Raw genomic sequence first — 132,113 nt, forward strand, 5'->3', positions numbered from 1 at the left:
ATCCTGTTGGCAGGGAAAGGGCAGCTACCAGCAATGACATTACAGTGGCTGCAGCCATTAGGGCTGCAAGCATTATCATCACTTTGTTTACTGCAGGGCAATGAGTTCTCCTGGTGTCAGGAGCACAGAGCCATTTTTTCCTTACTCACATAATAGCAGCCTCTGCTGCTCTCAAGCAGGGCTATCTGCAGCAGGATGGATGGCAGAGGAGCTGTCTGTGCTCAGAGCAACTCGTGAGGCAATCTCAGCAAGATGAGGAGCTCCAACCGACAGCCAGCACTGTGCCAGCTCATTAAGTGCTATGGGAAAACATCTAACAACATGAGATGCTAGATGCTTGCTGGCTTTTTTAAGCGTCAGGTTTTCCAGCTCAGCCCAGGCCATCTCTAATCAGTGGAGCTTTTAAGCCTCAGCTGTCAACAGCTTGCGAGCAGTTTCTGAGAGCAAAGCTAGGAACAGTTTGCAAAAGACTTTTAGTACAAATCAGGCTGAAATCAGGAGGAGGTAAATGTCTCATTTTGTTTTGGTGGTCTGATGGCTGTGTAGGCGCTGCTTTGCTGAGACAGAGACCAGCATGCCAAGAAACAGAGTTTTGTAGCCCTGTGTGGCTACAGAGGATCACGTCCCCAGCAGAGCTGCCCATGAGATGAAATGAGGCTTCACATTATTGATTCCCAAGATGGGAGCAATACAAGTCAGGGAGATGGGAAGCACTATGGAAAAGTTCCCATTAGAGCACATTGATAATTATGACATTCAGGAAACTTCTTGTTCACTTTGGATATTGGTTGGCTCAGTGAAGATAAGTGAGGATGGCGTATCTTATAGCTTCTCCTTTGGTGACAAGGTAAATAGGTGACTGTAACCCATCATGATGATATCTGATGCCCCTTGAGACTGTGTTGCTGAGTACGGTCAGGACTGCAGATGGAACTGTAAGAAGGAATATGGAAGAGTCAGCTGCCTGTGGCAGGAGCTTATCTAAAAGGTGAACTTTTAGATCAGAAATGTCTTCCACTTTTACTTTTTTTCCATATATTTCCCGTGCCTTCTGTCTAGAACTGGATTCTGGGAAACTGCCAGCATGGAGCATCACTGCAGTCCTTGGCTCTGACTCTGTGCCAGCCTTACAGTGAGGCAGCCTAAGCAGGAGTGGTATGGGCTTACCAGAAAGAAGACCGTGGCCTCCTGGTTTCCCCAGCTTTTCTTCTTGTCTTGCTTCATGGCAGAACCCTGTATTTCACCCTCTCCTATCACAAAGTCCCCAGCTCTGTGAAGAGAGTATCACAACAGAGGCTCATTGTACCTGTTGTCCAATTATGTCAGTCTGTAACAACAGCTCCAAGTGAACAAAAATAGCTTTGACAGAATGAATTATAATGCTCCGTTTTATGACTAATTACAGTGCCTTGGTGAGATGATAACTAAAAAGCTGTCACAGTTAAGACTACGTGACACCTTAGCTAACAGATATGAAACTAGGAGTCAGGGGTATCTCAGGTCTTTACCCACATTTGTTTCTGAATCAGGCTTTGCCAAATGCCCCTCCTGCCCTGCAATCTAAACTTGGAAGAGATTTAGCATGTTCCTATTTTCCCTGCTCTATCACGGCCAATTATCTATTTATTTTAATCCATATGTCTGGCAGTTCTTACTGCTTTTCATAACTGTGGCATAGACCATCTCCTCTGGAGGACACTACCAGCAACTGTTGCATGCATTGCTAGGCGTAAAAGGTGGAAGAGGACTTGCTGCAGCAAAAAAACCCCACATCTTAACTGTGCATGTAAGAGTACAAAACCAGAAAAGCCACTGAAACTGAGCACATGCTGTAAGATAAGCAGCTGTTTGAAAGCATTACTGCATGGAGAGTTATGTCTCGTCTAGGATAAGGTCTTCTAGTTTAGCTGGATGCACTCCGTGATCTAGAGTGACTTCATAGATGGAGAAAGGGAGGCTGCTGTATGGAAGGCCCCTCTGTGTGGAAGAAATAGATCAGACTTCTCCTCCTATGGACTGTTCTCCCTCAGGCTCTGCAGCATGACTATATGTGAGCAGCATACTGCATGAACGAGCATAGCTGAAGCTGTTGGTTGCTTGGTTCCCCTTCGTCATGGGACTATAGGGTGCCAACTTCCAGGGAGGTATTGCTATTTTAATTGCCCCTGCATTACTCAGTTGTACTTTGTTGTTTATCACACAGCAGGACACCATTATCCAGCGCCTTCGCTCCATTTGGTTGCGTCACCTCATCTAAAATTAAACTCGAAAATAAAACGAATATTATCCTATTTGTTAAGAAGCAAGTATTGAATAGAGGTTTTAGCTGAAGAGTTAGATGCTACAATTCGCTCTGACATAGTCAAGGATAGAAAATAAAAAGATAATAAGAAGCCTTCTCATAGCTAAGCTTTTTATCTGAGAAGCCTTACTGTATATAGCTTTATCTTATTAATATATTAATTCAAGAGTCAGGTGGTGAAGGATTCATGGCTTGGACATAAAATTGTGAGCAATTATTCAAGCGCAATAACCGCCCATGTCAAAAGCTATTGCAGTAATGTTTTGTTTTCATGTCCATGCAGAAATTCCAGTTTGTGGATATTGCTTTGGAAAATCCAAGAGCTGGCAGGGGAGGGTGATGAAGGAGGAAAATATTTTCTCTGATACACGCAGAATAAATGCAGTGTCTGGATGATGTATCTCAAAGCAAATAGTTCTTGACATTTTCTCTCCTGTCTGGCTTGACTTTATAGCATCATCTGCACATAACATATGCCATGGAATAGTTCCGGGGCTAAGGGAAAAACCTGAGACATATCAGGCTCTGTGACCAGACGCTTCATTTTATTCTCCAGGTTTTCAGTTTGAAAAAGAAGCTAATGGCACTTCCAGCTGCAACTAAGATGCTACAGAGAAAGACTTCCATAATGATTCTTGGTGCTTTGATTAGAAAGAAATTGTGGTGGTGGTAGGGATCCCAGCAGATGACTCTCATTCCTACACTATTACTTTACTGTGGCTCAGATCTGCTCCTTTGAATAGCATAGCAGTGCAAGAACCTCTGGGCATTTTGTTCCACGACCCAGGATCGTCTGTTTTTAGAGAAATACCTTCATTTTTACCTTCCCAAAGGATTTGCTTCCTGCACACCCTTTCCTGGAAGCACAGGGGATGTATGCAGTGAGTATGAATCTTGCTTTTAGTTGAAAATTAGAAGAGATGGCATGGCTTCTGTAAGATACAGTGACATCTCTAGCCCTTTCCAAAGATCCATCTTCCTCCGACCTGTTTGCCTCAGTCTTGTGGTCACTGCTCTGCTCTGCAAGCAGTCCTTCCTGGGGCTTAATGCATGATAATAACATGATAATAATAGCTATGTGGCTTAATGAACCAAGGAGCCAAGCACACACAGATTCTCTTAGAAGAGGAAGCACGATGAAGGTTGCTACAGCAGGCCAGAACATATATCTGTCCTCCCCATAAAATCCTGTAGCTTCTGCTCAGGTAGGTTCTAAGGGTAAATGGAATCTGTCTGATAGTTCCGAGACCTTAGAAGAACATGGTCAGTGTTACTTCCACTGCAGTTTTCATTGTCAAAAACATACCAAAGAACAAAAACAAATTGGAAAGAGCAGTTCAGCTTGATTCACCTCAGCTTGTTTAGAAAGGTGGTGGTGGGGCATTTATGATGGAACACACTAGATTTTTGTTTACTGCATAGCAAGAAAAGTGGAAATGGTTCTTCATCAGGAATCCAAGTCAGGCATTTGAACGTGCGTGCTTTGGATCTGTCTGAGTCCTGAAATTCTTTTTTCTCAGCCTTTTCCTGACATTTTTAGGCGTTAAATGTTAATGTAATTAAATGCTAATGTGACTTCAGCCTCTAACAAACACAGCATGCATTTTTCATGCTCAGAAAGCCTTGCAGAAGTGTGGGAGTTTACTTCTTTTCCTTCAGCTTCCTCAAGTTTTAGAATGTCTGTTTGCAAAAGGGATGCCAGGAAGCAGTCCTCGTGTACCCAGCCTGCAGCGTGGCCAGGAAAGTGCAGAAGAGCACAGCTATGGAACAAATGGTGGACACTTTAAAGCTGAAAACCTGGCCAGAGTGATGTATTGTATCACAGGGCTATCCTATCAATGCGATTAGTCATAATTTAATTATTTAATACAGATGCTACCAAACATAGTAACTACAAGCTAGGAAGAATTCACAGTTTCATCCAGTGTGGAGCAGAATTTTAATGTAATTTCAGTGTTTGAGGGTTTTTTCTTCTGAGTGATGGCAGACACCCTTCACTGTGCAAGATGGAGATCTATTCGCTTTACTTTTCTTATGCTCTGTGCTTCCAAATGGCAAAAAGGTGAAGCATCTCTAGAAGCAGAAGCAATCACTTAATTAATGTAGTATATTGTGCAATGACTGTGAGCCCACCACAGTATCAGTGCTCTGTCCTTAAAGTACGGGCAAAAGCGAGTTAAGGGAAAACATTCTTGTTGTCAAGGATGGTATTTCTTACAAAACAGATAACTGGAGATAAATCCTACTATAATCATTTGGACTCTTAAGCACACACATCCCTTCCCATAGCAATCATAACAATAAAATAACATCAATAACAAAGCCAACAAAATCAAAACCAAACAAACAAAAAAGGGAAATGAGACTACCAGCTCTACACCACCCAGTCCTTTATTGACTTCTCACAGTGGGGCTGGCTGCAGCTCACTAAGAACAGTACCAAGGCAACAAGTCCAAGACCACCATCTTGTAATAAACTGGAGAATATTCAAGGTCTAAGTTTAGTGTAGTTTAGTATCCCAGTTAAATCAAAGACATCCTTCAGCTAGATGACCAAGCACAGTTGAGGACAACTGAGTTTTCACCTGGCTCTTAATATCCTTCAGTAAGTTGGTGAAATGTTTCTACTGGGCAGAGTACCCCAAATTACTCCTGCCAGGATCTATGCTTTGGCAGAACCAAACTAAATTCAAAGCTTAAGAAAAGGGAAACTATAGCACCTTCCCTGCTCTGAGGGATTTCTTTCCTAACAGTTCTTTCATCATTTGTTCTTGTGATACAGAGTCATCATTGTGCCTTATACAATTACCAGCTTAATTCTAAAGGGAACTGGAAAATGTGTGTCACCTTATCTAAAAGCAGTGAGGACAAAAGAATACAGACTGAGCAAAACTCCCTCCCCGTTTCTCTTCAATCTACCGCAAAGATAGCAAGAGCCACTGAGTGACTGACTTTGGCAGAATTACCCCTTTGAAAGCCAGATGGTAATCAAGATCAATTGATGTGATGCCATTTAGTGCCTCTGCCAACTGTCAGTATACATGGCTGCCTATCTCAACCATGCCCCGTGAAGGCCACGTGCTGATACCTTTCCTCATGTTGGGCTACCTGCAGCAATCCAGCTACATACTCCTTCTAGATGAAGTTGGATTCAGTGAGGGCAATGCAGATGGCACATCCTCATACACAGCGTGTAATGGCAGGCTTGGGTCCAAAGACCTCATGGAGTTGAGTCAATAATCATCAGAAACCTGCAGGCCTCTACTGACACATAATCTCCACAGTGAAGTTCTCCAAAATAACTGGAGACCATACTGAGTTGTATTTTAACCTGCCTGTCTAAAAGCTTACTGTCCTGCGTTATTAGGAGTACCGCCTGTGAACAGAGACATGCAATGGGAGCAGATGGAGGAAACAAGAGCAAGTGATGCCTGGGTTTGCTGAAAATCAGACTCCCCACCCTGAGCAGCATGAAGGCTGTACTGCACCTAACCACAGCTGTGTGCTTAGTTTGGGTGACTCATACCTAGTTGATCTAGCAGTGTGATAGGTAAATCTCATCCAGTCCAAGTCAGCAACTGGCACCACTGGGATGGAACCTTAGTCAGCTTAAGCACAGTCACTCTCCCAACCATTTCTCTGATCTTATTATCCTTACTGAGTGTCCAGTCTTCCTCCTGCTCTATCCTAGGAGTCATGCATCCCCTGAGGTCACTGGGAAGGTGACTGTGTAGGAACACTGACACCTTGCAGCATCAGGAGACAGGAACTCCTGAATCATGGGAGGAGCACCCCGTGCACATAATTATCTGCGACTGTAAGTTAAAGGCAGACATGCTCCGTGACTAACAGAGGAAGAATGTGGCTAGTATACCAGGTGGCAAGGGTGTGTGTGTGACATGGCTCTCTGCAGGGTGAAATCAGAATTAATCAACTGCATGCTCTGGGACACCTGGGAGAAACATTTAAAGCTGGTTTCACGTTATGTACTGAGAGTGTTTTTCAAGCAGGAGGTGCTCAGAGCAATTCCTGATCCACAGCAAAGTCTGAGAATCTGCCCAAGGAAAAAACTAAGTCAAGTCTTGGCTACAAAAAGGGTTGTAGTGTGGATGTAACCTCTCTGGTAGTGTCATGCACTATAGAAAGAATGCTGTGATGTCCTATGTAATTTAAGCCCTTATTTAGTCAGCAAACTCCTCACCTTAAGCTACATTCATCAAGTTTTTGTTCAAGTTCAACAGCACTTCACAGTCCCTATGATTCCAGTTATGCTTTTTAAGAGTATACATTACTGGGCATAAGCAAGGACTAGGACCAGGCCTTAAAACATCAAGATCTTCAGGGCTGTACGATTTGTTTGGGGGAGCCACATGTTTTTTGTGACTGATACAGTATCTGGCAGCTCGTTAGTAATTCACCAGTTCTCCGTCACAGTGGCTCTAAGCATCATGTTTTTGGTGGTAATTGTGTCATCGCATAGCTATCTTCCTAATCATGTCAGCAGAATTAATGAGATCAGCTAGAAGCAACCTTTATTCTCTCCCCAGTAGGACACACTGATGATTCCTGTTTACACTGTGAGCCTCTCCTGCTGCATCTGTGGGCATAGATGCTGAAGACTGTTCTCCAGGCCTCTACCAAAGCTCATCTTGTCAATTCTGGAACATCCACATCATCTGTGAAAGCTGCTTTGAGATTTGATCCCACCTGCCACAGTCCTTGCAGGCCCTGCTGCTCGGTGCCACCTGCAACCTTTGTAAGTACACTGTCTTTCCTCTCAAGTCAGTTGACCTATCAAAGAAAACAGTGAGGCTGGTGAAGCCACCCTGATGTTTTTTTTCTTTTAAACATCTAATAGTCTTCCATGTACTTAAAATGATTGTTTATGCCACAGACTTTCTAGAGACCTAAGTTAGGTTCAGTAGGTCCTTCATTTCCTGATCAGTGCTGTCCAGCTCCAGGTGCTTGGGGACCTGCTCCTCCTAGTAACTCAGTATTGCTCAGCTCGGTTCCACATGCACTCTGCCACCAATTCCACCAGATGCTGCTGACTTGAGTACATCGGTCTTCTCTAAGTAGCCATCCTATAGAACCTGATTCTAGAGGAACACTTCTATATAGTCCTGCTTTCCTTGCTTCCTTTATGTCTACATTTGAACAAGCCTGACTTTCAGATAGAGTACTATACCAGTTAATTCTATCAACAGCATGGGTCCACACGCTCACATAAGTCAGCACGGCACCATCTTGAATCATTCCAGGCATCCTTCCTCTGTCTCTATAGGAATTAGATCAAACCTTAACAGAAGACATTGTAATGATCATGCAGCTAGGTGTCGCCTGTCCGGAAGGCTCCCCAGAGAAGTTCAAAGTCTGCTGGGAGTGGCTGAGGTCATGGAACCATTTTAATTGTTGGCGCAGAACTTGAAAAGCGAGAGACTTTCTCAAGAGAGATTTTCTCAAGGGATCTGTGCAGAGAATGGAAAAGATCCTCATGTAAGGAAGTTTTGCGTGAAAACTCTTACACAATGGATCTTCTGTTTCATAAACAAACAGCCTGATCCTGAGCAGAGCTATGGATTTGCACCGGGGCTTTGTCCTCTACAGATCTCACCTGAGACTCTGGGGCTAAGGAACAAAAAAGGATTTTACTTTGTGGGTGTTTTGTTTGGTCTATTTTTGCTTCTTAACAAACAGAAATTCACATATGTAGAGACAGAGGAAGCAAACAAATAAGTCTTAGCACAAGCAAACAACTTGGAGACCTGATTGCTCCTTACATACAAGGAAAATAAGGATAACCGAGTCCAATTTTTACCTCTGTGAATAGTTTCAGGATCTAAAGAACAGCTACAATAAGACATAGAGACTAAGCTGGTTTTATACTAAAAAAACAAACCTACCAGCAGAAAAAAAAAAAAAAAAACCCCAAAAAAACAACACCCCAAATAGCATAAGTTCTAAGTAATACATAAGGTTAATCAGAATTGCATTGCATGCTACATGGCTGCAGAATCACTTTCAGTGAAGGAGCTGTTTGTATGAGTTGACTAACTAGCACTCTTGAATCTCTTTGAAAAGGCAAAAGTAAACATAAAATGGATTTTGTTAAGCATGTTTTTTAAACTTGTTAACAATAAAACTAATGGTAATGTTTTAAGCCTTCATTTAGTAGATGGCAATCAAGTACCTACAGGTAATGAATAAATAATACATGATGCAAAATAATTTCTTCAGTGAAATAACAAAGTGATTGTGAGATAAGCTTCAATATTTATCATTATTTCTGGCATTAAATATGCTTAGCTCTTGAGATGCCTACAATCTCACCCACATTTTTTTTTTTCATGAAAATCCATTCTGGGAGGAATCACTGAAACCTTGCCCAGGGTGACAACTGAGACACCAAGCTTGCAAGTCAGTAGTTCTGACTCTCTCCCCTGCCAAAATCACAACAGGGTGATTTATGGACATTCTTTCAAGAGATCTGCCTTACTAGGCCTCCAAGAAAACATCAACTGTGATACAGGCCTACTGTATCCCTCACTGGGGAATGTCAGGAGATGCCACTCCGGGGAGCCTGGAGCAAGCCAGCTTCTGTGCACATGACCTTGGTGACTTGGCCTGGGGTGAAGGAAGGCCTACATTTTGAATTCTTTCCTGGCCCTATGACTCAGGGAATATCTGAGTAACTAGCAGTGCCACTTCGGATTTGGGGGATTGAGAAGCTAACTCCACTGCTGTCTAAGGAAAATGAGAATCATCTCCCAAGCTCTGTAGGATAACCTCTCTTATGCGTCTTTCTCTTGCTTCTCTTCAGGATGAGCTGCTCCACCATGCACTAATGGAAGAAAATGGTGCGCTAGTGGCTAAGAGCTCCTGTGGGAGGGAGAGATCTGGGTTTTAGACCCAACAGCTACCAAAAGGAAGGCCTAACTAAGGCATAAAGATGAGTCACTTCTGCTCACCCTTTTGGTGTAGTATTTCTGGAGGATGTGACACTCGTAACTTGGCAACACAGCATCCATGACATCACTTAATCTTTGTGCAACGTTTGGCAGCCATGTAAAATGCCTTACAAGAAAAAGAGCTCACACCATAGACACTGCATTTGTAAGAACATAACATTCATATGGCTATGTTATCTGCTACTCTGCTTGACATCCCCTCCCCAAGGATTTTATTGGAACATGGGCTTATTTCAAGCAGATTTGATAGAGAGGCTAAATGCCTCAAAATACCATGTTCCTACACTTGCTACAACAATTAATGGTCAAGTAGAACACAGACATCTGAGATAGCAACACTATAGAGAGACTGATGTATACTCAACATTAATATTTTACATCAGTAAATTAAGAGAGGAAAGAGCCATCAGAAATCAGACTTCCTAAATTCCATTGCCCCTGAAATTGCTAACTCCTACTTGTTAGTACTTGTCTCAGTAAGCTGCCTTCTGCCTCAGGCCCCTGTTACAAACGTTTCTGAGGACATTCTCTCGGAAGGAAACCAATTATTTTAATAACTCCTTTTAATAAAAATACAAACATTGCAGTTATTCAGTTTCCTCTTCAGGTCCTTTCCCATTAAGAGCCCAGTGTAGCAGGTCTGACAAAACACTCTCTGGGTGGCTTCCTGCCAGCACACAGCACTTGGTCACCTTTTCTTTCTCTGACAAGGAGACATGCAGGCAACTTCTACTTAGAACAGCCCAGGAACAGCCATGCACGTGGAATTTTTTTTTGAGTTCTGTGATGTGTGATTGCTATTAAGTGCCATGTCCCCGACTCCCAAGGGCTGTGTAAGCAAGAACTGGAAAAGGCACTATCACATGGCAGCTGCTGCTTGAGGACTGAAGGCATTGAGCAACGCTTCCTGGCCCCTTCTGTCCCTTATGAAAGTTTATTGGTTGAGCATCTCTGCAACATAGATAAGGCATCTTGGAAAATATCCTTCTGTCTCCCCTCCCTATGGAGGCCTGCTGAGGTGCTCCTCAGCCTGGCATCTTCAGTGCAGCAGAAGTCTATTTAGCTAGCACTGAGATTTTAATCCAGACCTGTCAAACAGCCAGCTTCTCAGTTCAGCAATAAGCTGCAGATCCTGAGGAATAAGCCACCCACAGCATTTTGGAGCCCTCCAACCTGGTTGGGCTGGAGGTTCAGGAAACCCAGCTCTGCAACCTCCTGTCACATGAGGTGTTAAGCAGCGCCGGGAGGCTCCCTGCCAGCCTGCAGCAGCAGGCCGTGATCAATCGCCGAGCCTGAGATTGGGTTGAAGATAAACCCTAACATCTACCTGATGAATTTCACAAGAGTCGTTTTCTGTTGCCTTCACTGGCTGTCAGTAATTTTTGCTATTGTTTTTTTTAAGTCATTTACTGGCTGCACCTCGTGGTTAGCTTTTTCATGCTAATGGATTGCCTAACACTGATGTCAAGCCAGCCAGCTCATCTCTTTTCTTTTAACCTTTTAAAATACAGACATCTTCACGTCTTTTAATGCTTTCCAGAAAATGTTAAAATGTGTCATAAGTTGACTCAGAGTTCAGCAAACTCCCTGCAACTTTCCTTGTCATCATATTGCCAAAAAGAAGCAGGTTAAAGGGCAAATGGAGTTGAATTTCCTTTACCTCCTTAGCACGGATTATACTCAATGCAGGGTGATGGGACACCCATTGCACCACTCTGTGCCCTGCTTCCTCATCAGCACTGCAGCTGTGTCCTGGCACTTAACTTGATGCTGCAAACTCAAAACATGCCAAGTAGCTGCTGACAATAGAAAGTGCTGGACAAGAGTGCTCTGTGTCATTTTCTTTCTGGAGATGCTTCTGCTTCTCTCCAAAGCGCAGAAAACCTGGAGCTGCCTGCAGGCACTGGGCACACCTTGAATGGATTTTGGCACTTTTCACCTTTGAAACTTATTTAATGAGCCTAAATCGATTCTAAGCAACCTATGGTAGAAAGCAGAAGACTGCATTCTCCATTGAGAGAACAGCTTGCGGAGCTATTAGTGTAATAACATTGCCTCACAAAGAATACTCATTTGAGTGGTTAATTGTTTCCAGCTCTGCGCTAGTATCATCCCAGCAGAATTAAGCTCAGCATGACTTCTGCTGTATTGGCCACTGTTATCACAGCTCACAGAGCACTTTCCAGCAGACGGGGAAGCATTTAATCACCTAAGCGAGCACTTTCACCGCTCCAGCAGTCAGCAAAGAGCCAATGCCCTAATGCAGCAAGTACCCATTCCAGTAAAGATCATTTGCTAACTCTATTGCTCGGCCAAAGAGAAGAGAAATGTGTGATCCGCAGCAAAATATCTAGTGCAGATGTCAAAGCTGCAGTGCCCGTGTGCAGTCTAAAAGCCTGGTGCAGCTCCATCATTCGTATCGCATTCCCCTTCTGTTCATCCAAGAAGCTGCACAAATTCAGCCTTTTATTTCAGGTGACCCCAGATAATCTTCATTAATTTAGAAAGGAAAATGCATGTTTAAGCCACTGTTGCAAGCTGCTTAATTTTAATGAGAGAGTCAATAATGAGCCTTCATGCTGAAAACACTTCACACACCGTTTTTTGACAGGGTGAAAGAAATGTACATGTACTGTCAGCACCTCAGTTTTCCTCCCCCTTCCTTTTAATTACACCCCCCGACGATGTGTAGGATTCATTGACACTGCAGTCAACACCGCACCCACCCCACGCAGTGACCTCGGTCCGGGCCCATTACACGGGCCCCACTCGCTCCTCGTCCCGGGCCACGGCCTCTCTCCGCTCCCCGGTCCGTGCAGGGGCTGTTCCCGCCCCGTCGGGCGGTGCAACGCGCTCGGCCCCGCCCGCCGGCCGAGGGGCGGGAGCTCGTACCGAACCACTACTCCCGCCGGCGGGGAGCGGGCTGCGCTGGGCGCCCGGGGCGGCAGCGGGGCTGGGCAGAACCGCGGGGGGACTGGGGCGGGTGTGGAAGCGGGGTGTGCCGGGCGCTTCTCCCCGCTGTCCGGTGAGCGCCTGCGGAGCGTTAGTGGCCCCCGGAGGAGGAGGAAGGACGGGTTACCGAGGGGCTGTCTGAGCGCGGTTTGCCTCTGTCCACAGGCAGCGGCGGTCGCCGCGGGGTCCATGAGGCCCGGGCTCACGGCTCGCCCCGGCTCCGGCAGCGCCCTGGTGCGGCGGTGAGATGGGGGGCAACCTGGGCTGCCACCGCTCCATCCCCCGGGACCCCGCCGACCTGTGCCACAGCCGCAAGTTCAGCGCGGCGTGCAACTTCAGCAACATCCTGGTCAACCAGGAGAGGCTCAACATCAACACGGCCACCGAGGAGGAGCTGATGACTCTGCCCGGGGTCACCCGAGTGGTGGCCCAGAACATCGTGGAGTACCGGGAGTACATCGGCGGCTTCAAGAAAGTGGAGGACTTGGCGCTGGTGAGCGGGGTGGGGGCGGCCAAGCTGGAGCAGGTGAAGTTCGAGATCTGTGTGAGCAGTAAGGGCAGCTCTGCGCAGCACTCGCCCAGCTCCCTGCGGAAGGACCTGGCCTCGGAGCACCACCTGTCCGCCACCAAGATCAACATCAACACGGCCACGCCGGCACAGCTCATGAGCATCCGCGGCATCACCGAGAAGATCGCCAACAGCATCGTGGACTACCGGAAGGAGCACGGGCCCTTCAAAAGTATCGAGGACCTGGTGAGGATGAACTGCATCAATTCTTCCTTCCTAGACAAAATCCGGCATCAGATTTTTGCGGAGAGGTCCCGACCCCCTTCAACGAACACCAATGGTGGCCTCAACTTCACAGCCAAGCCTCATCCCAGCCCCACTTCTCTCAGCCTCCAGAGCGAGGACTTGGATTTTCCCCCTGGGGGCCCAACCCAGATTATCTCCACTCGCCCCTCTGTGGAGATGTTTGGGGGGCTGAGGGATGGCAGACCTGTGCTGAGGGTGGCTACGTGGAACCTGCAGAGCTGCTCCATCGAGAAAGCCAACAACCCAGGTGTGCGGGAGGTCATCTGCATGACGCTGCTGGAGAACAGGTAAGAGGCAGCATTTGTCCTGTTGGACCGGCTTCCCTTGGGATCGTAGGTCAATACCTCTGGGCTTTAGGTGCTGTAGCGTCCCACTGTGATCCCTAGTACCTTCCCGTTTTCCATTCCCACTCCTTGTGGTGGATCCCTCATTGAGTCCTGATGCTTTGGGTATGGGGATTGTCACTTGGTAAAGTTACTGAACTCCTTGACAAATGGTGAGCTGCCCAGTTAAGTGCCGGTGTATTAATGCTTATTGGTTTTGGCTGGTCACAGTGAGCCAGTTAGGGCTTGTTGCCATGATCAAGGATTGGTTCTCCAGAAGGTGAGAGCCTTTGGAAAAAGTCACAGACTTTGTTACTGAAAGCAAAAAAAAAGCTTTGCTTGGGGCTGTGACCTCCTTAACCTCAGTGTTTGGGATGCAGTCTGCTCTGCCTTGTGGGTACTCCTCATTAGGGGGGGGATTAAAAGACTTCAGAACATGCAGGATGGCTTGGGCTGTGTAACGAGCATGGAATGCCAAAGCTCATCTCATGAGGGTGACACATTTCAATAATGAACAAGCAGTCGCTGAGTATTTGCTATGCTGGAGGAGCTGCTCATCTGCAGGAGCACGTAGTGTGGGGCAGTAACCTGGACTGTCCCTGTGCCGTGTTAATATGATCAGCTGCTGGGAATCTTCATCTGCTGGGCAGGGCTGAAACCCTGCTGCCGGCAGCCAGCCAGCCCAGACTTCACTGGGTTTAGAGTCACCAGCTAAGATCTGTTTGCAGTGTGGTCAGTGGCCAAGCAGACCTTTGAAACAAACTAGGCTGGTACTTGTGTTTCACGGCTGCAAAGCCAGGAGTGGTTTTTTTGTAAGGTAATTACACAGCAGTGCTAGGGTGTCACTTTTCCAAAGAACTTTGTTGTCGAACTCCCTGTAAGAATGCAGGGAGGATTTTGCTGTAATTTTGCCCTCTCCTTTTCACATGTTAAATCTGTCCCAGCTTATCTGTTGTCCAGTTTGTGGCACTGGCAAACTTGCTTTTCTCTCTCCGACTTCTGTTCAGAATCCCAGCTGGAAATTAGTAGGGTGACTCTCAGACTTCTAAATATGAGATTATGATGGGGAAAGGAAATGCTGACAAACTGTTATGCTTGGTGGTGCCAAGAGCCCTTTCCTTCCCTGGAGCTGAGCTGCCATGCTGAATGATGGCTGTTGTCCATGTGGTCACAGAGGTCAGGCACACTGGAAAGATGGTAACAGTAACCCGGTGTTGTGGTACAGTGTCCCCAGTCAGGGACACCTCTCATCTGTGCTGCTTTCTTCCTGCTTGCTATATGGTATGGGGGCACTCGATGCTCCAGCACAGGAAACGTCCATCAGCCTCCAGCCACGACAACACAGAAGCCAAAATGGAGCTGGGAGTCCAGCGAGGAGCAGTTCGATGTTGCACTTTCAGCTTTCAATGGCTGTTCTGCTAATTCAGACACCCCACAGCTTCCCCTTCCAGTTGTGCTGGCTGGGGTGGTCCTGGAGGTGAGGTCTTATGGAGCTGGGTGTCAAGGGCAGGTATTGCTGCTGGGGAGCATCCATCTCTTCATCCTTCGGTCTTAGTTGGGTTCCAGTTCTAAATATTGGAAAAAAAAAAGTCCCTCTGGTGATTTCTACTCATTTATTTATATATATATAGCCTCCTCTGGTGAAGCGTTAACTGCCCCTCACTTCTGCTTCTTCAGCAGTACTGGGGAAGAAGCACAACCTGACACAATACATCTATTGAAAAGGACAGAGAAAGTGGCTTACAACGTAAGCCTGTGTTGGCCCAAGCTGCACACTGTGCCCGCAGAGTGTGATCACAACAGTTTTGTTTCTTAATTTAGCCTGCACGTCCCTTTCTTTCTATCCAGTGTAACCAAGCAGGTACTTGACTGTACTCAGTGGTGTAAATGCTCTCTCAAACCCTGAAAGAGTTCGATACAAGTAGTTTTTTCTTCCTGTTCCATTTAATTGCACAAATACGCACGGTACAATTGTTCTCAGTACTTGACCACGCTCCTGATAAGCTGGAAAGAAAAGAGTGAGTGATGTACATCCACAGATAGGCCTGTGAAACCTTCCTGGGAAAGTAAATGTGGGAACAGAAAAATCAACACAATGCAGGAAAACAAAGTATGCACTGGTAAAAGTTTTACTCAGCACCTCAGGGAGCAGCTGGAAGGAATTTCCTCTTGCTTGTGCTGTGTTGCTGAGATCCATGGAGCTTTGCTACTGTAAGAGGCTTTGCTGAGATTGGAAGCAGCCTCCCATGCATGTGAAGTCCATGGTCCCCTAGCTACAGACCCTGGAAGCTGATAAAATAGCCTGCAAACTAATCTTTGCCCTGGTGAATTGCCTCCAGTTGATAATTGGCAGGGAAAACTCATCTTTTGCTACTTTAGTTAGGAACACAGTGGTGCTGCACAGGGCTTCCTAGTGCTTTGGCCCAACACAATCAGTGTGCTACACAAGGTGTGTGCTTAAGGTGAGCGGTGGATGGTCATAGCTGGGAACTTCAGCAGCAAGCTTTTCCTGATTGATCTGTTGTCTGTTTAGCCTGACAGCTTAGCTGGGAAGTGTTGCCTGTTTGCTAAGGCACTTGGCCATCCGCACGTACCTAAGTCATGCAGCCCTATGTGGTCTCAGGGGCTGCTTGGTGGCAGCGTGGCTCCTGTGTGACAGCCTGCAATGGGAAAGATTGCTGCTCATTTCCAGGTGAGGCTGGAAGATGAGGCTTTCTTCAAGCTCTGGGCAGTTTTGCACTGAAAGAACGGTGTTGCACTAAAGGAAAGAAAGAGTGCCCTCGTTTATTTAAGACAAACAACCCTTCCTCCCCCCCCCCAAAAAAAGGATAAAAAAGCAAGAAAAGGTCAAACTTCACATGGAGTAATCTGCTGAACGAGGGGAACAAATACTCCACGCATTCCCCAAAGTGCTAAATTTCTTAAGAATAGCAGCAAGAGGAATGTGTACCAAATCAGTAAGTATGACTACTACTGCAAAGCTATTTTGAAATGCATCACTGCAGTGCAAAAATAGAGAAATACAGCCCTGCCCTCACCCCCTTTCTTACATTACAAGGATCTATGTTTATGACTGTTTGGAGTGGAGGAATGAGGTATTTTCATTCAGAGGACTGGAGAATAATTTTAGAAGACATTAACGCGATGAACATGGAGGCGAGCATGACAAATTGGATTAAAGTATCAAATGTGGGGGAAATTGTCCAAACTCACGCTGTTTCTTGCAGGTGTGGTACAGCAAACCTGGAACTTGCTTGAAGCAGGGGCAGAGCTGGCCTTCCTTGCTCTTAGCAACCCTTGGGTTGAGGAAATGTCATTGACAGTTTATACTCGCCTCAGGAAGGTGTAGTGTTAGAATGGCATGATCGTAATGGACTATTGAGGTCAAATAAAATGCAATGAGATTCCTCATGGGGAGAGTGAGAAGCCCCAGAGAAGATATTTTCTCTGGCTGAGGTCAGGAGAGGAGCAGGAGGGTTATCCCCTTACATCAGCTCTGCACTGGGGGCGGGGGGGAAGATCTCTTTCCATTCTCAGTCTGCGCCTGCCTCAGGCCTGTCCCTCCTGGCTGTTCAGATTGAGCCTTAGGAAAAGGATCTTCACCACAGTGTGTTTGGGCTCTGGGAATAGAATCCCCAGAGCAGCGGTCATAGCCCCAGGCTGCTGGAGCTCAGGAATGTTTGAACAACGCTCTCAGACACAGGATTCGAACTTCGGGTGGCTCTGTGTGGAGCCAGGAGCTGGGCACTGAGATCCTTGTGGGTCCCTTTGAACTTGGGATATTCTGTGATTCTTAGTTCTATCACCTGAACTCGTGATAGCCATGATATCCATGACTGCTGTGCAGCTCATACGTGCCAGGAGCACCTGCTGTGTGACTGCAGCACGAAACATGACACAGGTCCATGCAGCGCCAGCTGATGCACAGAGCATGCTAGAGGTGCATCCTCTAGTTTAATTGCTTACTTGAAAGCATGCTGGTAGCCAAGGGGCAGCAATTAGCTGTGCACGTTTCCCAGCACGTTTTCTGGGGGAGGTTTTCCAACTGGTTTATGTTGTACTTCTTAATACTGAGCGGGAACCTTTTGAAGACCTTTTCTTATTTTTTTTAATTGTAGTCATGCTTGTCAACTCAACAAATGCAAGTTGACAGAATCTGAAAGGAAAGCTGATTTGATTTTATCTTAATAATAAAAAAAACGCATATAGGAGGAAGATGGTGGAGCATCATGGTGCTCGTTCTTGGATTCATGTTGTATGGAGCACAGCTCTTGTTCCTTCTTATCACAGTTAGCGCTTTCTGATACAGAAAGGATCTGCAGTAAAGCCTTAACACGCGCTGCACTGATTGCTGTAGAGTAACAAATACAGGGTAGCAATGCAAGGTTTGTACTTGCAGCAGTTTCTCTTTTGGCTCCATTTCCCTGAGGGTTGGTGTCTGTGTTTCCCTTGTGGAGCACATCAGCCCCCTGCCCCCAGCTCTGTGATCAGCTGGCCATTTTCAGTTTGGCTTCATGCAGTCAGAATGATGGGAGGGGAACCTGTCTCCATATACACAACTTTGCTTCTGCTGGCACCGGGGTCTGGTAGCAGCAGCAATGGCCATACCTGCATGCCCTGGAGACTCTGCATTGGGCTGCCTTTATAACTTCTCTCTGTTACCCTGACTCTCAGTGACCCAGCAGAGTCCCAACGTATCACTGCTCCATGTCTCTCTTTCTGGGTCTGTTTGGTTTTCCCCTATCAGGCTAATGCCGTGCTGGGGCCCTGCCAAGAATAATTCCCCTGCAATAAAAGAGCAGGAAAGAGGCCTGACTCAAATAACTTGGCTGTGCTAATAAGTCTTAAACTGCATAAGAACAAATACACCCTCCCCTCCTTATGTAATGTGTAGGAAATCCTGCCTCCTGCTACCTCAGGAAAAAAAATGTGAGAATTACGGAGTTTTTTAGATGGTATCTGCTAGGGGTACTTTGCAAAGTGTATTAATTTTCCCTTTCTGATACTTCTGAAGATGAAAATAATGGTGTGGCAGTATGGGGGGTTGGTGTGGTTGTTGTTATTCTGTCCCCCACCTATATGAGCTTAGCAGGGTCACTTTTAAATGGTGATCTGTGCATTTGCTTTACTTCCATGACTGAGCATCTGAATGCATTCCTTGAGCATCTGTGCAGCTGTATCTGAGCAGCTACTTTTGCCAGTATACCCCCTTTAAAGATAAGAACGTGGTTGGAGGAGTGGTGTAGCTAAAGGTCAGTTCATCAATGTAAAATAAAACCCAACTTTCTCCTGTCTTTTACTCTAATCTTCCTGTGCTGCTGCAGTTTGTCCCATAAAGCCTGACTAGAATGGGATAGATCGGAGAGGCAGCATTTACTTTAGATGTATAACATTTCCAACATGCATACTTGATACATCTGGCATCACTTAATGTCTGCATAGTTTCACTCCATGCCTTCGGGGCTTTGCTGCCTGTTTGTTGCATGGCAGTGGATTCAAGTTACGGATTGCAGGTACTTCAGTAAAGCAGAGCTGCCAAATTACTCCTGCAGATTGTGCAGGGCTTGCTGTATCCCACACAGCAAACATCCAATGGATCGGCTGATTCGTGGCAGTCGATCAGCACCCGATGTTCTGCTGCCTGCTTCAGGGCCCACGGGGCTGTGACCTCATCCTGCTCAGCTTTTTAGAGATGTTGTGTTGCCCGGCCCAGCCACAGGAAGCGGAATAGTGCCAATGTGCAGGGCTGCATCCTGTAAGAAGAAATCTAGATCGCTCTCTGACTCTACTGCAGTTTTGGAGCTCATAGCATAGCCTCAGGAGCAGTGGTTTTGTAGCTTCGGCTTAAAAAGAGCAACAGGAATGCTCCTGAAGGCTAAAGATGCTGCTGCCGTTGTCTCACCAGGAAAAGGGGGCCAAAAACAAGGCTGTTAAATACTGCAGCTCTGTGGGACTGTGTGGGTGGAATCCTGCTCAGCCCTGCCCAGGCAGGGGAAGACTGTCTCTGTGTGGGCCATTTCCAGCTGCATGAGGCTGGGGTGTTCTGAGGACGCTGGTTCTAGGGCTTCAACTGCACTCTTCCTGCTGCTGGAGCTCAGTTCTCCTGCAAGGAGGGCCCTGCAGCTCTAGCCTGCAATTAGCACTGCGTAGAGTTGCTGGGAGCCCTGCCCAAACAATGATCTCCAAGCTCAGCCAGATGAGCAGGGAGAAGTTGATAGGACACAGATTATAGCGTGTCTATTACTTATTTTTAAGTGGCATTGTTCTTGGTGGCAGTGCAGGTGTGAGCTGACATGCTAAGGCACAGCGTCACCGTGAAATAATTACTACAGGCTGCAGTCATTTCTCAGTGCTTTTGTGTGGTAGGGTGATGGAGAGGAGAACTGTGGCACAGCATTAATAATGGTGGTTAAAAATAGGAGTGCAGTAGCTTCTTTGTTTCCACAATCTTTAATTTTTATATTTTTTTTTCACAAGAGGAAATGGTGCCAGCTGGGATTCAAGCACGAATCCATTGCAGGATGATGCTGCTGGTGATAGAGCATCCAAGTGCTTGGTGGCTGCAGAGAGCTCCTAAGTCCCATGCCAGAGGTGGGGATGGCTTCCCCTTGCCCAGGGCTCGCCCTCTCCTCCCACCTGTCTCCTGGGCAGCACATCCACTCTTTGCTCCAGACTGGTGTTGCTTTCAGACATAACAAGTATCATAAAGTAGCTGGAAGAATGAGTGCTGCTGACCTCATTTCCATCCTCACAGTGGGGAGGTTTTAAGGGCTGGAGCAAGACTTCAGCCCTGCACTATTATTTCCACTATTGGTGGAAATAATACCATTAGAGGCTGATAATGAAGAGATTACTGGAAAAAGCGATTGTGCTGACTGCGCCCCATGTGTGGCGTTCTTCAGGGATTCGTGTTGGGTCTGGTGTTGTTTAACATTTTCGTAGGTGACATGGACAGTGGGATTGTGTGCATCCTCAGCAAGTTTTCAGGTGACACCAAGCTGAGTGGTGCAGTTGATGCTATCCAGAGAGACTGGGATAAGCTTGAGATGTGGGCCCGTGCCAACCTCATGAAGTTCAACAAGGCCAAGTGCAAGGTCCTACAACTAGGTTAGGGCAATCCCAAGCACAGATACAGGTTGGGTGGAGAATGGCTAAGAGCAGCCCTGAGGAGAAGGATTTGAAGGCGTAGGTTGATGAAAGACTCAATATGAGCCAGCAGTATGCTCTTGCAGCCCAGAACATCAATTGTGTGCGTGGCTGCATCAAGAGAAGTGTGACCAGCAGGTTGAGGGTGGTAATTCTGCTTTTCTAATCTGCTCTTGTGAGATGTCACCTGGAGAACTGCATCCCCCAACACAAAAAGGAGTGGGTTGTTGGAGTGGGTCCAGAGGAGGGCCACAAGGAAGGCTGGAGTACCTTCCCTATGAGAACAGTCTGAGAGAGCTGCGGCTGCTCAGCCTGGAGAAGGCTTCAGGAGGACCTTATAGCGGCCTTTCAGCACCTGAAGGGGGCCTGCAGGAAAACTGGGGAGAGACTTTTTATAAAGGCAGATAGTTTTAAACTGGAAGAGGGTAGATTTAGACAGAGAGAAGAAGCTCTTTACCGTGAGGGTGATATGACACTGGAACAGATTGCCCAGCAAGGCTGTAGATGCCCCCTCCCTGAAAGCATTCAAGTCCAGGCTGGATGGGGCTTTGAGCAACAGGGTCTAGTGGGAGATGTCCCTGCTTATAGCAGGGCAGTTGGAACTAGGTGATCTTAATGGTCCCCTCCAACCCAAACCATTCTGTGATTCTATAATCTGTTGCACTGACCATCTGTGTGAAATAGCACGATTGTGCAGGGACACCCAGCTCTATTCTGAATAATTCAGGTGAGTATCAGAGCAAGGATCTCTTAGCTATTCCAATGCTCCAGCTGAGCTAATTGACCTTGTTTCCATTCATGGCTCTCCCCAGGAGCTGGCTGGTGAGGCAGCTGGGCTGTTTGCAGCATCCAACCAGCTTGCCTGGAATGGGTCTGTCTTGGCTCTGTGTCTGGGGTGCTGAGTCTGGCACATGGTGCAATAATGCCCTTCTGCTTGTTTGGGGGCAAGTCCTGCCAGATAATGCTATTCCTGGGTATCGTTCTTGCCTTAGATTTAAGGGGAAAAGAAGTATTTGGAAATATTTCTTCTTTCCATTTTCCCTTCTTCACAGTGTTTCAGGTGAAGTTGTCTTAGCTACCCTACACGTTTAGCTAAAGCAGCTGTCCAGCAGCTGAGCTGCTTTGTAATGGCTAATTGAACAGCTAATTAATCAGCAAGGATTTTGTTCTGTGGTGTAGTGGCAGGCTTCCTGCCCTGAATCCCTTGCACTCCACTATGCTGCTAGTCATGCAAAAATGATATGCCCTTCCTTTGCTTAACAAAGGCGAAAAAGCAAGAACCTGTCTCGGATACAGGATAAAGAAGCTGTTGCTTTTGTTTCCAGAGTTGACTCCTTTTTATTTATAGCTCCGTTTTTCCCCACTTCTCCCTTGTTGGTCTGTTTAGCAAGTGCTTGTGGTCACAGAAAGCGCACGCTGTCCTGCTCCAGTGATGTTTCTGCAGCATTGCTCACAGTGACTGGCGGTCAGTGACCTCTCTGGGGTTTGGCTGGTGTCAGTGTTAGCCAGCTTTCTGCTGAACTAGTGCTGATCTGCTGTTGAATGCACAGTAGACATTAATTTAGGGTGCCTGTTTTGGTCTCTGTATACATCCTCTTTAAGCAAATAAGACCAAGTTCACCTCTAGCTTCATGCCACTGAACTGCAGAATGCTATGCCAGAAATGATTCTAATTTGATACTAAAAATTAGCTGTAAGATGTTTGAATTTGTTGCTTTTCTGCACAAAAAGGAAGTTCTATGGCTTTGCTGCTGAACCTTTACAGCACGTAAAGTTGACTGCCTTATTCCTCTTCTGCAACCTTTATACAAGCCAGTCTGAGTTACCCTGTGCTTTTGGTAACAACAGCAGTGCAATTTTTGCTGACGGTCTACACGTTTTCCTGCTGCTCCTTTGTCCTCCTCCTTGCCTTATCTCTCACAGTGTTTAAATTCCCGGTTCATGATCGATGTGGCCCAAACTACGTACTGCCAGCTGTCCTCTGCACTGGCCTCCCCAAGGCAAACAGTGTATTGAGCAACAAGCAGGATGGCATCACACCTTCACTTTCTGCAGCAGAACAGGATGAGTGAGGTATGAGCAAAAGCACTGGGGGCCAGGGCTGTACAGAGGGACCTGAATCCAGCTAGTGGAAACTTGGGGTTGGATTAAGATGTGAGCTGTGGGGGGGATGAATAGGTCGGTGCTGCTGGCAGGCAGCTTGGCCTTGTTTCCAATATATCTTTATCAAGAGATCCCTCTGAAGTTACTCATTGGTTACAAAAGAAAAATAATCTCAATTGCGTGTTTTAATCACTTCTAATTTCTCTGGTGGAAAGTATTAGCACAGGAAAGGAAACTGTGGTCTAAGGGACAGAATAGAAGTTCTGGGACAGAGCAGTCCTCTGTCAGCAGCTGATGGATTTAATAGATATTTGGACAACATCCACACAGAGCACTCGAGTGTAAAAATGATGGAAAAAACACCTGTAGATGAAGGTTGAAGCGCTCAAGCAAAAGCCCCATCTAAGCATGTGATGTTTCCCTTTTCTTTTTTTAAACTGAGAACGCTGTGGGTTGGCTCGCTTCACCTTTTGCTGCAGGGAGCTTTCAGACCCATTTCATTTTTGACTTTTTTCTTCATAGAGTCGTAGAATCATTAAGATTGGAAAAGACCGCTAAGATCATCAAGTCCAACTGTCGTTCCTTCCCCACCATGCCCACTAACTGTGTCCCTCAGTGCCACATCTACATGTTTCTTGAACACTTCCCAGGGGTGGTGATTCCACTGCTTCCCTGGGCAGCCTTTTTGTTTGTTTATTTAGAATACAGCTGCATTTTTGAGCTCTAAAACGCACATCCGTGCACCCAAACTGGGCAAAATACAAGTGAAAATAAGATACACAGTAATCTGTCCTCTGAGTTTCTGGAAGTTGAAATGAAATCGCCTCTATCTTGGACTGACTGTCAGACTTGCTCTTTTAACCTGAATGTGCCTCCTTCCTCACCCTCTCTCTTGTCCTACTGAACTAAAGCCATGTCACTGGTTTTGCCTGCCTCTTAAATTGCCTTGCCACACCTTGAGTGCTTCCAGCTAGTCCAATTGCATTTTGATTGAGCCTTTGCTCTCAAGCCATTAGGCCTGAATTGTGATATCACCCACCTGTCTCCGAGGCCAAGGACTTTCAGTTTCCTTTGATCATCTGTGGTATTTCCCTCAAATCACTCTAATCTGCTTTCTGTTCCAACATATGCTGCAGTATTTCTGTCTCCTCTGCTGAAGCCTCTGCCCAGGCAGGTTGAAAATCAGAACCTTCAGAGATAGTTCAAGTTTCAGGCAAAACCTGATTGAAAATTGTGGCCTTGCCTTGTATTCCGGAGAAGGAAATAGAGGAGGCTCCTGGACCAGTGCTCTAGGGGAAAAAAGGCCTTATGTTTTTGATTTCTATTCCTCAGATAGGCTTAAGGCTTCAAAGAAAAAGGCCTTGTTAACTTCCTGATGTGCTGGACATGGAATTATATTTAACTTGCAATAGTGCTTGTTTAAAAGAAACTAGTATGTACATTAGGAGCTTAACAGCACATTAACTGCCCCATCTGTATCTTACTGCCTTAAAGATAGTGCCCAGAAACACCAGCTCCAGGGGTAAAGCCTGATGAATAGATATCAGAACTACCTTCTTGTTTAGTAGCTCTCCAACACAGAATGCTTAAGCATGTCAACATAAATAGAAAGTACTGAAAGAATCTCAGCTCTGTCAGTGTGGAGTCATTTGTCTTCACTGTGTAGATATGGCTTGGTTTGGCTTCGGTATTTGTGGAAGTTAAGTGTGAGTTGTCCATACAAAACTCTGTGTAGCTTAGTTTTAGAAGGACTTGATGGTGCATTTTAAGGGACTGCTTGGAACCTAGAGGCAGAGCAGCTAAATGAGAACCATCCCAGTTGGTGTGTGTGTGTTTTTCATCGGGAATGTCAATTGATAGCTTGAAAACTTCTTCTGGAGGCCTGCCAGTTGTCTATACTGTCATTTTTCTTGTTGCTTGTTTGTTTCGGATTTTTATTTCCCGTTCCTGTAATTTTGTGCCCTGTGATACAGAGTAATCATATCCTAATATTAAGCAAACATTGTCCATAAACTTTGCACATGTATTTATTTACTACAGGGCAATATAATGTTGTCTGGGGGCAAAGGTCTTGTACTGGCTTCAGTTCAGCGTCCTGAGATGGCACCGAGGCTGTCGCTTCTGTTTTTATTACTTCTGGTGTTCAGCTCAAGTTTTGCCTGCCAGGTCTGCTCCTCAAAACTGAATTGCTTCTGAAAATGCTGCCAAATCCCAGAGCGCTGTCTCTTGTGAAATAAGAGATACTTTGAGTGATCTGGAAACGTGGAAATAGTGGTAACATGGGACTGGTAGAAGTCGTTGAGACTGGTAAAGGTGAGCAAACCCAGCAAGAAGAGTGTGGAAAGCACATGCAGCTCCTCCTGTGCAGGCTGCTGTGCTTGCCTCAGTGAGGAGCAGGGTTGAGGAATGGAGGTGGTTGGCAGCTGCAGCAAGTGCTGTCCAGCCAGCAGCGGCACTTCACTCCCACTGCTGAAGTAATTGGGTGCTAATGGAGAATTATTGAACATCTCTTCATCTCAGTGCCACCTGAACTCCAGCAGGGAAACAAATTGAACCTGACAAATGCTGCCTAATGACACATCTTTCTGCAGCTTGCTTATTCCCTCCCTCCATCCTCCCGTCTGCTGCGGATCATCAAATGCTTCTGCCTGTTTCCTTACTGCGCTGTGTTTTCATCCTGCTTTCCATACTGTTGCTTTGCCTTAGGAATGTGATGCACGGCAATCTCAATGTTGTAGTACTGTGTTATTGCCTGTAGATATTAAATTATGAGCTGGATTGTTTTTACTCGTCGGTTTTATGGCACAACTTTGGGAGGAAGTCATGATAACACAACTGGCACAAATCACACATCTTCAAATAAGCTGAAGTGGGATCTGCGGAGCAGTGATTAGTTTATCCTCAGACTAATGTAGAAGTGGGAATGACGTCGTTGTAAAGTGGTTATAATTTCCGCTTCATGTACTTTGTAGACCCACAGGTGTGTAAGTAGCACTGAGAAAAACCACCAGAGATGTGTTTGTGTTGCTTTAGGCCCACTATTGAATCTGGTAAAACAGTTACCAGGGCTCAGAGTGTAACGCTGTCACCTCTGCTCATGAGGAGTGCCTGTGTTACCTCCCTTGCTGCTTTACCACTGTGTTATCACATGTTCAGGCTGGAGAAGAAAGCAGTCTGTAGCATGACAAGGTGGAGGAAGACATGGTGTTACTGGCAGGATATCAGGTTGCAATCCCAGGGATCATCCTGTGGGCATCCTCACCTCTCTGATGCACATAGTTTGCTAAAAGCTACTTTACCCACAAAATGTAGAAAGCACATATGGAGAGAGCTGCATGAGGCATAATTTTGCATCACTGGCCCAGCCCCACTCACAAAGCACTGTATCTTCCCATCCTCACGTTCTGAAGGGTAATTGGGCTTTGCTTGTAATACCTGGCGAGCTCTGCTTTTGGCCAAGCAGGCTTTCCCATCCCCACAGAAGATTAATGTTTCTAAGGCTATTTTGTATTGAAGCTTCTGACCTAAATAAGGTTAAGAAGCTGGACTGCACAATTAGCGCTGAATGCCAGAGGAGAGGAGGGAAAAAAAAACAAAAAAGAAAGCAGAGCTGAGCTCAGGCCACTGTTCTGTGCATTCACAGGAGCTGTCTGTGTTCAGTACTCTTGCGTCCTTATGCTTTAAAGGCCATTCTTATGTCCAGACACCCCTGAGCCTGGCACGCAGGGCTACTCTTTGACTGGGAAGCTTTCAGAACTTCTTCCTATGTGTCATTGTGAAGTTTGATGCTGGGACTGTTTCCAGCTCGCCGAAGACACTTCAACATTGTTTGCTCCTAATCCCCTCCTCCTTGCGGGGTATGCTGTGTATGGAGGATAGCATGTTTTCTTGTTTGCTTTCTGTGCAGAAACACAAGCAGCAGTTCATGGGAATAGTGTAACCCCGAAACAGTGAGGAGCCAAGGCAGAGAGCAGTGGCATGGCGTGATGGTGGTACGACTGGTTGCTCCCACAGTGATGCTGAGCTATTAGGGCTGTCTCTGAGCAGGGCTCAGCATTTCTGCTTGCTGGCCTGCCATCAAGAAGCAGAACCTTTTGGCACTGTGGGCCTACTGCTTTCCATAGTGAGGAAAGGATGCTTGCTTCTTGCCACTGCTTTCTGTCACTCGGGGGATTTGCTGCTGGTTTGCTGTTTCTTTTTGTGTGCTTATAGCCAGGGGAAATAAAAGCAGGTTAATAGAGCAGGGAGAATAGGGCTTTCTACTGAACTAGCCTTTTTTCTTCCCAAATCTTAGTTCAGTGAAGAATAGCAGGTTGCTGAAATAGAAAATATATATGCACGTGACTGCACAAGGGCATCTTTTGGTGCAGAGATTTAACTTTGGAAGCTTGGATTATGTTATTTATAATCTCATTATATTGAGATAGTTGTATTATTGATCTCAAGTGGCCTCCAGGCCAGCCCACCAGAGAGCAGAAGTGAAAATTTCTTGAAGCATTCCCAAAGAGACAGAGCAAATAGAGGATGAAAAAGGAATATATCCCACATATGTTTATTTCCCTTTTTCCTGTCTTCAAGTAGCTAAGGAGCTTAGATGGAGCTGGAACTTACTCCAGTACGCAGTGCTGTGCCTCTGTTCCCTCTCATTCCCTTTCTGATATGATTTATTAGCTGTGGGCATGTGGAGTGCTAAAGGAATTGATCTGAGGGGAGAGGAGGCTGGGGTGGGATTAAAGCTGTGGTCTGAAGTGTGATAGAGGAGCTCAGTAGTTTGATTTTCAATTCAGGATCTCCCTTCCTATTTGTTAGAACCTGGGATAAGCTTTACCCATAGATACCAGTCAGCTACACAGGAATCCTGACATTGATTTCTACATCTGTATGCCATCATCTTTACAAGGCTGGGCACTGCCAGTGCTAAAAGTTCATAAACTATGAATATAGCTCCTAAAAGCAAGGGGATTAATAACTTGGAGCTACATGTACCAATTGTTCAGACTATTGTGATCCATAACCTGAAACCTCTTGCATTCCTCCCTTGCAGCATTGTCTGGTGGAAGAGAAAAAGCTGTTGTCTGCTCAAAGCAAGCTGAAACAGAGAGGGCAGGATGTTTCCCAGCCAGATTCCATATCCAATGAGTTGAATGCAGAGATGCCTGCTGTGGGCTATGTCTTGTGCTCTGCCTCAGCTGCACCTCCTCCAGTTTGCCCACATTTCACATCCTGCTGATGTGATGGGCGTTTCCCTTCTTGAAAGAGCCTTTCAGAACATTGTTGTGTGTTGGCATGGGGGTGGGCAGAGGGGAAAGAGAAAGTTCAACGCCCAACTCTGTTCACATAGGAAATCAGGCAGATTGCACACCATGTGAGAGATTTCTTCAGCACAGAGCTGGCAGGGTGGCAATGTTGACTAACTCTTTATAGCAGCATTTTCCTGCTGGATTGTTGATCCCAACTGAGTATTGGCTCACCTCATGTTGTTACCAAACTCCCATTGCGTGATGCATTGCGTTGGTGCCATCACCCCTGCTTACTCATTGCAAGAGACTGCAGGGCAACATAGATTTGTCTGAGTGCTTTTTATGACCAAACAAAATTCCACTGGGGCTGTGTGTGCACCTGAATAACTGCTTCTTATAAGGCTGGAAAAGACCTGAGTTGTTCTAGTCTTTCATAATCCTGTGGCAGTACCTGGTACTGAATAGTGCAGCTGTCTTTGTGTAGACAGTATGCTGTTGGCATGTTTGGCCTGTGTGGTTGGCCAGACTACAGCTGAAGGGAGGGCGGGAGGTAGGACAAGGGGCTTCAAACTAAAAGAGGGTAGGTTTAGATTAGCTATCAAGAAGAAATTCTTTACTCAGAGAGCGCTGAGGCACTGGCCCGGGCTACCCAGAGGAGCTGTGGGTGCCCCATTCCTGGAGATGTGCAAGGCCAGGTTGGATGGGGCCCTGGGCAGTCTGATCTGGTGGGCGGCCTTTCTGCTTCTTTCTTACCCTCTGCTTTTCTGGGAAAGCTGTTCTTGGTGTGACTGCATCTTGAACCCGTTACATGTGATGTGTTGTTTCTCTCTTCCTCTTGCTGCTGAAAAGAGGAGGAGATGCTAACTGCCTTTTCTCTTTTTAGCCTCCCTTCCCAAAGTGGACCCCTGTCCTTCTCCTGTGTCACTATGTGCTCTTTTCTTGAGCTTTTTCCCAGAGGATGGTGCTGCTTCATGGTGACCTCACTCAGAGCAAGATGCTGAACTGCAGTCTTGCCCTCGGCATTTTCTTTCAGTGAAGTGCTCATGAATGCTGGCATTTTTGCCTTATTCTATTTTTTCTTTCTACAGGCTCTGCTACTTGGCTGGTCTTTTCCTGTGGTTGAGGTTTGAGGCCTTGGGAAGGGGATGATTTTTATATATTTCATATATAGGCCAAAGCAGCTGTCACTTGAATAATTTTTAGATTGTTTAAACTAGTGAAAAATCTGTGAGCACCCAAGGGGCTACAGCCAGGTCTGCTGTATGACACAGCTGTTGCCATATTCTCCACGGATCATCCTCTTGGGTCTGCCATCTTCTTCTCCCTTTCCTTCTCATGATATGTCGGGTTCCACTTAGTCCATGTCAGGACATTGCTGCAATCACCACATCCCACGCCTTGTTATTATCATGCTTGAGGAGAAGCCAGCCTGGTGGGGAGGGGAAAGGCACCCCCCAGAATGCTGCTCCAGGGGGAAACATCAAGGTGTTCCTCCTTATGGGTTGTCCCAGCCACTCGAGTTTTAAAACAAAAGTAATCCCATTGGAGGAATTAATGTGTCGTCCAGTCGTGAAGCTTCAGTAGCCTCATATATGTTGCCTGGCTGCATAAAAATGCTTCGCTTTATCAAAGTAAATGGTGAGGAGAACTGGGAATTGGCTCATCAATGAAAATGAGTTTGGAGGTAGAAAGCCTTGAACTGAAGGAATAAATAAGAAAACAAATGAAATCACCTTTTTGTTGCATATGGGCTGTGCAGCAATGTTGTAATTATCCTTATTAGAAGACCGGTAAACTCTATTAACCTTTCTTACACTGTCAAGACTTGCGTAATGTCAGGCACTTTATTTTCCCCTATTAGTAAGTGAAGTAACTGTTACGAAGGTTGCATGGTTGAAGCTACTTTTCTCATTTCTCTTTAAAGCTGAAAATATATATTTCATATTTTTCTGTTCTTGATATATATGTATATATATATATATATTTTGCCTAACCAAGGGAAATAAGAGAACTTCCCCTTATTAAATCCTGCGGCAATGCAATCCCAACCACGTAATATCCGACCGAACGCTGAGACATCTGCCTTTGGCAGTTCTTATTTTTATTAGAGAGGCAGCGTTTCACTTCTTTAAGCATGAATCCTAGTAACCCTGAAGATGTCTGGCTGGATCCTTGCCGGCAGGGGTTACTTCAGTTCAGCAAATCCACTCTGCCTGGAGTTCACAGCAGCTTGCATCCACTCAGCAGCAAAGCACCTGAAGCGCTGGCCATATGCAGTGTGAGCAGGGCAAAGGAGATGACAAGAATCACATGCTTAGCAAAATGCCCGCTGTGGTCCTCACAGCCTATGTAATTCGTCCAGTGCTCTGCTTTGGGCTTTAATTTCTAATTTTTTTTTTTTAACTTTTAAATAGTGCGTGACCTTTTAAGCCTAAGCTGGAGCTGTTCAGTGTTTGGGGATTTATATGACACACTTTGAGAAAGAGGCAGCCTTAAAATACTGCTGTGTGCCTTAAGAAAATCATGATGTTTCTTGGTGCTTTCTGGTGCTTCTAACCCAGCCCTGGTCATCCGTGTGCTGAATGGCAGCAAAACTTGCCCAGTTTGGTTCGGCTGGACTTATGCTGCTAAATAACAACTGCTGGCTCCATCTTCTAAGGAGTTTTAAGGTTAGCTCCATTTCTCTTCTCCCAGTAGTTACAAGTTTTCAATTCCATGTGCCCCATTTTTGAGCACTGCTGAAAATGCTTTAGGCTTCTGTTTGATTACCTCTGCTTCCACCACCTTCACAAAAGGCTAACCTGCCTTTACATCCCCAAATTATAGTGAAAAATATAGCTAGGAAATATTTTTTCCGGAACTTAAGATAAAAATAAGCAGGAAGGCTGTTTAAAAAATAGGAGCCACGATTCGGATAGCAAAGAATAAATGCTGAAGTATTGAATAATGCATTAAGGTTTTCCTTAAATCTGAAGTGGGAGTCATTTGCACTATATAATTAGTGCTTACATAACGTGTACTCTTTCATGCATTGTGAAATCTCTAAGGGATTCATTGTACAGTGAAGTTGTCTAAGAGGACAAGGCTGTGGCTCTGTCCCACCTCCATCCCTGATGTGACACTGGACGAGTGACTTCTCTGCAGCTTCAAGCGTATTCTCAGCATCGCTTAAGAAATGTGTTTCTGAGATCCTCCCCATAGCTGTCTGTTATTCTTTCCAAGTGCACGGAGCTGATCCAGGTTAATCTGGGAGCTGCCTGTCTGTGAAATAAATTGGCTCACTTAGATGACTGCTGAATGCAGCTTACTGGATGGGAGCAGTGACTGCTTAAAGCATTATATCTACCGTTGCAAGAGAAGGTTGGGCAGCGCCCTGGCCTGTATCTGCAGAGTCCACATTGCTTACCCCCTTGGTAATGCACTTGCATATCTACCAGTGGTAGCATAAGAAGGCTCTGACTTAAAAGCACTCCAGCAGGAAAGCTGCTCAGGGGCAGCTTTGGCTTGGGGACAGATCTACGTTGTGATGTTCTCCTATGCCTGGGGACGTAAGTCTAAGCCACCAGCTCTTCCAGGAGGGCGGAGGTGCCTTTGGTGTGGGGGTTGTGGTGCCAGGCAGTGCTATGTGGTTGGGTTATATTGTCTAGCAGTCTGCTCTGCTCCTCTGGCAAGGTCCAGCCACGCCTCTTGATTCTTTGCATGGTTCGATAGCTTATCAGATTGGATCTCTTGGAGATTGACACCGCAGTGCACTCAGCCTTTTTTTTATTATGGTGACAAATACGATCATATTTGTCATAAAGAAATGGGGAAGTCATTTCCGATGCCCTTGAACTGGCATAAATTGTTCTGGAAACACATGCAGTCCTAGTTTCACTGCTGTTCTGCCTCGAGGCTCTGGAGACTCTGATGGCAGTCTGGCTGAGCTTTGGTGGAGAATTGCATCTGTTCTGACTGAGAAGAAACTGAGCTGCCTTGCTCTTTTGCACAGTCTTCAACTGCAGGAAAGCATTTACTGTGTGTCCCAGTGTACACAGTCTTTTCTGCAGTCACCAGCTGAATGATAGTTGCTAATCTGCTTTCATGATATCAACAATTACTGCCAGCAACACAAGCTACTTGGAAGTTGTTATTCCACATACAAATATTTGACAGTTTTTAAATGTCGCTGGCACCCTCCATGTAATAAACTTTGTATTTTTCTTCAGGAGGAGAATCAGGTCTTTCTCACAAGGCTCTTTATTTCAAAGCATGAGATAACTGAACAAAAAGATTACTGTGATAAGTGAATGTAAAGTAATTCAGCTGTGCTATTTTCTAAGTACATATTAGAACAAGGGAAACACTGTCAGCTCTGTTCTTTCCAGGGAATCTTTAACATGGCACATTAATAAGTCCATGCCAGAAGATAGTCTGTTGCTTAGAAGCTCAGGAGAAGCTCAGATAAAGTCTTAGGCACCCCCACATTCCTAAGGTGTGGTGGGACCATAGTTTTGTGGAGGATGAGACATCTCTTCTATAGTATTTGTCAATGGAAAGTTTTACAAGGCTACATAATCCTCCACAGAGAGCAGCTTGGATCTGGACAGCAGCTCCCAGTCTATGAAGCTTGGGAGGCAGCAGGTGAAAGGGTAACACAGGCAGTGGTGACATCCCATTATGTGAGGTGGTAGAGAGGGGAGTGCAGAAACTTCTTGGCTTCTTTGCTGAGCATCTCTGACCTTAGAATTCTGACCTGAAGAATTGTAGCAGGGGAGAGAGAGGAATACGTTATTTAACCCACCTGTCTAGTCAGATGAAGCTATTTCTGTGCCAGTAAAGCCCATTGCTGCAGCGTGCATTTGCTACACAGTGTTATTGTCTTTTATAATGGGTAATACAGTATTATGTTCTATAACAGTGTGTAATCTGGGGGAGTGGCCATAGTGGCAGATGGTAACCCTTCAATCCAGGTCTTGGAGAAACACGACTGAAGCAGCAGAAGCCTTATGAAGTCCAACTAGAAGCACGTGGCTGAACACTGTGGGTGAAATGACCCCTTGCTTTAATACAACTGGGCAGTTGGCTTCTTTACTCAGGGGCTGGTGTAACACTTGAAGAGTTTATATTGAGGCACGTGGCGTCTTATATTTTTTAGAGGTTCTCAAGATGCAGCTGGGTGAAACCACAGCTGACATAATGATAGTTCCCCGTGATAGTCACAATGCTGAGGGAGTTGTTGCTTCAGATGGTCCTTTCTGACCAGTGTTTATTTGTGGTTCTCTGCTACTCCTGGAGACAGACATTCAGGACCTGGTTGCTTTACCACACTTAATTTCTAGGAATTTTCTGAGCAGCAGTAGAGAAAAAGTGAATGGTAGTACCCAGTGAAATAGGCCATAGCTTGCTCTGCTGTGCACTTGTTGCGTGATTTCATTTTGAGCAGTCTGTCCCTTCTTAGTGTAGCTGTGCTGGGAAATCATGCCAGCAGTCTGAGCAGACGCTGCTTGGAAGGCAGCAGTAGTCTGTGAGTGTGTGGAGTCAGGCAGTTTTCCTGACTTTGAGAACCAGCGAAGGATGACATTCGCTCCTGGATTAGAGTTACAGATATGTGAAACATCCCCTGGAGGTTTCAATGAAAACCTTTCCATGTCCCTCTGATACTCAGAGCAAAGGCTATGAGAGGTTGTGGCTTTTGGCTAACCAGAAGCATGCACTTCATTTACTATAGGGAAAACAACTGAGTTGATAGATTGTCTGGTTTGCTATTTGGGCAAGCCTATAAATGACACTTCAAATGCCCATAGGCTCCATTCCCTGTTCTGTCGCAATATAAAGCTGTTAGGATATTTTGTATTTAATTCTTGCCTTTTAGCTTCTCCCTCTTTTGTGCTTTTCTTATCTGATTTATGCTTTCTTCAGGTGTAACCTCAGTATCGGCAGATAGTTATATCCTGAACATAAACATCTTAGCATTTCTGGTGGCCTAAGTGTGTAGCATCTCTGGAAGCAAAATTCCTCATGATTTGATGTCAGCTCTGTTTACGAGTGTCTCATTTATTTGGCTTTGGTGGTGTGCTTGAAAGTGACAGGCTTGGGTGCCTGCAAAATGGAGGAGTGTTACCTTTGTTGGTGTGCAGGACTTGGGTTTTCTGCCTTTGCTCCCTCTGGCCAGCTTCTTTTCACAGTTTTCAATTTCCTCACATCTTGAAATGTGCAGTTGACCTCGGTTTTAGGAGGTTGCATGCTATTTCACACTGCTCCAGAGCTTGGGTTCCAAATTACTGTGGTTTCATATTATTTTTTTAAAGCAAAGTGGGCTGGCCAAGTGTCAGTTTTGAGGAAGTCTTGTCTATCACGTCCTTTTTCCACCATATGGCATAGAGACTATAATGAGAACAAGCCAGTTGTTAGCAGTCAATCCTGCCACCATCTGTGTTCTTTGAGCCGTAGATAGATGTGCTGACTGACACGTTAAGCCCCACCAAAGTGGAAACGTTGCATTGTAAGGCTGGGCCTGCAGTGGGGGCTTTGGCAGGGTAGGTCTACATGAGCACTGTTTTGTCAGGTGAACTGGTAGATCTATATTGGAAACTTATTATTTGCCAGTGGTGGCAAGGTTTTGGTCACCTTGACAAATCTTTTCTCTATCCTTTGGCTCACACGCACGGCATGCGTGATGCTGACTGAGGTGGATAAACATGGAGGAGGTACATGCATCTTACGAGGCCTGCATTTGTGTGTGCAGATGTGTTCAGTTTTGCGCTCTTGGCTGTGTTAGCTTGTGCTTTGTGAGGCAGATTTGAGCTTGTATGAATCAGATTCACAGTTATCTTAGTCATGCCTGATGCGAGCTGTGGATGAGACCTTGCTGGTCAGGACTGTGGACTTTCTGCTTTAAATATTTGCTGGGTGCTGGTAATAGTACAGCGCCACGATAATCTTTAAGTAAGCATGTTCAAATCTACATATATATATATATATGTATGTATATAGGAGTACCTCCTTATTGTTTATGTCAGCACTTTCCTCCTTACCCAACTCTTCTTTAGCACACAGTCTTCTCAATAAAATGCTCATATGAAACTCACAATTGTGGAACTCTGCCAGCCTCTTAAAAGTATGTGTCAACGTTTGGGTGTTATCTCTTTGTTAAGAGTATATTATAAAAGACTGCAAAGTTCTGTATTCAGATTCAGCCAGGCAGCTTCAATACTCTTCATTTAATGCCAGACTTTACTGGCACTCAGAATGAGTCTTGGTTAAGTACCACCAAACTACAGTCTCGCTCTGGGACACACGTTTAGTAGGGTGACCTGGCTTCCAGTAAGGTTTTTAAATGACAAACCCCTATCTCATGGACAAGTATATGCATGTATGACAAGGAAATATTGCATTAAGTTTCTGAGCATGATAGCATTTAACATATCTTAAATCACGTTTTGTTGATTCCCAAGTTTAACTCTGTTTTGCAGGGACGCAAAGGTAAATCCTTCAAATATAGCACCTGATAATTGCTTTGCATCCCAACCCCACAGAGTTTTATCCATAGCTTTGTTCTGTGTGGCAGGATGATAGTGTAGTATTATGCTCACTCCCAAACATGCCCATGTGATTTAATTAAGGACTAGTCAGTTTTTCCAGCAGAATTGAGCTGGAAAAGCTGCCATTTCTGGAACAAGGAGGCCCTACCAGACAGGGAATGATTCAGAAGACCCAGAAAAAGAGCCAAATGCCAGACAGCACTTACATTATCAGATAATGCCTATATTTGGAAGCTCTAAGTCACCTTTGATTTTATGGGTTTCTATTTTTTCTGTTAAATCTTGGTCTCCTCCATTGTTGGACAGACTTGAACAGTTCAGTGCAAGTTAAGTAACTTGTCCATGTCCAGTTTTAATGACTCAGAGGAAATCAGTGTTGCTGCAAACACAGCGCTCTTTGTAAGCTGCTGTCTTCCTGCAAGATCATGAGGAAGCAGACTTGCTTTGAAAAGTTTTTTAAAAAACAGTAATTTATCCTAAAACTGTGAACAGTATATAGGGCATTTTCCATAATTTGAAGCCTGCTGGGTATGAGACAAACCAGTTTGAAGGGTGATGTTATTTTCTTATTACAAGAAATGCGATATGGAAGAGGGAGAATGCATTTCAGCACACTACAAATGAAATGGAAAGCCACCCTCTCTCTTTTCAAAGTACGTGGTTGGTATTCTGTTTGGTTGTTTGCTGTCTGTCACAAGTGATTTGAAGCAACCAGCATACTTTTTATGAGTAAATATGGCTGTCATCTGATTGCTTTTCTAACTTACAGTAGTGTTCTCCTGTGCTGCCTGAATTATGGTGTAGCCAAGGTCTTGGCACAGGAGTAATGCGTGAAGGTGTAAATGGAAGTGGAGATGGAAAAGTCTTCTGTATTTCCCACCCCGAGTTGTGAATGATTTTGGAAGTTAAGCTGTGTTGCCAGTATCTGCACCTGATTCTTGATGACAGATACATGAAGACAAGGTAGCTAACTTCTGTATAATTTAATACATGCATTTGATTTGCTTGCTTTTTATTTACTGGGCGGCTACTCTATAATTATTGGATTACTGGCAGTCTCAGGCCCTCTGCAGTTTGATTGCGTGCATTTGGGAATTTGAGGGTTATTATCAGCTGTGTAGTAGATTTAAAAATATCTTTTAAAATTGAAAATAAAATAAAAATCAACAAATAATGAGTTAGAACAGAACGATCCTTTCAAGCCATTTGTCTAATTAACCTTTGCGTCTCAGGAATTGGTTTTGCTTCTGTTCAGTCAAGTGCAATGTGTCTCAGCCCTTAACAACCAACATCCCTTCCGAGGACCTTGGAAGCCTTCCACAGTACTTACTTTTGTAACTGCTGCCACTGTCTTGGCATTGCACCAGCTTGCAGAGACACAGTTGGAGAAGAACAGGAAAGGGTAAGTCGACAGCAGAAGAAAAGTCTGTGGGATGGCATCCAACTTAGCAAAGTGTTTGCAGAAAGTGCCGTGCATTCTGGGCTGATGCTTTCAGTACCCTGAACTGAGGTAGGATAGCAAATGTGTGAACATAATGAGTGAAAGTCGAATACTTATGTATGCACCCAAAAGGATTCCCCTATAACTTCCTCTAGTTTAAAAGCTTGAGGGAGTCTTCAGAAAGGGAGATTTTTCGCAAGTGGAAATGAATAGATGATAGCCATTCTCCTTCTCTCTTTCCTGAAAAAGGAAGGAGCGATGTCTGTGAGATGATCTGGTATCTGGAGGATAATTTAAAGAGGATGCTTCTCTGCTGCTCTTAGTCCCCTCTACAATAGAAACCTCCAGAATTTACAGAAGGGTGGTGCTGAATGTCAGCGTCTCACTACCCTGCAGGTATATTTTCTGGATTAGAAAAGGAATTGTGTTCTAATGGAAATTAGTATCTTTAGAGTCACAGAGAAGCTGGGGGTTCTGAGCAGCTCCCTTCTTAATTTTGCTGTAAATATCATCTTTGTTATAGCAGCACATTGCAGAGAGTAGTAATGTGTTTTCTGCTCGATTTGTCATCGCCAGGAACAGCAATTCTATAAAATAGAGCACAAGCTCTTCTGCAGTGGTTTGGATCATGTACCAGCCATTCTGCTGCAGTGTTAATGGTTCCGGCTCTACTCCCCCTACTGACATAAGAAATGTCTGTAGCAGCACGGATTTTGTCCCTTTGGAGAAAGCTTGGACTGGGTGATCCTGAGAGGAAGAAAAGAAGATGTGCGGGTCTCATTTTCCATCTAAACACCAGGAAGCTTCCATCTAAGCATAAGGAAGCACTACGTTGCTGTACAAATGCCAGAGCGCTAGCACAGGCTGCCCAGAGACTGTGAGGTCTCCTCCTTGGAGATCTCCAAAAGCCACGTGGATGTGGGCCTGAGCACCCTGCTGTGGGTCTCCCTTCTTGGGCAGGGATTGGAGCAGGTGACCCTGGAGGTCCCTACCAACCTCAGCTGCTGTTGGTTGTGGTTTGGGTTATTTCATGAGCATGCCTTAGTACCGTCCAGGGTGCTAGGGAGAAGCTTGGTGTTCTTGCAACTTTACTTTCTGTTGTGCACTCGTGCTTTGAGAATATCTGCAGTCTGGGGTTTATGAATCATCATTCCGCTATTGCAACAGCGTAGCAGTGCTGAGGCCAGAGCATCGGTTAAGCATAAATCAGACCTTTGGTATAAAAAACATTGGTCCTGCAAAATGATGGCCCCACCTCTGCAGGTGTCAGAAGGAGTATGGGAAGGGAAGAGCTGCATGCAAGAGAAAATGCAGAGAGAATTACTGAAATGGGGGGAAAAAAGGTAGTAAACTACTTCAGTTGCGTACAGTCTGTTAGCTTGGATAATGCTGCCATTTCGCCCTCTGATGCTCAGTACTGAGCATCCATAATTCATGCTTTCCCCCTTTTAGTTCCATTACAGCTTCCTTTCTCTCCATAACAAATACTCCAGCCACTCACATAATGTAATAGGATCCATGAATGCAAACATCGAGGGAGCAGCTTTTGTCTGCCTGGCATTATGCTGCGGCTTTGCCCGATGGATTTCAACTTCTCTGTTCCTTCCATTTACTCCTAGTTCCATTCCCAGCTGCAGAGCCTTGATGTGCTTTTTGGTTTTAAACCTGTGGGCAGGCAAATCAGTGGTGACTAGACATCAAGGAACAACTGCTTTCATCCAAGACAGGAAACTGCAGGAGAGCTCCCCTAAATAGATATGTATGTGTGTGTGTATTTCCCTGTCAGACTTCATGCGTGTAGATGGAGGAAGTTCACGAGGATGAAAGTCATTAAGTCTGCTTATTTTCATACTGCTGATTTTGTTGCTTTGTCTGCTTTTGTTGTTAGAACGTGTGAGAGAAAAGAGAAGTTTGAGAATTGAACGCACTAGCAAAAATGCGAGAGAGTTCTTCACGATGTGTGCGTTAACGTGTCCGCCTTGTCACCACAGCTGGAGGCACAATGCTGAGCTCACTGTCTGTGGTCAGTGCCAGGCAGCAGCACAGCTTGCTGCTCAGGGTCAGAGCTGGAGCTGGTGCTCAGATGTGTGCCCCGAGGCATCTCATGGAGCTGGATGTCGGTTGTTCTGCTGCTGGGGGTCTGCAGCTGCCCAAAGCCCTGGCCTGAGAAGCACAGTCTTGGTTTTCCTCTGTGTCACTTTTTGTCTGCTCTCTTTCTCCACTCTGCATGAAAGGAGCCAAAGAAGCACCTGCTCGGTTCTTCAGCTTCTGGCCATACTTAAAACAATTAAAAAAGCAGTTAATCACAGTCCTTCACGTTGCCCTGGCTGCCGTGGGTTGTGCCTCCATCTCCCAACCACCACAGTAAGCACACAGTTGCAAGAGCCACTTCCATAACCCATCACCATGATCATCATCAAGGACTTCAGTTGTAAGCAGCTCTTCTGGATGTTTAAAAGATCAGTTCAGGGATGTGTAAACCTACCGTAAAACTTCATCGTGGGCCAAGAAATGGTTAGGGGATCTTAAGAATAAGTGGAAGAAGTTTGTGGAGTGGAAGGGAGGAAGTAGGGAATGGTTTAATAATACTTAAATGAGTGGTTTTTGCATAAGCTATTTATAATAATGTCTGCGAGGGTTGAGACTAGATGATCTTGATGGTGCTTTTCAACCTAGGTCATTCTATGATTCTAGATGAAGTGAGATTTGATTTGATACTGCCATCCTCAGAGGTAGGGTCTAGGAAACAAAGAGAAGTGAAATAGCCTTTTTTGTTGTTAACTTAAGTCAGGCGTATGGGCTAATACCGTGGAGTTTTGGGAAAGCCTCAAGCCCTGAGCAAAGATTTATAACCTTGCAAAATGAACTGAGATTGGTTCTCAGTTCGTGCTGCTGACAGATGAGAAACCCAGCTCGGTGTGCAGGCTGCTGTTGAAAGTAGAAAGGCCCACAGAAGATCATTACTTACAGTACTATGTACTCTAAGGGACCCACAAGCAGGAGGCAGCCAGCAGAGCCAGAGGGTGGTTCTTAGGAAGGCCTTGGCATTACCTGGTGTAAGGAACCTGCTTTGGCAGGGGAGTTGGATTTGATGATCTCTGGAGGTCCCTTCCAACCCCTACGATTCTGTGGTTCTGTGATTGCAAGAGCAAAGGCGGCTTGTACGCGGTGGCAACTCAAGCAGGGAAGTGAAGTGCAGTGCAAATATGTGGTGATGGGTTGTGGTGACAAGGAATGCCCCATCCAGCAAGGAATGTATCAGCAAGTCTGTGGTAGTGGGAACAGCTTTATTCCTGCAGGGGGTAGATGGGATTCAAGAGAGGAGCCCAGTCCCACTTCTCAATAAGTAGAATATTTTCAGGAAAGGATTGCAACACTACCCCTCTGTGCAGAAATATTGTGTAGCTATAGGCATTCACTCAGCACCATGACTAATCTTCTGGAAACGCTAAGGAATTCCCTTAGAGAAGGAATGCCATGCATCACCCTCAGCCAAAAAAAAGAAGTCGTCATGTGTTTCCTTGACAGCACATCATGTTTATGTATTTTTACTGCTGTAGGAGAGTTCTTCGTTCTGATTACTCCAAGGATGTATCAAGTATTTCGAGTATGGTCAAGGTGCAAGGATATTAAATGTCAGTAGTTTTGTTTGAAGGGATGACAGAGAGTAATTGAGTCAGTAAGTACTTTCAGAATAGTTTCGGATACAGCCAGGGCCGCTTTCGTCATGTCAGTGCAGTTACTTGAAGTGTAGATCTATTACTAGTGTACTTGAAAGCTGGTGGATTAGAGCAGGCGCTCTGGTAACCAAAAGGTTTTAGAGAGCTCGTTTTTCTCCAGCTTTTTTCTTGAGCTGAGGATGCTGCAGCTGAGGATGAAATCAAAGACCGTAGGGTATTTAAACAGTGCACATAAAGGCAATTTGGAACAGACAGCAAGAGCCTGGGATCAGCGTAATCTTTTAGTAACTGACTTTGCTTTTCTGCTTCATCAGAACTGTCTCCCAGTTGCCAAGCAGCAATGTTCCCTTCTGCATTGAAATCCTCTGCAGACATATAAGCTACAAACACCACATGTGGGTATGTGCTGCTTCCAGTGTTTGTGGGATTGCTGATGGACTGCTTTTTCTCAAAGCGTGAAACCTCCAATGCAGCACCTCTGAAAGAAGCTGCATGTCTAAGCTGACCTTGCAGAAAGCAGCACATAGAAACATTAGTCGGAGCTGCTGTAAGAGATAGTAGTAAATAACTGGCCGTGAAGCATAATTTTCCAGGCTGTGGTTCAGTGACAGTGCTTCAAGGGAAGAAGCTTCTTGTGTGATATATGGAGGGTGTATGTCACCTGAGTGGAAAACAATGAGGAGATTTCATAAGATAACTCAGAAAACACCGATCTCTGTAAGTTTAGAACAGTAGTGGAAAGCCCTTTCTTAGTGAGAGTCAAACACAAGCCACCAAAACTGTTGTTGCAAGTCTTGGAACAGCTTAGAATTCACTTTTGCTGTATCCCTACAGGACATGAATGTTTAGAGGGGGGGCTCTTCACCTCCAAGCGAAAGTACAGCACCCTTGTAAATACGATGAGATAAAGTGAAAAGGATTCATCCTTCTTATTTTATTACTTGTTTTTCTCTAACTCGGTGTAAATTGTTTTAAATACAAACACACCGGCTTGAGGAATTTTTGCGGGGTTTTTTGACTGTAAATGGGAGGGTAGGTCTGTGCAATAAGATGTTTATCTCTACTGAAAACAGTACTTGTATTTTGGCTGTCTATTTCGTCTTTCATCTGCAGCTGTTGAGTGTCGGGTAGTCCACAATTAATGTTTGTGAAATAGATCAGTAAATTGTTAGAAGCATCAGCAACATCAGGTGATGAATTTTGCCTTTAATGATCAAGCATTCAGAGTTTCAGGCAACGGCAGCCTTCAAAAGGAAAATAAAAAAGTAATTTGTGTAATTACAAAGCTGCTGTACAGCTTTTGAAAGGGGGTGGCAAATTGCAAGCTTTCACTGCGTGCACACGGACTTGAAGCAGTCTTTGTAGAACTCCCACTGGCTGTCAGCACTCTGAATTTCTCCATACATGCGTGCTAGACTTCTTCCCTCTTGCCTTTCCTGTGCTTCTCCAGAATGTACTGCGCCAGAGGCTGGGCACCCAACACTAAGAGGTGAGCCATGAATTCAGAGGCGGGCCTTGATTGTGGCTGCATCAACACTACCTACATTATTTGGAGAATAGTGATATCCATGATATATAAGCCAAAGTTCCTTCCGAAGTTCAGGGCAGCGCACATTCTTGCAGTATTTTTAAATGGAGGTCTCTCATTGCTTCTGTACTTCAGTGGATTACCTTTTGTTCCTGATCATCTCCCTGTTCATTGGATCATAAAATGGCTTGGGTTGGAAGGGACCTCAAGGATCACCAAGCTCCAACCCTCCTGCCTCAGGCAGGGCCACCAACCTTCATGTTTAATACTAGACCAGGCTGCCCAAAGCCCCATCCAACCTGGCCTTGAACACCTCCAAGGATGGAGCATCCACAACCATTTCTGAACCACCTCCCGTCCTCTCTGTCTTAGGTTTTAGAGGTTGGGAATTGATGGTCTGGGGATATATTATAATTCTCTGGATGTTGGCTTTTTGTGATGCTTTTGAAGATGTCTGAAATGTGGAAATACATTAAAGTGTAAAGACATTTGCACTGAGGGGTTTAGGCTGCGAATACTTGTAATGGAAAGCACTGTAGTACAATAGAAGGAGGGACATACATGATTAATGTATAGGACATTGGTGGATTTTCCAGAATTATGCAATATTGCTCTAAGGTTCAGAGAGCCTGATAAAACTTCTTGTAGTAGTGCATGGCAGATTATATCCTCCGGTAGACTGCTACAACAGCTCTGCACCCTGTATTGAAGATGAACTTCTTAATGTAGTGGCTCTTTGCTGTGACTGCCTAGAGTCATGAGAGTCATTTAAACAATGTTTATATGCATCATTTGACTCTTCCACTGCAACACGAAGGTTTGTGTCACCCTGAGTAAAGGAAGTTTTCCTTGGTTTTACAAGGGTAATATACTGAGCAAGTGTTTTTGAGATAGGGTAAGGTCATTAAGGGAATCTGTTACCTAAATTGTGCATCTGTTGGACATCGTGCATGGAAAAATCACTGTTGTTTTGTACTGGAAAAGACTGAAGGATGAGTTCAGTGTAGAATGCAGTGACTTGAAAAGAATGGGGAATTGACACTAGTGAGATGTGAATGGTTTGAACAACTGTAGAGTTTCATCTGCTTTCAGGTTCCTTTCCACCCTAGAGGCCCTTCAGTTTGGTGGGGATGCAATAAGGTCTCTTCCTGAAATTCCTTTGTCTGGGCAAGATTGTGCTTTTGTAGTAAATGGGGGCATGTACAAGTAGCTGATCTCTAAGAAGAATAGGTAATTTACAATTACTCATTAAAATGATGATGAAAATGTAGATGTGGTACAAGATTCTTCGACGTACCTTAGTTTAGCAGTGATTTTATCGGAGTAACTGGGCTTACAGGGCAAAACCCTGATGGGATAACTTGTTAAAAGTAGTTGGGTAAGCAGGTTTTAGCCTCTGGAGGTAAACAGGAAAATTTCAGTAGGTGAGGAAGTTTGGTTTTGCTTAGCAAGTGGCCTTATTGGAATAGTTGCTGATCAGTCTCTATGGCCCCTACTTTCAGTTATGCATGTTTTCCTCCTATCTCCCTCAAATTTCTTGAGCTGGGTTGTCTTAGTTACTGTATCTCATTTGTAATACTGTAAATCCCTGGGAATGGCAATTGCAAAACTCATCAGAGTTGTTGATACTGAAGAACTGAGTTGATTAAAAATGATAGAAATGTTTATATTCTTTCCCTGTGTTCAGAAGGTCCTCCAGTGTTAACTTAGGGTATTAAAAATGTAATGATTAATGCAGTTTCTCTGTAAATCAGATTCAGATGTGCATGGAAGGCATAAACCAGATCTCTTTGGGACAGCTAAATCAAAGCAAAGTAACACTGTTTCTCGGTTGCTTTATGTTATTATATTCTGAGTGCTTTTTCAACTGTACTAATATAAACTTCCAAGCGTGAAACTAAAAAGAGAAGTTCAGATCTGCTGTTACTTGTTTTTCTGTAATGCTTGCAATGGAGTGATTCACTCTTTCTTTTCTGTTGTGTTTTTTCTTACAGTATCAAGCTTTTGGCTGTGCAGGAGCTGCTCGATAGAGAAGCACTGGAAAAGGTATTTAAAATGCGTCCAGAATAGCAGTGGTAATATGTTGAAGCTCTTAAAGCGCTCTATGTTAGTTGGATTTCTTAACTCTGTGGCATAAAACAGGACCACTTTCTACCTACGTGGCACATGTAGTTGAGGGGGCAACATTTTGTCTAAGTTGTCTGTTTCTGGTGTTTTTTACATAATCTTGGAAGGTTCACAGCCACTCCTTTTGCCAAACAGGTTAATATTACCAACCTGTAGTTGTTTGCAGTAGTCAGCTTCTCTGGCATTTCACACCCAGTAAATTTCTCACCTTTTTGTCAGGCGTGTACCTCCCCTTGGCCCAAGGCCTCCGAAAACAAGGCTTAGACAGAAAAAGTGACCTCAGCCTGGTGGGAATTGCTGTTTTTGCCATTGTTTGAAGTTTTGCAGGAAGGTCTTCAGAACAACTCTGCTTCAGAAAAATGATTTTTCTAAATCGAGCTCTGAATATTTGATATCTGCTTTCATACAATGCCAAGTTCCAAGAATTTAAAAGGCCAGTTTAGCCCTCTGGAAAACAGCGCTATGGAATTATGTAAGTTTAAAGAAATGTACTTGTCTTCATTTGTTAAATACAGGAGGCTAAACGTAGCCTAGAACAAGATTCCTTGCTCTCCCTACTTGCAGGTTCAGGCGTGAGAAAGCATGCTGAGTTTTGTATTTGCGAATCATTTATCCGCATGATATTGCAGGAATGCAGAATATTATTAAATAATATTTTAATATTCATTACAAGATTGTTTTTCAGTTGGTTCCTTTTTTCATGGGAAGATTTCTGTACGTTAGCTGTGGACATGATAACCTAAAATTATTGCACAACAATTTCTAGTCTATCATTATTTCCTTGGCTACAATGATCTATGTTGGGTTTTTTTCTATTGTATAGTCTTACATATTTTATCGTTCTTACATAGTTTTCCCACCTTGGCCACTGAAAATGATCCCACCATGAGAAGCTTCGTGTTACGCAAAACCACAGCTTGATGAATTTTCTAAATCCTGATGGTTGTTAGTGGAAATTTGGCCAAAAGTCTCCCATAATTTTTTGCATTTACGTTGAGAGTTGTGAAGGCAGAATGGTTGATAGAGTGCAATTATAAGTGCTGGGTCTTAACCAGTTTGTCTTACCCTTGGTGCTGCTCGTCAGGTGTTTGCCTCTGTGGAGCGCTGCTGGCACCTTAAGTACCCCAGCAGCCCATTAATTAAACAGGAAAATAATTGATGAGCTCAGCGAAACAGGCAGGTCATGTAAGAATACAAGGCTCATCTCTACTTGGAGAAAAGTCTGTGTGGAAGATGGTATTGTTTGTGTTTGTTTTGGCCACGGACCCTCAGGCCGTCCCAGCAGGTACCTGTATAGCATGGCAAGCACGTTAACTTGCTAACCCAGCTCACCCTGGCTGTCACGGGATGGTGTTGCTGACATATTGGCATTCCTCTGCTGCAAAAGGGCTTCTGACTCTTGCCCAGGGTAGTCATGAACACAGGTGGCAGTATGCCAAGTGCTAGCTTGCCTCTATGACAGTCTCCTTCCCACAAGGGTTTGAGGCCACCCAGGCTTCAGAGAGAAGTATTTTAGGTACCCAGGTGTGCTGGTGTGCCTCATCCCACAAGGCGCTTCGTTTCTTCTGCCAGGAGCACAGCTCTGGGTCATTCTTTTTAAGTAGTAAATTAGCTCACCTTTGCTTAATTTCAGCAGAGAGAGTTCCGTTTATGTTTGCTGTTCCTCCAACCTGCATGTTTAAAAGGAAGTAGTGGGGTGGACTTCTCCATTCTTCTGCGTGTTTTGTGTGCCCGCTGCAGAAAGCACTTCCTTCATCTTTTAGTTTGGGATAGACATCCCATGCAGACTGCCTATGGTCTGCATAGCAGACTTGGGGTAAGCTGAATCCTTGCAGTATTTATTCCAGTAAAAGCAACATTTAAGCCCATGTAGAGCAGGAGACTAAACTGAAACGGGTAGGATTGCTCCCATTAGCTGCAGTCAGCCTTGGATCAGTACTTCCATGCAATTCAGTTTGGGTGTGGGTGTTATCCTTGACGTTTGCTGTGATTTTGTGTTTCAGTCACCTGTAAGTAGTTCATTTGCGTCTGGCTGTATCTCTGTGAAACTTGCTATTTTGGTAATATACAAAGCTAAAAATATCCTTGTATTCTGTCAAAAGATTCCTCTAGGCATTAACTCTGCTTCTTGAGTTCCTCTCTCCTTGAGAGTTAAGTTATTGTGGAAAGTTGAATATTCTGTACAACAACTTTCTACTTAGTAAACCACTGATGGCATTTTATAAGGCGAGCTTTCTTTTGGGATCAAGTAATGGTAAGCCATTATGTTCCTAATTGTGTATTAATAAATAAGCACACCTGCTGTTACTTGAGATGAGAAAGGACCATGCAATTTACTCCAAAGATGAAGCATTTTGCTGCTTTCCCACCTAGTAAGCACAAGTTGTGTAATTCTATCTGCTCAGCAGTTTTTAGAAGTGTGGAATTCATCTACAGAACAACAGTTGTTCTGCTTGCTGCGAGAAGTGATTTGGAGATACACCAGGTAGGCTTATGCAAGGTCGGAATTGGGGTAAGAGTGTTGAAGTTGATAGACAGATCAAGCTGCAGGAGAACAAGTTCCATGTCAAGTTCTGTCTGTGTGAGTGACTGCAAATTTCTGTTCTGTGAGCTTGGACCGAGAGGTCAGTGAAATGGAAGTAAGAAGAGAAATTGATTACCAATATGCTCACATTCTCTGTGTGGGGATTTTCACCTTCACTGGTGGAGCTTTGGAAGTCACAAATAAAAAGAGGTTGAAAGTCCTTTACCTGGTGTTGAGGTCCTGTAGCTATGAAGTGTAGGATACATTAGTCAGGCACCAGATATGGTTGTATAGCTTCTAGATGACTTAGTACATGGTATGTTTATCCACTGGGCACTAATGCTGGTGCAGACACAAAGAGCTGGGATGATAAAATCAGTAAACTGATCAGGCTTCTTCAGATAATTTTTTCTTCTCTGTACAAAAAGTTCCTCCTTTCCTTGAAGAGAGCATCTTTATCCCATTGAATAAAACTGAAAGCTGAGCACGCAAATGTAAGCAAGCAAATGCTAGAATCTGAGCTATTTTTCTTCTGACTTTTTCCCTACCAATACCAATAGCTGGAATTGTCTCCCATGGAAAGGAAGCCCATTTCCTGTGTTTTGTCACTCACTGGGAAGAGTAGATGCCTGTATGTGGGTGATGCTGCTACACACAGTGCCTTCCTGTCATGTTGAATTTTCATACCATGCCTGAGGAATCGGTGAGCCACAACTGGAGTGACTCCGAGGAGATGGCTTGATTTAGTAAGAGAATTTAGTATTCTGATCGGTAGCTACATGTCAGCAATCAGAAGTGGGGTTTGTCTGAGGGGAAATGCCTCTGAGTGTTGAACAGGGTGAGTAATTTTGTCTACTTTTACAGGGTAAAACCTGAGAGACCAGGACAAGAGGGGGTGCTTCTTTCTTTCTGGTGGCATCACGCTAACAGCAAAATTTCAGCTACTGTGAAAAATGAGCTTATAAATGCTGAGCTGCCCTGTGCATTCCCTGCTGTAGTGTTTGCCTTTCTACACGGCGCACAGAGAATTTTAACTAGAAATTTGCTTTTGTTTTCTTGATCCAGGGTACTGTTTCCTCCAGATATTATCTGAACATAAAAAGTCTGACGTCAATCGAGGTTCCAGAATTTCCAGTATGAAATGAATCTGCTGGAGGTTTTTTATTTATCTTTTGTCTGCTTTTGAGTAGATTGAGCCAGATCAGTGTTTAATCATGATTAAAACCCATTGTAATCTCAGTCCTTTATAAAATCCCTCTCAGAGCCAGGCAGGTTGTTTATTTGTGAAAGGTTATCCCTAGGAACTTTGCAGTGTTTGGAAGAGAGCTCCTGTAACATGGGTAAGCACAAGCACATCACTTCTCACTTGCATGGCAATAAATACACGCGTGTGTGCACTTGCTAGTTGTAGCTGCACTATAATACGGCTTCACACGAAGCAACTGGTCTCCTGAGGCCACTTGTCATGCTCATCACCTTGGTAAGAATGCTCAGCGGCTGCTCATGTCCTAAATGCTGCCCTTGCAAGCAAACCATGCTCATCTCATTCAGGCCAGCTCAAACATGGGAGCTGTCATCGATGACTCCTGTGGGAAGCACAGGGAAGGGCTGCTGGCATCCCCACTGCAGATGATGTGACTGCTGTCTGAGCTCTGCAGGTTGAACCACTTGGAGTGTAGCTGTTGCCCGTGCAGCCAAAATATCCTGTGGTGTCACTGCTGTTAAGTCCTCTGGAGAGCAGCATGTTGCAGTAGTCTCTGAGGGGTAGGGGTTGTCCTAAACTCTTGCAATCTTCCTTTTCTTTAGAACTGCTGATTAAAACCTATAAGGCGATTGACGGTGAATGAATTAGTTACTGGAAAACAGTCACATTTACTGTCTGTTTTCAGAACTGTCCCTTCCAGAAAGAGGTTGACCCCTGTGAAACTTAAATATGGTAGGATGTATCACACGGATGTGAACATCAACTTTGCTCTCACTCAGAAATGGCATATCAGATGGCGTTCAGGGGAGTCATGATGTTCTGCTATTGAACTGTTGACACCACCTCTTACAATATGGGAGTCTTCTTCCAGGTTATCCCATACATGTGGTCTGCAGCATAGGAAGCACATGGTCAGGACAGTCCCGTGGCCTCTATGGGAGGGGTGGGTGCTGCAGGGTGAGGACAGAAGACCATCAGTGGCTCATACAAACCTTTAAATAAAGAATGTGCTGTTTCAGAGAGGAATCGGTGTCAAATCAGACTCCTTGAATCAAGAATTAGAAGTGTGAAAAAGAATTAAGAAGTTTATGAGATTAAAAACAAACAAACAAACAAACAAACAAAGAAGGAAAGAAGAATTTGAGATAATGTTCTAATATCCAAGAAATAAATAATGGAATAGGATACAAGACAGATACAAATAGCTTTCCAGAAGGTGGCACAGTGTCCTGTAATGTGGTGTAATCAATGCCTGAGGGAAGAATAAATGAGACTGGTAATGGTTGAGTCGTATTGTATTACTCTTCTCTTCCTTGTTTTTGGGTTCTTATCATGGGAGAGAATGTTTGTTCTAAACAGAGATGTAAATTAGTCAGGGAAGACTGTAATATAACAGTAGAAAAGGAACGGATGGAAGTAAAATGCCCTGTAAATAATTATTTGTGTTGGAGGTCTTTCTAGAGGAGGTGATCAAACTGACATAATAATGAGAGATGTTCCTTTCTCCTTTGTGTCAGAACAGTTTCCTTAACATATTGCTTTATTCTTTTTCATGATGCATGTCAGCACAGTCCATCTTTACCTCTCTGTATATCCCAGAAGTTTCAAAAAGACCCTAATATCTTGCATCTGTGGAAATGAGTAAACTTTGTCATTGTAGTGGATTGAGACCTAATTATCTCCTGTGCTTGTTCAGTTTTTCTTGATAAATAACATTCAAAACTGTATGATTTCCCCATTCCCTTTTGTTCTTTTTTTGTCGGCACAATGTCTTCCCACAGCTTCTCCTTTGGCTCGAGGCTGTGTGCAGGTAAGGAGACTCAGGTCATGGCAAAAAGTTCACTGGATTCATTTGTTTGGTTTTAACTGGTGAACAAGAAACCGGTTCTTATCACTCTTGGGTCTCATGTTTCATAGGCAGGCTTTTATTTGTGCTAAGTTCTAATAAATTAATGTTCAGTTCATTGTGTGTATTGGGTGAGTACCACTGTCCCAGTGATATGGTTTTGCACCACGCTGTGGAAATTGACAGGACCTTCCTAGTTGCATGAGAAAACCATTGGCCCAGGGACTAAAAATGAAAGAAAAAGAAAGTTCTCAGAAAGGTACTGACTCCTGGTTGCCTGCTGCCTCACATCTAGTTCAAATGCATGCACAGGTTAGCTCTCCAAACATTACTGCACAAGCTGTGGCTCTTAGAGTGTTAGCCATGATCGTAGAATCATAGAATGGCTTGAGTTGGAAGGGACTTAAAGATCATCTAGGTTCCAGCCTCCCTGTCGCGGGTATGGTATAATGTGGAGTACATTTTTGTGCATTGGCTAAGCATTCAATAGCACACCTCGTGGAGGACTTGGAGCTCTATGCTGGTTACTGCTTCAAGCACACTCTGTAGCAGTATGCTTGTAATATTAAAAAAATAATCATCTATTGCCTCATTGCCTTAATAATCTCAGTAATACTTCCCTAAGCAGATGTGTGTGTTCCCTGAGAGATGCTCTGTGCTTTTTTTTCTGATGGCTGAAGTGAAGGCAAAATGAAACTTGTCTTCTTTGTTTGGAAATAATGAGATGGAAAGAAGGAATAATGAATAAGCAACTGAACATTTACAGCAGACAGCGCAGTAATAAGGAAATAATTCATCTGTGTTACAGCTATGATTTTAGCAGAGCCAACCAGTTGAGCAGACGGCTTTATTGCAATATAGGAAAAGTGCTTGAACTCAACCACTCGTCTCCTGTAAAAGCAGCTTGATGGGAAAAGATACCCTTGTAATCATGAGGGCTTTTTCTTTGTTCGTTTTTATAGCGTATCAGCTCCCTTAGCGTGCCATTATGCTGTTAATGATTATACTGCACTCATGCAGACAAAAACACTTACTTGAGAGAGCTTCAGGAAGGAACTGTGAGGCTTTATGCCCATCCTTGACAAGCACTTGAGCCTTAATTCTGGTATTATGTTTAAAATAATGTTCTTAAGGGTAAGAAAATAAGTCTTCGGGAAAAGTCTTCTGCAAAATAAGTCTGTCCCATGCAGCACAAGGAAAGAGGTTGGCTTGTAGAAGAAACACAAGAAATTAAAAACCCACAAAACTGCTCGCGTGCAGAAGTTGGCCAGTATGGATATTCTCCTTCATAGCGAAAAGGCAGCATACATTTCTGCCAAGCAGACATGATGATTGCTTCCTATTAATTGACAGCCTGACTGAAAGGTGTTTCATGCCCTGTTTTGACAGCATGTAGTTGAGCATCGTGCATCCACCTTTAATAGTGCCCCAGCATTAAGTTACTGCATTGCCTCCTTCAGTTATTTCTCTGCTCTGCACCGGAGGTTTCCATGTCTTCCTTTTCAAACTCTATAAAAAGACATTGTTTATATCAATAATAACTAGTGTTTTGAATGAAGGTAGAAGGACACGCCAGTAAACGATCTGAATTGTTGTCCCAGGAACACTGTGATTAAAAGACGAGCCCAGAACTGTTTTTATGGGCTACAATCTGTTTTTTCAATCATATTGTCAAGGATAAAGAATGTAATTTCCTCTCAGATATTACAAGGAATTAAGCAGTCGAGTGACTGTGGGGAGCTGCATGTAATCCATCTGGGAGGACGGCATAGAAAGCTCATTGTTAATTTTTTCCAAAATAAGGACTCAGAAAGGAAAACAAATAACTCGAGGGTGCAAACTAATGTTCCTATCACACCCCAACCGGTCCTTCAAAGCCTCATTTAATGAAGAAATAAATAAATAAATCTGCTTTGATTTGGGACAGGTTTGTGTTATGGAAACAAATCATTATAAACTTTTGATAACGGAGATAATGTTAAATTTATCAGCATAATTATTTCCCGCGCATTCATGGAGTACAATGGGTGAGTAATAGAGCAGCTGCGGAACAGAGCCTCGTGTTCCAGTTTGGTTCTAATCCACGGCCTGGCTCAACCCAGGAGGTTTCCCTTTTTCTGTACTGAACATAGAAATGATCTTTGCAGCAGAGTTTGGAATTCAGGACAAGGGTTGCCACGTGGCTTGGATGATGAGGCTGTGGCATGGTAGATGCTTGCTCTCCAGACCATAACGTGGTGCTTGAGTCAGTGAGGAGCTAAAACAAAGAAATCCTTCCTCTGTGGATGTCTCTCTGAAACACTGGTCTGCTATGTAAGAAGCAGAAGCAGCACATTTTCCAGCCAAGATTGAGCTATGCTCATTGTACCTAACAGAAAGAACAGGAATTGATTGCACAGCTGGAGTCCCGTGGTGGAGTTAGGGCATTAGAAAACTTCTATCAGCTTGCATCACACTGGGTCTGGAAGGAGCTCATATTTCCCTACATAGATGTATGTAAATGCATGTATGTAAATGCATGCATGTTATCACAGCAAACAAACTTTGTCCGTGGTGTGATGGTGCCTGTAGGTGCAGTTTTATGCATGAAGTGAGATGCACATCAAGGCTGCAGCTGGATGGGCAGTGCTCAAGTGCTCTGCCCCTGTTGCTGCTCACAGTGAGTTTCTGGAACTGTTTGAGGGATGCATTAGATAACGTTTGCAGAGAGCATGCAGGATGGCTGGATTTACTCAGTCATCAATCTTAATGCTTTGATTTAGCTCTAGGAGGGATGAGCCAGTGAGTACAGAATGGAAGATGTTGCCCTGGGTCCAGATGACATGGCATGAGCAGGACGCACTAACATGGCAAGATGGGCTGATAACCCTGACTGGAGTAACTCTGCGTCTATGGCATTTTGAATAGATTTGATCCTTATCTTAACTTTCATCACACAATTTTTCTTCTAAAGTTTGTAACTTGGCTTCTACAGATCACACTTTACAATGAAGAAATAATGTCTTTAAAGTTATTCACAGAAGGGAGAAAGTGCCATCTTTTTCCATGACGATATGTCTGAGACCTTTGTTGTCTGTGGAGTTTTGTTCTCCTTTGAAAATACCAATAATTATCTGTCTGTCAGGCCTCCATCCACCTGCCAGGTTCTGTTTGCCTTTCTGTACTATCAGTGCTTGAAGAACACAATCGATAAGGTTTACAAAACCTTCCATGAGGTCTTCCTGGAAGGCAGTAATCGAACGGACGTGTATAAAACATTACTCATAATAGCACAGGGCCACCCCCTTCCCCTGCATTATCTGTGTGGTTCCTCTGAAAGGAGGCTGCAGTGCATCCCACACATGGGTTCCTGCATCCCCATGTCGTGTGTTTCCAGGAGTGATCAGGGTTTGGCTACTTCTGCAAACAGGAAACGGATACGCTTCAGGGAAAGGCAAACAAACAGCCAAGGCCTGAGACTGCACTGTTGTCAATAGGGAAAAGGATCCAATGTTGAGTCTGTTTTAGGCTTTAGCCGTAATAACACTTCCTTCTCTGCCAGTATGTTTGGTTATGTAAGAACCCAGGCACAACTGCACGGCCCTCTATCAGATGACTTGAATTACAGGTCCAGATTTCTACTTCCAGATTTTTCCAGGACCTGCAGTTTGGAAAAGGTGGTGAATTTTGACATGATAATACAGTGAAATATCTGCCTTTCTGATGCTGAAAGTCTCCTTTTCAGCTGCTGCTAACTCCCTCACTCTTTGTTGCTCGTACTCCAAGTCTCTTTCACCACAATGATTTAACATATTCACTCATGTGCCTTCCCTTAACATATCTGAAACGCTAAGGAACTGATAGAAGTTTCATACGCACCTTGTGTAGTCATTAAATTTTCTTGCCCTCTTTGCAGCCCGTGCTCTGATACGGGTGTGGAAATAAACATCCTCCAAAGAGGAGTCACCGGCTGATCAGAAATACATAATTATATGTAACTTTATTGAGCCCTTAGGCATTATTTTCCTGGGTCACATTTGATTTCCTAAATGTTCAAAGGACTAATGCATCCTCTTTTCAGGCATGGGATGCAAGCATGCCTGGTTCAGTGTGCTCCCTAGCACCTGTACTGCACAATTAACACTTGCTGTGCACCTTGCTTTCCCTCTTCAGACTATACTCAGACATGCATGTCTTCAGCTTCTTATAGCCACCCTGTGTTAGTCATAACCTCATTCCTGCCCCTGTCTGCTTCTGCAGTGGCTGGCAGCAGTAGGCACAAGCTTCTTATCAGGGTAAACAGAGAGCAGTTACGTCTTCAGGTCCTCCCTGCTTGGGTAAATGATGGGTTGATGGGGAGCAAAGGCCACCGGGCTTGTCCCAGTTGCTGGCATGGTGGTCCTTGTTGGCTCCAAGCGCTGGTAGCAAGCAGGTGGCTGTCACAGGGCGGCACCTTTCAAGAACTGCTTCCAGAGCCCACGTTTAGTTCATTCCTGCAGCCCAGAGGCACTCACCAGGACAGCTAATACTGAGCTGCAGGAGCAACTGAGATGCTGGAGGGGTCCTGGTGAAGGAGCCCTTCTGCTGCTGATAGCACATAGTGTGTGCTTGAATTTTGGCTCGGTTTTATACAGGATTTAATAAAGAAAGCTGATTTTGTTTCAGGAAACTTGCAGGCTGAAAGGCTCGTGAGAAAAAACAAAGCTGGTACTTTTCTGCTTATGAGGATTTGGGGAGAGGGAAGGGGGAGGGGAATGCTCTGGCTGAGGTTTCCATTCTAGTCTTTTCTTTACCACTTGAGAAACAGCTCCTCAAAGGGATTGATGCAGATCTAACTTTGAAAGAGGATGAATGTTTTTTCTGTGCCTTACATAGGCCATGAGTTCGTCTGTAGGTTGTTACTGTACAAGGGAAAGTGTAATCTTGTTTGATGTTTGGGCTTTGCAGGCAGAACAACGTGATTTAAGAAATGTGCTTCTCGGTTCAGCAAAAAACACGACCTAAGCAAATACGCTGCCAGGGCTTCAGAACCTGTGTGCCTGCGGGCCTTGGAAACTGGGCATCAATTAAAGTCAACTGCTGTGGGGGAAGCTGCTGAAACTGTACCCAGAACGGGCTGGTGACTTGGTCCAAACAAACCATACAGTCCTATTCGTCGTCTTTCTGATTCAGCAAAGTTAAAGAAAATCAATATGGAGGAAACAAAATATTCAAACTACGTGATTGCAGATGCTCTTTTTAATAACGTGATGGTTTCTGTAGCATTACTCAGCCCTGCCACACACTTTGTGCTGGCTCCTGGGCAGCTGCAACCCAGAGATAAGTTAACTCTCGTGTCAGCTTACAGCAGAACTACTGACATTTTTTGTATGGGTGCTGATTTAAGTAATTTAAATATTGGGAAACTCATTCTCCACGTTTCTGCTGTTTGACCAAGGAGGTTGTGGAGTCCCCATCCCTGGAGGCATTCAAGGCCAGGCTGGATGTGGCTCTGAGCAGCCTGGTCTGGTGGTTGGTGACCCTGAATGTGGCAGGGGGTTGAAATGGATGATCATTGTGGTCCTTTTCAACCCAGGCCATTCTATGATTCTGTGATAATTGTTACTGCTGTGGTTTACTGTGCCTGTCACAGTGTCACCAGTCCATCAGTCCAGCCCTGCCTGAAGCCATATGATGAGCTGTGCTGTAGCATCGCTGTGCAGCATCATGAATCAGAAGCTTCTGCAAATCTCTGCGTTCCAGAAAAGATTCTTAAAGAATGTGCCAAACATTTTCTCTTTTGAGTGAAAAACTGCAATGTATCTTGGTCTTCCAAGACAGGAAAAGGTTGTTTTTAGGTTGTGTGTATTTGGAGGTAAACGCAAGCACAGCTGGTCTCTGGGTACCTGTTTTCTGGTTGTCATTTTTTTACTTGCCCATTGAAATGCACACACCTTGTAACACAGAGGACCTTATTCCTCTGATTTCCCAGCCCTCACAGTCCCCACAGCCCACCCTTGGCACATGGGTTTGTTTGACGTTTATTAGCCTGAACTCTTCACTTGCCAGACTTGTTTCTTTAGAACCTGCTTTCAAGCCACAGGCACTTCCTGGAGCTGTAAACCCCAAAGTGGTTCTGTCAGCTGTCGAGTCCGGCCTCCTCCCTTCCTCTGGCCCCTCTGGATCACTGGAGGGCAGCCAGCACTGCTGCTTCCTGCCTCCAGAGCCCCCTGCCCAGCTCCACAGCTCAGGCCAATGCTTTGGGGAAAAGGAGCCTGAAGAAGAAACTGAGGCATTTTTTCAGTACCTACATGCAGCATTTGCATTGCTTTTTCCCAGCCTCCAATGATGATCTTTTCCCTCCACCTCTCTCTCTCTCTCTCTCTCTAGTTTTGTATGGAGCTGAACCAGCCGACGCTGCCAAACATCCGCAAGTGGAAGGGCCCTAGAGGATGTTGGAAGGGTGTTGTTTCCGAAAAACCATCAGGCCAGCTACCAAAGGTACATTAATTCCTATGTTTGAACTTTTAAGGACATATTTTTAATCATCTCTTTTAAGGCAAAACATTGTGCAAATCTTTTTTGGCAAGGATGGCAATTCTATTTATTTGTTTGTTTGTTTGTTTGTTTATTAAGCTGTTTATCTAGAATTCAGGCTGTGTGTTAGCACATGAAAGAGTCCTTCGTTTTGCCCCTAACACTCATCAGTGCTTCTGATTCTCTTGCTGTGTTAGAGTGGTGATGGTTGCACCTGACACCCTTGATAGTATCCAAAGCAGAGCTGCGTGGAGCTGAACTTTAATGGTAGCCAAAGGTGGTCTATCCCAAGGGAAACCTCTTCTTTTCCCTTTGAGGGTGCTAAAAAAGGTGTCAGAGCAAAGTGCTCCTCAGACTGAAGGCTGCTGGTGTCAAACAGGATCATTGTCACAATGCTGTTGTTACAGCATGAATGCTGTTGTGCAGTGGAAACAGGAGCTGAGACCTGTAATGAAACACACAGTGGGCTACTTTCATCTAGTCTGAGTGCTGTCATTATGAAATAAGTGGCTCCCATTGTATCCTGTATGCGCAATTCAGGACAACACTCCTTCCAATGCAGAGAGCAAATGCCCTTCAGGATATTTTTATTCCTGGATGGAATCTTTATTTTGGGATCTCTTGTAATATGAGATCATGAGGGCACTGAGTTTAAACAGCTGTGTGAAGTTCTCTTCACTACGTCTTTTTGTCTTAATAATAAGAACTCTCAGTAATTGCCTCGGAGTTTCTGTGTTACATGTAGGTTACTAAGTCGGTTCTTCCTTGAGCTGTGTTTCCAAAGATAACTATGAAGGTTTTGACTGTGGATAGAATAACTACAAATCACCCTGTACTTTGGTAGGGATATAAGGATGAAGGATTTCTCAAACTGTGGGAGAAGTCTGTGGCCAAATTAAGAGTGAAATGTTACTTACTGACTCTTCCCTTGAGGTGCTTTTACAGAAGGGAATCTGGCTACCCTACAGCACCCTTCACAAAGCCAAGAAGCCTTTCCTGTCCCTTAGGTTACCCATAACTTGAGTTTGGTGATGAGTTGGCCAAAGATGCTACCAAAGGATTTTAGCCAAACTTCATAGTTTTTTTTTCAAGACTCAGAGGAATACGGTAGAACACTTCCTTTTTTGCAGCTGAAAAGGAAAGCTTTTCCTTGAGATGGATTTGACTATGATTAACTAGGTCTGAGTGATACCAGGGCAAACTGTGCCTGTGCGATGAGAGGGAATGCTTGACAGGCTTTGAATTAGATATCGCTGCTGGTGTAATGGGGGCAGACAGCTTTCTGGAAATGCCACGTTCTCAAGTAGTCCAAGAAAACCTTGTAAGGTGATAGACACTAGGATGAAAGAAGTAGAAACCTGAACATGAATCACTTCAGTTGGAAAGGAGACAGAGAAATTGACAGGGCTGAGAGGTCTAGACCAGATGTCTTGCCAAGAGGCTGAATGAGCCTGGGTATTTTTAGCATGGGCATGACAGAAGTCTGTAAGATCATGCATGGTGTGGAGATGGGGAATGGGAAAGGATTGCTTGCACTGATGTGCTGGTACTTGGAAGAGGCCGTCAGGAGAAAGACCTGCAACTACGCACCCCTGCTATGCTCTTCTCATAAATGAGTACCACTGACCACTGGCAGAAGAGGGATGCTCAGGACATGGTCTACTTTATTATTGATCACACTGAGGAGAATCAGTTTCCTTGCCTGGAACAGCGGGAAATGAAGGACATCTGTCAACCCTAAGATGCACACAGGATGCTGCAGCTAAGCCTCCCACCACTGCAGCACTCCTGAAAGTGCTCCACCTATGTAAGATACAGCAGCTTATTTGGGCAGAATGTTTCATTTTTAACATCTTATCGTTGACTTTTCTCTTGCTTTAATTGCAGGGAGTTGAATATTCCGGTTTCCTCTGGGATACAACAGCTGGCATTGAGCTGAAAGATGCTTCTTCTCAGGAGAATGTACAGACTAATGGCAATGGGAGACACTCATATCCTCACCCGTATATTGCACATTTCAAGGTAACTGAGTTCTGCCAACTGACCCTTTCAGAAATGAGCTTTGGCAGTGCCTGCAATCTGATAGAGTGACAGAAATCACCAGTCTGACACCTTGTTCAGCTTTTAGAGAGGTGAATCTTGAGGAACAGGCAGCCAGTGGTTCTGGTCAGTGTCAGAAATGGTGGGTAGAGATGGGATAAGTATAAGCATAACAGAAGGCATTGTGCTTCAGAGAGGCTCAGGCTGATCTCTCTTCCATTGCTGGCACAGTGCTGAGTTTCCATTTTGTAGCTTTTTCACTAGGCTGCCCCTACATAAGAGAACATCATGCAATTTGGAAACGGGCTCTTTCCAATCTCGTGTGTATGTATGAGTGAATGTACAGCCCCCTTCTCTGCACCGGCTGTATCTGGTTTAGGGAATTTGACTTCTCTGGCAATGCTTTGAGAGAAGTTTCTAACAGATACGAACAGGTCAAGATTAAAAGTACGCGTTACTTGTGCCACACGACAAAGTGAGTCCCAGTAAGTAAGCAGAAGATTACAGGGAGCTAGCGGCTCATTTCAAGGTACATTAAGTTTCATGACTAATTTCTGTGGCAGGCCAAGGCAGATGACAGGAGAGCAGTAATTAGTCCATGTAATGACCAGGCCATTATTTGTAGCTTAATAACAACTGGTTTTGCATAAACTGTTTTTCATAAAGAGTCGGCTTCTCTCTGCAACTGCTGTAGAAAGAAACTGTGTATTTACAACAATCAGTTTCCCCAGAACTGAAGGGCTGCCATGGTTGTGCAAATAGAGCTGTCTTCCCAAAACACCCAGACAAAACACAACACATGTATGCGGTGTGAAATGGGTCCTGGTCACCAGGACTTACCGCCAAAGTGTGTGAATAGGTGAATATCTTTGCTCTGTGACCTCCCTTGCCCTGTACCTCACTGATTTCCCTCCCTTCTCCCCCAGGTTGGGATGAATGACCTAACACTGGTTAACCTTCACCTGGCCTTGGCTCATGCAGCGGGGGACAACACGGGGAAGAACCACGACAGCCACAAGCTAGCGACCTTTGCACAGACCTTGCAGGAGACTCTGAAAGGTATGGCGTTGTCTTCCTTCCAGTTAGTATCTGCACGTATCTAATGAAAAGGAACTTAAAATGTGTATCTAACTGCCTTACTGCAGCTTTCACAAGTTTCCTCACCTCCTGTACGTAGCCTTTACCTTTCTTCGAATGATACACAGCTTGCAAAACATGTTTTTTTTTTCTGTTCATTATCTTACATTCTATTCTAATTAGCACAAATACCTCATAAGATCCTACTGGCTTCAACCACGCTTTTCAAGTGAATCTCCTTGTGATTTTGTTCTAGCATAGGAGCAAATTGAAACAAGCAGAAGGAAAAGATACCGGGTTAAAACTATGTTTGTGGAAATGGGATCTACCATTTCTATCATCTATCAGAACAAAACTTGGCGGCTTTTTCCCATAGGAAGTTTGTTCTTTGTTTGTTTTTGGATATTTGGAGGTGCTTGCTAATGAGAAAGCAGACCAGAAACCAGCTTTGGTACATGGATGTGATAAATAGAACAATTCTGTTGGTTTCAGATGAGTTGCTCTGGTTTTGCATCAGGATGAGTGACACCAGAACTTGTATCTCAGCTTGAGCAACGTAACAGACAGCTGAATTTCTTCACCTCATTTCTGAGAATTTGCTTCTTATTCTGATACTTGCAAATTTAACTGCATTTCCAGTGGAGCAGAACAGCTGGTTTCAGATTCAAAGCGGTGTTGGCTTTGGTGATCTTTTCATAGGACCTGAGAAATCTAGCCCTTTGCTTACCGCTTAACAAAGAAGTACAAGGGTTACGGGGTTATAGTCATGATGATTTTCCTCTTGGCATAGTTTTGCAAGGTCAGTCACTTGAAAGCATTAAAATCCTCTTGTATAACACGAGAGGTAATTACGGTTTTTATGCACGCTCCGTTGTTTTTCCTTTTGAGCTGCAAGAAATCAGAGCTATTTTTAAGTGCTACAGATTGAAGTATTTGTCCACATACTTTGAGAAAGAAAAGGATGAAGGCAAACAAAAGGGTCATTTGTTTAATCCCAGAAGGCTGAATCGGGATGCAGATAACCATGTAGCTCTTCCGAAGTCAACAGAGATGCATTTCCGCTGCACCTAAATTTAGCCTGTTGACATTAGGGCTTCTTTTCGTTTGTGTTTTCATTGTCATGTGATGGGCACAGTACTGTTGTTCTTGACTTCATCTTTCACAAAAGGTGAAGTTCAAATTCCTAACATGTGGGATGCAGGTCTTGTTTCGTAAACAAATACTTGTGCACACGTGTTATTTTGAGTACTGAATTACTCTGCCAAAATCGATGCCAGGCTTAAAATTACCACCGTTCTTTTATTTTTTCAATGCCGATCCATAAAATATGATTAATTAAGACTTTGCCTGTTGCTTTTCCAGTCAGTCTGTGTTTCTCATCCCATTTTGCTGGCAGGTGCCTTCTTTGCTGTCGTACAAAGAAGACAAGCTCAAGAAGTTCAGTTATGCACAGGCTCCTGTAATGTCTCCATCCCCCACAGCAGCAGAGTACCCATATTTCTCCCATCAGATGAGTGGGTCCTGGTTTCTTCTGGTCCTCCTTTCCTCTCAGTGGTACCAGAAAGACTCGGTGGTTGTTTGCTGCTGGTAACTAACTCTGCAGCAACCCTTCTGCCTTCTCTTAAGCACTCTACCTGTTCATCTCCACTGTGGTGACTGTGACCATACAGACATTATCCCAGGTGTGCTGGTAGTGCTTGGACCCAGAGTTGGCTTAGTCGTCTTCTCCCATCTGGCTTGGCCATATTGCAAAGTGCCCATGCATCAGGCACTAAGCCTAGAAGGCGTCTGAGAGGTGGTAGGGAGCTCCTTAGCAGCCTTGGTGCTGTTAAATCCTTTCCATCATCTGGTTTTTGCGCTCTTCAGCAAAAATGTGGGGGTTTGAGTGTCTGTTTAATTCATTAGGGGACTGATTAGGGGCATGTGGAAGTCAAGGGAGAGTAACCTCCAGGTATCCCTTTGTACTGCTGTGGAACAACCAAGGGCCCCACCATTGCTGCAAGACAACAAAATGAAGCACTGCAGATGTCTTCTGGCACAGATGTTCAGCCAGGGATTTGCTGCTATGTGGAGCACCAGGAACTTCTGGTTGAGGGGACCAGAAAGAGACCCTTTCTCTTGGTGATGGGCTGGAAAACAGTTTTGGCTTCTTGAATGCTCACTGCACCCTGTTTATCCCTTCTCTGTCCACTTTATGTTGCGTTATGATTGTGCGCTTATCTGTTCTGCATGAGAAAGTTTAAAACAGAATACAGTGACTCATTTCCTGTGTATACACCAGACTGACTTTGTACCTGATTCCACGAACATATCTAGGTGTTATTTTAACCTCTGTTATTTCTGAGCTGTTCAGAACTGAGCAGTTAAAATTTCTATTTCTGATTGTGATTTTTTAATGTATTTTTTAATATATTTTAATATATTTTTCATGTAAGGCTGGAGGATTTGCTAAGATATGTATTTTGTGCAGGATCGAGATGCTGTTGCTGGGATTCCTGCCTGTCTATAATTTGTAATCCCCATCAAGGACTCACTCCCAACCTTTCCACAGTGGCCTTCTCCCCTTTATATCAGGAGCCAAGTGCTGCCTTGGCCATTAAGCAAACTTTATTCCTGGTGGATTGCAGCAGTGCGGTTGCACTTGTTGCAGTTTCCTGCAGCATCACGATGCCCAGACATGAAGCCATCAGATTCAGCCTCCTGCTCCAGATCTTGGTGTTTTTTTGCACTGCCATCTCACAGTGAGCGTGCTGCTTGGCGTGCTGCAGGAAGGGAAGCCTGCCTGCCTCACCAAATCAGAGCTGCAGAAGAGGAAGGTGGCATTTCAGTGGCACTGTTAAAGCATTTTGTTCAGATCACGAGAACAAACCAGTTTTCTCCAGGGGATTTGGTTCTTCCCCATTAGATCAGCTCTGATTCTCTTTTGTGTTCTGACAGATCTTAAAATAACTTGTGCTCAGGCTTGGGTTTTTGTTTCTTTTAAAGGTGGGAAGGTCAGTATCACCAGCACTTTGCAGAACAGTATTTAAACTTCACATCACATTCAATGTGAACACAGCTCACAAAGGGCAGAGAAGCTACAAGCAGTTTCATTATGTTTTCGTCACCTCTCTGCATCTTAGCAAGCAGAGTGTTTAGAAATATGTGTTTGTTTGCTTTTTGTAAGTCATAAACCATCAGTCTCTCTGCCCTCCTGCCCTCTCTTAGTTCATCTTTGAAGATCTGCAGGCAGAGTGCAATGATTCTGTTGTTTAACTTGTGCTCCCTCTTTTGGCTAGCTACTCGTACAGCAACAGCGCGCAGCAGGTCGATTTATCCACGAGCACTGCTTATGGTGGAGCAGTCTCTCAGTCCTCTTCCTCCGCACTTCAACCAGAGAAAGCAAAGGGACTTGGAGAATATAACAGTTGCCTTCTTTGAAATTGGCTTTGTGATCATTTTTGGTGCATTTGTGCATCCTTGTTGCAGTTTTCTTCCTTCACCAGTACCAGGGGCTGTGTTGCAGCAGTCTTTGCTCGGCTGTCACGATCCTGGAGCTTATCACACCTTTATGGCAGGATTTTGAGGTGGGCTGCAGGCACATCCATTCTCCTCTTACCCAGTGCACAGCTGGGATACCTCCATCTCCAGATACAGAGCTATGGAGAGCACATGCTGTGGATATAAAATTAAGGCCAAGAGTTTCTTTTCTTACTCAGTTAGGGTTTCCACAGAAAGGCAGGCATTTTGGACAAGTATTTCAAGTCATTTCCTTAGTTTCTTTGGAAATTAAGCCCTAGTCAAATTCTAATGTATCCAAGTTCAGCAGAATTTCTTCAGTCATGGAAGAATGAAAGCTTCTATAGCCAGCTTCTATAGACTTCTCTTCTACAAGTTGAACAGGATGGCCATGAGTAAGCAGGCAGTAAAAAAGGCTTCAAACAGCATTGCCTTCAGGAAGCAGAGTAAAGTTAGCTTTGCTACAAAGTACTTGTATATTTCCTCCTTTCCTTTGTATACCTCCTCCTCTTCCTTTTAAGCCGTGGGTGTCCATTCTTTCCATTCATTTCTCTTTTTTCTTTATTTTTTCTCTTTCCCAGGGGAAAAAGATGTGATCATCCTGGGAGATTTTAACCAGGCTCCCGACAGCAGCGACCACGACATACTGAGGAAGGAGAAGTTTCATCACTTGGTCCCTTCAAATACGTTTACCAATATCAGCACAAAGAACCCCCAGGGATCGAAGTCATTGGACAACATGTGGATCAGCCGGAGTTTGAAGAAGGTTTTCACAGGTAGAATTTCTTCTTGGTTAATTCATGTACCAGTGTGAGGTTGGCATTGGGTCAAACGTGGCTGATACTGCTTGGCATACAACTACTATTGCTGGACTACAACTACCTGAAAAGAGGTACCAATCTTCTTATGTGATTTGGTTTCTTGCAGGTCACTGGGCTGTTGTGCGAGAAGGTCTTACGAACCCATGGATCCCTGATAACTGGTCCTGGGGTGGAGTAGCCTCGGACCACTGCCCCGTGCTAGCTGAATTTTACATGGAAAAAGACTGGAGCAGGAAGGAGGTGACGCGGAATGGAAACGGGGTGACCGTTGAGCGCGACTCGAACACTAAGCATGAACGATGACTTGAACGGGAGGTGTCTCTCCTGTTCCAAGGGTCAGCCCATGGCTCTGCTTGCTGGAGGCTCAGCTGCGGAGCAGAAGAGCTGCTTCCTCCTCTCCCTCCTTCACTTGTCCTCCCCATGTCCAGAAAGCATCAGCACTTGCCTTTGATGGCTCTCGCTCCGTGCCCTCCATGGAGGGCACCACCCCAGCTCTGGGGTGTCTGACGGCAATAGAGTGGTCTGTAACTTTTTATAGGGATGCAATGGACCCAACTCCATTCCTGGAGATTTGGATGAGAATTGTACAGAAAATAAAGCGTACTTTTAATGCTGTATAGGATCTTGGCTAAAATGCACCTTCAGGAGCAATACATGGGTGTGAGGAGTGCAGCCTGGCTCACTGGGAGGTGAATGGGTGGGTGCCTTGGGGTGAGATGGATCCTACAGGGAGAAGGAAAGGATAAGAGAGCTTTGGTGCCTGCTGGTTGAGCTTTGCATCCTGTGGAGGGTAAGTGCAAGGAAAGTACCTGGGTATTGGGAACCAGCAGGACCTGACAGTATGTGGTGAAACAGGGTGACTCTCCCAACGCTGACAAGGCTCCCGTACAGGAACAGCATAGAAGTAGTGAGACGTGGATGTACAGCAAAGCGACTGGACCAGACAGCCACGAGGGGCTGTCATTGTGTCACTGATATCACGAAACTCTGCAGTGACATGAGCTCACATGCACTGCTGTCCAAAAACTTTATTACAGAACTTCTGTACCATGATTTAGTAACCAGGAAAAAATAATCAGGAAAACCTACAAAAGTTACACTTCAAAGTTTGGAACGCTTTTACAAAGGAGGAAGGACAAATACAACGCTGAAAAACAGAAGCAGACAAGTTTCTTGTCTGCTGTTGTGGTAACATCTTTATATAGACCACTTCCAGACTCTAACCTTGCTCTAAGCAAAAATACTTCTATGATAACAAAGAACAGAAGTCCAGTGATACCTACTGCTCTGGCAAAGACAGGACACAGGTCCTGGAGGGAAGCATCTTGGGCTGCAGTAACATCTCGTGGTGCAGTGACGGAGCCCAGGGGCTGCTGTAGGAAAAGCTGTGAGCAGGGTGTGCTGCAGCACTGCAGAAAGGCTGGCACTGCCTCCTGCCTTCAAGGACCTGTGACAGTAATACCCTTACTTTGTAACACACAACTACTGGGACACCTGATGTAGAACTGCAATTCTCTACAGTTAGTTATGAGAATAACTGTTCAAAGCTGTCCCTTTCAGGAGGGAGCAGCCCTCACATTCCCCTGGATCAGCAAAGTGAACCCGGTTCTCTGCAGCTCACTTGATTTGCTCTGAAGCTGCCTTTTTTGGCTGTGATCTTTGACTCGCCCCCTGCCATGCATGACTTTATTACGGCTTCTGGCAACGGAGCCAGTATCTGGAGAGCATGGGTGCAGAACAGCAGATTGTTCCCATGGGGCTGCTGCAGCGCTACATCTGCTGGGTTTGGTTCTTCGACAAAGCTGGGCAGGCAAAGCTACCAGTGGTCAAACTTGTAAAAAGAAGAGGAGAAAAAAAGGTTTCTATTTCTGCACATGGAGGCTGAAAGGCTTCCAGATGATAGCGAACAAGACTAACAATATAAAATTAAGGCTACAGTGAGGGGTTATTGGTCCCTGCCTTGAAAATAACCAAATTTAGTACATTTATGCTTGTTAAACACATTATATTTTCTGAAGCGGTCAGCCAGCTGCTGTGAGCGCACCCACAATGCTGCCTAAAAGGCAGCTGGTTTTATGGGATCATTCAAAAAACTTCGGATCTCTGAGCCCGTGTGGAGGAAAACTTGTCTCCACTTACTTGCCGTATCCAGTGCCGGGCCTGTTATCTGTGGGTCACGTCACAAGGGGAAGAACTGGCAGAAGCCCCCTGGGAGCCCTTCTTCCTGCACGGCCTCCTGCATCTCAGCTGCTTCCCAGGAGCTCAGAGGAGCGCTGCTAAAATGCTGTCTACTAAAACCAAACCGGTTCTCAAAGTACTTACAGGTGCAAAACTCAACTGGCCTCAACAATCCCTAATACTCTGAGTTCAGAAGATGTAGTTCATGCAGTAAGCCCTCCTGTGTCATCAAAGCTATTTATCACATGGCTAGCAGTGCCTTACAGTAACACACTTTCTCTACCTGTTTCTGAATATAGCACCGGCAGATAAAACAGAGGTAAGTTTGCTTGAAGGTGCAGCAGACCTGTAGGCACACAGGAACAGGGCACTTGTGAGTCTACTTTTCTCCACTTCCACATCTCATTCCTGCAATGAGCACAACTTCACTGTAGCACCGAGGCCTGTTTCTGCTCAAAAAGTGACTTGATGCTCTGTAGGCTCAGGTGACCCAGACAAGAAGTGAGCGCTGCCCGCTGTGCTGACTTATGTCCCCGCGTTCCTGAATTTATTGATTAAAAAAAAGTCATAAAACCATGGTTCTGCCCCGGCTTTCTTCCAAAATGCTGCCCTATAGAACTTACTAGCCATGATGCACTTGTCCTCAAAGGAGGGACACCCTTCCAGGACTCAACTTCCTAAACATGTACTGTACAGGCAGAGATGTGGAACAGCAGCCATCTGGGGGAACAATAAAAGATCATTTTGCTACCTGTTTGCAGTCATCGAAACAGCAATACCTGTCTTCCTTTTTTTCTTTAAAGCTGAATCTCCTAGTAAAGAAAAAACAAACAAGCAACTTCTTAATGGTAGTGCAGAGCTATTGCACAAAGACCCGCTCTGTGCACTGCGATTATTGTGATTAAACTCGCTGTTGTTGCTTAGCCTGCAAAACAGAGCAGGTGGCTGGACAGGTCACTGCAAAGGGATTCCTAAACTAGACTGAAATATGCCCAAACTCTTTAAGAAAGCATCAGTATACAATCACAATGCAAAAGGAACACAAAGGGACTTTTTCTGAATTCCACATACTCTGGCTGCCTTTTCCTCTTGCTCCACCCCTGCTAAGTCCATTTTTGTAAGCTCTCAGAAGTCCAGTTCTATATCCTCAGCTGCACAGACTGGCTGATATTCTTAGTCTATGAGTTCCTGGAGCTCCTCATCAGTCAGCTCATTGACCTCCATAATCTTTTCCAAGTGCTCCATATACCGGGCATGGTCTTGCAGAAAGTGTGGTACCCTCATGTTCTCAATCACAGCCAACCCTTTCAGGCGGTCTACATCTTCGTATGAGATCTGCAAGGAAGGACATGGGTTAGTTCTGCATTACAGCCCCACTACTTCTCTGCTGAGGCTGTAGGTTACCCTTTGTAGGTGATTAGTCACACCCATCGGTATTGAAGCCTTCTGGGTAGAGGAGTGACAATCTCAAACATTTTCCATCTTCTAAGGGCCTGCTACTCTTCTTTTGTAATGAAAGCTGAGGTTTTTCACCAGCATCTGATGATGCACGCTAGAACCTCAAGTCTTGAGGCCACAGTAGCTCAGGTGCTGTGAGTGATGGGCCAGAAAAAGATGAGTGCTTTGGCTATGCAATAATTACACAGACTGTCCTGCAAACACAGAACAGGTCTCCTTGGGCAGATACCTCGTGATGAAATATATGTGGTTGTTGCTTTGTCTCTGAGCTGCGTGTGCCGAAGCACCCTACAGACAGAAGCATATGTGCTGGCAAAAACACAAGCCTGGCTGTACGTTCTAACTGGCACATCCTGTTTCCTCCCAGCAGGTTTGTGCCAGGTGGCCCAAACCTTTTGACTCCCACACTCCTTCCAAGGAGCTGAGCACTGTGCTGTCAGGGCTCACTGGAAACAGCCTGCCTGCTTAGCAGGTGGTGGTCCCTGTTCAGAAAAGGTTAAGGCCAGCACGGATGATCCACCAACATGTAAGGGACATGGAAGTGTACTCTGGAGAGATAAGAGAGCCTAATCCAGATTGCTAAACCTGACCCAGAGGAAAATATTATCCTGAGAGTATACGGAGATATTTGAGTGAGTCCAGAGAAGGGCCACAAAGGGGGGTTGAAAAGAACTGAACATGTGACATAGACAGTGGAGTCCTCAGCAGCAGAGAAGTGGGAAGTTTCAGAGAATAAAGCTGCAGACTTACTTATTAGACACAGTGCAGGTTGGTTTTTTTTTTCTTCAGTTTTCTAACTTGGTTCAGTTACTTCCGTAGCTCTGCTCACTAATATGATCTTTTTGGCACAACAGGCAACACTTAATTGTGGACCAAAAGCCTCTATTGTAATGTGCCCTTTATCAACCAGGGATTGCCGAGCAGGCAGAAATGTTGGTATAGCAGCTCTAAAAGCAAGCATACTAACATTAACTTGAATGCTCCTTTATGTGAGCATGAACTCTGTTTTAAGAACTGTGGAATCTTATCCATCCAAGGAACTGGTTCAGTAAGCAACTGTTTCTGCAGTTAGAATGGTTTTGTGTGTTGTTTTCAGATAAAACAAGCAATGCCAATGGAGAGAAAACGTTCTCTGAATGCAGAAATATCATGTATTCTGGGAAAGACAGACTCAACCTTATGAAAAACAGTGAAAAAGAATCTGAGATGAAAAACATGCTGTTATCTTTCCCTTAGTGGAGGAAGGGGATGGCCTTAGCATCTGTGGGATGCTACATTCCTACTGGGACCACCACCTTATCTAGCAGCTGGCCTGCTTGCTCAAGGCAAGACAGGCAGTACCCTATAAAAGGAGGAAAGCACAGTCTGAGAAACATGACTGTAAAATCTTAATCTGATGGACAAGGAATGAAGAAAAACTGGTAGGAATTCTTAGGACTTCATAATATTTTTAACCTGCACTGCGTGTACCAGGCACTGTATGGAACAGAGATTTCTATCAAAGTAAAACAAAGCACAATCCTTGCAAACAAGCTTACTCAAATGGCAAAACTGTATCCTGTGGTTAAAGGTGAGTCCACTCACCTTTCCAAGTGCTGTCAGAAGGTGGAAATCAATGGACTCCCTATATCTCAGGATTCGGAGGATGCCGTCTAAGTACACCTGATCCTTATTGAAGCAGCCTGAAAAGAACCAAAGTAAATTGCATTCTCTCAGGGTTTGCTGAGGGCATATTTCTCTCAGAAACCACGGTAAATAGAACTTATCCCAGAGTTTGAAAACCTTCTACAGAATAGCTAGAAGGCTAAACCCAGGCAGTCTTCAAGAACATCTGCAGCAACAGTTTTGTAATAAGCAAGCAAGGAAATCAAACTGAGTTTGAGCTTCTTCGGTTTCACATTTTACACTCAACAAAAAATCCTTTACTGAATCAGAGTGCTTTTCCAGCCTTCTTTTCAATAGCAGAAATCCTGCAGTCTCATTTCAGAAAGTACAGATGCCTACTTTTGTAGTTTTACTTTGCTTAAGGAGCTCTGTGCACATTCTGAAACCTCCCTGAAGCACAAAAATACAGAGATAAACAGAGAACCCACCTGGCTGTGATGTATCAGTCCACCCTCTCTTGGCGCGTACACAGTAATCCCACCTGGTATTGGGGTCCTGGACAAATCTCCCCACGTCCTGGAACAGCTGGCTGAAGGACATCTGGCTGGCCTGATAGACGGTGTAGTAGAGCAGGGCAGCCCTCCAAAGGAAAGGGTCTTTGCGGAAGAGGACGCTGTGAATGCTTGCCAGCCCTTCTTCTGTAGGGTTGATTGGTTTCAACCCATGTTTTCTACGTCCATTCCAGTTGCACCAAGGCTGGCTATTGTTGTTAAAGCCCCGAAAATAATGAGTCCCTGAACAGAAAGGAATGTGAGACTTAGAATTAACATCTAAAGATTTAAAAAATAGGAAAACGTTAAAGCTGAGGTCAGTTTCAGAACTCTGAACTAGTAGGACTGAGCTTGGGTGAGAGTGTCAAATTTAGCACAGTCTGCAACAGGGAGTTTTGCCAGAGGTAGATAAACAGTGCAAATATTCACCTGCTGATCACAGCATGGAACTCCTGAAAATGCTTAAGGTACGTAAACATCAGCAGAACCCGAGTTCCAAAATCCAAGAAAAAGGAATTTTCCAAAGTGCCCTACATGCTGGTTGCCTCCAGCATGGCCTGGGCTTCGTGGTGAACAGAAAGGAGGAGAATCGAATGAAGGAAATGCTCAGGGAGCAGAAAAATTGCCTCTGAAACTGATTAAGGACCCTACCGCAGTCTTGTAAGAGACTGCTGTTCCATTTCAACATGAGAAATGATGCTCCAGGGCAATTACAGGGCTTATTCTTCAGCTGAAACTCAGACACTACCCAGGCTTATCTAGTTTTGATGTATTTAAGTAGAACAGTTCGTAGAAGTTTTCCAGAGGGCTTGGCCAGCCTTGTGTAATGCAAAATCAGTGCAATCCTGCTAGGAACTAAAGTATGCTCACATTTACAAGCAGTGCATTGTATCAGAAGGAGACCTGTCAGGTGAAATGGCTGGTTCTAAACTGGAACAATTGCACTATTTTTGTTTCCGTTTTTTAAACCAAGACTGGCTCTAGGTTGGTCTCACGAACAACATGTCCCTGACATATACATGCAACCAAAAGACCCTCAAGTGGGTTACCTTCCCTGCAGTGCACTTTGCAGTGATAAAATAAGTTTCTCCTTCCCTTTGGCACACCTACAGCACAGGACCTTTAGACAGGGATGTTGTTCCCTTCTTCTGTATATGTACGGTGCCTGGTCCAACACTGCAAGGTAAGTAAGAATGCATGCAAGTACTCCCCTTTGTCTGAAGAACTGATGGTAGGCTCATACCAATTTCATGTCTCAGCATCCCTTCCAGCCAGTGCTCTCTCGCAGTGGAGATATTGATAGTGAGAGTGGGGCGGCCATTCACCACTGTCATTGAGGCTCGAGAAAGCAGGTCCTCCGTGAGATGGACCACAATCTGAAGATGAGAGAGGCCAGGTATCAAAGAGCTCTCTTCTCGTTCCTGTTACCACTCTGTGCTTTCCTGTGGCCCTTCCAGTATATTTTAGAGAGGCCCTTGCCTTTCACAGCTTTTCCTTGCTACCTCTAAGAGACACTTGTGACAGCTGAGATATCCATCACCCACACTCTGATAAAACCTCCACACTGAGTGGGACTTTGAGGATTAACACAGGCAGGTAAAAGACTGCAAAACTGAATGTGGTAACACTGACCAGTTTGGGAGGGTAACCAAATGGAGAGTAAACCAGAGAAAATTCTGTTTTCAAAAAGTTTGCCATTATCTTGGAATTACTGAGAACTGAAAAATGTTAACAAAAAAGGACCCAGGAATTAAAGTCATTAACACAAGACTACCAGTTTTGACTTCCCTATGCAATAAAACCCCATCATTCAGCTTCAGGTTCAACAGCAACCAGTCCAATAAAACTCTTATTTAAGATTCAGGAAAGGCAGGTTAGTGCTACAGCACTTGAAGTACTGGTACTACTAAACTTTATTAATGCTTCTTCAGCCAAATAGAGTATTTTCATAGTATTTTGGACAATACTAACTAGATGTAATAGCCATACTTTTGCAGAAGGTTTCATTAAGAGGACATAGGATATTTGATGAGGGATAAGGACTCTGCTTCCACAAAGACAGAGCAAAACAGATATGGACACAAGGGGAAGTAAAAGCACAACAAAGACCTAAACTGTAAGGGTTTTTTTCTGCTTGCTCTAAACTGTAGTTCTGTAACCTCACTGTTAGAAACACAGGTAAAGTCTGGTATCAGTGTCAAATTACAGTCTCCCAAAATGTATGATGAGTTTAGCAGTGTCTCTCAGAATTATTATGTTTAGTAATTAAACCTTATTTCCCATTAAATATTTTTTTCCCATTCTTTTTACTATTTATCTCCCACTCCAGCCTTCTCTGGTTCACTGCCTATGACCTCATCTAAGCCTGGGGCTGTCAGCTGGTGATTTCGTTTGGAGTGGTTCTCTTTTCCTACGCTCATTTTCATCTTACTCTTCCAAGCAATTCAGCATTTAAAATCTCAAGGATAGGAAATAAGTTTGTTTGCACAGGACCCTAAAATGCTAAGAGTCAGGAAAAAAACACCACTTAAACCAAGGAATCCTCTTCCAGACGTTTTTATTCACTCATGTCACTTTCATTTGTTCAAATTCTTATAAAACAGTCTCTCGGGATGCTGATTATTTTTCTTGGCCTCTTCTTAACCCTACCACCTTTGGTGTAAATAATCTGATACAGGAGAATGGATGACAGAACTAACCAATAAATGGAAATGTGCTTCTCTACAAGTAGCTGTAAAAGGAGGGAAGGAAGGGTGTCGCTCTCGGGTAATCCCAGAAGAGCTGGTTTTAATAATAAGCATATATGAACCAGGAAGCTGGCTCGAAGGGGTGGCTGAAGTATTCACAAGGACTTTGAATCATTTCAATTGTTCAAAAATCGAACGCAACCATGAGAAAAATATGATGTAATGAATTTTCTGTTAATTAAGGAGTAAAGGCCTCCCACACAAACTGTCAGGTCCCTCCATGTGCAATGTGAAATGCCTAATACTTAAATAAATGCCCATTTTGCGATCTGCTGTATGCCTTACCTCACCAAGACAGCCTTCCTTCACCATGTATTTCCTAACATGATTCCAGATGCGGCTTTTGGTCAGCAAGCTGCCACCGGTGGCCTGTTCAAACTTTTCATAGCTTCCATATTTCTGCAGTGTCCGCTCCATGATGTTAATGGACTACAAAATACAAAAGCACAGCAAATGTGAACACAGCAAGACCCCAGTGTCAGACTGGCACATCTGCTTTTTCTTTCTCTGTCTCTCTCTTTTTTATTTTTCTTCTAACTTTTAACTCACTGGGAGTCTCTAAACCAAGTCAATAAACCTAGTTCAATCACATTCAGACACCCATTAATACCAAAGTATTGAAAAACGATTCTGATTCACTCATCTTCAATCTGTGTACACGTAAAACCATCCACCTACCACCAGTACTTCCCTGCTAAACCATGTTTCTTAGTGCAATATCTAAGTGTTTCTTGCCTGACTGCACCACCTCCCTGGGCAGCCCGTTCCAGTGCCTCACCACTCTTTTGAAGAAGAAATTTTTCCTACTATCCAATCTGAACCTCCCCTGGTGCAACTTGAGGCCATCCCCTCTCATCCTGTCAGTAGTTACATAGGAGAAGAGGCTGACCCCCACGTTGCCACACTTTCCCTTCAGGGAATTCTAGAGAGCAATAAGGTCTCCACTGTGGGCAAGAAGCAAAGCACGATGCCTATGAAATGATCTGAACTCTGCATGTTGAAGATGTTACTGGTGGGCTGTGGAATGCTCATTCTCAGTAATCTACTTCCCAATACATTATTTCACATCCTTAAAAGGAAACATGGCTGAGAATACTCAGCAGTAGCTCAGCCACAGGGAACTGCTTTTTTTCATAGATAGGAAGCTCTCGGGAGTACCAGAGAGAGAACATTACTGATATTACTTCAAAGAATGAATGTCCTTACTACGAAAATGCCACTAATAATGATGGTGGGAATCTTGCAGACTAAATCTCTTTTTACACTATAGAGTTGTATGCATGCACCAAACTGATAACATGCTTGTTTCCAGCTATGTAGTTCCGGCATCATCATATTGGATTACTGTCTGCAAAAAGAGGATTCTCACAGCTACTAAGAATCTCTATATATATTTACACACATATATATATAATCTAATATTTTTCAAGTTGAAACTAAGCAACTCTGAGTAACTGTCACAAAAGCCATAGATGCTAGTTATGGTGTGTTTTTATAGTCCTGTATCTCTTTGATGAAAGATGAATTACCAGAATGAATGTGAAAGTGTCTTAGTTTCAACTGTGATGGAATTGTTTACTTCAGAGTGCTTGGTATGATGCTGTGTTTTGAGTCTAGGAGAAAAACAATACTGATAGCACACTGATGTTTGTAGTTATTACTAAACAGTATTGTACAGAGCCAAGGCCATTCCATATGCTCAGCTCCCCAGCCACTGTGCTACCTCCAACCAAAGCTCAGGCCTTGTCAAGAACACGGAGCTGTCATGCTCTAGGCTCACCTGTGGTGGATTTGGGATGGTCATGGCCTGACACAGCACCCCAAAACAAAGTCCTGCCAGAGGAAACTGTGTGCCACCTCCAGGCCTTGTGGCTTTTGGATTGCTCCCAGAACCCAGCCCATTTTGGCAGCTGGCCCCTGTGGCCTACATACCTGTACTGGAAACCTATGATGTAAGTGGGACTTTACTTCCCAATAACTTCTTCATACACTATATCTTGTATAAATACAGGGGCATAAAGTAAATAATATTTCTGGAGACTAGCAGCAACAGGAACATGAACTTCAACCCACATGGCAAGCTGTCTTATACAAGATGTATCAAACCTGTCACAACTATGTCAGCTTCATAGTAATAATAATACCCTGCTGTGTTCAATAGCACTTATAAAAATGACGGAGAGATGAAGATGCAAGGTGTAATAGAGCTGCATCAGTCTGAGTTATAGTACAGGCCTGAGTCAAAGCTCTCCCATGAGGCCAACGCCAGGGAACTGCAATTCCCCATGCAGATGAGGTAGATCTTTCTGCATTCAAATGTATTTTGCACAGTTGTATATAGAATGGAAATTGGGTCCATCCACTGAGCCTAGCTTTCAGAAGGCCACAGGCAAGACTGTCTTAGTTCCATTTCTGCCTTGCGCTGTGGGCCTCAGACCTGGATGAAATACTCAGTAGAGCCACACGAGGGCAGAACAGAGGAGGATAATCACATCCCTTGTTGCTGTGATACAGCCCACTTTCCATACCTCTTGAAAAGAGGACAGATCTGGAGTACTGACCAGTACTGGAGTACTAATGGATGAGAGCTTCAAGATGCAGCTTTTTATATGTTGGTTTGGACATACCTTGGTGTGCAAAGTACTTTCTAAAACCACCTAGCCACAATAAATAGCAACAAGAACACTGAACATGAATGAGACCTTCTGCTTGGCTCTCCATGCAAGGAGACTCCCTGGTGCTGAATCCTAGGGGGACTTCAAGTGGTGAGGAAAAGGTTTGGGACTTTTTAGCATCCCAGGCTCTGAGTACAACACAGAGCCCCTCGTGTGGGTTTCTACGCCTGCCTCTGAGATGACTCAAAGTCAAGTGTTGCAAGAACCTGCTGGGAAAATACAGAACAGGTTGTCAGCTCTTGACCCTTCCAGCACACAACAGTGAGCTTATTTTCTGGCCTTTAGTCCAGTAAGGAAAAGCAAGGTACTGATCTCAGCGCTGTTCAGAGACAAATAAAATTCTCAAGCAACATGGAGAGGACCAAAAGAAAAGAAGTACTATTTGACTGTACTGGGTCAATTATCAGGAGAAATTAGCCCTGTTCTTATCACTACTATCTAAAGTGTCTCACGGAACCACTTTCATCACAGCTAAAAGAAACATAATTTACAACTACAAGTATAATTTGCACAACAAACTCTGATGATGATCATGAAAGTAATGAAGAACTAATGAGAACAACGCAAAACTCTGTGTAATTATCAGGTTTAGGTTTTGGTAGTGTCGGCTTCTTAAAATTATTTATAGCCAAACAGCATTCTGAATCATCCATATATAGCAATATAACTTAATCACTCAAGAACTATTGTAGTTTTATGTACTGATAAGACACAGTCATGTACAGTTTGAGGCAACCAAGTTAGAAAACAGGCCCAGTGACAAAAGAGACAGCTCCCCAGGCTCAGCTGAGATTTGTAAGACAGACAAACACTTGCAGGCACCACTGCTTATACCCCTGCACAGCTTGTTTGTGTGTGAAGTGAGAAGAAAAACCTCCCAGAAATATTCCTAATTAAATACTCATACACACTGCATCCTGAAACAAATTTCTGCCCCTACAGCAATAGCACCAGAAGCCCTCATCCACTATGTAGAAGAGGGAAGCCCGTGTAGTACCCTAAGAACTGTGCTACTTAGATGACATCATCAGCCTTGTGTTGCATGTTAATCATACACTTAATCTATAAATCTTATTTTGGGAGCATATTTAGTTAGTAGCAGAGAATGACATTTCACAGTTAAGTGCTCCTTAGGGCCAGTGATGCATTCTTGGGAGTTCAACACACCTCATCTATGACCTGACCTGGACACTGCAAGGGGTTACCATGTTGAATGTCTTGTCGCTTAGCCTTCCAGCTCCACTTCATTGCAAGTTAATTCTAATGACTAACGTGTATGTGTGTAGTGCAAACAGAATGTGGCATAGTTATTTATTCACTCAAAACTGCTATTTTCTTATGACTAAAAGGGAAAAGGATGTATAGCTCTTTCACAGGAGGGATTACTCACTCAACAAAATGACTTATTTTAAATGACAGCTTTCCTGCCTTTATGTACGGCTCAAGAAACATAAGCATTCACAGGCAGATTACTTCAAGTTGCATCTTCTCTGCTGATTTTGGTTCAGCAAACTCCAACTCTTAAGTCATGTGCCCTGCGACAGTCTGGGAGGGTAATTACTTCTAGCTAAGTATTGCCACCTACGGCATGTGTGCAAAAACACATGGCTTAAGTGTTGGCTTAAAAGAAAATGAACAATGAAGGACAAGGTGCTTGAGCCAGGAGAGTAAATAAGATAATTTGATGGCACTGATATAGCACAAAGTTGCTACACTGATCCTGAAACACATTACAGGTGTCAATCAAAGTGAAAAGCTACAAGTCTGCGTATCACTTTATATTTCTCAAGTTCTCCTCCCTGGGAGCACATCTGGTGTGATGCACAAAAGGACTTTACTGTGAAGAAGAGCTGATGAAGAAGGAAGAGAGAAACAAAAAAGCAGAGCAAAGTTTGGAAAGAGAGATGTTAGAATTACTGCTTTCAAATGTATTCATAATCAAAAAAATTTTTACTGCATGACCGTGCAAAATCAATTATTAAAAGAGATGGGCTATGCCCGACATCGAAGATTTTCTTTGATTTGACTAAAGGCCTGAGGACAGATGTGGGTGCTCACAGGCCTGTGTTTCCCCATTGCAGAACTGTTAATGGCTTGCAAGTCCTTTCTGTTCTTTGTCTTTCTTTAGTTCAAACAGAGCAAGCAGTGGGATTCATTTTCCAGAACTGTTTCTGCAGTGTTACATCAAGCAGTCCCACAGATTGTATAAAAGCAGAAAGGAGCTGTAAGTGACAGAAGGGCGCCACCTGCTGGGCTTTGAACTGCGCTCAAATGGGGTTTTTTAGGTATTTGAATGAAGGGCAGGATTTTGTTCAGTATCTTTAGGAGCCGAAACGCCCAAGAAATGCTTTTTTTGCTAAAAACCTGACGATAAAAGAATTTCAAAAACTGAGGAATAACTCATTATGTAAAAGGGGGAATTTTCATAACAGTGCGGTTTCGTACATCAGAGTTAATTTACTTCAATGATTAATGTTATTAATGTCGTTATCCATGGGTTTCTTTTATCTATCTCTGGACTGGAACTTCAGCCAGGATCAAGGACACTGCACTGATCTGCTGCATGATTTAGCTTAATGTAATGCAAATACCCTTTCAAAAGCAATTAAAACAAGGAAAATCAACATATTCAATATATTCAATAACCATGACATCAAATAACATCCATCTCCCAGTCATTGTGTCACCCAAGAGGAGTGGCAGAGTTTCTTTGCTTTTCCCCCCTCTGTTTATTAAAGCCTCCTTATGCTTGGTATTATTTCTGGCCTACACTCTGCTTCATTGACTAAAAAGGTTTTTTTTTGCCTTAACTGGGTTTACATGGAACATAATTTATGAGAAATAGCACCTTCTGCCCATTACATCTTTTAAATATTAGGCGGGCTTTCATTTTTCAGCCAAAAAGACAGCTGTATTATGGTATGTACTCATCACTGATGCACGTTTCAAACAATACAGGAGAAATGCAAAGACAAGCACCCTTCACCTGCTACAAAGGCAAACACCTTTATGTATTAGATGGGAAGGAAGGGAAGGGAAAGGAAGGGGAGGGGAGGGGAGGGGAGGGGAGGGGAGGGGAGGGGAGGGGAGGGGAGGGGAGGGGAGGGGAGGGGAGGGGAGGGGAGGGGAGGGGAGGGGAGGGGAGGGAAGGGAAGGGAAGGGAAGGGAAGGGAAGGGAAGGGAAGGGAAGGGAAGGGAAGGGAAGGGAAGGGAAGGGAAGGGAAGGGAAGGGAAGGGAAGGGAAGGGAAGGGAAGGGAAGGGAAGGGAAGGGAAGGGAAGGGAAGGGAAGGGAAGGGAAGGGAAGGGAAGGGAAGGGAAGGGAAGGGAAGGGAAGGGAAGGGAAGGGAAGGGAAGGGAAGGGAAGGGAAGGGAAGGGAAGGGAAGGGAAGGGAAGGGAAGGGAAGGGAAGGGAAGGGAAGGGAAGGGAAGGGAAGGGAAGGGAAGGGAAGGGAAGGGAAGGGAAGGGAAGGGAAGGGAAGGGAAGGGAGGAACAAAATGCAACCGTACCTGCTTAAGAAATCTGTCAGATGCTTGGCTATGCTTAGCTAAAACGTTTGGCAAAGCAGGGTTTGCATATTCAAACTGAGGATTGTATGTAAAATCTGACTTAAAGAACTTCATTTTCTCTTTCTCCACGTTGGAAGGCTTGATTGCAGTTAGCAAACAGAGTTTTCGGCCAGAATCATCTCCCTCTTTCCTGTGGCTTTTCGATGACTGGGATTGCTTTGGCTTTGGCTGATTACAATGCCTCTTAGCTCTACTTCTGGGTCGAGGGGTCAGTCCTGTGCCATTCCCTGCAGCTGAGATGCTGTTTGCAGGCTTTACACCATTAGACACGGGGCTGGTGATGAGGACAGAGGGCTGCTGGTCTGAGCAGCACCATCCACTGCTGAGCAAGGGCAGCGGGTCCTTGATTTTGCGGTGCTCGTTGCTTCGCAAGGTGCTGGAGCACTTTGTGGCTTTCCTGTGTTTCTTGTGGTGAGCGGGTGACTGCTTCTGAGCATTGTGCTTTTTCTCTTCCTTGCTCTGCAGAAGGACGTTGTAGCTACTGGTTCCTGTTGTGAAAATGTCCTTAAGGACCCCAGGAGATGGATGCTGGAGGCTCTTTTCGTTGTTGACATTCAGTTTATGTTCTTCTGGTATCAGGATTGATTTCTTAGAAAGTTCTTGCTTAGGCCAGTGAAGTTTTTCTGCATTCATGAGGGGAAAAAAAAGGAGCTGAAAACAAATTTGACTGTTTCACATCTTAAAAGACTCAACTACATAAATGAGATGCACAACTTGTCTTAACTACAGTCACATCGTGTTCAACTTGACTTCTAGAGGAAGTTTGTGAGGGAGTACATGGCCTTTACACAGCTCTGTATGGATTTGTGACGTCTAGTCAAACAAGTGCTCTGTGCTTACCTCTCCATGTACAAACACACATCTTGCCTGAGTGTGACCTGTCTGCACCAAACCACTGACGAGTTTAAAGTGAGATTCTGTGCATGGCTCTGTGAATGTGTGCTCTCAGCAAACTTTTGCTTTAAGCTTTTGCATAGAAGCAACACTGCAAAGCAATACAGAGGCATATATGGCTCCTTTAGTGAGGGAGCTCTCTGCTCCTGCTCTGACCCCCGATACAGGCTACACAGGAGGGGAGTCCCCGATGCAGAGCAGCAGCATGCAAAAGGCACTGAGAATTAAGACTGTATTTAACATTTGTGCTGGCTCATTAGACTGAAGTGACCTGTTCACTGATTCCAGCCTTCCCCCAGCACAGTTCATCGCGGAGCACTGGGTGAGCTGAAAGTCAATGCACAAATATATCCTGCCACTAAGAAACACTTCTTACTTCTGTATCTAAAATAAGAGAATTCACAGAATGAGAGATATGGCCAGAGCCTGATTAAAGGTCCCCAGAAGGGATTTGAGCTTCAGTCCATAGTTAAACATAGCAGAGCTGTAATTGCTTTACAGACAGTAATTATACTCTGAATGGAATATTAGCAAGAGATCATTAAATGCCTCCAAGGAAAATAAATAAATAGTAGCTTAGTAATTCTAGCTTTATTTTCACAGGAATATTAGGTTTTCCTCTCAGTGTAAGCTCCATGTATTTCCAAGTATTTCATACTTCTGAAGCTTCCGGGCAATGTGAACTTATATCCCTCAGTTCTCCTGCTCAAAGACACTCTGAGAAGCAAAAAGACAGAGGTCCTGCACGTGTGAAGAGATGAAAAAGAACATCAGCCTAAGACCTTACCCCACCCAAAGATAGAGGTAGAAATGTGCACTATGAACTATATGCATTTTATATAAATTTATATGCATTGGTATATATTTTATAAAATGTTATTGTAAGGGAAACTGTTGATCACAGCCTGAACCTCTGATTAAACCATCTGAGGCAAGTGACGAGTCAGCTGCAGGAGCACAGGTGAAGGTAATTCAGCTGTGCTCCCAGAAAGGGGTGGAGCTTGACTCCACCTCTCCTGGATCCCATTTAAGGGCTGACCACCACTAAGGTAGTATCCCTTTCTGGAGATTGCTCCTGTGTGGAGTTTTTGTGGTGAATTTCAACACTGGTGAGTATCCATCTCAACCGCAGGCCTTAGTGTTGGTGAGTCTTTCCTTAGATATTCTCTGGCTTTTCATTTACTCTGTATAACTCCTATGTTAATTTCATTTGCAGCTTATATATGTAGTATACTTAATTGATATGAATTTTGTATTTATTATATAGATTTATTTTTATCTTATTTACATCTTGTACATATTGGTCACTTTTATATAAGTGTTCTGTGAATTTGGTATTTCATACACAGAGTGAACAGGAAATGGTAGAGGTCTGATCTTCAGTGAAGTCAGAAGTGGGATCAGCATAATCACAACCTTGGGCTTCCAGAGGGTGGACTATGAACTACACAGGGCAGTGCTGGGGAGAATCCTTTGGGAGTCTGTTCAGGAGGGTAAAGGGGTCCAGGGAGGCTGGTTGCTCCTCAGGGAGGAAGTCTTAGAGGAGCCAGCTGTCTGTCTGTGCTGCAAGATGGGCCAGAGGGGAAGAATGCTGGTGTGAATGAATAGGGAACTTCTTATGAGGCTCTGGGAGACAGAGAGTCTCCCTTGAGTGGAAGAAGGGACGGGCAGCTTGGGGAGAGTACAAAGAAGTTGCTGAGATATGCAGGAAGAAAATTAGAAAGGCAAAAGCCCTGCTTGAACTCAACTTGGCCACTATAATAAAAAGACAACAGAAAAATGTTCTATAAATATATTAACAGCAAAAGGAGGGCAAAGGAGAATCTCCATCCTCCACTGGATGTGGTGGGGAATGTGACCACTGAGGATAAGGAAAAGGCTGAGCTTCTCAAGGCCTGATCAGCTGAGTTTGGTTTTTGCTGCCCCATGAGGTGGGTTAAAAGTGCAGAGCAACAGAGCGAGCCAGTTCAACCCTGTCTGGACAGGCTGTGTTCTTCCACCCTGCTCACACAAGTAAAACCAGGTCCAGCCCCATCTCAAAACCCACTGTTTTCAAGATACCTGCTGGAGCATTCAATACTGGGCTTAGTCTGTACAGCAGGCACAAACATACAAACCATATAATATACTACAGCCATGATAATTGTCACTATGGATAATTTTATTCCTGCATACCTTCATTCCTGAATGTGCAGCTATTCCTGCATCACAGTGGTACTGGAGAAGGGATGCACCCCAAACCTGCTAACAGTGCATACATGGGAGCCACATACTTCATGATAATTCTGTGCTAAGAACACACTTTCAATGCTTACGTTGCACACCTTTTACCCACTCACTAGCTTTGGATCTCACCAGGCTCTGCCTAATCTTGTCAGAGGCCATTAGAAAAAATGTTATGTTTTATAACATTCAGAATCCAGGTTACACTGATTGCTTCCTTTTGAAGCATTGAGCTTATACTACACTGTAACACTCTTCCTTTGATACATCTTGCAAATGCCCAGTAATGTTACAAAGGCCTTTATTTTAGGTATTCGGGTGATGTGAGTAGATCAAATAGCCGTATGAAATTAATTATCTCTGGATTTAATGATTTAGGGTTGCAGAGGGCTGTAGAAAGAATATTCTGCAACAAACAGGCTATGGAGAGAGTTATGTATGACTCTATGAAGTTCCACTGACTCTCAGATGCTACAGGCTTGTTTGTGGAGTAAGAATCAGACCAAAATCTGGTAGTGCATTTCTTCACGGTTAGAAATGCCTTTAAGGTTTACGAACACGCAACCGAAGAGCAGAGGCGGCGCTGGCAGGCGGCAGTGCCCGGCTCCCGCTAGGGCAGCAGGCCGGGACGCGGCCACAGAGGGCTGAGTGGCCCACGGCCCCGCTCAGGATGAGGGGCGAGCGGCTGAAGGCTGAGCACCCCAAACAGCCCCTTTCCTGTGGAGAAACGCTGCTTTTTGGACAGCGCGGCCCCCGCCGTACGTCAACGTGCCCGCACGGATGGAGCAGAGCCGTGTCTGTGGGGAGTATCGCTGACGGCTGTGCCGGGCTCTCTGTGACAGGCCGAATTGAACCACGGAAAAGAGCTGCGGGAAAATATCGCCTCGCATCACCCGCCCTGAGTGTTTCCCACACGCGGCGCCGAGTGCCCGGGGCGGGAGCGGGGAAAGCGGCGCCGTCTCGCCTCATCCCAGGCGCTGGGCGGCACGGCACGGCGCTACTCACCGGTAACACGGATGGATTCCAGCATGGCGCTCCACCTCCCCAACGCCGTCCCGAGGCCCGGCCGGCAGCAGCCGCCCCAGCGGAGCGCCCGCCCTCAGCTGCCGACTACAAGTCCCAGCGTGCCGCGCGCCGGTACAGCCCCGCGCGCCCCGAGCGGGAGGGCCGAGGTGCACGCTGGGAGCTGTAGTACGATACGTCACGCCCCCGAATGCAGAATACCTGTAGCTTCCCCCCTTGCCGTCACCCTGTACGACCTGTCTGTATGGTCTCTTAGCAGGCTGGAGGAGCCCTATTGCTGTCCCAACCAGGGTACCCTCTTTCTTTTGGCCCTGACAGAGTGGATTTCTTGGCACTGTTTTACACACAGCCATCCATCCACCTGAGGGGCAGGACCAGCCGCACGGACTGACCTGTTCATCTCATAGTTCTGACTTCTTTCTTCAAAGAAAAGTAAGAAAAAGAGACGTGAGGGCACATGTTTAACTCAGTGCCACCTCCCACATGAGGACAGGGACTGCTCGAGCAATCCATGACCAGACTGAAGCACCAGAACCAGCTCTGAGGATATTCAGGCTCCGTTTCTCTGTCACTGTCACACCCAGTGTCCTCTTTAGCTTGAATTCCTTCATGAGGAGAGGCGATGTGTGCTCTGTTAACGTGCCCAAGTTTCACCTAAAAGAACCTCTTTGCTGGCACAGCTAGAAAAAGGAACCCGCAGGCTTGCCACCAGCTTTCAGACTGCAGGAGCTGAACAGTTTTAAATATAGCTAGATAAGCTGTCACTAATCAGCGACAAGAATTGCAGGGAAAAACAAAACCGTTTGTGAACTGATTCAAGCAGTGGAAATAATCCATATAGCAGATAAAGAAACAGTGGATGGCTGCTGCAGTATGAAGCAGTGTACCACCTTATCGTAACTCCGCAGTTCTTTTTGCTGCTTGGACTCTCCATTCTCATAGAAATGATGCTTATGCTTGGAAGTCACAGCAATGGAAGTGTTAACCCTGGGTTGTGAGTTACACGCTGACACTCCTCTCCTTGCTCCCTCCAGGGCTTGCCCTTCCATGTTTTCTATGTCCCGTCCCCTTCACCCTGATGCTGGCAAGCCCTTTTTCACTGAGTGCTTGGGCAGTCGCTTACCCCTCAATCTGCTGCCTCCAGCTTTTTTAATTCTTATTTTTACTTTTCTAACCTTTTTGCTTTGCTGGATGGCTTGAAGGTTTCATTAGGTCACGCTAGCTTTAGCAGGAGGATGATAAAAGCAACTGCAGAAGGCACAGAGGAGGGAAGCTAAAAGGCCAGCTGCCCTTGTATTCTTCCTTGGCTCCCAGCAAGCTTTGTCACCTTTGGTGATTAACAGCATCACACGGAAAGCTCAGTCAACAGAAACATTAAGTATTGCAATACAAAAAGAATTCCATATATACATATGTTTAATGTACCTCTAACTGTTCTGACTCGAAAGGCAGCTTATTTACTGTCTTCTGCCCAGGCAATTTCACCAACCAGGTGATCCCAGCTGACCACCCTCCCGCTTGTACTCTTTCTAGAAACTCTTACTGAAACATCTGACGTTGCCAGATGACTGCAGCTGCATCTTTCTTTTCTAGTACGTGGCAATGGCAACACATGATTGTAGGGAGCTGTTACACATACAAATGCTCCTGTTCAATGGGACTGCTATTTTAAGACACCCAGCAGAACACAGCGTGACGTGGCTATGTTAATCACGTTAATTTATCCGCCAAATTTGTTCCTGCTTTATGCCAAGGTGGCTCGGTAACATAAAGATAGCCTGAAAATGGGCAGCGTTTTTGAAAGACACGATTTTTGCAGCAATAGATGAGACTCTGTCATGCTTGGCTGAATGGAGGTCAGCAGAGTCCGGGAGCTGAAGCCAATGCTGTGGACAAGAGGAGACCCCTTGAACCTAACATTTCACCTCATGGGAGCTGTACACCCTCTCATCTAGGACAGATCAATAGAGAAGGAGAGTCTTTGTCTGTCCTGGAAGGTGGTCTTCTGGGAGTCTTGTTTGCAAGGAAAAGTACTGGGCTCAGTGAGGGCAGATCCCAGGGTGTAAGCCCACTTTCTTTTCCAGATACCAAGTACATACCTGGTACTGCTTCCAGGCTTTGCTCTGCAGATGCTTTCCCTGTCCCTCTCACACAGAAGGAGCAATGAACTCATTTTCATATTCCTTCAGTTAATGTTTTCTCTGTCAAAATTGATTTGAAGTACAAGCAGTGGAAAATATCACGTATTTTTAATCCTCTTTAACACAGCCAGTTTTATATGGTAACTATATTTGTAGTTTCTACTGAAGCAGAGATGATTATATTACAAGTGTCCATTGTGAGTGGCTCTAGGGAAAACATTATCACCATTACATTTTCATAGTATTTCTTCAAATTTCAGTAGAATTTCTCCCCATTGCATCTGCTGCTATTTATTCAGATACGTTTTTCCTTCCTTCCCCAAACAGAGATAAACAGATTTCCAAAGCAAAACTTATCCTAAAATTCTAAGTAACACCCTCTAGTGTCGACATGTTACTACAGCACAGAATATCTCTCTTTTCTGCTTTTTTGCTGTTGCTACCATATCAGCTTGGGCAGAACTGTATGTATTTTCACTTCAGCATACAAGTGCCAAGACTAAAGCATCCTTTGAAGTATTTAAAAGCAATGTGGTAATCTCTATAAAGGCTAAAGTCCAAGCTTAATTTAAATCTGTGTGCTGTTAAAAGTGTGACAGACATTACTGGTTTGAAACTAGCTTTCAAAAAGCACAGCATACCTTTAAAACAGTTCTGTTATTTACAAAGGCACTTTAAGGGTGCTTGTTAAAACGTTTCTTGCCACATGTTCTGTTAGGGTGAAAAGGCTGTTAGCTTATCTCATAGTCCTTAGATATTCAAAAGAGTTTACCTTTTTCTTCTATGCATGTCTTAAAATCTCTAATGTCTGTTTAATGTTGGGAATCTGACCTTTTAGCCTGTGAATTTACAGTCATCATTCATGATTTTAAAGAGACACGAAGTTTCCTAAACAAGTGATGCACTCTGTTACACAATTCTACCTCTGTTTTAAAACTTGAGGCTCTGAACAGCTTTCTGGGCTTACAAATGCACGTTTAAAAGACAAGGGCAGGTATAGATACCTCGTGTACAGCTTCCCAGGCCTCTTAGCATGGGCTCAGCAGTGTCCTACAATGAGCAGTGAACACAGCTCTCCAGCTGTGACACACACTAACAACAAGCTGCACCTGGTCAGTATATTTCTGCGTATTTCTGGTCCCCACGGGGCAGAGGGAAACCTCTGCAATAACACAGATAAAGTAGAAAGCTACATCAAAGAGGAAAGGAGTATCTCCCAGCTGTATTTGCTGGTGCCTTGTTACCAGAGGCATCAGTCCTACCAGTGCCAAATGATGCCCAACAGGAGAAGCCCTCAGACCAAGGCTAACCTTCAGTTTTCCGTATGCAAAGCGGGGATGGCACTTCTCTGCCCAGTCAGATCAGATCACACAAGGCCAAATTGTCTCACTTTGGGATTAGGTTGGGATGCAACAGGCAGGAGTCAAGATACTCCCCTCTATTCTTATCTTCTGCACCCCAGTATAGATCATTATAAGACAGGCCAACAAACTTATCTCTATGCAAGGATGAGCAAACGTCCAGAAATAATGGCTGAGTGCTGAGAAAGTACATGTTATAATGTTGGTAATTCTACTGAGCATGTGTCAATAAAGAAAGTTCACGTAGAGGTCAAGCAAAGATCACTAGATGAAGTAGAAAACCATCAGTTGGACTATCATGATGCTAGAAGGATGCTAGATGGTAGAAGAGACTGTAGAATAGAAGGCTGGAGAGCTCATAAATGACTGCCTGAGATAGGCGTGTATCTGTTAATTGTCTCATGTGTAATTGATGAATATGTACTAACTGTGGAAATATAATGGATTCTGAATCATGTGACCTTTGAAGCCATTATGGTGGAAATATCCCCAGTGCTTCCCAATGCCGTAATAAACATACCTGCTACGTAACCTTACATGGGTAATGGAGTTTGATTCTTCAAGTCACCGAGCATTGTGAAAGCAAGGCTGGGGATGCTCTGAACAGAAACTGCCCACTGTGGAAGCAATTCTGCTCATGGAGGTCATTAGAGAAGCAAAACGCAGCACTTCATGCATTGTTTAACTCCAAGCAAAGCCAAGTTATCTCCGCTCTGTGTAATACATAGGGAGGCATGAAAGTCCCCAGAGCAGCTTGGCCTTTATCCACGTCCATGAAGTGGTGCATGTCATAAAGGCATCAAAGAACACCTGCTGGACCAAGGCACTTCTTGGAACTATCTGCAAAAGTAATGCTGCCCATACAGTATGGCAGGTGGGGGAACAAGTGAGTCAGGAGCAAGTCTTCCCTGCAATAGCACACAATTTTGTCACTGAAGCCTGTTTTCTGAAGGAGTCTGGGAGGGTCTGAATATCTTCAGGGAAAAGCACTCCACAGCCTCTCTGACCATCCTGCTCCAGCAGAGGCTCTGCCACCCTCCCAGAAAAGGAAAGGTGGTTTTTCCCACGTTCAGATGGAATGTCTTCCATTCCGGTACCTCGCGTTGCTCAAAAGCCCGAAGGATGCCTGCTGATCTATGCATGATCATTCGACAGCTCAGCTCGGAGGGCTGAAGCCAGTGAAACGACACGAGAGCGTCTGGCCGGAGCAGGAAAGCAGCCCACGGCCGGACCGCGCCGCCCCCCGCGCTCCCCACGCCGCAGGCAGCGCCTGACGCTGCTGGACACCGCCCAGGCCGCACCGCGCCGCTCAGCACGAGGAGCTCCGTGCCCGGCACGGGCCGAGCAAACGCCGTGCCCGCAGCCTGCCCGGCCCTGCCGTGTGCCCGGCCCCCTCCCCAGCCCTGAGGCCCGGGCTGCGCCTCACCCCGCGGGGCACAGCCGTTCCAATGGGAGGGGACACGGGACGCCCGGGGCAGACCGACAAGTACCGAAAACGACACGAGGCGCTTTCTGGCTTTACTTTGACATTTTATTGTTCCGTTTTCTTTGCTTGTCGTCTTCGCCTGGTTCCTCGTCGCGCCTCTCTGCAGTCCTGACGGAGCACGTGGCACAGCCCTTCCCTCTTGGCGTCCGATGCATCTTCCGCTTCCCCCGGGCAACAGCTGCTTCTGTCGCTTCTGTGGCACCGCCTGGAGGCCGCGGGGAGCGCGGGGCCTTTCTCCGTCCTCCTGCTCTTGGCAGCGGCTCCTCAGAGCCCGCCGGTCCCGGCCCTGCCCTCTTGCTCGGGGCTCGCTCTGAGGCCGCACGGAGGTCGCTCGCGGCCGCTCGCCGCACTCCTCCCGTTGTCCTGGCGCAGCGGCTCGGGACGCCGGTGCCGGTGCCGGTCCTTCCCTTCTCCTCAGAGTTAGGGAAAGAAGAGGGGAGGGGTCTCGGAGCAGGAAGGGAAGGGGGGCAGGGAGCAGCAGCGGGGGCTCTCGGGCGGATGATGGCTCCTCAACGCCCAGATGGAAAGCGAGAGCCCCTGGAGCGCCGTTCCTGGATGCGGCGACGTCGACGGGCGATCATGATCTTGTAGTGGATCCCCAGCCGTGATGGAGATGGATCCACCTCCATCGGTTCTTCCTCAGGAGGCAGGTCCACCTCCATCGGCTCCACGTCGACGTCGGCATCATTGGAGTCAATCTCCATGGGCTCCGGCTCGCTGCTGCTCTCCTCGAGGCGACGCCTCTTCACTGGAGGAGGATCCATCGTCCTCCTCCACAGCTCGCCACAGGTGAGACGGGGATTCGAAAGTCGCTCCTTCTGTCAGGACTCTGGCAGTCAAGGCGCAGGTCGAAGACGGACACAGGTTCTGGGCTCTGGGTCCCCGTATTTATAGGGGTCCAGGAGGGCGGTGGCTCGTGAGATCACAAAGCTGTGGCACAGTGACCCCACAAATGTCCCATGACAACCAAACATATCCGTTGGGTGGGGGGTGGCTGTGGCCCCAGCGTTGCCCTGGTGCCGCTCGTTGGATTCCACAGGCCTCTGTTCTGAACCAGTAACATTTCATCCATGGCTCCAATAAAGACATGAAGGTTCTGTTAAATAACAGCGTGCTCACATGATGCTAAACTGGGAGGAGCGTTGACTCCCTGGGCTGTTACACATCTCCATCTCAAACTCACTGTATTTTGGCAAAAGGCGCTGAACTCAAATTTCAAAGTATTTCAACCATTTTAAGGAGTCCCGCTGTCTCACAAAAAAAAAACAAACCCCTACTCCAGCAGATGCTCTGGGTCCAAATTACTGTTCAAAAGCCAGTGCAGACACCAAGTGCCCAACACCTGAAGTCACTCCATCCATGTAGAAAATTGCCTGGACATGGGCCTCAGCACCCTGCTTGGGGTGGCCCTCATGGAGCATGAGCTGGACACGATGGACCCAGAGGTCTTTTCCCACTTCAGCCATTCTGCAATTCTGTTATTGTGTGAGTGTCTGAGTGGGATCAGAGACCACAATTTTGTCTTCATTATCTTACATTTGTGATTATTTTAGTGTTGTAAGGAAGCCAAACCTACAAAATCCCAGATGCCAGAAGCACAACACTGAGGGAGAAGGGCATTCACACTAAGTAATGAGTTATAATGAGCAAACGGGTATAAAGGAACGCAAGTACGCTGGAAGTTAGATGAATTTTAGACATCGTTCCTTCTGGGACGGACAAACGCATAACCGCCAGGGGGCGGGAGAGCGGCGCAGGGCGCTGCCGGATTGGATAGCGCTCCTGTCAATCAATCTCCGCCTCTCTCCGCTCTCCGTCAACGAACAGCCATCTCCTCCCAGTCATTGTGTCACCCAAGAGAAGTGGCCGAGTTTCTACACTGCTTTTCCCCACCTTGTTTATTAAAGCCTCTTTATGCTTGGTATTACTTCTGGCCTACACTCTGCTTCATTGACTAAAAAGGCTTTTTTGCCTTAACTGGGTTTACATGGAACATAATTGATGAGAAATAGCACCTTCTGCCCATTACATCTTTTAAATATTAGGCGGGCTTTCATTTTTCAGCCAAATTATGGTACATACTCATCACTGATGCACGTTTCAAACAATACAGGAGAAATGCAAAGACGAGCACCCTTAATCTGCTACAAAGGAAAACACCTTTATGTATTAGAAAGAAAGAAAAGAAAAGAAAAGAAAAGAAAAGAAAAGAAAAGAAAAGAAAAGAAAAGAAAAGAAAAGAGAGGGAGGGAGGGAGGGAGGGAGGAAGGGAGGAAGGGAGGAAGGGAGGAAGGGAGGGAAGGAGGGAAGGGAGGAAGGGAGGAAGGGAGGAAGGGAGGAAGGGAGGAAGGGAGGAAGGGAGGGAAGGAGGGAAGGAGGGAAGGAGGGAAGGAGGGAAGGAGGGAAGGAGGGAAGGAGGGAAGGGAAGGGAAGGGAAGGGAAGGAACAAAAAGCAACCGTACCTGCTTAAGAAATCTGTCAGATGCTTGGCTATGCTTAGCTAAAACGTTTGGCAAAGCAGGGTTTGCATATTCAAACTGAGGATTGTATGTAAAATCTGACTTAAAGAACTTCATTTTCTCTTTCTCAGGCAAGTACAAATCAGCTGTGGGAGCACAGGTGAAGGTAATTCAGCTGTGCTCCCAGAAAGGGGTGGAGCTTGACTCCACCTCTCCTGGATCCCACTTAAGGGCTGACCACCACTAAGGTAGCATCTCTTCCTGGAGATTGCACCTGTGTGGAGTTTTTGTGGTGAATTTCAACACTGGTGAGTATCCATCTCAACCGCAGGCCTTAGTGTTGGTGAGTCTTTCCTTAGATATTCTCTGGCTTTTCATTTACTCTGTATAACTTCTATGTTAATTTCATTTGCAGCTTATATATGTTGTATACTTAATTTATATGAATTTTGTATTTATTATATAGATTTATTTTTATCTTATGTACATATTGGTCACTTTTATATAAGTGTTCTATGAATTTGGTATTTATAGACAGAGTGAACAGGAAATGGTAGAGGTCTGATCTTCAGTGATCAGAATATCAATCAGTGATTGATATATCGGTGTTTTGGAAGTAGACAGAAGCTTTCTGTACCATGGGAAGAACCTGAACCACTGATCTTTAGATCAAGTTTATGTAAGAAATAATATGACTTTCACTCATTGTAGAACCCACATAACTCATCATGGGTGGAGAATCCAGGTCCCTGCTGACTTTGGGGCTGTTGGTGGTTAGTTAAGCATCCCTTAGCAAAGAAAACTTAAGCCTTCCAGAATGTAAATTTAAATTATTTAAGTTTCTGTAAGAGATGCTAAGTATTTGGGCCATTGGCATCTCCAGTTCTTGTGTCTTATCTTCTGCTTCCTTTTGTCAATTAGTTTTACATGGCAGGGCTTTGGTGGTAGGGGAATGCTGTGGAGGCTTCTGTGAGTAGAGCTCTACTGATTCTCCATATCAGATCAGAATGAGCTCTGTCAAGACGGCTCAGAAAAGGACCTGCTGCTGGCTGGAGTTGAGCAATGAGGGATATTGACTTTACATCTGGGAGAACTGATTTTAGAGAGGAAAATACTGCTATGATTAAGTATATGGGAGAGAATCCTTTCCCTATTTCTTTGTGCTGCTTGAGGTACACAATGTACCTGGACCTTTGGTACATCCACTTCTCTCTTAGCTTTTGATTTCTTTGGTGCGGCACTTTGCTTGTTCAGTTTGTTTCTCTTCCTACAGCTCTTTGTTCTTTTTTTTTTTTCTTTTTCAACTGAAAGTTGGATTTCAGAAGCTTCTTCTTAGCCTTCAAGCATTTATTCCCCCTCTGGAGGAGGAGGTAGAAGACAGTGGGGAATGCTGTTTTACGTTTTCTTTTACTTCTCACTTCTCTAGTGTGTTATCACTATGCAATTATTTATACAAATCTCATTTATTCTGAGTGCATTTGAACAGTGATTATTACTGGTTTATGATCTCATCCTTATCTCAAAATATCCATTTGTTCCTCAGATGTGAAGAAATGAGTTACTGGTGCAGTTGCTCTGAATTAGCAACAAATGTAAAATGCCTATTTTCACTGAATGAAAATCTGTACCAAGTTTCTGTGGACTCCTCTGAATAGTGGAAGCTTGTCAGGCAGTGGGCTGCTCATATCAGCTCTGAAGCCAGCAAGAGCCATTTCCAACCAGACCCAGTAGCACCTTACCTCTCCCATACTGGTACCCAGTACCTCCTGCTACTTATTCACTGTCTGTCCACGCCCAGCATGGTGCACTGTTGCATAAGAGACATGTCTGAGGATTACTGTATCCATTATCACTGTTACCATCCGCATCCCTATAGTCATAACTAATTGAACTGCTCTACCTTTAAAGTAGAACACCAGGGTAATCCTCTCAACAGTGCGTTACATGCAATACTGGAATCATCACTGCCCGTTAGATCTGGCTACAGGGCTTACTGCTGTCACAGACAAACATCAGATTTTTTAATCTGCTACAAACTCAACCATGTGTCCCTGGAAAACAACTTCCTGAGGTTTTATATTTATGCATGTCATTATCAATGTGTCAACGGTTTATGGGCTGATTTGGCACTGCGTCTTATTTATAGCTGAGAAGGAATAATTTTCTTCAGAATTTTTAGTATTATGCAGTTTTGGTATTGGTTCTAGAAGAAAAAACAATTTTCAAAATGCATCAATGTTTACAGCTTTTTGCTAAGCCATGGTCATTTACAGAGTAGGGCCCAAGGAGCTGGGAGGGAATTAGAGACAGTTTACCTGAACTGCCAAGGGGGTATTCCATATCATATGACAACAAGTGCAAGAAGTTTTTAAGGCACTGGGAATTTATCCCACTCTCTTATATTTCAGGTGCTTTCTAGATGGGCATTGGTTGAGGGTGGTGATCATTTGTTATTTACATTTATAAATATTTATGATTGTAAATGTTTTCCTTTCCTTTTCTCTATCTTAGTAAACAGTTTATCTCTTCCACAAGTTCTATTGTATTTTTAATTCAATTCCCTGTCCCATTGGAAAGTGGAGCAGAGAGTGAATAACTGTATGGTACTTAGCCACCTGCCAGATTAAACCACAGCATGCTGAGAGGGAGTATGATGAACTAGTCTGAGTTAGCCACACTAAAGTGTGTCTGGGTGTCACATCAAGTTAATCTGAAGTGGACATGGCTGTGTATCTCTTAGGAATACACAGTGTGGCACGCTGAAGTAGGCACTGCAGAATGCTGCTGAGGGGAGACACACTGCAGCGCATTCACAGTTGGCCATGGCTCTTTGTGATGATCATGTCTGTGTGTTGCTGAGGTGAAACATGGCAGGGTTTTTTTGAGGCTGTCATGGCTGGGTATTGCTGTGAGGTACCTATGTCTGTGCAGCTCCAAAAAACAAGGCAGGTTGTTCTTAGGAGGCTGTGCATCTCTGAAGGGAAGTCTAGTGGTGCTGAGTCCCAGCAGCATGTCACTGAGGGGGAACACAGTGGAGTGCTGACAGAGCCATAGCTTTGTGTCCCTGAGGAGCATTCTCAAAAGTACAATTGGGAAATAGTTCCAAAATAATCTCAGCTGAATTTTGGACAGAAGGGAGAGTTCTCTGACTAAGGGCAATAATCTTGCTGTTTATAAGTAATGGTCTTAAGCAAAGAGCACTTAGAACACTCAGGGACCGCAGCAAGCTGTGATCCTTGTTTTTCTCCTGGGCTGCAATCCTTGTCAGAGTAGACTTCTGAAGATACACTGCTAACCAGGGTTGACTGAAGAGAGATTCTAATCCATTCCCTGAGAGCTGACAAAAGGGAAGGTGGGAGTATCTCACCACAGCAGAGTGTGTCCTCATTCATGCTACTGAATTCAGAAACTTCCCTTGTAATATTCTGCAGTATTCAAGTGGACTTTTGTCATTCTGGAATCATTAAGTCATTTTTATCTGATTGAAGTAAATTCTGTTGAATCATTGTGTCCAATCTTCTAATGATTAAGCATTACTAAAAATCATAAGACCTAACTGTGTGCTTTGTCATAGAAGTACTAAATAAATTCTAATTTTCTTGAAAGTTGTGTAAAAAAATCTATTTGTGGCAGGTCTGTGACATGGGTAGGGGGGCCCAGGAATCAAGCAAGTGTGCTAGGCAGACAGAGTGACCCATGAATGTTTGTGCTTATAAACCTGGAGAGTGCTGTTCATGTTTCTGTGTTATTCACCTGCTGTCTTGGCAGCTGAGGAGGAGGAGAGGACAAGTAGGTATGTGTTTCTGTTTTATGAGTGTCACATAACTGTCCGTGTGCCAAGCTTTGCAGATAATAGACACTGCAATGGGGAAAGTCATGCCCACAGCCCCCAATTGGAGCAGGGACCCCGGATCCTCAGGTACCAGATTGGGTTGGAGAAATTCTGAGTGGGAGTACCTGCAGATGGTCATGCTCTTTGCATCACTTGAAAAAGCTGATTATCAACAGATAATTTAATTATCCATTTAGGCTTGAAATAAAATGGCATAGTTTCTCAGTGGTTTCAAGGGGAGATCTATGGGCAAGGGATGTAGAAATTTCTGACTGGTTTTTGCACATAGTGAGCTCTAGCTTTTTATTAATGTTAGACTTTGTTGCTCTTCTTGCCAATTATTTTTCAGCATCAAAAATGATGAACTATCTATCTATGATAGAACTATCTTTGTTCTACTTATAGTCTCCTAATCTAGTTTTTGTTTCTGGTGCACACTTTATAAGTTTGCCATATTGGACTTTTTCATTTAGTATTTTAACGTTCTTATTCATTTTGCTCTTTGTCTTATAAAACTGGAATTCTATATTTCTAGTTTGTTCTCTCCACTTTCATCTTGACCAATTTTTGAACTTTATATTTTTTTCTGCTAATAGTCTTCCCTGCTATCTTCTTCCCTAAAGGCTTTCATTACATAAATTCCCAGCATGCCATCCTTTACTGTTTTTCTCCAATACCACCTTTTCTGTTAAACATCCTTGTTTTCCTAATAGTTTCTGAAATATAGGTTCCTTTTATGGATCTGTCTGGATATGAAAGGAATTGTCTAATTCTTTTGCTAAAAACAAATTTACTAGAGAAGAGCATGGACTTAATAATATAATGTCTATTATCTTTCCTTATCCCGGTACAGAATTTTTACCCTTCTCTGTGTTCCCCCTGATCTTTTCCTTTCTCCTATTCCAGTATTTTCTTCTAATGCTTCAAAAGGTAAATTATGATGTTGTATTCTTCTGACTTTATTTGCAGTGTATAATATATATATTATGTATATAATATATATATATATAACTGCATACTTAAAGTATGGATACTCCTTCTAGGATGTAGAGCAAGATTAGGAGAGCAAGAGTCCTGGGTCCTGATAAGTTTTTTCTTGAGCAGCACTCCATGTTGCAGATGAAACATCAATATCATTTTTGGTAGTAATCAAGACAAGTTAGAGGAACTACAAATTTTAAGAATAAAATCCTTTCTAATTCATGGTCAACAGCTTGCTGAACATTTTTTTTTAATTTTTTTTTTAATTTTTTTTTAATTTTTTTATTTTATTTTTTTTTTTCCTGGGTGATGATAAATGACATTGAAGTTGTTCTTTCACTCCCAGAAAAGTTTTCCGGTTTCAGATAGAAAGGAATCCCACACTCCACAACAGTGTCTGAGTACAAAAGTAAAATCACAGAAGAAAGTCTTTTGGAAAAGAATTGGAATTGAATTAAGTTTGTTCAGAAGGCATTAAGAACCTAGAAAGAAAAGAGATGGAATTTAAATTCTCTCTACTGAGACATCACCAAGTCACAGAAGACATATTTATTAACAATCATGATGTGGGGATTGAGGGCACCCTCAGTAAGTTTGCAGACAGCACCAAATTGGGAGGGAGTGTTGGTCTGATAGAGGCAAGAAAGGCACTAGAGAGAGATCTGGATAGACTGGATCAATGGGCCAAGGCAAACCATATGAGTTTCAATAGGGCCAAGTGTCCAGTCCTGCATTTTGGTCACAACAACCCCAGGAAACCCTACAGGGTTGGGGACGAGCAGCTGGAAAGCTGCCTGACAGAAAGGGACCTTGGTGTAGTGATGGACAGCTGGATGAATATAAGCCAGCAGTGTGCTGAGGTAGCCAAGGAGGTCAATGGCATCGTGGCTTGCCTCAGGAATGGTGTGTTGAGCAGGACTAGGGAAGTCATCCTGCCCCTGTACTCATCACTGGTGAGGTCTCACCTTGAGTTCTGTGTTCAGTTTTGGGCATCTTTGTACAGAAAAGACATTGAGATGCTGGAGGAGGTCCAAAGAAGGGCAACAAGGCTTGTGAAGGGCTTGGAGAATATGCCCTGTGAGAAGTGGGCAAGAAACTGGAGCAGTTTAGTCTGGGGAAGAGGAGGCTGAGGGGAGACCTTACTGCTCTCTTCCAATACCTGAAATGTGCTTACAGTGAGAGCAGGGTTGGTCTCTTCTCACTGGTGACAGGTGACGAGGGAAAATGGCCTCAGGTTGTGCTAGTGTAAGTTTAGTTTGGATATCAAGAAACACTTCTTCACAGAAAGGGTGGTTAAGCACTGGAATAGGCTCCCTAGGAAGGTGGTTGAGTCACCATCCCTGGATGTGCTTAAAAACCATTTGGATGTAGTGCTCAGGGACATGATTTAGTGGAGGGTTGTTAGAGTTAGGGTAATATAGTTAGGCTGTGGTTGGACTTGATGATCTTTATGGTCTTTTCCAACCTGAGCAATTCTCTAATTCTATGATTTATAGTTTTATATTTTATCTATGCAATTGCATGTTTTACTAAAGTGAACAGCTGAATGCTATTGCTTTTAGTTTCTGACAGATGCCAAATGAGGTCATTTACAGAGTTACAGCCGATTCATGTGGGATGAATGCTAGAAAAAAGTCATCTCTACAGAGTACTTAGATTAAAGAGACATATGCAACTTTAAGAGGATTTATTCCTCTTGCAGTAGATGCTGGTGTCTTCATTGTTCACAGTTCTGGCTGGCAGTGTGATTAAAATGAAAAAGTGTGCAAATGGTGTGCTGGTAGCAGTGGACATATTTTTGTGGTTCGTTGTCTTTTTGTGTGTGTGTTGTGTGTGTTGTTTTATTTTTTACCTACTCATGTTGAATTGCCTGAGTTTGGATTCAAGAAGTTACTGAAATGAAACTTGTGACAGGAGAATCTCCCATGAGAGCTTTACAAGCATCCACCCAAATGCATAAGTTCTCCAGCTATGAAAATGTTAGCCCCAGAATCATTTTGTTTTTGAGAAGGAGTGGAAAGTTTATGGTCTTTTCCATGCAATATTACAATACATTCATACAATGTTACAATATTTTCTTTATACATTATTTTATTTTAGTGGACTACTCCCACTGAAATAACTCCAATAACAAGCTGAGTCCCTGGAATCTCTACCAGCAATGACTCAAAAATACGTTACTTCCTCTGAAGAACTGTGACTAATATTTTGGGGAAATTTTTACTTGAAAGATCCTAGGAGACTAGCAGATCTTTGAAAACACTTTTCTCCTCAACATGAAGTATGTGGGTCAGTTTCAGTGAATGAGTATGCATAAGGTATTATTATTTATTACAAATCTTAATCCAGCAGGGAGATGGGGAAGGGGAGGTCTGCGATTATGACAAATTAGGGAAGACAGGCAATACAAAAGGCAGGAAAGAAGCAAGTATTATGTAAAATCAGAACAGTCACCACCAAGATCCAGAAGCATCCCTTTGCACACTATTCCAATGGTCCAAGGCAAAAGCACAGGGGGAGAGCAGCAGCAGAGTGGCCCCAGCCTGAGGCAGCAAGCAGGTAAAGCAACAGAGCAAGTCCAAGAGGAAGAATCAGGTCTCAGGTAGTAGTACCAGAAGAGTCCTTCAGCTGGCAGGCATCACAGTGTGAGGCATCTGGTGTCATACACCTACCCACTTGGTTGTTGGTCCTTTTTTAATCCTTCTGCCAGCATGGCATTCCTGGGTGCACTGATGCATGCTATGTGAAGGATGAGCCTATTCAGGCACTCCAGCCACACCCTATCACTGATACGAAGCAGTATAGACTCCCAAGAGATCAGGAGAAAATCACTGGAACTATGTAAGATTTGGAAAAAATAGGTGTAATAAGAACAACACACTGCCCCTGTAACTCCCCTGTGTGGCTGGCCCAGAAACCAGGGTCGCCCAAATTCAAGCGGCCAATATCGCCACCTTTCAGGACTCATTGTATGGGGAGTTTAAAACCTGCTATTATGTTCTACACTTAATTAAAGCATTCTTTTATATTCTCATTGCTAGAGAATCCCATTCACATGCATAGGACTTTTCAGGTCTTAAATCCAGGGTAAGCACATTTGCAAACTTATGGCCATGATTTGGTAGCCCGTGACTCGGTGGGGTGGGATAAACCAGATTGTGTCTAATTATATCATTATATTGACAATATAATACTAACTTCTGCTTGTCTGGTAATGCTTGTAAAAACGGTAAGTTCACTATCAAACTACCTACAAGAGAAAGAGCATGCTATCAGTCCACAGGTCCATAAGGTTCAAAGACCCAGGTTGTCAGACAAATTGTAAGGAGTCATTTGGTCAGGGAAAAGTCCTACCCAGTGTCGTTGTTCATAGAATAGAGGCATTTCCAATACCAACTATGGCAAAACATCTACAAGAATTTTGGGGCATCCTAGGATACTGGAACATTTATACCCCACTCTGCACAGATCCTGATACACAGATCTGTATAGACTAACTAAGAAAGTCCAGTTGTGGATTTGGAAACAGATGGAACAAAATGCTTTCCAGTGATCCAAACTAGCTGTTCAATGAGAACAGATGTGAGAAACAAGCTCAAAATCAAAAATTTCTAATCATGAAAAGATCTTCTTGAAGAACAGTTTATTCATTATTGCAGTAATGGGCACACTCCCCCTACTGACAGGGGATAAACTGCATGCTTAATCAGTGAAATCCACTCCGTTATATACCATGGTTCTGCCTCAGGTAATGTCTCTCCTGGCACTCATTGGTTGAGCACCTTGGGCTCTCATTTTCCCTGACACTGTTGCTACAATAGATTTCCATACAATATGTGTTACTAACCCGTTGTTTTTAGATATGTTCTGTACTTCTTACTGCAATAGGAGGACAAGGTTTCCAAAAACTGGCACACTCATTCTATCCTGTACTAGGCTCTCCCCTGCCCTGCATAATTACCTTACCAAGTTCCTATGGTACATTTGCACATGACCATCAGAAATTGTAATACAAATCCAAAATTTTGTCTTGAAGGGAACCCTATTTGTGTCTCTCTGACAGATCAACACCTCTCCCTTCCCCCTTTGGCAGGTGATCTAATTATTCAAATGTCAGTTCAAAGGGTATGGTATAAAAATCCAGGATATACCTGTGTCTAAGTGGAAATTTTGATGCAGGACAGGAATATGACATGTACTTTCCCACAGAGGGCACCCCCTCCATGCGTTATTGGAGATCTGTATAAAATCAATTTTAAAGGTTTTTTAAGTACTCTTTACTCCAGAAAATCAACAATCCACTAGTTCTCTTACTGGACTATTTTTCCTTTTTTTTTTTTTTTTTTTTAAATTTTATTTTTTAAGAAAAAGTGATTCAGGAGTGGTAAGTTATTTGATAATGTTTTAAGTAAGTCTTTCCAGAGGCATAAATGGGAGATGAAAGTTTACAACATATGCAAGATGATGATACGACTTTTGTAGTGGATTTCTTGAAAAAATTAATTGTGTATTATACTGTATTTGCATCTAGAACATTCTGGAGTTTTACATTTTGAAGTATTACTTCCAGAGTGGAAGGATAATGTGTGTGTTGGATTAACAGTCCATACATTCTTTTCTTATGTGCGTGACCCTTTATATATAGGTCAGTTCAAAATGCTTCATGTTTCTTTTCTGCCTCTAATACTTCTGTCTTTACTCTGAGCTTCAGAAGAGTATCACTGTATCACTGAGGGTATGACTACTTTCTTCTTACTGACTTGAAGAATATAATTATAAAAATGTATTCACAGTGACAGAAGTGGGCCTATGTCATACTCTAGATTTGACACCACAACTTTGTAAACGTAAAGTACTTCAAAAAACATTTTTCTTCATATTCTTTTAGGATAGGTGTTGTGAGCTTGAGATGTATTTTTATACAAGTGTCTGGAAATAGTGTTCTTTTTGTTTATTAACAAATCAAATTTAACCCTATCTAGTCAGTTGCCCAGCATCATAGATCTATAGCTACTTTTGTTTTGCACTAGAAAGAATGTTGAGATATACTTGCTGATGGGAAATACATTCTTAAAGATAAAATATACCAATAAGGAAAAGATTTTCAAAGATATCAAACCTGCCTAATTATCAGAAATGCAACTGAAAAGTAAGAGCACTACTAGATATTCACTGCACATTATTTTATCTTCACCAGAGGTTTTTAGTGGTGATAATTAAGAAGTCAAAACAGGATTTCTACTTATCAGCTGAACAAAAGCTTTGATGAATATGTTTCATAAAAACTATGAGTCAGAATATATAGACTTTATTTATAGGAAAGGGCATTTTATTCCCAAATAAAACCGTACTAGATGTGTAAGATTGCTTGCAGAATGTTTCAAGTTACTAAGCACCATATATGAAAAATTTTTGTCTGATTTTAAGTTAAAATATAAAGTCCAATCACATGATGTAGTTTGCATAAATACTAGTAAATACTAGTATGAATTTCAACAATTGATACAAATTGAACAAGTTGAGTTTTTATGACCTCCTGTTATTAAGATTGTCTGACACTTCCTTCTCTAATCACAATTTACTCTAATTTCAACCAGTTTTAAATATTTTGAAACTTTGGATTACCTATCACCTTAGGAAGACTTTACCTGGAAAGTTTTCAAATGCACTGAGTATTAATGTTGATTAGTTTGCTAGCATGTTCTCTTTACAGAAAAAGAAGAAACTGTATGCATGAATTGTGGAGAAAAATGGTCAGGAAGTCATCATTTGTATGATAGGCATATGCTTCTATTTCATTTCTCCAGGTTTGTGTTGTTGTTTCTTAATACTAAAGGTTAAATTTGAAGCAATAAATATCAAGTTATGGACTTGCCTTTCTTCATGATTACTTGTGTTTATTTTATTAGAACTATGTGTATAGGCTATTCCCTATTAATGGAGAACTCCATATGCTACACTGCAGCAATAAAGGGGGTTGAATTAAGCAGATAATATATATTGAATATGCAGAAAATGTCTATTGGGATTTTCTCACAGTGATAATGTATAGAAGTTGCGGTTATTTCTCAGTATTTAGCAAGACAATTCATTAGAAAATATTTCATAGGAAGGAAATAAAAGCATAATCTAATTTTTTTTTTTCTACCCTTAACATCTCAAATTCCTTTTAGGAATTTTAATTTAATTTACTCCTGCCTTCCAATTACCTTTTTCATTTTGCATATGCTAACGCATCTCTAGGTACTACGGCAAACCAAATGGATTTGCATATTACTGATGGATGGCTATGTAATCTGGAGGTGACAGCGTCAGTAGTTATAGCAGGTTAAGATGTTACTATTCAATGCCAGAGCACTAAGGAACAGATATTTTTAGTGCTTCAGAGATATGGGGGAACTTTTTCCTGTTATGCTTTGGTATTACCAGCATTATCTTGGTTAACTGAAGATGTCTTTACCTGAGCTATAATGCTGAATTTTAGTAGGTGAAATAATGACCACTATGATACAAATGAAAATGCAACACCAGAATACTTTTAGTTTAATCTGTTGTAATGCTTGGTGCCAATGTAGAACTCCAAGAGTTTAAAAGAGTCCATCTCATCGTTCAGTCCCTGACATCAGTCAAGATGCAACACAGTATGCCAGAAAATTGATTTTGTAAGCTGAAATAGATATTAGTGATGAATTTCCATTTAGGATATATTTTCATCAAGATTTACTGAGGAAGAATTATCAGACTGGAATTACCACAGTAAAACATCTACTTGTTTCAAGTATTCTTGCTCTTTTTGCTTCTCTGCTGAGTAATGTTAGTTGAGATTTTCCTTTTCTATAATATGTATACAAATTAATCATTTCACTGTCTTTATTTAAGAGTTTTTTGCCTACTTTTTTATTCTCAGGTCACCTCCTTGAACTCTTTAGAGTATTCCCATCACTGTCACATTCCCCCATTTGCGAACTTGTCAACACTTAATCTTCTCACATCAGGTGAAATATTTATAGATATATATTCATCCTGGTGTGTGTATTTGAATGAAGGAGAGAAGTGAGAAGGTAACTGTGAAAGCGTATGGATTTGTTATTCATGTAAGAAATCCTTAAAAGGCAGTCAGACTAACATTTTGGCTCTTAAAATTCAATCTTCCCCCATTCTAGCATGGTTTATGGCTCATCGGAATTTTCCACCACTGTGTGACCTGGAATTTCTGAATACTAACCTTGTTGGCCTATGATTAATATTCTCAACATGGATAAAGACTGTGGAACAAAAATTATTTCAAATCTGTTAGAACACACGTTTTCACTAGGTTCTCCACCTGTGTTGAGTTATAGACTTGACGTTGCAGCATTTTTTTTTTCACTGATTTTTTCTCAGGCTGCATGTGAAGCTATGCAAAATTAAACTGAGAAATATAAAAATTTAGTGTTTTTTGAATTGCAGGAAAGGATTAGCATGTGTCTGGCGGGGTATCACTTTTAACAATGTATATTCTGCAAAGGGTTTAAATATCCTGTAAGGTAACCTGCTGAGTTTGCTCTGTGCAAAATTGAGATTAAGATCAGAAATTGTTCTGGAAGAAATGCTGTCTAATTTTCTACGAGAGTACTATATATTCTATAAATGGACTGTGTATTTAAAGATTAGTCAAGGGATTTTTAAAATCTCATTTAAATGAGATTTGATGTGCTTTTACAGGTAGTAAATACATGCACTGCAAAAGCCACTTTTCCTAGTTGATAAAAGTGATATTCAACCAAGGTACCGAAAATACTTTTTCACTAGTTGTGATAGTATAAATGTGAAGTGGTTGATAGGACTACTTTACTGAATATTTTTTTCCCTTCTCATACAGAAAAGCCTGTGCAGTTGGTTAATTTATTGACAGCTGTGGGACCAAAACAAAGTCTTAGAACCTCTGGCATTAAGAATGACATCATACAACATCTTGACTATACTCAGCATATATAGCAGCTCTGAGGAGACTGTTCTCAGAAACAGAACACAAACTTGGTTGAAAAAAAACTACAGTTTATGATGATTTTTTCACAAAAGTTAGATAATGGTCTTGCATGCATGATTATTTCTTCTACTTACAGCATTACTGTTTACAGATTGGTGCAAGAGGATTAGAGTAAGCTATTTCTACTTCTGCAAGGCATGCAAAAATCAAGGCATTCTGACTCTGTGTACTCAAGGGAATGTACTGTAATTATCTGAGAACTTAGTTTAATTTATTTCTATAACTATGGACACTTTCTTGCAGTTTGGCAGGAACTAGCAACAATTATTTCTTTTCTTTAAATACCTATGCTTTCTTTGCTGTTAACAATGGAATGGTGAAATACTCTCTCATTCACAAAGATTTGAATGTAATCCAAAGCTAACGTCTCTAGTATAACAATGAAATGTATAGAAATACTGGTATGACAGCAGATGCATTGAAATCTGGTGACATAGGATGCAAAGCAGAGGCGTAAGGTATGCCTTGCTTTTTTTTTTTTTTTTAAAAAAAAAAGATAGATTAACCCTGAGGACCCTGCATCTATATATAACAAATAAACACTGAAGGAAATGCAACATCTGAAGCTAGGCAAAAATCAGTTTTATAGTACAGAGAAATTGCCAGGTCACAGACTGAACCAATGGCTGGGCACCAGGTGAGAAGATGAGGCTAGGCCAGGGAGCTCAGGTGCAAGCACCTGAGTGATTGGAAGGCATATAGCCTTGATCCACCCCTCCTCAACATTGTTTAAGGGTTAGCAGCCAAGGAAGTAGCATTTCTTTGAATAGAGGTTGTGTTTCTGTTGAGCATCACTGGCTGTTGGAAGGGGGTGAGCAAACATTTCTTCTTTGTTATCTGATATTGCTTGGCAGTACTTTTATCTTGTTAGAAGGCTCTGTTATTGCCTTCTGTTGCTATGCAGTGTACCAATGGAATAAATTTCAGGCATCTAACAAGAGTAAAATGTATCATAAATAGTAAGTTTGCATGCGATGTGAAATTGCAGACTAAAAAAGAAAGAGCAAGTTATTTGAGCATGTTACTAAACATATTAAAGCAGCCCTATGAAGATTCCATACTGAAGGAGATGTTACTATCCAATCAACAGGAAAGGACTTAAGAATCTGTCTATCTGTCCTATCTATCTCCTGTTCAGATGGACTGAAGCTTTGCTCCCATTCCCACTCAAGCTGGTGAGCTTATGAGCAGGGATGGTTGGTCTTCGCCATGTTCAAATAGTTCATTTAAGTGAAGCTAAAGTAAATAAATAAATAAATAAAAATACACCCCTAATTATCTTTTATATTTGCTGTCTGTAGTTACAATTTTATTTAGACTGCTAAGTGTTCCATTACACTAACAAAAATATTTTACTCTTTAAATATGACGTATGTTTCCTTTTTACTCATTGGGTGGTTTTGAATGTAACAGCAGCACATATCATAATTTTTCAATCATACACTGTCCTTGGCCTTTCTAGTTATTCCTAATCATTTTCATCTTTTGTTGATTACTTTCCTTATAGGAAAAAAAAAAAAGAGTAATATTGCATTTTAAGTGTTAAAGTAAATCTTGTCTTTAAAGATCACGTATCTCATAGTGTGTGATTAGTTTCATTAGAGTATGGTCAGCCATACAGAACAATCTTCCTTGGGACAACCAGTGACACCATTGTAGATGGCTTTTCAGTTATATCTGCTTTTACCAAGTCAAACTGTAGAAAGAAAAGTTAAATTCAGATTTTATTATTTTTTTTTTTTTTCCTGCACTTTCAGATATCAAGAGTGTCCTAAGAGCTCAGTTTATCTAATAAGCTAGGAAATTCAAAGTGGGACAGATACATCTATTTTATGAGACTCCCTTAATGTGGTGCTTTCTTTTCTGTCAGGCAGGATTATACATCAGCAGATCTTTTAGATGTGATTTGTTCTTTTTTGTGGGAGTTTTTTTTTTTTTTTTTTTTCTTACACGGACAGAAAGGTGAGGAACAAAAATGATCAAACATATTCCTCTGCCATCTTGATTAAGGTTTTCACTTAGCGATCTTAACTGACTTTGACTATCATATAAGATACCAAACAGGATTGAACTAGGCATGGATGCAAACATGATCAGGTAAAATGGACTTCTAGTTCTCATCAGTGGCTTTAAAGCTGAGATGTTGCAATACTGTTTTTTCTTTTTCTTTCTTCAAAAGAATGTATGTTAACATCAAAAACAGAGACTCATACAACACCACACACAAGTGAGGTATATTAGCCATTGGCTCTTCATTTCATCCCATGTTTGCTGTTTCCTCTTCTTTATAAATAGATGAGTCTTAAATAGGTCGAGTGGTTAAGAAAGCCAGTTGCAACACTGTACACTCTGATTTACTTAAATTAATCATCTTAACAAAGAAAGCCTGCTTAGATACTCTTGCATGAAGCAGTGGAAAAGAAAAAAGTTATCAGAGTAGAGGTTATCAAGATAATCGAAGATCACACAGAGAGTACTGCAGGTACTCTAATTTGATCCACTGCTTTCTCTCAAGAGTTGTTATAATTGTGAAGAAACCTTTATTTGGCATTTATTTTATGGTCTCTGCTATGTTTACAGTCACAGTAGTCTGTAGCTGTGATTCCTCCTTCTACTTATTTTGAATAATTCCTTGCCAACTTGCTTAAATTTACTCATGCTAAATATAACATTGGATAATGGTACTCTTGTTAAATAATTCTAAATCACAGAGTCTACAAAACACAGTCTACAAAAGCATCAGTGAAGCTTTAGAGACAGAGACAGTGAGCTTTCCTATCTGATAATTATCTGGGAGTGATTTGAGATAAATATTGGAGATTAGATCATTTTCAGAGAGATTATTGTCTGTTTTGCAACCTATTAGTTTCAGGTTTACCTGTAACTTATGAACTTCGCAACATTCAGAAGTGTATACTTGTATATTTCTAATATTTAGATGTAGTACTAGAGGGATTGGCCTCAGGTTGTAGTGGTGGTGGGGGGTGGGTGGGTATTAGAAAAAACCCTCAAAGAGTGATCATGCACTGGACCAGGCTGCCCAGGGAGGTGATCGGGTGATGTACCTGTAGGTGTTCAAGGAATATTAACATGTTGTACTTAGAGGCATGATATAGTGGGGAAATATTAGTGGTATGTGGGCAGTTGGACTTGTTGATCATGGAGATTTTATTCATCCTTGATGACTCTATGTCACTGTGGCAAGTTTAACTTTTCCTCAGGGAAAACCGTTTTCCAAGCTTTTCTATAGTGATCAGTAATTCTACTGAAGATCTCTCTGCAGATAGCTTATTCAAGTGTTTATTCATTGTGCTTACTTTTACAAACTATCTTGATATCTGAACATCCTGCACTTTCAAGTCATCACTTCTTATCTTCATAGATATAGAAAAATGGTTTTTTTTTCTGTTATTTTAAAGGAGAACACTAAAAGAAAAAATCAGCTGTTAGAGATGTGTAAAAATAAATTACAGATTTTGCAAGTTAGCATGAATGATATGATAACACTAGCATAACTAATCCGTTTTAATAGTTCTCCCTTTCATTTCTTTGCCTTTTCCAATCCCTTGAGGTACCGCAAAGCCCAAATAAAATACTTAGGTCAAGAAAGCATGACAAATCAGTGCCCTCTAAAGACTCTGCTTTCTCTTTTTAGCACAGCCAAGAAGGGCACCAGTCTGAATTTGAATTCCTTGAAATCCTTTTTCATGTTCTTTACTGATCCAGCTATTTCACACATTCCTATTGACCACTCAAGAAGAAAGCAGTATGTAGTATTTGGTTTAACATAAGAGAAAAGATTTGAAGAACATAGAATCATAGAATGACCTAATCATAAAGTGGCTTGAAAGGACCTTAAAGATCTAGTTCAATCCCTCTGCTGTGGGCAGGGTTGTCAGCCACTAGATCAATCTGCCTCGGGCCTCATACTGCCCTTGAACCCCACCCAGGGATGGGGCATTTACAACCTCTTCCTCACCACCCTCTGAGTAAAGAATTTCCTACTAAGAAGATCCAATCTAACTCTCACCTCATTTAGTTATAACAAATTCCTCCTTGTTCAATCCATAAGAATGTCAATCTCCATCAGAGCTGGGAATGTTTTGTGCTACTGGGAACACTGTGCACTGACACTAGAATCTATTTGAGTAGAAAGAAAATAATAAAAAAGGACATGTTATTGTTTTAGTTCAATTATAAATATTTCAAATTGCATCTCAATACTGGACAAAACGTGGTGAATTTGCATTTAGTTCTTCAGATATTTTCAGTGTTTGTTAAAATTCTATTTGCCATGAGAAGATGTATATTGTTTCTGGTGAATGAAATACCCCTCTAAGAATACAACCTCAGCCTTATGAACCCTTGCCTTTAGCTATTTTTCACTAAGTATTTCACATTCATGAATCTGGAGGAATAGTATAGATCATATCAGGAAGTATTTGACTTCTGCTTCTTCACTGTTCAGGTGAACAGTATGAAATTACCATACCAAATTACAAATTTGTTATTACCAATTTACAAATCTCTGTACCAAATTACCTTTATTTAAACCATCCAGAAGTACACACTTTTCTAAATAAAATCCAGCATGGGAATTGAAAGTCTGTGTGTTTCCTGTAAGGAAACCAAATTCAATTTAATATAACTTGCAAAATATGATGGGACACTTATAAAACCAAAGGAGAAAAAGATGAGGCCTTGTCCCAGCTGTCACCAACAGAGCAGCTTGAACAAGTCATCTGTGCAGCTAAAAAGGTAATTACAAGAGGGACTGATTACAGATTTTTATTAATTGTATATCTATCAAAATTATAATTGTGAGTCTAATGTATTTTGCTTTTTTGTCCACAATGCTAGACCAAATAACATTTGATTTTCATCTCTTTTTAGATGCAACTTGCCCTTCTATACCCTATTCTACCTATTCCCCCTCTGTTGGTGTCCCTCTCCATCTTCCTCCTGTACAACCCCAACAAATCAATTTGCGGAACTCTGCAGTTTCTGTATCCTCACAGATTCTTCCCAGCAGTAGCTGGTTTGTTATCTTACCAGCTGTGAAGTCCACATTCATTGCTCTGCTAGTGGTGCCTTCTCTGCACGTTTCTGATCACAGAATCATAGAAGCATATAGGTTGGAAAAATCCCTAAGATTATCATACCCAATAATCCACAAATTACTACCAGCTCACTGCTAAACTATGTCCCTTACTGCAACTTCCCCACATGTGAAATACCTCCAGCAATGTGGACTCCACTACCTTCCAGAGCTGACTGTTTCAAAGCCTAACCACTGTTTCTGTGAATAAATTTTCTGATTTACAATCTAAGCCACCTCTGGGCCAACTTAAGACTGTTTCCTCCCGTCCTATCACTTGACAGATCAGAAAAGAAAAATCAAACACCCTCCTTGCTACAGCTTCTGTTCAGGCAGTTATAGGGAGTGATGAAGTCTCCTTTCAACCTCCATTTCTCCAGTTTAAATAACTGCTGTTCCCTCAGCCACTCCTTGCTTATTTTGTTTTTGAGTCCCTTCATTAGCTTTGTTGCTTTTCTTTGAATGTTCCCCTGTATTTCCTTCTTGTAGTGAAGGTCCTGAAACAGAAAAGATTCAACATGCAATGTCACCAGCATTGAGTAGAATCATTTCCCTAGTCTTGCTGATAGCACTGGTTCACTCTCCACTCCGTAAATGCTTCATGTCACTTGTTCAGTCATCTCGATACAAATATTTTAGAAGAACATAAAAAAAAAAAAAGTCCAAACCAATAAAAACAAATGACAACAGAGGAGATTTTCCAGACAAGAAAATATTTAAAATAGTATCTTAACTAGTAGAGACAAAATAATCAAGGACTCTTCTTTTAGAAAAGGAAACAGCTGAGAATGTGAAGTTCCTGAATAGAAAAATAAGCATGGAATGGCTTAGGGTTTTCTACATATTACAGTAATCAAAACACTTCCAAGGAAATCTTACGAATTTTGAGATTGTCAAAAGGAGGAAACCCTGCTACATAACTTCTATAATAATTTATTTCTGGCATTCATTCATTAAGGAGGCTAAAACTTTAAAAAGCTAAAGTCCTCTGTGGAGGAGAGACATAAAACTGTTGGAGGGCATCCAGAGGAGGGCCACAGATATGATCCAAGGGATGGAACACCTTTACTATAGTGACAGACTCAAAAGGCTGAGGCTGCTTAGCATGGAGAAGAAAAGATTCTGGGGAGATCTGTTAGCTCCCCTTTTAAATAAGGAAAGGCCTCTGTAAAGAAGAAAAGGACAGACCTTTAGCAAGGTCTGTTGTGATTGCTACAAGTGGAAATGGTTTCAGACTAGAAGAGGGGATACTTAGATTGGGTATAAGGAAGAAATTTTTATGATAAGTAGTTGTGGGGAAACTGTTATTTCATAGCCTGAACTGATGATTGAGCTTGAGACAAAGGGGATAGGTGGCCCAGGAAGCAGATGTGCAAATGACTTACCTGTGCTTCATAGGGGACTGGAAGGCCTCCCTGGGATCACTTAAGGGCTAGCCTCTAAAGGGAGAATATCTGCTGGGTGAAGCTCACTTCTTTAGGAGGTGTTCCACAAGAGACTCTCATCACCAGCTGGATGGGTCAACTTTTTCATATATATGGTTATTGATATTCCCAGTAATACTTTGGCTGGTATCACAAGGAACTTGTCAGAAGCTGCTTCCTAGGACAAAAAGTAGTGAAAAACAGAAACAAGTTGCACAGCTGGATGACACCCTGAGAAATCTGATCTAGCTGTAGAGGTCTCTGATCATTGTAGTTTGACTAGATGACAATTAAAGGTCCCCCCCCAACTGTAATGATTCTATGATTCCCCCCCCCACCCCCATTCTGTTGATAGAATTTAGCTGGGAGCCAAGACCTGGAAATAAACCCTCCATGATCTGCATCATCAGTCATCTCATTATATTTTGCTCCAAGAGTAAAGCTCTTAGATCTTATTTTATATTTTGGAACATGAATATATGTATAGAATAGCAAGTTTTGCATTCATTCAGTTATTTGCTTACTGACTAGAGAAAAGCTGGGGTAAATATTTAGAAGTTCTGACATAAATATTATTTATATTGTTTATCAGTATGTTCAGTCAATGTGAGGAGGAGGAGACTACAGCAGTCTAAAAAAAGAGACTGTTGGCAGAGACTAGACTCTGGTCATCTCTGCTTTTATCAGAGAGCAGGAATAGTTGAACTTCTTTTTACTCAAAAGCTTAATATGGCTGCTGTTATTTTTACTGCTACAGAAATACTGACAATAAAGAACAGTGGTTCCTACTGGGATGACTATTGCAACTCCTTTGTCACTGATGCCTTATTTCTCTCTAGCTCAGCTTAACTGAAATAACATGAACCCTCCAGCAGGCTTGGGAGTGTGAGCTCTGCTTCTGCTCCTGAGAGATTAAGGAAATGACTACATGAGAGTGGCTTAGCTAGTGTTAACTGTTACTGTCAGGTGTTGTGCTGTGCTTGAAAATTCTCCTGGAAATGTCTTTGGTGTTGAAGGAGAAGAGAGATTTGAGTGTTGTGAAAGCTGAATGTGAGAGGCTGTACAAAAATCACCTTCTGCCTCAAAGACTGCTGTGGAATGTGAGAACAACTGGAGGCGTCTCTGCCTACAGGAGGTGTCAGAAACATGGAGGATAAGGGGAATGTGTGCCTGTCACCTTCCAGGCTAATATCAAGATGTGGTGGCTCAGCCTTGTGTGGAGGCCCTGGTGTATCTGATGTTGATAAGCCTGCACCAGACTGTTGCAGCTTGTGAGCTGTGTCACATTTCCCTGAGTAAGTTTTGGTTATCTCTGAGTTGTGCATCTGAAATTTTACTGTGCAGAATCATGTTCAGGCTTGTAATATGAACAACTAGGTTGAAATAGATGCATTTGGATGTGTGTGAAGAATGTATCCATGATTTCAAATGATAGAATTCCCAGTATATCTAACTTCTCAACATGAGAACAAAATCTGTATTACTCTAATTTGAACTGATTTTTTTATTTTTATTTTTACCCTTTAGTATCATAGTGAATTAGGACATGATTCATCAGCTGTCCCTATGCATAGAGAGCCAGAATTTGGCACAGAGTAGCCTTTAGTGATGGTTAAAATTATCTTCATGACATAACACTAAGAAACATTTATATCATATAATGGGAAGAAAAAAAAAAGGAGAAGCTTCAGAGTGGGAAAGACTAGATTTGAGAATGTTCCTAATTTGTTATGATACTGGTACATTTCAGTCTGGCTTTCCTTAATGTCTTTTCCAGTCTGAGCAATTCTATGATTCATGGCAATGAACTGCTCACTATAGTCCTGATGGTTACTTCAGGAGATTCTTGATGTGAATGCCAATCCACTCTCCATCATATTTGAAAAGTTATGGCTGTCAGGTGAAGTCCCCAGAAGCTGGAAAAAGTGAGACATTACTTATATTTCCAAGAGAAGGAGGAAGGAGGACTCAGGGAATTACAGTCCAATAAGCCCCACTTCTGTGCATTGGAAGATCTACAAACAATTCTCCTGGAAGATATGTTAAGGCACATGAGCAGTAATCTAAGGCTGCCAGCATGGCTTCATCAAGGAAAGGATCTTACCAATGTGGTGGCCTACTACAGTGAAGTCGTGGCATTGGAGAATAAAGGGAAGGGAATGTCATCTGCTTGGATCTTTGATATGATCCCCCCACCACATCCTTATCTCTGAATTGAAAAGACTGGGATTTGAAAAGTGGACGAATCAGTGGATAAGGAATTGGTCAATGTGGTCAATGGCTTTATGTACAGCTGAAGGCTGGTAGTGAGCGGTCTCCCCCACATGTCTGTCTTGAGTCCAGTATTCTTTAGCATCTTTATCAGTGACTTAGATGATGGAATTGAGTGCACCCTCAGCAAAATTGCTGGTGATATCAAGCTGAGCAGTGTGGTTGATACAGCAGAAGGAAAGGATGCTATCCAGAGGGTCCTTGATAAATTCAGAAGGTGGACTCCTGTGAGCCTAATGAGGTTCAACAAAGCAAAGTGCACGTATGTAAACTGGGAGGAGAGTTCCTTGAGAGTAGCCCAGCTGAGAAGGACTTTAGGGGTTGATGACAAACTTAACATGAGCCAATGGTGTGGGCATGCAGCCAGGAAGGCCAGTGGTATCCTAGGTTCCATAGGAGTGGTCAGCAGGACAATGGAGTTGATTGTCCCCCTCTATTCTGCCCTTGTGTTGTCTCAGCTGGAGTATTGTGTCCAAGTCTGGGGTCTACAACACAGGAAAGATGTGGCGCTTTTGAAGAGGCTCCTGTGGAGGACCACAAAGATGATCAAAGGCCTGGAGAACCTCTGCTATGAAGACAGGAACTGGGCTTGTTCAGCCTGGAAAAGTGTAAGGAGACCTCTCCAGGTTAAAGGCAGTTTATAAATATGATATAAATCAATTTATTTTACAAGGCTGGGTAGTGATAGGACAAGGGGGAATGGTTTTAAACTAAAGGAGGGGAGATTTAGATTAAATATCAGGGGCAAGTCTTTTTGTTGAGAGCGATCGGGTGCTGGTACAGGTTGCCCAGAGAGGCTATGGATGCTTTGCCCCAGGAGGCTTTCATGGCCAGGTTGGATGGAGTCCTGGGGAATCTGATCTTGTATTTGATCTAGTGGGTGGCAACCTGCCTGTGTCAGGGCAGTTGAAACTTGATGATCCTTCCAACCCAAGATTTTCTATGATTCTTGCAAAATTAGTTTGATTGTTTTCCTATTGTATCCATGTTAAAATAAAAGGAATTAGACTTGCAGTTGTGTGGCAATAAAAGTCTTTAGGTAATCAAAGTTATCTTGATGAAAACCTTGATTCAAAAGATCTTGAACGTCTGTGCACTGTTATATGAGTTATGCAAGGTTGATCTTGTTTGCTCCATCTGCATTGCTTTCAGGAGATGCTCCTTTTCCAGTGAGATAAATATAGCACATCTCTAGTCCAAAACTGGACAATTCAGTCAGGTGGTGAAGCTGCCTGGGGCAATTCAGGGCATGTGGAAACAGTGTGCAGAATTGCAAAGAACCTGAAATTTTCAGTCAGTATTGTCTATGAAGACCTGTATTTTGCCAAATATATGTATATATTTTTATCATAAATCTTGTTCTTTCACACAGTTTTTTTCTCAAACTTTCCTTGAGCCAAGTATGTTGTAGCCTTTAAGCATAAACCACTAAGATTTTGAGCTACAAAAAGATCATAGTGATTTAATATGAATTTTATTTTTATGAATTTCATACTGACAGGTGAAGCACAGTATCAATTAAACAAAATGTGACTGTATTTCCAAGTAATACTACTCAAGATAAAAGCAAATATCTTGTATTTTTTAACTTCTACTCTTATCAGAAAAATAAAAAAATAAAAATAAAAGGACAACTGGGTGGCTAAAAAGTTTAATGTGTTTTCTTTTACAAATTTATCAAACTGGCAGCTTTGATTACTCACTAAAAAGTTTTACAATCTGTGCTATAATCCATTGGCAGAACATTTGCATAAATTGGCAATTAAAAATTCCTTTATTTTTAATTAAGACAAGATTAAAAATATGGCTTGAGGCAGGGATTAACTGAAAGATTTTAACAGTGAAGTTTGAATTTAGCTTCCCTTCAATGACCTAAAATATTCTCTCATAATTAAAATAAATTCTCCAAAACAAAGGAGGAGCAGAAGAGGTCTCACTGACTTTAATTTCCTTAAGTCTCTAAGGATCCAGATCTAATTTAGGTTTGCAGAGAAATTAAGTAGGGTATCCTAGGATGCTCCCGAGTGGGCAGCAAAACTTTTGTGCCACTTACCAAATACATAGTTCAAAGGAAGGCAGGTTTCAATGCTTTTGGAATCTGAATTACGTACCAAATTTCTCAGAAGGTTTAACCTCAAAACTGGCCTGAACAGTAGTTCTGAAAAGTAAATGCCTTTTCATTCTTTCACAACCTAAAACTTTTTACAAATAGGGATTGAAAATCACTCTGTGTCATGTTCTCTTTGTGCTACAATTTGATTAAAATTACATTTTTGCCTTCTGGGAGGGCAAGACATTACCTATTAAAACTCAGCAGGTCCTTTCCAGATTTCTCAAAGGAGAGTTTTCATATTGCCCCTGAATACTATACAAGAACTATGTAGGATTAAAATCATTTAAGGTGCATGCCTCTGCATGCACAGTGGGAAATGCATTAACAAAAGTTCATGAGACATTTAAGCCCATAACATGCTCTAAATCTCATGAAGAAAATGCATTTTCAACTTGACTTAGGTATCAGAGAATTTTGAGTTTTGGTCCTTATATCTTGAAAATGTTTCTAACCTCTTTGACATTCTTCTGTAATAAACTGTCATACAGCATTACAGTACAATTGTAGCTTGCTAGGGGGAATGTGTATTAGATGTGGAAATGAAACATATAAGGATACCACCTGATTTTAGAAACTATCATATATTTACTGCATTCTGAAAGAAAGAAGTAACTTAATTAGAAGTCCATCACAATATTCAAGTTATCTTAAAATTTCCCTAGAATACGGTGGCCCAAACCCAGCATACAGTAATGATGGCTTTCCACTTTTTGTGGAAGCATAGAATGGCTTGAGTTGGGAGGACTCCATCCAACTTGGCCTCAAACACATCCAAGTATGTGACATCCCAACTTCTCTTGGTAGATGTTTTCATTGAAATCATAATTAGTTGCAGAGTTTCTATGCACAGTTTATGGTTTGAATATTTCTAACAACGTGCAGTTCTTGTGGTTTAATCTGGCAGATTAGCTAAGCATGACACAATCATTCACTCACTCTTCCTTCCTAGAGGAAGTCATGGGTAGAGATAAGAACAATGTACCAAGACAGAAAAGCAGGAGAAGAAAATAGTAATGATAACGTTCTGTGTGTGTGTGTATACATATACAATGGCTGTTCCAAAAGCAGTGCCTCCTCTTTTGCTATGTTAGCCCACAGCATCACAGGTGTAAGAGCAATAGCAGTTGAACATTCCTGACAATATTGCATTACATTTTGTTGCCATATGACAGGTGGTAGTTTGACAAAATGGTGTCTGACACGAAAGTGCATATTTAGCAAAAGTGTCACCGAATTCCTCTATGTTGGAAAAAAAAAAAAATTAAAAAAATTGCATCCATGGATATTCAGTGATACTTGTTGAATGCTTTTTGTGGCCAAATACTGGGTGTTAACATTGTGAGGTGGTGGGTGGTGCATTTCAACAGTGGCAACAAGAGACAGAAGAGACAGTGGATCACCTCTGCTGGTGCAGATTGTGAACTGCATGGTATACAGGCTCTTGCTCATAGATGGTGAAAATACATAGCTGATGGTGGTGACTACATTGAAAGATAGTGATTTGTAGCTGAGAATGTGCTCCATCAAATAGTGTTATTGTGCTGCTTGCACCTGTTGTATTTTCCATGAAAATAAATGAGGCATTATTTTTGGAACAACCTGTGTGTGCATGTATATATATTTATACACACATATTTTGTACATACACATATATATATATGGATCTCCTCTTGCTGTTGATATTTTTGTGAAAGCACTGTTAATTTCTTTAACAGTGGTGGTAAGATATATTTTTTGCCGGGCTTTTGCCCTTTCAGTTTTCTCTCCAGTCCTTATACCCTATTGGCTCATCTTAGGGAACAGGGGGACAGTCTGTTCTTGCACCTTTAAGATTTTCTTCTTGAGGCATTTCCCTTCAGGACTGACTTACAAGAAATTCTCCCAGCCAATTTTCTAAACAGATCAAAGTCTGCCCTCTGGAGATCCAAGATAGCAGTTTTGCTTCAGACAACTTCTAACCTTTTATGGTAAGTTTCATATGCTTACCAGACATATTTCCTTCTCCCTAGTAAAAGATACAAGCCACCAACATATTCTAACACAAGATATTCTCTATTTTCAAAACAAATACATATCCCTTCTACAGTGGTTTGAGATTTTGCACCTGCATTTGATGAAACATTCAATGCATATTTACAATCCCTATTATTATTTATTTATTTTACTTAGGACAAACTCTATTTGTGATTCTCTTGCAGACTAGCTAAACTAAAGTTGGTGATTCTTGACAGTAAGCAATCTGAAACAAGTTGGCAAGTTTCTAGAAAAGCAGAGAGATAATCCCAACCAGTTATGAGCTGGGATCAGATTTAAGAAGACAGTGAATTACGCCAGACATAAATGAAACAAAAACAATACTTGAACTTGGGTTTAATATGAGTTTCAGTCTGTAACACCATATACTTTCACACTGGCATGACAACACGTATTACAAACATGTATTACATGAAAAATAATGTTTCTCCTAGTAGAAAAATCCTAATGGATCCCAGTTCCACCCCTCCCTAAGCCTCATTTAAGGGTTGGCTGCCACAAAGGAAGGATCTGAAGGATCTTTACCCCCTGATTCCTCCTTTTGGTCCTCAGAATTGTTGGCAGGAGTAACATGGTATCAAGATGCTCAAGTGCCACTTGTAAGATCAGTGTGACACTCAGTAGTTGATTGTGGGAATTATGGGACATGAGCCAAAACTTCACTTGTTGAAGCAGCTACATGCCTTCAGGAAAACCATTACTGGACAACAAAGAACTAAGGACTTCAACTAGGAATCAATAATCAATTGTCTTGTATTTTATTGATGTGCATTGTAGTGGGTAATTATACAAGTGTTGTGGTGTACCAGGTCACCATAATGCAAAGAGCTTACCTTTAAGCTGCTTAATCATAAACCATATTAGCAGTTTTGTTCTGCATTTTCTTTCTAGTAGGCTTTCCTCATTCTTGAGTTCATTTGTCAATAGCCTGGTGAGACAAACTGATTTACAGAAAAATCTGTTTTTTGTTTTTTAAAAATCAAGGTACATTATATGTCATGGTTATCATACATTGCTTAATTAACTCACTATCAGAAAATAGTTCAGATTTTTTTTTTCCAGGTAGATTTATTACAATGTAACCAGCTTTTACAATACAGTCCGCTTGAGTTTTACCTTATTAAAAATATTTTGTTGAGTTGACAGGATTTTTCTCCATTATCTTGTCTTTATGAAGCATTATTTCATATAATGTCTTTTCCACTTGTAATCTTTGAGAACTGACACTATTTGCTTGCATTTTAAGCAAAGTGCCATACTATTTATCAGCATGGAACTACACTGCCCACATCCCAGCAGCTTGGTGGGTCAGAGCTGCTGCCAGGATGATGTGGCAGCAGGAGGTGGGAGCAATCTGAGCTGTGCAGGCTGGACACACCTGCCTTACAATGTCATATAGAAGTAAAGCTTGAAAAAAGGGGGGGAATATCATCAGTTCTCTACTGCTGTTTGATTAATAGGTGAGCATTGGTTGTTGAGTGGTGAACAATTATTTGTGTATCACTTTTTGTACATAAGCAAACATTTTAATTCTCCTAACTGTTATCCTTTTCCCCTCCCCTCTTCCTTTTCTCTGTCTTACTAAGTAGTTATATCAGATAACTGATATAACACCCCCCCCCCCCCCCCAGTTCTTTCCCTCATCTCACAGGAAAGGAGATGGAGCAAAAGAACATTAAAACATTTAAACCACAACAACATTATGTCAATAATAATTCTTTTTCTTATGAAGAATAAAAGGCATTATGGTTATGAATACTCAGTTACCGATTAATGATAGAGACGCCTGAAATTAATTACCTTTTCCCAGTTACAAGAATCCATAAATGCAGCGTTTGAGGCACAGACTCAGATGTGAACGATCCAAATCGTTTATTACAAGTTCTCACATCCCTTATATACCTTCACAAGTTGTTATTTTCTAACTTTCCCATCTGCCCTTACAACTTTCCCAACCACCTTTACATGTCAACAAAGCATTCTACAAAACACTTTTCAACTGTCCATGCAGGCACATATCCAATCAGAGCTGTGAGACTCTTCTTCTCCTTCCAGAGGTGTCCTTGGTTCTCATGCTGTTTATCTTGCTCCACAGCTGCTGCTCTGAACAGCTTTTCTTGTATTCCCACAATTCCCCCTTTTTTGTTTATTGACAAGCTACTACCATACTATAAAATAATAACACTAATTATATTAATAACATAATCATTATAACTCAATCAAGGCCTCGATTGACAATACTCTGAAAATGAAAAAGGAGATAAGGCAAATGACAAAATATATGGTTAAATCCACTAAAATATCAGACGCATTTTGCTTACGGCCTAAGTTCCTACAACCTGGAAAAGAATCCCTGAGAATCCAATTCTGTGTAAATCTGAAAAGGGTTAGAAAAGACTTCAATTTCGTGTTATCCATTTTAGACCACCCTGTCAGTATGAAGCAAATACCCCCTAAGCTAGCATATTATTACTTATTGTCCCTGGAGAGGCAGAAAACTGCAGAAAAGGAGAGAGAAGGATCATGTTGGCGGTGGATGCGATAGGCAGCGCCAGCAGGGCGTCCCCTGCTTCAAGGTGCACTTTCCCTTTCTCACCCACCACGGATTCTCTCTTGCTCTTATCCTACTCAGGGTCTGAATGGTATTTTCCATTTGTACACTGCATCCGCATGGCCAGTGCGTGGTACAGAGCCCAAGTGGAACACCTGCTTGCAAAACAGACTAAATTGCCGAGGTTAGCTTTTTTAGCAAGCACCTTTGTTTCAATTGATGCATGGTCATATTTTGAAAATCCCAATTAGTGAGATGAAAAAGAGTTAATAATTGTTATGTTTAAGAATCATCCCTTTGTCCAGGATTCTTTTCCAGGGTCTTATTTTTACAAACTAAGAAGAGGCTAGTTGATAGGCTAATAAAATCATAACTGAACATTACTAATACACTAAAAGAGCTATTCCCGTAGTTTCCAGCATTGGTAACATCAAATCCTATTTAACTTATATTCTATCTACTGCCAAAATAGGAAAGACACACAATAATCTAAACAATGCTTAATAATTCTAATTCTTAAATTTATACCAGTAATGTGGAAGAGTTACCCACTATGTCTTACCATTACTAAAATTATTATTTGCAATACAACAAATTACAAAGCAATATCAATGAAGTAAAAGGCGTATAATCACAATCATTATTAAGGCTGGGTGTTATTTTCTGCCTTGAGATGAGGCCGAACATATCTTGCCGGAACCCATGTAGGGCCAGTCCTTGTAGAAACACAAGCATATCCACGACCCCAGGTTATCAATGGTAAGGGACCTTCCCAGTGCCCTGTGGCCATATTTCGAATGTTAACCATTGGCCGTTCCTTGAGCACTGGGGAGGCCCCAAAATGACGATCCATACGAGTTATATTTGTATGATCACGATTCAAAAAATTCAGCACAAACAAAGCCTTACATAATCTTTCTTGCGGTGTGTCTCCCGTATTCCCCCTTTTTTGTTTATTAAGAACAGATTTCAGTGTTTGATGAGTACGCTCAATGATAGCTTGTCCAGTGGGAGAATGAGGGATGCCTGTAATATGCCTAACCCCCCATTCTTGAAGGAAAGTTCGAGTGGCCTTAGAGGTATAAGCGGGACCATTATCAGTTTTTATCGTATGAGGGATTCCCATAGCAGCATAAGCAGATAACCAGTGTTTACGGGCGTCGCGACTGCGTTCACCTGTATGTGCTGTGGCAAATATGTAAGAAGAATGAGTATCTATCGTTACATGTATGTATTTTAGATGGCCAAATTCAGGAACGTGAGTGACATCTGTCTGCCAGAGTTGAAGAGGGGCTGTTCCACGTGGATTTGTCCCAGTTTGAGGCAAAGGGGCAATTGCCTGGCAGTCTGGGCATGTTAGAATAATGTTACGGGCTTGATCCACTGTCAGTTGGAATTGGTTTTGTAAGACTCTCCTGTTCTGATGGAAAAATTGATGGGAGAGTCATGCTTGCTCAAGTAATTGAGGAGTAGCAAAAGTGACTGTGGCTTGATCAGCCTTACAGTTGCCCTCAGTTAAAGGACCAGGCAATGTAGTATGTGATCAAATGTGCATAATAAAATAAGGAAGAGTACGGTGAGAAACATAATGCAAGACTCGCTTGAGCTGTACAAACAAAACCGGATTATTAACTTCCTTAAGAAAGGATCCTTCAATCTGCTGAATGATACCTGTAACATACAAAGAGTCAGTTATTATATTAAGCTTTTGGTCTGAAAAAATTTGGAAAGCTCGAGCTACTGCAGCGAGTTCTACAACTTGAGGTGATCCATCAACAACATGTACATCTGACTGCCATTGTGTAGCAGTCGCACGCCAGAGAACCACTGCTTGGTGTGTCTTGCCGGAGCCATCTGTAAATACAGTAACAGCATTAGGTATTGGAACATGTGAAAGTAAAGTATTAGTAACAATGGGGACATCAGCCAAATTATGTAGTAACTGATGTTTGGGAGGATGGGTGGACAATTGTCCGGTATAGTCTGCCATAGCAGTCTGAAAAGCAAGTGACTGCGCAAGCATCCAATCTAAATCTTTTTTAGTAGCAGGTACGTATATGCAATCAGGGTCAAGAGCTCGTAGAATTTGTAGACGATGTCGACCTCGCTGTATTAGCATAGCAAACATTTCCACTCGTGATGTAATAGTTTTTGAAAATGTATGAGGTAAAAATACCCATTCGAGGATAACGAGAGGATCCTTTCTTGAGGTATCCCATTGACATAACAAGCCATATGGCTGATAGAAGTTGGATATTATTATGAGATGTACTGGAAGTGATAAACAAACATGATGGCTATATCGATTTTGCACTGATGTTATTACAGAGTCTAAGCATTGTTGTGCTTCTGGTGTTAATTGTCTTTTAGAAGTTAGATCTGGGTCTCCTTTCAGTAGTTTGAATAAAGGATGCAGCTCTTGAGTAGTAATTCCCAAAAGTGGCCACAACCAATTGATGATTCCTAATAACTTGCAGATCGTTTAATGTCCGTACGTGAGGTACTATTTTGAGGATTTGTGGCTGGATAGTGTGAGATGCAATTTTCCATCCTAAATATTTCCATGGAGAACTAAGTTGCACTTTTTCTTCTGCTATTTGTAAGCCAATAGATTGGACTGCCTCCCGGACGAGCAGTAAAGCATCCTTTAGACCCTCTTCTTGTTCTGCTGCTATTAAAATATCATCCATGTAATGATAAATAAGGACATGAGGTCTAGCCTTTCGTACTGGTTGTAATGCATTTGCTACAGTCAATTGACATATCGTTTGACTATTAAGCATTCCTTGTGGTAACACTGTCCAATGATACCGCTGAGCAGGGCTTTGTAGGTTGATGGAGGGCACTGAGAAAGCGAATCGTGGTGCATCTTTTGGATGAAGCTGAATGGTAAAAAAAAAACAGTCTTTCAAATCAGTGACTGCTATAGGCCAATCCGAAGGTAACATTGAGAGTGAAGGAAGGCCAGGCTGCAACGCTCCCATAGGCTCAATTACTGCATTGACAGCACACAAGTCCTGTAAAAGTCTCCATTTTCCACTCTTCTTGAGGATAACAAAAACCAGAGTATTCCAAGGGCTGGTAGTAGGCACTATGTGACCAGCAGCTAGCTGTTCTTGAACTAACTCATGTAAGTGCAGCAACTTTCTCTTTTTAAGGGCCACTGATCTACCCAAATAGGTTGTTCTGTTTTCCAAGCTAAGGGTATAGGTTGCTGCCGATCAATGGCCCTCACTGAAAATTTGTCTGTAAAATCATACCCCACTGACTTAAGAGATCACGACCCCACAAAGTACAGGGAATTGGCAAAATGTAAGGAGCAGCGTGAGCAATGCGACCATCAGGCCCTTCAAAAGATAAAATTCGGGCACTTTGTTTTGGCTGATGTAGGTCCCCAACCCCCACAATAGCAGAATTAGGATCTCTTAGTGGCCACTCAGAGGGCCAATCACTGGACTTAATGATGGTAACATCAGCTCCAGTATCCACTAGTCCTAATAACTGTCTGCCATTTAATAAGCATGGTAATAATGGTTTGCCTTTTGACAGTTGTGTGGTCCATAGCACAACAGGTTTATCTGTGCTCCCAAATCCACCGGTTCGATCTCTAATACCAGGTTTGGTCATAGAATGAAAAGGGACTAATTGTGCTATTTTTTGGCCTTTTGGAATAAAACAGGGGGGGGAGGGTGTCCATGCCATTATCTTAATTTCCCCGGTATGGTCAGCATCTATAACTCCAGGTAAAACAAAAAGTCCCATCCTTGTAACAGAAGATCGTCCTAACAAGAGGGCGCTACGCCCGTCCCCAAGGGGACCCATTACCCCTGTTGGAATGAGAGTCACGGTGCTATCAGTCAGCGTCACTGACTGGGCAGTGGACAAATCCACTCCTGCGCTGCCAACGGTGGCTGGTCTGAGTGAGCTAGCCAGACAGCATCTGGCTGAGTCGGGACCGTATTTGCTGTCATAGCGCGCGGTCTCGCGCTCTTCTTGCCGTTTCCCGGCAAATCGCAGGGCTGTGCAGCAACAGGAAGTTTGGATCGGCAGCCCAGTGTAGCCCCTTCCTGCACCGTGGACAGGGTCGAGTTGGAACAGCAGAAGCATTTTTATTTGCTTGCTTGGGCTTTTTACAGTCCCTTTGGACATGACCTGGTTCCCCACAATTGTAACACTTTACTTTTTGAGTTGTCCCTGCATCAAGTTGGGTTGCCAATGAATCTGCTAGCAGGGCCATTTTATGACTTTCTGTGCCTACATATTGACAAGCTTTAATCAAGTCAGTAATTGATGGGTCTGCATTCTTTAGGGACTGTAAAACCTTTCGACAGTCTGCATTTGCGTTTTCTACTGCTAATTGCTTAAGCAAGACATTTCGGGCAGCTTCATTTTCTATTTGTCTCTTTAATGAATTTTGTAAACGGTCAAGAAATTTAATGTAAGGCTCAGTAGCCCCTTGCCTAATTGAAATAAATGAAGCATCGGGTGAATTAATATCAGGAACCCGACGGACAGCACGCAACACCAAAGTCTTAACTTGCTCCAGGCATTGCCTGTCCAGCTGTGCCTATGCCTGAGGTGTTGCCCGGGCCCCCTCCCCCATGAGTTCCTCTAGGCCAATATGCTTTAGGTTGTTCAAATTACTCAAGGCCTGGACGGCAGCCTGTTCCCGGTATTCAGTCATGAACACGGTGTATTGCATGGGAGAGAGGATCATTCGTAAAACACTTTTCCAGTCATGAGGGGTCATAACATAAGTATCACCAATTGCAACCAAAAGATTGTATGTAAAGGCTGACTGAACTCCGTATGTTCTCACTGACTTCCTTAGCTCTTTCACTGCCTCATAAGGCAGGGATTCCCAACGGGGGACCTGATTCGGCTGATACAACACAGGAAAGGCTTGCAATGTGTCAGCATCACCCCTTAATATTGCTTCTTTTCTGCACTGCTCTAAGACACCACAGTACGCTGTAGGGAAATTTGTCGTTCCTGCTCCCTTCAAATTATCATCAGGAGGAAATGCGCCCGATTCGTCTTCCGGATCTACTGGACCAGGGTCACAACGATCCCCTGGTTTTGATCCGTCCGTATCTTTGACCACGTTACACGCCCACTGCACAGACGCAGAAGCGCACGACGTGGGGGGGGGGGCGGAAGGCGGAGGCAGCGGCGGGGTTGGGACGGAGGGCGGCAGGGAATGGTCGAAAGAAATTCTTTTCCGTCGTGATTGCTTAATCCCTTCCATTATCCGGCTCCAAATGGACAACGGCTTAGCAGCCGTTCTGTCTTTAGCGAGAGAAGCCTCGTAGAGTTTTGAGCCAATTTTGTCCCAAAGTTCTCCATCGAGAGAGAACCCAGTTTTCGGGAATTCAGGGACATTTTTGCTTATCCATTTAAGAAGAGTAGCTAATGCTGAAGTAGACACAGTCTCATCCTGATACAGTAACACTGACCGTAATACTTCGAGATGTTCTCGTTGCTCCCTTGTTAGCGAGCTCCCCATAGTTCCTACTGCTCACCTTCTGTCCTGCAGAACGGTGCGGGTGCGCGCAAACAGTCTCTCCGAAGTTCAGTCGGGCGACGCTGCCGGACCGGGCTCGCTCAGCTGCGGGTTGATTTGCTCCACGTTGTGGGTGCCATTTGCAGCGTTTGAGGTACAGACTCAGATGTGAACGATCCAAATCATTTATTACAAGTTCTCACATCCCTTATATACCTTCACACGTTGTTATTTCCTAACTTTCCCATCCGCCCTTACAACTTTCCCAAACACCTTATATGTCAACAAAGCATTCTACAAAACACTTTTCAACTGTCCATGCAGGCACGTATCCAATCAGAGCTGTGAGACTCTTCTTCTCCTTCCAGAGGTGTCCTTGGTTCCCATGCTGTTTATCTTGCTCCACAGCTGCTGCTCTGAACAGCTTTTCTTGTATTCCCACACATAAATAAATAATTCTCTTAATACGTAGTCTTTAAATTGATGTCAGAATTATGCTCCTATGTCAGCTGGGGAGACTAGGATGAGGGGGCACATACTGCACAAACCAAGTGCCTAAGCCCAGCTACTGGAGGTATCTACTTTTTAAATATACACATTTTCAAGACTGGCCATCCATCCTGTTCAACCAGAGAGGTAATCAGGATGAGGCAATTGCTGCTGTGTTTGCTTGAGTGTTCTGCCTATAGTCAATGTGGCTAACCATGTAAATATGTATGTTTATAAACAAGCATATGTGGCTAACCTGGGGGTGTGCAGCTGCAGAAGGGTTGCCTCTCTCAGGCTGATTTATTTTCACTTCCAGATTTGTGATTTATAAATTACACCAAAATATACTGTTCTTGTTCTTACAAATATAATCATAAGCTTTGTCACACGGACTGTACAGTAGCAAACATAAAGCAAGAAGTTATGCAAGATACCATGGCAGCTGTTGCAGTCTTTATGCACAGATTTTCAGAATCATATTCTTAAATTAAAAAATAAAAAACCAAGAAACTTCAGCAATATATGTGATGAAAACTATTTTTAAATAGTGTTTTATCATCAGTTATAGTACTGATCCATGTCCAGAGTGTTGAATCATATTGAAAATGAGTTAGATGCTAAAGCAACACTGCTATTATCCAGTATATTTCTTAATCTGCCCTAAAAAAGGAGCATCCTATGGCTGTGGTCTGACAAGCACATTTTTAATGGTGTTATTCTTTTTCTTCCATTTGAGTCACAGTGTGTTTTTATTAGGATGGAATTATATTTGGAAGTTTTTCATTTGTAAGAATCCTATAGAAATAAATAACATCTTTCCACGATTCATTTAGCAGGAAACAGTACATAAAATATGATAGTAACTTTGGCTTCACTTCTATCATAATATTATTCATATACATTGGTCAAGGCTAGAGCACATGAAAGCACTGACTAGCAAGAAGCCTGAGGAGAAAACAATAGATTTTGTATGTACAATTATTTCAGAAAGTCTTTAAGCAAGAGCTAAAAAAACATCAGCTTTATGATAAGGAGTTAAAAAGAAGGTAATTATATTACAGCTTAAACTGGCAGACGGCTGAGCAACTTCAGCTATCACTGCTCTACACTTTGCAGGTCTGAAACCTGAATAAATAGGAAGATGTGAATTTGTGGTGTGTTAATCTGGCTCTTTTCACGACCACCACCACATTGAGGTGGAAAAGCCACCAAGCTAAAGCAAACAGAAGACTATCCATGCTATGTGCCCACTTAACATTTTTGTCTCTACCATTCTAGGATAGTCTTTGATTTTTACAGTAAGAACATTTATTCTCCTTTAGATCTCAAGCCAAGAGATTTTCCTCGACTTTGAGACCTTAACAATCTTCTCATTACTTTCTCCCTTGAAATTAGAAAGCTTTCTAGAAGAAGTTTATAACTGAAGAATTTAAAAGCAGATCATGTAGATTTTTGTGATGAAATAAGAAGTAGCCTTACATCTAATGTTTACCAACAGAAACAGAGGCAAAAGAATGTCTATAATCTTTTGGGTTTTTTTTGGACTCATTACACAACAAGCTTACCAGCATATAATATCAGCATAATATCATATCAGCAGTGTATCAAAAATGTCACAGAAGAAAGCTGATAATTTTACTGAATTTTACACTTACACTTGTGAAAGGAATTCGAATCCGCTGTATTGTTGAAATTGCAAGAGTAGTTGAGCACAAACAATGGGAACAATATGGGGCCATTAGTTAGGGGTGGAGTTTGGGGCATAGAATAGGCATACAAGATTGTAATGAATTTCTAGAATTAATTATAATAACCACTCCTTGTACCATGAATATGCATGTATTCCCTCTAGAAATAGGGATGTTCACCTGCTTTCTGTGTGCAGACTAGGAAGGAGTTATCCCCCCTGCACCCAACCAGCTGAATAAACATACCTGCAATTACTTTGTGGTTAAAGAGTTTGTTCCACAAGTCACTTGTGTTTTCAGTAGAATCCATTTCCCTTGCATGGAAAAATCATCAGTCATACTTTTTCCTTCCTTCTCTACTCCTACCTTGAATAATAGAACACATTTTAAAATTATGGCATTTAAAAACCATAGTATACATTTATACATCTAATCTTCATTTATTTTTACTGTACGGAATAGTTCATAAGCTTTATGCTTCACTTTTTCAAACTATCTCTAAAGCTATGAAATCCAATTGTAGCACTTTTCACGTTTTTAATTAAGATTAGTAGGAAATCTTCAGGATCTGAGATTTTAAGAACTGCAAATATCATGAAAGAAAGAAAAAAAAAACTAGGAGTTGGCAACATGATATTTTAGTTGATATCTGCAGCATCTGAGGCACAGACTCAGATCTGAACTATCCAAATCATTTATTGCAGGTTCTAACATCTCTTGTATTTATTCACGAGTTTTCTCTCACAACTTTTTCACCACACCTTACATATAAAAAAAAAACAACAAAAACATACACAAAACAAAACAGCATTCCATATAGACACTACTTAACTGCACATGCAGGTACTTATCTAATCAGTCATGAGTCACTTCTAGCTGTCCACCCATTCTCCAGACAAGGACTTTATCAAGGGCTATAACTAAGAGCTTGTACTTTGGTTGTTAGTCCTCAAATGAACACAACCTCTGACTACCCATCACTGATAAAGATCAGCACCTGACATGAAGACATTGCTAGATCAAGGGGTCATAACTGTCTCACTCGACTGTGTTTGTATATCGGTCTATCTTATATTTTTATTCTTTTAGAACTTACAGTAGCTGGCGCCTAATATTATCTTATCTGTAATGCTTATTAATTGCAATTATCCAACTTTACCTTCAAGTGGTTGTTGTTAGTAGTTGTTAAGAAAGCTCTCAATAAATTGATGTCTAATTTGTCTGAGTCTTGGATTATGCCATCACAGTTCAGCATGTAATGTGAAAAGCAGCTTTTTTTTTTTTTTTTTTGCCTCAGGTGTAATTGTAGTCTGCAAGCTGTTAGAGCCCATTAGCTCTTAATTACTTCAGATTTATATCATATGTGTTTTTCCATTTAAACTGAAACATAAGGAACTAATAAATAAAAGTTACAAACAAACAAAAAAAAGTCACATCCAATCCCAAAGCATCTAAATTTCAGAAGTTCACCAAACCTGCAACGTGGGGCAGGAAATATGGAGAGACATTGTTTACTCTGATTTTTGCACTTCAAAAGCCCTAAGTAGCATATGAACACAGCCAATCAAATAACCAGATTTGCTTGTGCTCATTCTCTTCCCCACAGTGAGAGTTTTCTTTGCATGGCAGAAACAGAAAATTGACCATTTGCTAAAGATATTCAGAATTCCCTTGTGGTGTGGCAGTCTGGTATACAGAAACTCTATGAAACTGACCTCTGAAATCATACAGAGAAAAGATAATACCCATACAGAATACATATTCCTCATATATAAAATATACATGGCATATGAATAAGAATATCTTAATGCAGACTTCAAATTTCAACTTCATGATTTGTCTTATATATGGTGTACAGTGGAAATAATACAAGTATAATGCACAGTTGAAATAGTACAAACGTAGTCAGAACAAATAACCAGAGAGTAACTAAGGAAAAGAACTCACCAACTCTGAGGCCTTCAAGACAGGTCCTCACCAATGTAGAGGCTCACCACAAGAACTCCACAAAGGAGCAATCTTCAGAAAGAAACATTGCCTTAGTCAGCCCTTAAATGAGATCTGAGAGAGGTGGAGGCAAGTTCCACCCCTTCCGAAAGCACAGCTGAATTACCTTCACCTGTGCTCCTGCAGCTGACTCATTGCTTGCCTCAAATGGTTAATCAGAGGTTCAGGCTGTGATCAACCGTTTCCCTTACAATATGGTGATTAAAAACTAGGAAAAGAATAATATGGCCTTATTAGCATAAAATAACCTTTTATTTTCTGAAGCATACAACTCCTTCACAACTAGAGATTAAAAAAAAAAATAAATCTTACTTTCTAAATGTTACAAATAATCATTAACAAGTGTATCTTTCTGTCATGTTTCAGTAATTTTGTGATTTCATTGTAAGCTACTTATGAGTCCATCATTTGAATTGTAAAGAACTTTGTCTTCAAGCAGTAGTGCACACACTTTCCATCTGTTTCTTTTTCAGACAAGAAAGGAAAAAGCAACACATTTGATTTATGAGTTAAAAAAAAAACAAAAACACCAAGCATATGTCTACGAGCACATTAGTAGATTGCAATGTTGCTCTATCTTGTGAGAGTACATCTACAAAATAGATATGCATTTAAGAAAAGAAATTCTGAGTAGTAGCACTTCAATTTCTCAGTACTGTAATTTTATATAGGATAAGTTATGAAGTCTAGCATTCTTTAATTACTTAGTTGTTTTTTTTTTTGTTTGTTTTGTTTTTGTTTTGACCACCTCTACTAGCCCCAGTTTTACTGATTTTCATCCACCAAAAATGAAAATCAGCACTTCAAAGCTCCATGGAAGCCAATAATGACTCTTCAGCATTCAAGTCACGAGGACTATGAAGATTTAGTCAGTTTCAGAATGCGTAATCTCCAGATATACTTTATAGAAGGTAGATTTTATCATTTATAGAATGAATATCTGGCTTTCTTCAATCTATTGTTTATTTTCATATAATAGAGAAAAAAGGGGTCAAAGTGAAATGGCTTCTAATGATTATTAATGCTAGTTAGTAAATTAAGAGCTACATACAGTGGGGCTTGGGTCTTCAGTGACCTGACTCAGTTGCTGTATGGGAGATTGGTAATCTCAGCGTGAACCACTGATTAATCAGCTGGGGCAAATATTGGGTCAGCTGCGGGAGCACAGGTGAGAGTAATGTAGCTGTGCTCCCGGGAGGGGTGGAGCTCGACTCCACCTCCTCTGAGACCTCATTTAAGGGCTGACCCTCACTGAGGCAGCATCTCTTGGAGATTGCTTGCTGGTGAAGATTGCTCCAGCTCCTTCAGCTAAAGTATCATCACTGGTGAGTTCCCCTTTCCTTATATCTTTTGTACTTGTTACCATCCTTGTAGTTACCATTCTTGTTAACACCTGTATAGTTACCACCAATACAGTTGCCCTTCAGGCTGGAAAAAATTACTGAATTTTTACTTATTTTATTAAAATTTAGATACATAGGAATGTATTGAGGAGACAAATAACCATGTTAGAATCAGTGCTTTCTTTGCAGCAATGCTGACAGTATTATCATTCTAGATTGCTAGCAGTCTCCTGTTCTAAGGATTATGAGTTACTGACAGATGCAAGTTGTTTAGATGAGGCTTTTCAATCCCTTCTCATCTTATAGGTTTATCACTGTTTGCCTGCAGGCTCAGGCTGTCAGAAGTACATGCTGTTTTTTCAATATGTTTTCCACTTTGTGAGGCCTCGTTTGCAGTATTAAGAGCTGTAGGCACTAGCTAACTGTAAGAAGCCACGTTTTAAGCTGAAATAAACAGGTCAGCTAAATATTTTCCTATAAAAGCAAAACAAACAAACAAAAAAACCCTGACCTTGCAATGCAGGCAAATTTATTTAATTTGCAGTTAAATAAATTAGTTTTGTTTTTCTTTGATTCATCATGGGGAACCTTCCCATCCACCTCCCACCAGACCTACTCTTTCTAAGGAAGAAATCCTCAAATAATCCCCATCAAATACTCTGGGTATTTTTATTTATTTATTTGGCCAAATGCAGGTTTAAAAAGATCACCCTAAGCATTCAATACAAGAACAAGATCTGCTGTTTTAACAGTGAACTAACTCAACAAAATTGTCTCTAGAGCAACAGTTATTTCTTACTTCACTTGGCATTTACTCTCCATGAACAGCCTTCTTTTCCCTTTTCTCAACAGAACACAAACAAGCAATATATTAAAAGCAAACTAAGTTAGACTTTATCAAAAGCAACATAAGTAGCTTGAGAATTGCACCTATTGCTTTTACACTGTCACCTATCTGAAATACTGATAAAGAACTCAAAATAAATATGCTGACTATTTATCTCTTAAAGACAAAATGTCTCTGAAGATTCTTCATTGATCTGGGACTGGAAATAAAAAACTCCTGTCAAATGCGTGAGTGAAAAAAAAATAAAATCTTGTTTTAGCATATATTTAGCTAATAAGATGCCTCCCTGCTTTCTTCAAATTTGAGGATAAAAAAGCCCTACTCTACTATATGTGCAGATGTTCATTGTGATGACATCACTCATCAACAGGAGTGTCTCTCTTGGGACTACTTGTCTTCAGTATCTTCATCGGTGACCTGGGCAGTGGGGTTGGATGCATGCTCAGCAGCTTTCCCAAGTGATGCAGCTGACACAACAGAAGGAACAGGATGCCATCCAAAGGAACCTGGATGAACTTGAGAAGTGGGCTCACTAATGAGATTAAACATGGTCAAGAGCAAGGTTTTGCACTTGGTTCAGGGTAATATGTGTACAGACTGAGAGAATAATGTATTGAGAGTAGCCCTGTGGAGAAGGACTTGGTCCTCACAGATGAAAAGCTAGACCTGCACTAGCAGTGTGAGCTTGCAGTCCAAAGGGCTTCATCAAAAGAGAGATGACCAGCAGGATGGTTGTCCAGACTGCTCTGCCTCCATGAGGCCCCACATGGAGTACTGCACCCAGGCCTGGGACCCTCAGCACAAGAAAGATGTAGAGCTGTTGTGTAGGTCCAGAGGAGGGCCACAAAGATGGTCAGAGGACATGAGCACCTGTCCTGAAGAAAGTCTGAGGGAGCTGGGGTTGTTCAGCCTGGAGAAGAGAAAGCTCCAGGGAGAACTCACTGGCACCTTCCTGTACTTAAAGGGAGAGAAACTGACTTCAACAACAAAAAGAAACATGTATGCAGACAGGACAAAGAAGAATGATTTAAAAATACCAAGTGGAGATTAGATACTAGAAGGAAGGGTTTTTGTTTGTTTGTCTACTTGTTTGTTGTTTTTTTGTTTGTTTCTTTTTTAATCAGAGGGGGATGAAGTGCTGAAACAGGTTGCTCAGAGAAGCTATGCAGGCATTCAAGGTTATGTTGGATAGTTCCTCAGCAGTCTGGTTCAGTAGCTGGGATTGGAACTATATGATCTTTGACATTCCTTCTAACCTAAGCCATTCTATGATTCAGTTTGAAAAGCCTTTTAGTATGAGCAGTAATAAATTCAGGTTTCTTGCAACAGTCCATTCTGAAGGCCTATGAGTCTATACAGAAAAGATTCTTGTGTCTCAAAAGTTGCTTGAGAGGCCTGTGAGAGAGTCTCAAGGATTCCCACTGCCTACACATGGTTGCCAGGGGCAATGAAAATAAGGGGAATATTCCGGCTCACATTACAATCCAGGCCACTCCTGATATGGGACAAGGTGTCCCTAAATGAGGGGTCCTGGCTTCTCAGGTGTAGATAAGCCTGCAAAGTGGTACTGAGCGTTGACCTGGTTTTATCAGTGCTCCATGTCATGAAATCACACGACTGTGCAGAAGCACAGTGCACTACAGAGCAGTACTTCCTGGTCCCTTATCTTCTAGCATCTCACATGAGTTCCAACTCACCATGACAAAGATGCACTGAAATGGAACAGGCTACTGTTCCCGGTAGCCTCTAGCGTTTCCTGTACGATCTCAGATTCTGGGTGAGAGGGATGAACAGCCCTTCTAGTTTCAAGTAGTGAAGTGAGAAGCATGGTCAGAACTTTTCTCTCCAATGTTTATTACTCTTTTTTTTTTTTTTTAAATAT

At 42.9% G+C, this 132,113-nt stretch overlaps 2 protein-coding genes and 1 long non-coding RNA gene across 4 annotated transcripts; 2 read left to right on the forward strand and 1 right to left on the reverse strand.

Moving 5' to 3' along the window:
* The first annotated feature begins 12,200 nt into the window (after window positions 1-12,200).
* EEPD1 (endonuclease/exonuclease/phosphatase family domain containing 1) lies at window positions 12,201-64,269 on the forward strand. The gene is made up of 7 exons (XM_085537686.1): window positions 12,201-13,323; window positions 44,015-44,066; window positions 56,070-56,180; window positions 58,104-58,238; window positions 59,183-59,315; window positions 63,413-63,607; window positions 63,759-64,269. The coding sequence occupies exons 1-7, from the start codon at window positions 12,470-12,472 to the stop codon at window positions 63,953-63,955; spliced, it is 1,677 nt and encodes a 558-aa protein (XP_085393812.1). The 5' UTR covers window positions 12,201-12,469; the 3' UTR covers window positions 63,956-64,269.
* Window positions 64,270-64,665: 396 nt separating this feature from the next.
* MATCAP2 (microtubule associated tyrosine carboxypeptidase 2) lies at window positions 64,666-82,608 on the reverse strand. Of its 2 annotated transcripts, XM_015850125.3 has the most exons (7): window positions 82,557-82,608; window positions 78,375-79,057; window positions 72,477-72,620; window positions 70,688-70,820; window positions 69,382-69,687; window positions 68,873-68,970; window positions 64,666-67,165 (listed from the first exon to the last, which is right to left on the reverse strand). In XM_015850125.3, the coding sequence occupies exons 1-7, from the start codon at window positions 82,579-82,581 to the stop codon at window positions 67,004-67,006; spliced, it is 1,551 nt and encodes a 516-aa protein (XP_015705611.3). In that variant the 5' UTR covers window positions 82,582-82,608; the 3' UTR covers window positions 64,666-67,003. The 2 variants fall into 2 exon arrangements, 1 of the variants encoding a protein (XP_015705611.3); XR_014942675.1 differs by lacking the exon at window positions 70,688-70,820.
* A 7,414-nt stretch (window positions 82,609-90,022) lies between these two features.
* LOC116652916 (uncharacterized) lies at window positions 90,023-92,555 on the forward strand. The gene is made up of 2 exons (XR_004306147.2): window positions 90,023-90,364; window positions 91,565-92,555. It is a non-coding gene; the product is annotated as an uncharacterized LOC116652916 (long non-coding RNA).
* The last annotated feature ends 39,558 nt before the right edge of the window (window positions 92,556-132,113 follow it).

Source organism: Coturnix japonica, chromosome 2, assembly GCF_054131305.1.
Source record: "Coturnix japonica strain WE chromosome 2, WE-NBRP24, whole genome shotgun sequence".
NCBI lineage: Eukaryota > Metazoa > Chordata > Aves > Galliformes > Phasianidae > Coturnix > Coturnix japonica.

Bases quoted from the DNA above. Each gene is read 5' to 3' on its own strand.
- MATCAP2 (XM_015850125.3), bottom strand. From the start codon at position 82,581: ATGCTGGAATCCATCCGTGTTACCG. The intron at 70,821-72,476 runs GTAAGGCATACA...TCTCATCTTCAG, and splicing joins AGGAAGGCTGTCTTGGTGAG to ATTGTGGTCCATCTCACGGA. The intron at 69,688-70,687 runs GTATGAGCCTAC...CTTTCTGTTCAG, and splicing joins GATGCTGAGACATGAAATTG to GGACTCATTATTTTCGGGGC.
- EEPD1 (XM_085537686.1), top strand. From the start codon at position 12,470: ATGGGGGGCAACCTGGGCTGCCACCGCTCCATCCCCCGGGACCCCGCC. The intron at 13,324-44,014 runs GTAAGAGGCAGC...TTTTTCTTACAG, and splicing joins ATGACGCTGCTGGAGAACAG to TATCAAGCTTTTGGCTGTGC. The intron at 44,067-56,069 runs GTATTTAAAATG...CTCTCTCTCTAG, and splicing joins ATAGAGAAGCACTGGAAAAG to TTTTGTATGGAGCTGAACCA.